Source organism: Leucopleurus acutus, assembly GCF_964270905.1.
Source record: "Leucopleurus acutus genome assembly, chromosome: 17".
In the NCBI taxonomy this organism is placed as follows: domain Eukaryota; kingdom Metazoa; phylum Chordata; class Mammalia; order Artiodactyla; family Delphinidae; genus Leucopleurus; species Leucopleurus acutus.
This window is the reverse complement of record NC_139159.1, coordinates 40,634,541-40,778,719: the sequence shown is the minus strand read 5'-3', so window position 1 is coordinate 40,778,719 and position 144,179 is coordinate 40,634,541. Positions and strand designations below refer to the sequence as shown.

Genomic DNA, 144,179 nt, shown 5'->3' with positions numbered 1-144,179 from the left:
ATAGGCTGAGATTAATAATTTTTTTTTAAACTGAGATGTTTGAAAAGACCAATAAAGTAGTTAAATCCCCTAATGAGCCTGATTGAAGACACAGTTATGAGACAAAAAAATACATATGATTTGAATAAGATAGAAACATAATCAAAGATATCTTAGCAATAAAATATTTCTGAAAGAAAAAAAATTTCAATGTTTGGCAACAAATTTGAAAAATTAGAGGAAATGGTTGTTTTTCTAGCAAAATTTAAGTTAGTAAAATCAAGCCAAGAAGTAGAAAGCATGAATAGATCAAATGATCATAAAATAAACTGAAAAGTATATTGAATATCAACCATTAAAAAAAGCATCACCACCAAATGAACTTAGATATGCTGTGTAATCTCTCTGTGCTTAGGTTTTCCCATCTGTAAAATATGGATAATAATGCCTATGTTATAGAGTTGCTGTGATGATTAACTATGTTTATCTACATAAAGGGCTTAAAATTGTCTGTATTATGTTGTTTCATAAAAATGTTAGCTTTTGTATTGCTGTTTAAATGATTCTGCCTGTAGAAAAAAGATGAAAAATTCTTCATGGAAATAATTCATAAATTTGATTATGATAAGGCAGAATAGAAAATTGTAGACAGATTTTACTTATAAATAAAACTGCAAAACTCTAAAAGTATAATATTAGAAAATTTAATCTAGTATATTAAAAATAGTTGTACTTTATTACAAAATGTGATTTATTTTAGGAAGACCAGGAAGACCTTAAATCCGTAAATATAATTAATATCACCAATGAATTAAAGGAGGAAATCCTTATGAATATATCAGTAATGTTTAAGAGAATGTGATTGGGGCTTCCCTGGTGGTGCAGTGGTTGAGAGTTTGCCTTCTGATTCAGGGGACACAGGCTCGTATCCTGGTCTGGGAGGATCCCACATGCCACGGAGTGGCTGGGCCCCTGAGCCATGGCCACTGAGCCTGTGCGTCCGAAGCCTGTGCTCCACAATGGGAGAGGCCACAACAGTGAGAGGCCCGTGTACCACAAAAAAAAAAAAAAAAAAAGAGAATGTGATTGAATTTAGTTGCCATTCTTAATTTTTAAAAACTGAATTTGAAAGAAACTAATTAAATATAAAAAAAGATAAGTTCACAGTAACAAATAACATTTATTCTAAACCATGAGGCTCTATATTATGAATGATAGTGATTCTTCCTGTTGCCATTATTTTCAACCCACCTGAAACATTGTTCATGATCCTCCATGTTTCATTTTAATCATCAACACTTAAAATCATATAATATCACTAATCATTAGAGAAATGTAAATCAAAACTACAATGAGGTATCACCTCACACAAGTCAGAATGGCCATCATAAAATATCTACAAACAATAAATGCTAGAGAGCATGTGCATGTGGAGCAAAGGGAACCCTTCTACACTGTTGGTGGGAATGTAAATTGGTAAAGCTACTAAGGAGAACAGTATGGGGGTTCCTTAAAAACTAAAAATGGAGCTACCATATAACCCAGCAATCCCACTCCTGGGCATATACCCTGAGAAAACCATAATTCAATAGAGACAGGTACCACCATGTTCATTGCAGCACTATTTACAATAGCTAGGACATGGAAGCAACCTAAATGTCCATCAACAGAGGAATGGATAAAGATGTGGTACATATACACAATGGAATATTACACAGCCATATAAAAGAACAAAAATGCCATTTGCAACAACATGGATGGACTGTCATACTAAGTAAAGTAAGTCAGGCACAGAAAGACAAATATCATATGATATCATTTATATGTGGAACCTAAAATAAAGATATAAATGAACTTATTTACAAAACAGAAGTAGAGTCAAAGATGTAGAAAACAAACTTATGGGCTTCTGCACACAGCTGCCAAAGTGTCCAGCACAGTGTTTCTATGATAGGAACACTAATCTAACGTGTTAGGTGCAAGACTTCTGCACGCAGCTTCTATAGACAAGTGAAAATAGACTAAGCACAAATGAAGGTAGACCTTATCACCTGGATTCCATCGTACTTTTCCTGGGGACCCCAGTGGGCTTTGCTGGTGACACCATGGATGTGCTCTGAAAGAAAAGAGAGAGACAGGGTTATACAGGCTTGCACAACTGGATGATGGTAGATCTCTTAAGAATACCTCTGGAGACCTTCAAGATGGTGGAGGAGCAAGACGTGGAGATCAACTTCCTCCCCAAAAATACATCAGAAATACATCTACATGTGGAACAACTCCTACAGAGCACTTACTGAACACTGTCAGAAGACTGCAGACTTCCCAAAAGGCAAGAAACTCCCTACGTACATGACCATGGGGTTGACAGTGTCTTGGGGCTCCTGCCGGGTGTAAGCTTGTACCTCTGAGGTGGGAGAGTCAAATTCAGGACGTTGGTGCACCAGAGACCTCCCAGCTCTATGTAATATATACAGGTAAAAGCTCTACCAGAGATCTCCATCTCAACACTAAGACCTAGCTCCACTCAACTACCAGCAAGATACAGTGTTGGACACCCTATGTCAAACAACAAGCAAGACAGGAACACAACCTCACCCATTAGCAGAGAGGTTGCCTTAAATCATAATAAGGTCACAGACACCCCAAAACAGACCACTGGACATGGTTCTGCCCACCAGAAAGACAAGACCTAGCCTCAGCCACAAAACACAGGCATCAGTCCCCTCCACCAGAAAGCCTACACAACCCACTGAAGAAAACATAGTCACTGGGGGCAGACACCAAAAACAATGGGAAATACAAACCTGCAGCCTGTGAAAAGGAGATCCTAAACACAGTAAGTGAAGCAAAATGAGAAGACAGAGAAACACACAGCAGATGAAGGAGCAAGGTAAAACCCCACTGCATCAAACAAATGAAGAAGAAATAAGCAGTCTACTCAAAAAATAATTCACAGTAATGATAGTAAAGATGATCCAAAATCTTGGAAATAGCATGGAGAAAATACAAGAAACGTTTAACAAGGACCTAAAGAACTAAGAGCAAATAAACAACGGTTAACAACACAATAAACAAAATTAAAAATTCTCTAGAAGGAATCAATAGCAGAATAGCTGAGGCAGGAGAATGGATAAGTGACTTGGAAATTAAATAGTGGAAATAACTACTGAGGAGCAGAATAAAGAAAAAAGAATGAAAAGAATTGAGGACAGTCTCAGAGACCTCTGGGACAACATTAAACACACCAACATTCTAAAGATAGGGTTCCCATAAGAAGAAGAGAAAAAAAAAAGGGACTAAGAAAATATTTCAAGAGATTATAGTTGAAAACTTCCCTAATATGGGAAGGAAATAGTCAATCAAATGCAGAAAGCACAGAAAGTCCCATACAGGATAAATCCAAGGAGAAACATGCCAAAGACACATATTAATAAAACTATCAAAAATGAAATAAAAGACAAAATAATAAAAGCAGAAAGGGAAAAACAACAAACAACATAAAAGGAAATTGCCATCAGGTTAACAGATGATCATTCAGCAGAAATTCTGAAAGCCAGAAGGGAGTGGCAGGACATATTTAAAGTGATGAAAGGGAAAAAAAAACTACAACAAAGATAAACCCAACAAGGATCTCATTCAGATTTGATGGCGAAATTAAAACCTTTACAGAAAAGCAAAGCTAAGAGAATTCAGCACCATCAAACCAGATTTACAACAAATGCTAAAGGAACTTCTCTAGGCAGGAAACACAAGAGAAGGAAAACACCTACAATAATAAACCCAAAACAATTAAGAACATGGTAATAGGAACATACATATTGATAATTACCTTAAATGTAAATGAATTAAATGCTCCAACCAAAAGATATAGACTGGCTGAATGGACATAAAAACAAGACCCATATATATGCTGTCTACAAGGCACCAACTTCAGACTTAGGGACACATACAGACTGAGAGTGAGGAGGGGATTGAAGAAGATATTCCATGAAAATGGAAATCCAAAGAAAGCTGGATTAGCAATTCTCATATCATGCAAAATAGACTTTAAAATGAAGACTATTAGAAGAGACAAAGAAGGACACTACATAATGATCAAGGGATCAACCCAAGAAGAAGATATAACAAGCGTAAATATTTATGCACCCAACACAGGAGCACCTCAATATATAAGGCAAATGCTAACAGCCATTAAATGGGAAATCAACAGTAACACATTCATAGTAGGGGATTTAACACCCCACTTTCACCAATATTAGTGGGATTTAACAGCCCACTTTCACCAACGGACAGATCATCCAAAATGAAAATAAATAAGGAAATGCAAGTTTTAAATGACACATTAAACAAGATGGACTTAATTGATATTTATAGGACATTCCATCCAAAAACAACTGATTACACTTCTCAAGTGCTCATGGAACTTTCTCCAGGATAGATCATAGCTTGGGTCACAAATAAAGCTTTAGTAAACTTAAGAAAATTGAAATCATATCAAGTATCTTTTCTGACCACAACATTTTGAGACTAGATATCAATTACAGGAAAAAAATTGTAAAAAATAATAAACACATGGAGGCTACCAATACACTATTAAGTATCCAAGAGACCCCTGAAGAAATCAAAGAGGAAAACAAAAAAATACCTAGAAACAACTGACAATGAAAACACGATGACCCAAAACCTCTGGGATGCAGCAAAAGCAGTTATAAGAGAGAAATTTATAGCAATACAATCCTACCTCAAGAAACAAGAAACATCTCAAATAACAGCATAACATTACACCTAAAGCAATTAGAGAAAGAAGAAGAAAAAAAAACAAAGTTAGCAGAAGAAAAGAAATCATAAAGTTCAGATCAGAGATAAATGAAAAAGAATTGAAGGAGAAATAGCAAAGATCAATAAAAGTAAAAACTTGTTCTTTGAGAAGATAAACAAAATTGATAAACCAGTAGCCAGACTCATCAAGAAAAAAAAGGGAGAAGACTCAAATCAATAGAATTAGAAATGAAAAAGGAGAAGTAACAACTGACACTGCAGAAATACAAAGGATCATGAGAGATTATGACAAGCAACTATCTGTCAATAAAATGTACAACCTGGAAGACCTGAACAAATTCTTAGCAGAGCACAAACTTCTGAGACTGAACCAGGAAGAAATAGAAAATATAAACAGACCAATCACAAGCATTGAAATTGAGACTGTGATTAAAAATATTCCAATAAACAAAAGCCCAAGACCAGATGGTTTCACAGGCGAATTCTATCAAACATTTAGAGAAGAGCTAACACCTATCCTTCTCAAACTCTTCCAAAATATAGCAAAGGGAGGAACACTCCCAAGCTTGTTCTACAAGGCCACCATTACCCTGATACCCAAAACCAAACAAAGATGTCACAAAGAAAGAAAACTACAGGCCAATATCACTGATGAACGTAGATGCAAAAATCCTCCACAAAATACTAGCAAACAGAATCCAAAAGCACATTAAAAGAATCATACACCATGAACAAGTGGGGTTTATCCCGGAAATGCAAGGATTCTTCAGTATACGCAAATCAATCAATGTGATAAACCATATTAACAAATTGAAGGAGAAAAACCATATGATCATCTCAATAGATAGAGAAAAAGCTTTCAACAGAATTCAACACCCATTTATGGAAAAAAAGTCCAGAAAGTAGGCATAGAGGGAACTTACCTGAACATAATAAAGGCCATATATGACAAACCCACAGCCAACATCATTCTCAATGGTGAAAAACAGAAACCATTTCCACTTAGATCAGGAACAAGACAAGGTTGTCCACTTAACATAGTTCAACATATTTTTGGGAGTTTTAGACACAGCAATCAGAGAAGAAAAAGAAATAAAAGGAATTCAAATCAGAAAATAAGAAGTAAAACTGTCAGTGTTTGCAGATGACATGATACTATACACAGAGAATCCTAAAGATGTTACCAGAAAAGTACGGAGCTAATCAATGAATTTGGTAAAGTAGCAGGATACAAAATTAATGCACAGAAGTCTCTTGCATTCCTATATACTAATGATGAAAAATCTGTAAGAGAAATTAAGGAAACACTCCCATTTACCACTGAAACAAAAAGAATAAAATACCTAGGAATAAACCTACCTAAGGAGGCAAAAGACCTGTATGCAGAAAACTATAAGACATTGTCGAAAGAAATCAAAGATAATACAAACAGATGGAGAGACATACCATGTTCTTGGATTGGAAGAATGAACATTGTGAAAATGACTATACTATCCAAAGCAATCTACAGATTCAATGCAATCCCTATCAAACTACCAATGGCATTTTTCACAGAACTAGAACAAAAAATTTCACAATTTGTATAAAAACACAAAAGACCCTGAAAAGCCAAAGCAATCTTGAGAAAGAACAACGGAGCTGGAGGAATCAGGCCCCCAGGCTTCAGACTGCACTACAAAGCTACAGTAATCAAGGTAGTATGGTACTGGCACAAAAACAAAAATATAGATCAACGGAACAGGATAGAAAGTCCAGAGATAAACGCACATGCACCTTATCTTTGGTAAAGGAGGCAAGAATATACAATGGAGAAAATGGAGAAAAGATAGCCCCTTCAATAAGTGGTGCTGGGCAAACTAGACTTCTACATATAAAAGAATGAAATTAGAACACTCCTTAACACCATACACAAAAATAAACTCAAAATGGATTATAGGCCTAAATGTAATGCCAGATACTATAAAACTCTCAGAGGAAAACATGCAGAACATTCTATGACATAAATCACAGCAAGATCCTTTTTGACCCAACTCCTAGAGAAATGGAAATAAAAACAAAAATAAACAAATGGGACGTAATGAAACTTAAAAGCTTCTGCACAGCAAAAGAAACCATAACCAAGACAAAAAGACAACTTTCAGAATGGGAGAAAATATTTGCAAATGAAGAAACTGACAAAGGATTAATCTCCAAAATTTACAAGCAGCTCATGCAGCTCAATATCAAAAAAACAAACAACCCAACCCAAAAATGGACAGAAGACCTAAATGGACATTTCTCCAAATCTACAGATTGCCAACAAACACATGAAAGGATACTCAACATCAGTAATCATTAGAGAAATGCAAATCAAAAGTACAATGAGGTGGGCTTCCCTGGAGGTGCAGTGCTTGAGAATCACCCTGCCGATGCAGGGGACACAGGTTCATGCCCCGGTCCAGGAAGGTCCCTCAGGCTGCAGAGCAGCTGGGCCTGTAAGCCATGGCTGCTGAGCTTGCACGTCCGGAGCCTGTGCTCTGCAATGGGAGAGGCCACAACAGTGGGAGGCCCACGTACCACCAAAAAAAAAAAAAGTACAATGAGGTATCACCTCACACTGTTCAGAATGTTCATCATCAAAAAATCTACAAACAATAAATGCTGAAGAGGGTGTGCAGAAAAGGGAGCACTGTTGGTGGGAATGTAAATTGATACAGCCAGTATGCAGAACAGTATGGAGGCTTCTTAAAAATCTAAAAATAGAGCTACCATATGACCCAGCAATCCCACTACCGGGCATATACCCTGAGAAAACCATAATTCAAAAAGAGTCATGTACCACAATGTTCATTGCAGCTCTATTTACAATAGCCAGGACATGGAAGCAACCTAAGTGTCCATCAACAGATGAATGGATAAAGAAGATGTGGCACATATATACAGTGGAATAGTACTCAGCCATAAAAAGAAATAAAATTGAGTTATTTGTAGTGAGGTGGATGGACCTAGGGTCTGTCATACAGAGTGAAGAAAGTCAGAAAGAGAAAAACAAATACTGTATGCTAACACAAAAAATAGAACCTAAAAAAAAAAAGAAAAAAGGTTCTGAAGAACCTAGGAGCAGGACAGGAATAAAGGTGCAGATGTAGAGAATGGACTTGAGGACACAGGGAGGGGGAAGTTTAAGCTGGGACAAAGTGAGAGAGGGCATGGACTTATATATACTACCAAATGTAAAGTAAGTAGCTAGTGGGAAGCAGCTGCATAGCACAGGGAAATCAGCTCTGTGCTTTTTGACCATCTAGAGGGGTGGGATAGGGAAGATGGGAGGGAGATGCAAGAGGGAGGAGATATGGTGATATATGTATATGTATCGCTGATTCACTTTGTTATACAGCAGAAACTAATACACCATTGTAAAGCAATTATACTCCAATAAATATGTTAAAAAAAAAAAGAAAGAAAGAAAACAAACCTATGTTTACCAAGGAAGAACGGTGGGAGCATAAATTGGGAGATTGGGATTGACATATTCCCACTACTATTTATAAAACAGTTAACTAATAAGGACCTACTGTATTGCACAGTGAACTTTATACTCTGTAATGGCCTATATGGGAAAAGAATCTAAAAAAAAAAATGTGGATATATGTATATGTAAAACTGATTCACTGTACTATACACCTGAATCTAACACAACATTGCAAATCAACTATACTCCCATAAAAATTTAAAAAGTCAACTGTATAGCACACTGTATATTTGGCTTATTTTTCTCGTTTATTGTCTGTGTCATATTGATCTTGATCAAGTCCATGCGGACAGCGTTCTGGTCTGTATTTTTCTCTGCTATATCCTCTGATCCTTGAACAGTGTCTGGCATAACAAGTAAATTAAAAGAAGAATTAAATAAAAAATGAAATAATTAATTTTTTCCATTTTACTTTTGAGGTAATAACTAATGCAATAAGATAAGAAAATTATGTTAAAAAAGACAAAATTACTTCTTTGTTTTGACAATTGCATACATAAAGAAAACCTAAGGACACAAATTAAAATTTTTATAGCTACTAAAACTAATGAACTGTTTGGTAGGAGGTGGAATCTTTCTTCCAGTAATTTAAATCTGGACTGGTACCTAAATCTTCACCGTGGTAGCTACTACTGGAATTGAGTAATTCTGTTAACTGTATCCTAATACACAGTTCCTGGCCCCTTGCTCCTGACATCTCTGAAGCTCCTCTAACTCGTGGTTCTCAATTCTATGACCCAGCAGTAAATTTAATTTTTTCTGGCTCAAGTTAATCAGTCAGTTTTTGTCACTTGGTATCAATAATCCTACCTGGTTGCACTACCTGGTACAATAGGTAAAACTTGATTTTTATGTTTTTCTTTAATTTAAAGATCAAAAGTATAAACAGATCTTTGGCAAGTCTAATAAAATAAATACAGAAAAAGCACAAAGAGAAATCATAGAAAATAAAACAGAAGGATCATCACAGCAAAAATAGCCTCAATAGTAGCATCAAATTGACTGAAATTCTTAGAGAAGCAGGTGTTCTGGTTAGTTTAATTTTCTTATTAATTGACAAAAAAGCTCCCAACACTTGAGAAAATATTTATGAAATATATTCCTTCATTTTATTGTTTTAATAAGCAATGTAGAGAGCATAATATAAAATTTCTTTGGTGATTCCAGTGTTATGTTTCAATCTTACCACATTCTGACCAGTATTGAATATTGTTATACCAATACTATATTTTTAATCTGCTTTTAATTACCTTAGTTATTGAGGTATTAGTATTTTTTTAAATATTAAAGTCATTAAACTTGGGGCAATCTTCCCATTATTTGTTGGCCTGATTTTTTTTTTTTTGACAAACGAGTTTTTTCAAAAAATACTCTTACATAGCCAAATGATTCTGTAAATTCCTTGATCATTTGTTCACTTACTTTCATACTTAAATGGTTCTGATTATCCAGATATTATGCCATATTTTACTCTAGTCATAATTTCTTCTATGTTTTAGTTTTAACTTTTGATACACCTGGAATTTATTTTTATTTTTTGGTTGAACTCTAGCTCTAAATTTATTATTTTAAAATAGAAACATATTTTACTTACTAATCTTTTCATTCCTGACATGTAATATTACATTTATAACATGTTAAATTAAATCCTCATGGCTAAAAGTTTTGTTTACGGATTCTCTGTTCTCTTTTACTGATTTGTCCACATATTTTTTCATCTGTAATGCACTAATTTTCTTAGCTCTTCTTATTCATTACTTTTCCAGATAAAATTTAAAATAGTTTTTGCATGTCCACTGTGAAAAGTGAATAAATCACTGCTCTTGGAGTGGAACTAAAATTACAAATTGGGGGAAAGGGGTAGAAATTTTTATAATATTCACTTCAACTTGTATTCATCATACAACATCCAAAGGTATAGGAAGTTGAATGAGATATAATCCCTGATTTTCAGAAATTTATGGTCAATAAAATAAGCTAAGTGTTTGGAAAAGAGTCTTCTGGTGTAAAGAGAACACAGAGAACCAATATATGGGCCAAACTGGGGATCTTGGAAAGCTTTTGGGGACAGATGGTGTTTGAGATGACTAATCTGTTAAGGGTAAATTTTACTCAAGTAAATGTTGGAGATTAGGTAGAACAGAGACAACCTGAAATAGAATAATTTTAGAAGAGTTAAATTACTAGACAAATTATAATGTTTGAAAATAAAATTGACTTTATGTTTTCTGATATGAAAGTAAAAAATAAGTATACCCCATCAATCTAGTGCCGTTTTTGATTTAAATGCCAGAAAAGGTGGCATGGAATTTAAAAACTCACATACTTATAAAAACACACATTTCGGGCTTTCCTGGTGGCGCAGTGGTTGAGAGTCCTCCTGCCGATGCAGGGGACACGGGTTCGTGCCCCGGTCTGGGAAGATCCCACATGCCGCGGAGCGGCTGGGCCTGTGAGCCATGGCCGCCGAGCCTGCGCTTCCGGAGCCTGTGCTACGCAACGGGAGAGGCCACAACAGTGAGAGGCCCGTGTACCGAAAACAAACAAACAAACAAAACAGAAAAAACCCACACATTTCTTCCTCTCTCCTTCCTTCTGTGACAATAAAGAGAATAAAGAATGAAAAGAAAACTTGTAGGCTTTAAGACATGTCAGACATGGACAAAAAAATAAATATATGAAATTAACTGTTAGCCTTTGGCTTTCCACAGCAAATGGAAACTGAAAGTAGGGTGAAGCCAAATCTCTTCTAACATCTCTAAATTAAGCTATTCCTCCATTTCTTGTAGGAAAAGATTGGTCCATTGATTTCACTTACCACTTATTATACGATGGGAATTGTTAGGAAATCAAAAAGAAAGTGGAAGAAATAGGGGATGGAGTCTAGAAGCTATGGCATGGTCACAAGGAATGAAAACTTCATGGTCCTTAGCAAAATTTTCAATAAGCATTTACTCTACAGATATTCCCTCTCTTGCATACACATACACATTTCAGTTCACTTTTTAGCAAAAAAAGCTATGTGTTTAAGAAACGATCTCATACAATTTTGGAGATCAGTAATGGTCATTCAAAGTCAATCACAGTGTCAGTCAAATTTGAAAAAGAAAACTAAATGAAAAAAGTATATAGTAGTATCTGACTTGAATCTAGGAAAGAAATTAAGATAATGTGTTTATTAACCTTTGGACACATGATAGGTTGAGAGAACTTTTTCCTGATAACTGACAGAAGGACTATTTTATTCTTACATGGAATTTTGTTCAGTTAGAGGTAACAAGTGCTGCATTATACGTAATTGTTGAATATCCTTTTCATGATTTCCAGATTTTATAAAGATATAATATACAAAATCAAGAAAATTTGTGGAAAAATCATGAAAAAAATGTAGGAAAAAGAGAGGGAAAGGCAAAATGGAAAGTAAGAGAGGAAAGAAAAGAAAGAATTGTTTTTCAGTCTATCTAAAAATTATAATGTGGGCCTTCATAGAACTGGCATACCTTCTAATTTGCATGAAAAACAATTTAATCTTAAGTTGCAATTTAGATGATTAAGGACAGGGTTGTGAATGTTAATGTTATTGGAAAGGAAATATGTTTTGAAAGTTAGACTAATGTCTATAATAGAATAAAAGGGAAACTAAAGAATTAAGTTCCTCTTTTCAATTCTTTGATGAAGTATTAGCTTAAGGTGGAAACTAAATTTTTTTGTGGTGAGCTTGCTGTAGTGTATATGGAAGTAGAAATATAATGTATGCATTGAACTTACATAATGTTATAAACCAATGTTACCTCAATAAAAAAACAAAACAAAATTAGAGGATAAATTCAAGAGGTTAAAAAAATAACAACAAACAAAACCAACCCTACTTAGGTTTCTCTATTATTCCAATATCTAATATAATGTTGATGACCAACTGAATTCTCCACTTTTCAGACCCCAGCCCAACCTGACCTTTAAAAACTCCTTTCTTATCTCCTTCTGAATCTTTTTCTTCCACACCCTTGGTTCATATGTAATGGTATGATGTTCTCTGTGATGACTTCATTTTTTTTTATATCATAGTTTATTTGAATCATGTCAGTACAAGGAAGTGTTAACTAAACATAGATTCCAGCTGTATAATACAGGTGAAATTCAAATATACTTCTGACATTTAAACAGCATGATTTGCACAGGTTTGCTAATGGATTTGATGAAGACAGGGCAGAGTGGAATGGAATGTCAAGTCATTATTATAGTAATTTTTCAGCCATCTTTTCATTAGTAAAAATAATGCCTCATACTTCCTAATTTATAAACACATTTTTATGTATATCTCAATTTAACTTTCCATTTCTATAATTTAGGTAGACATTTTTCAGATAACCAAAACTGGAAGAGGTTGAATGACTTGAACTTTACAAAGAGCTAGGTATTAAGAATCCAACACTGAAGCAAGATCTGCCGAGCTAAACTGATTAGCAAATTATAAACTATTCCTGCATTTACTCTTAAGTTTAATAAAAAATTGGATGTTTACTTTTAAGACTGTAAGAAAGGAGTGTGAAAAAAACTTAGGTGAGGAAATTCAAAAGAAAAATTCAATTGACCCTCTGCCCTTTTTCTGGCATCTGACCAAATGACATCTCTGGCAGGCAGAAACAACAATGCTACGTATTTACCAAACTCTGTTTTCTTTCTGACTTTGTACACACAGATTATATCTCTAAACCTCACCTTACCTAGTTGATGGGATCATATGACTTAAGTTCTAGCCAATGCAACATGAAAAACTTGGAAATAACACATACAACTTTTATACATGTTCCCTAAAGATACACCCATGTTATTCTCTATTCTTGCTCTTTTTTACTTTTCTTTCTTGCTAGATGCAATAGATTCACATGTGATCTTCAAGACTCTAGGAATAGTGGAACCTCTAGATGAAAGAAGATTCATTCCCTGGATGACGTCATGGAGCAGAGGTCTCACTGTCTTCCTATATAGGAGTCAAAGAAATTGCAAAGTCAGCAAGAAATAAAATTTGCTGTGTTAAACCACTGGAATTTGGCACTTGTTTCTTTCATCAGTTAATCTACTCTGTGCTTATAAACAATCACAAAATATTTTGTCTTGATTTGACCTGAAGTTAAGATCTTTCATCTCCTGTCTGCTTCTACTTTGTGTCTCCTGTGGCATTACTTCCAAGGGAGCTGTCTGATAGGACTAGTATCTGTATGATGGGATAGGTAGCAACCCTGTTCCTCTCCTTTGTCCAGCACTTCTAGGGTAAATAAAAGTAATTTATTGTAAAGTTAAATTTAGGAAACCATATCATTCATACCTTGGGCCTTATTGTATTTATAACCTTTCAAACACTATTTTATAATAATTTTTACAGCAGCACTATGAACTGGATATTATTAGATGAATTTTATGGATGAGAACTCTAAGGCATAGAGACATTAAATAACTTTCGCAATCTGTCACATATAGATTAGATAGACCTAGCATTTAAATTCAATTCTGAAAGTCCCCAAAGCTCTTCAAAATGGATTGCAGCAGGGTCCAATTTTCTCTTAAAATGTCTTTTAGTATTAAGGCAACACAACCCCTACCTAGGAGGAGGAAGAAGAACCTCAATATCACATCACAACTTCATCCTACTTCTGGGCTTATAATGTGACCCTCTTCAGGAAGCATAACAGAAGACAGCTGGCTACATGAAAAAGAGAATGTAATAGTTCCCATTGATATTGGGACATCTGATTCTACAGGAACACTTAAAAGACCAACATATCTTTAATCTACTCAATTATTTGAAAAATAAAAACAATTATTTATCTCTGATTTTTTTTTTTTTTTTTTGCGGTACGCAGGCTTCTCACTGTTGTGGCCTCTCCCGTGTGGAGCACAGGCTCCAGACACACAGGCTCAGTGGCCATGGCTCATGGGCTCAGCCGCCCCACAGCATGTGAGATCTTCCCAGACTGGGGCATGAACCCGTGTCCCCTGCATCGGCAGGCGGACTCTCAACCACTGCGCCACCAGGGAAGCCCTAACTCTGATTTTTGCATCAGTTCTGGTAGACATTACAGCATGAGAAAATTACATAGAAAGCAGTCAGTCATGATCTATCCCTCATCCTGGATATTCCCCACCAGTAAAGAATATATGGTTAATTCAGTGAACGTCAGGTTGCTAAAGGATTCTTTTTTTTTTTTTGTCCAGTATCTATGCATTTGGCTGACTGACAAAAAAAACATTATTTATTTATCTATTTAAAATACAGTTTTATTTAAGACATTGAATTTTCCACTTACAACACACTGCTTATAAAGTGCAAAGTTATTTCCTTTCCTTGTGCACATATTCCATGTTCAAGTATCAAGGCTGTCCAGTTATTTACTATAGCAGCTCAACTTTAAAACTGTCATGGAATTTGCTACATATTTGGGTCCTTCAATGTTTTGTGTGGAACAGTGCTAAATCTATGCTAGGTTTTAATTATCCATAACACATATATCATACATAAAATCTTTATTTCCATTAACATACAGGGAATGTACATGACTGAAATTAACTTGGGGTCAACTATGTTTTCCTTCATTAAGTGTAATTGAAACTGAAAATTATGTTTCCCATAAAAAAATTAAAATAAGGTAGTACTGCAAATTATGATATTGCTAATTTGGCAGATTTCAAATAAAAGGTGACCAAAGAGTAGCCAAATTTCCAAAACATAATGTCTTTTACTAGTGATTGCTAATTTAAGTATTTCTGTTTTGTCTCTATTAATTTCTTTTTCTAAGATTCTTACAAAAATAGAAAACCTTATTTACTTTTTTTCTGTACAGCGTGAAAATGAAGCTTTATTGTATGTTCTGAAATGTACAATGAAAATTATATTTTCATAAGGAAAAATAATGCTCTTAAGATGTCATGAAATGCTGCAGAACTTAATACTATAATGCACTAAGATCAAAATAGCACACTAGTTAAATGCTACATCCTCTCCCTCTGTTTCAATTTATTGGATTTGGTATTAAAAATATATTTAAAATATTCATTATTGCACTGGAAAACAAAAAGGATATCCCATTTTGGTCTAGAAACTATTGGAAATTTAAAATATTCAAAGAAGATTGAATTCAATGGAAGTAGGAAACCTCACCTGGAACAAAATGACACAGAAATATTGGAATAAAAAAATAAAGAAAAACAGATAAGCCAGAAACTTGTTAAGAAAAAAATGAATAGCAACATTAATATTAGACAAAATACAATTTAAGGTAAGCAGCATTAAAGGAGGTGAAAGGGATAGTTCATACTGATTAAATATAATGTAGGAATTTTAGCAGTATATAGTAGTAATGGTTCTTTATGTATCAATGAACATAGCTACAAAATATATAAAATGAAACTGATAAATACACACAAAAAAGTAAATCCATAATCATAGTGACAATATTTAGAAATTTTTGATTTGTTGAACTGGCAATGTGAAAATAAGTTAGGATATAAAATATATGTATAACAATTAACTAATAATGTAGTAGATATATGTAGAATTTTATATAAGATTGTACTCAGCAAAGGATATAAACACAAATGGAACACCAAAAGAAAACAGAAATCAAGTGACTATGTAATAATCACAAAAGGAATCTAAAAAAGCTACCAAAAAATGTTATCATAGAGGCCATATTTACTGAGAATATTGCAAGAAAATAAGAAATCAATCACAAAATCATAACACTTCTTCAGGCTCCCTCCAAATATACAAACCTATTGATTAAAGAAAATGCTTCTAAATAACTCTAAGAAATACTAATGATAAACTTTTAAAGGGTAAAAGACACTATTTATTAAAGTGTATACTCTATGTCCATGATAGAACACAGGTAAAAATTTATAGACCCAAATGCACTATTAGAAAACAATAGACTAAAAATAAATAAAAACAGCAAACAGAAAAAAAAGTCAATAAAATTAAATATATATTAATAAAATTAAAAAAATAATTTCTAAAGCTGATCAACAGAAAATAAAAGCAAGATTTTGGAGAGATTAATATTAAAAAACTGCATTTTTAAAAATTTATTTCTGATCTGATTGTTATGATTTCTTTCCTTCTACTAATTTTTTTTTTCTTTTTTTTTTGCGGTTGTTGTTTCATTTTGTTCTTCTACCTCTAATTACTTTAGGTGTAAGTTTAGGTTGTTTATTTGAGAGTTTTCTTGTTTCTTGAGGTAGAATGGTATTGCTATAAACTTCCTTGTTAGAACAGCTTTTGCTGAATTCCATGGTTTTGGGTGATCGTATTTTCATTGCCTTTTGTTTCTAGGTATTTTTTTATTTACTCTTTGATTTCTTCAGTGATCTATTGGTTGTTTACTAGTGTATTGTTTAGCCTCCATATGTTTGTATTTTTTTACAGTTTTTTCCTGTAATTGATATCTAGTCTCATAGCATTGTGGTCAAAAAAGATACTTGGTGTGATTTCAATTTTCTTAAATTTACTGAGGCTTGATTTGTGATCCAAGATGTGATCTATCCTGGAGAATGTTCCATGTGCACTTGAGAAGAAAGTGGACCATGGTGGTTTTGGATGGAATGTCTTATAAATATCAATTAAGGAAACAAAAGCGAAGATCAATAAAACTAAAAGTTGGTTCTTTGAGAAGATAAAAAATAATGATAAACCATTAGACAGACTCATCAGGAAGATAAGGGAAGACTCAAATCAACAGAATTAGAAATGAAAAAGGAGAAGTAACAACTGACACCACAGAAATACAAAGGATCATGAGAGACTACTACAATCAACTATATGCCAATAAAATGGACAACCTGGAAGAAATGGACAAATTATTAGAAAAGTGCAACTTTCTAAGGTTGAACAAGGAAGAAAAGAAAACATAAACAAACAAATCACAAGCACTGAAATTGAAACTGTGATTAAAAATCTTCCAACAAACAAAATCCCAGTGCCAGATGGCTTCGCAGGTGAATTCAATCAAACATTTAGAGAAAAGCTAACACCTGTCTTCCTCAAACTCTTCCAAAATATAGCAGAGGGAGGAACACTCCCAAACTCATTCTGCGAGTCCACCATCATCACCCTGATGCCAAATCCAGACAAAGATGTCCAAAAACAGAAAATTACAGACCAATATCACTGACGAATATAGATGAGAAAATCCTCAACAAAATACTAGTAAACACAATCAAACAGCACATTAAAAGGATCATGCACCATGATCAAGTGGGGTTTATCTATAATATGTGCAAATCAATCAATGTGATACACCATATCAACAAACTGAAGGAAAAAAAATGTATGATCATCTCAATAGATGCAGAAAAATCTTTCAACAAAATTCAACATCAATTTATGACAAAAATTCTCCAGAAAGTGGGCATAGAGAGAACCTACCTCAACATAATAAAAGCCGAATATGGCAAACACACAGCCAACATCATTCTCAATGGTAGAACACTGAAAGTATTTCCTTTAAGATCAGGAACAAGACAAGGGTGCCCACTCTCACTACTATTATTCAACATAGTTGTGGAAGTTTTAGCCATGACAATCAAAGAAAAAGAAATAAAAAGAATCCAAATTGGAAAAGAACTAAAACTGTCACTGTTTGAAGATGACATGATACTATACATAGAAAATCCTAAAGATGCCACCAGAAAACTACTAGAGCTAATCCATGAATTTGGTAAAGTAGCAGGATACAAAATTAATGCACAGAAATCTGTTGCATTCCTATACACTAATGATGAAAAATCAGAAAGAGAAATTAAGGAAACACTCCCATTTACCATTGCCACAAAAAGAATAAAATACCTAGGAATAAACCCACCTAAGGAGGCAAAAGACTTGTATGCAGAAAACTATAAGACATTAATGAAAAAAATTAATGATAATACAAACAGATGGGAAGATATACCTTGTTCTTGGATTGGAAGAATAAATATTGTGAAAATGACTATACTACCTAAAGTAATCTACAGATTCAATGCAATCCATATCAAATTACCAATGGCATTTTTCACAGAACTAGAACAAAAAATTTTACAATTTGTATGGAAACACAAAAGATCCAGAATAGACAAAACAATCTTGAGAAAGAAAAACAGAGCTGGAGGAATCAGGCTCCCTAATTTCAGACTATACTACAAAGTTACAGTAATCAAAAGAATATGGTACTGGCACAAAAACAGAAATATAGATCAATGGAACAGGATACAAAGCCCAGAGATAAATGCATGTGCATATGGTCACCTTATCTTTGACAAAGGGACAAAAATATACAATGGAGAAAAGACAGCCTCTTCAATAAGTGGTGCTCGGAAAGCTGGACAGCTACATGTAAAATAATGAAATTAGAACACTTCCTAACACCATACACAAAAATAAACTCAAAATCGATTAAAAACCTAAATGTAAGGCCAGACATTATAAAACTCTTAGAGGAAAACATAGGCAGAACACTCTATGACGAAAATCCCAGCAATGGGTTTCCCTCGTGGCACAGTGGTTAAGAATCTGCCTGCCAATGTTAAGGACATGGGTTCAAGCTATGGTCTGGGAAGATCACACATGCTGCAGAGCAACTAAGTCCATGAGTCACAACTACTGAGCCTGCGCTCTAGATCCTGTGAGCCACAACTACTGAGCCCGAGTGTCACAACTACTGAAGCCTATGTGCCTAGAGCCCATGCTCTGCAACAAGAGAAGCCACCCAATGAGAAGAGCCTGCACACTGCAATGAAGAGTAGCTTCTGCTTGCCACAACTAGAGAAAAGCCCGCGTGAAGCAACAAAGACCCAATGAAGCCAAAAATAAAAATAAATAAAAAAATATATTTTTTAAAAATCACAGCAAGCTCCTTTTTGACCCACCTTGTAGAGTAATGGAAATGAAAGATAAAAACAAACGTGACCTAATGAAAGTTCAAGTTTTTGCACAACAAAGGAAACCATAAACAAGATGAAAATATAACCCCCAGAATGGGGGAAATATTTGCAAACGAAGCAACGGAAAAAGGATTAATCTCCAAAATAAACAAGTAGCTTATGCAGCTCAATATCAAAAAAAACAACCAAATCCAAAAATGGGTGGAAGACCTAAGAACACATTTCTCCAAAGTAAACATAGACTGCCATTATACACAAGAAAAGATGCTGAACATCACCAATCATTAGAGAAATGCAAATCAAAACTACAATGAGGTAACACCTCACACTGGTCAGAATGGCCATCATCAAAACATCTACAAACAATAAATGCTGGAGAAGGTGTGGAGAAAAGGGAACCCTCCTGCACTGTTGGTGAGAATGTATATTGATACAGCCACTATGGAGAACAGTATGGAGGTTCCTTCAAAAACTAAAAATAGACCTACCATATGACCCAGCAATCCCACCACTGGGCATATACCCTGAGAAAACCATAATTCAATAGAGACAGGTGCCACCATGTTCATTGCAGCACTATTTACAATAGCCAGGACATAGATGCAACCTAAGTATCCATCGACAGAAGAATGGGTAAAGAGAATGTGGTACATATATACAATGGAATATTGCTTGACCATAAAAAGAAACAAAATTGACTTATTTGTAGTGAGGTGGATGGACCTAGAATCTGTTATACAGAGTGAAGTATGTCACAAAGAGAAAAACAAATACCATAGGCCTATATATATATATATAATCTAAGAAAAAAAAAATGGCTCTGATGAATCCAGGGGCAGGACAGGAATAAAGACGCAGAGGTAGAAAATGGACCTGAGAACACGGGGCGGGAGAAGGGTAAGCTGGGACGAAGTGAAAGAGTAGCATTGACATATATACACTACCAAATGTAAAGTAGACAACTAGTGGGAAGGAGCTCCATATCACAGGGAGATCAGCTCCATGTTTTTTGACCACCTACAGGGGTGGGATAGTGAGGGTGGCAGGGAGACGCAAGAGGGAGTGCATATGGGGATATATGTATACATATAACTGATTCACTTGTTATACAGCAGAAACTAACACAACATTGTAAAGTAATTATACTCCAATAAAAGTGTTTAAAAATAAATAAATAAAATAAAAAATAGAAGATATTGCAACAACAACAACTAAAAACTAAAAATAGAACTACCATATGACCCAGCTGTCCCACTACTTGGCATATACCCTAAGAAAATCATAATTAAAAAAGATACATGTAGCACAATGTTCATTGCAGCACTATTTACAATAACCAGGACATGGAAGCAACCTAAACGTCCATCGACAGACAAATGGATAAAGAAGATATGGCACATATATACAATGTAATATTATTTAGCCATAAAAAGGAACGGAATTGAGTTATTTGTAATGAGTTGGACTGACCTAGAGTCTGTCATACAGAGTGAAGTAAGTCAGAAAGAGAAAAACAAATACCATATGCTAACACACATCATGGAATCTAGATAAACGGTACTGATGAACCTATTGACAGGGCAGGATTAAAGACGCAGATGTAGAGAAAGGACTTGAAGACACAGTGGGGGAAGGGGAAGCTGGGACGAAGTGAGAGAGTAGCATTGACATACATACACTACGATATGTAAAATGGATGGCTAGTGGGAAGCTGCTGCATAGCACAGGGAGATCAGCTTGATGCTTTGTGATGACTTAGACTTAGAGGGGTGGGATAGGGAGTTGGGAGGGAGGCTTAAAAGGGAGGGGATATGGGGATATATGTATACATATAGCTGATTCACTTTCTGTTAGTTTCTGTACAGCAGAAACTAAGACAACATTGTAAAACAATTATACTCCAATTAAAAAAAAAACTGGAAAGTATGGTCATGAAAAAGGGGAGAACACATTAGAAACTCAAACTGACAAAGTTATCGAAATAACTTTACAAGTTATTTAAGATATTGTAAGAGAATGTAGAATTCTAGGCCATAAATTTTTAAGCCTACATAACATGTATATGCTTTTGGGAAAATGAATTTTTAAGTGTGTTCAAGAGAAAGTAGAACAATTGAATTAAACCTTTAACCCCAGAGTAAACTGAAGCAGTATCAAGACCAGAAGATTTTTCCCTAGATAGCGAGTTCTGGTAAGACTCTACTAAATAAACAATTTTCTAACTTCTGCAGAAGATTCCCAGAGCAAAGAAAATAAGGTGAAGCTACCTACCTCATTTTATTAACCTAATATATTCAACAGTTACCAAAACTGGGAAATGATAGTAAACACACCCACACACACATACATGCCCCACAGTATGCCAATTACACTTCCTAAATAGGTACGAAAAAACATATAAAGTATTAATCAGCCAAATTAGGCAGCATGATAAAAAGAAAAAAAGGCACGGCTCAGTAGTGTTTCTCCATGATAAAATATATTCTCACATTAGAATATCTACTGATGTAATAACTGTAAAATGCTGTTGTTTATTTCAATGGGTAATAATAAACATTAAATAGAAACAAATATTCATTCCTAATAAAAATATTTAACAAAACAAATCTAGATTAGAACATACTTAATAAAGTACCAGAGATTTAAGTGAACGTCATGTCACAATGCTGAAACGTTAGAAATATTTCAAATTAGAATTGATACACAAGATGAAGATTCTCTTTATTGTTGCTATTCTTCAACATCATATTGGAAGTCCTAGCTAAGGGAATAATAAAAATAAAGTGGTATATATATTGGAAAGGAGAAAAAACTCTTATCAGTCATACATGATTCCAAATTCCAAGACAGTTTATCATTATTTGTACATGATTCTAAATTTCAAGAGAATCAACAAACTTTTGTAGCAGCTAAAAATTAAACCAAGTTGAATGGCTTTATACATGATCAGTTTGCAAAAATCAATAGCTTTCCCACAAACCAGTAGTAAGCACTTAGAAAATATAGTGCATGTAGTAAATGCAATTCATAAAACCACAAAAAATACAATATTCCAAAAGAAAATCTAAAAATAAATATGCATGACCTGAATGGAAAAAATTATGCAACTTCAGTTAATGAGATCTAAAAAAAAGACATATTATGTATGTTCAAGAGTAAGAACACTCAATATTATAAAGGCATCTAAAAATCAATATAGGCATACCTCATTTTATTGCACTTCACTTTATTGCATTTTGCAGATACTGTGTTTTTTACAAATTTAAGGTTTGTGGCAACCCTGCATTGATCAAGTCTACTGGCACCATTTTTCCAACAGCACTTGCTCATCTCATGTCCCTGAGTCACATTGGTAATTCTTGCAATATTTCAAACTTTATTATTATTATATTTGTTATGATGATCTGTGATCAGTGATCTTTGATGTTACTAATGTAACTGCAGATGTGATGGAAATAGCAAGAGAAGCAGAATTAGAAGTGGAGCCTGAAGATGTGACTGAAATGCTGCAATCTCATGATAAAACTTTAATGAACGAGGAGTTGCTTCTTATGGATGAGCAAAGAAAGTGGTTTCTTAGGATGAAATCTATCCTTGGTGAAGATGTGAACACTGTTGAAATGACAACAAAGGATTTAGAACATTACATAAACTTAATTGATAAGCAGGGGCAGGATTCAAGAGGTTAAGCCTCCAGTTTTGAAAGAGGTTCTTCTGTGGGTAAAATGCTATCAAAAAGCATTGCATATTACAGGGAAATCATCCATGAAAGGAAGAGTCAATCAGTGCAGCCAACTTTATTATTGTCTTGTTTAAAAAAATTGCTAGAGCCACACCAGCCTTCACCAACCACCATCTTGATCAGTCAGCAGCCATCAACATCAAGACAGACCCTCCATCAACAAAAACAATATGACTCACTGAAGGCTCACATGATGGCTAGAGTTTTTTAACAATAAAGTATTTTTAAATTAAGGTATGCATATTGTTTTTTTAGACATAATGCTATTGCACACTTAAGAAACTGTAGTGTAAACATAACTTTTTATCCACTGAGAAACCAAAAATTTGTGTGACTCACTTTACTGTGATACTCACTACATTGTGGCATTCTGCAACCAAACCCACAGTATATCCAAAATATGCCTGTAATGAATATCAGTGAAATACCCACCAAAAAATGGATAATATTTTTGTGGAACTTGAAAAAATGATTCTCAAATATATATGAGAGTTCCATATCTAGTGATATTTTATTGAACCTAAATATCCCGATCGACCTCTGGAATTCTTCATGCTGAAAACAAATAAAAATGCTGAAGACTAGATATAGATATAGACATAGATATAGATAGATATAGACATATCTCCAAAGACCTAATGAAACAAAAGCATTTTTCAATCACAAATGTAATAGAGGGTATGGAAAGTTGTATTTTCCAAAGATGGACACAATAATATTTTCCATCTCACAGATCTGCAAGGTGAGAATTCCAAGCCACTGAAATGCTATGTACAGGTCCTCTTGTCAATAGTCCCAGCTAAGTGCAATCCAGCTTTCAAAACATCCTAACCCAGGTAGCAGACATTTGTATAGAGGAGCTTAAAGATGATTGATTCCAATAGCCAGCCATTTGAGTCATTCCCCAGGAGTTTAGGTTTCCCTGCTGAGACCCCAGACATTGTGGAACAGTCAAGCACTTCCTGTTGAGTCCTGTCCAAATTCCTGACCCATAGAATTTTTGATCATAATAAAATTACTATTGTTTTATATCACTAGATTTTTGGTGGTGTGTTTTATAATAACAGTTAATTGAAACAGCTGTATTTCAGCAAGTGGCAGGAATACAGAAACTGCTTTTGCCCTGAATGTGTATGCAGAAGCTGGAAACTTCAGTGGTTTTCACAGCCTTCATGAGTCAGGGAGCACCCAAGGTAGGAAATCAAATAAGAAACTCTCAAACCCTGAGATGGGAACATCGATGCAAGGAGGAAGCAAAAGTAAATATACGCATGCCTCTATCCTCAAAGGACTATGGTAGTCCCGACTCTGAGCAGAGAAAGGAAAAAAAAAAACAAATCCTTGGGAAGTTGTACCCACAAGGTGGACTTTGAATATATTTGCAGTCAAAAGTTGAGACTCTTATGCTTCAATTAAGTTTTAAATTATTCTACATCCTTATTGACCTAAAGTGCTTACAGTGGTAATACAAATCCTCTCTGGAATAATACTCCTTCCTCCTACACCCAAAAATTCTGATAATTAATTTTCAAATAAAATGGAGTAGCACAAAACTTCTGTTCCCAGCTATGATTAAGTAATAAAGATCAGATCTAACCTTCACCTAAAACAACTACAAACTTGGTGGAGTAGAAACTCTTGAGCTTACCCCCCTCACAAAAACACCAAAATCACAGCAAACTGCTGAACAACCATCAGCAAAAAAATGCTGGAACCTACAGAAAAGATATTCTACATCCAAAGACAAAGAAGATGTCACAACGAGATGGTAGGAGGGGTGCGATCATGATAAAATCAAATCCTATACCTGCCAGGTGGGTGACCAACAAACTGGAAAATAATGATATCACAGAGGTTCTCTTACAGGAGTGAAAGTTCTGAGCCCCAGGTCAGAATCCCCAGCCTGGGGGTCTGGCATTGGGAGAAGGAGTCCCCAGACCATCTGGATTTGAAGGCCAGTGGGGTTTGATAGCAGGAATTCCAAAGGACTGGGGGAAACAGAGACTCCACTCTTGGAGGGTGCATACAAAGTCTCAGGCACACCAGGACCCAGGGGAAAAAGCGGTGACCTCATAAGATCCTGGGTCAGACCTACCTGCTAGTATTGGAAGGTCTCCAGTGGAGGTGGGGGGCAGCTGTGCCTCATTGTGAGAACAAAGACACTGGTGGTGGTAGTTTTGGGGAGTACTCATTGGTGTGAGCCCTCCGGGAGGTGACCTTTTTCTCACCAAAAATTGGACATCTCAAATAATGTTTTCTTTTTTTTTAACATCTTTATTGGAGTATAATTGCTTTACAATGGTGTGTTAGTTTCTGCTTTATAACAAAGTGAATCAGTTATACATATACATATGTTCCCATATCTCTTCCTTCTTGCATCTCCCTGCCTCCCACCCTCCCTATTCCACCCCTCTAGGTGGTCACAAACCACCGAGCTGATCTCCCTGTGCTATGTGGCTGCTTCCCACTAGCTATCTATTTTACGTTTAGTAGTGTATATATGTCCATGCCACTCTCTCACTTTGTCACAGGTTACCCTTCCCCCTCCCCATATCCTCAAGTCCATTCTCTAGTAGGTCTGTGTCTTTCTTCCCGTCTCACCCCTAGGTTCTTCATGACTTTTTTTTTTTCTTAGATTCCATATATGTGTGTTAGCATACGGTATTTGTTTTTCTCTTTTTGACTTACTTCACTCTGTATGACAGATCTAGGCCCATACACCTCAGTACAAATAACTCAATTTCGTTTCTTTTTATGGCTGAGTAATATTCCATTGTATATATGTGCCACACCTTCTTTATCCATTCACCCTATAATGGACACATAGGTTGCTTCCATGTCCTGGCTATTGTAAATAGAGCTGCAATGAACATTTTGGTACATGACTCTTTTTCAATTATGGTTCTCTCAGGATATATGCCCAGTAGTGGGATTGCTGGTCATATGGTAGTTCTATTTGTAGTTTTTTAAGGAAACTCCATACTGTTCTTCATAGTGGCTGTATCAATTTACATTCCCACCAACAGTGTAAGAGTGTTCCCTTTTCTCCACACCCTCTCCAGCATTTATTGCTTCTAGATTTTTTGATGGTGGTTATTCTGACCAGTGTGAGATGATACTTCATCGTAGTTTTGATTTGCATTTCTCTAATGATTAATAATGTTGGGCATTCTTTCATGTGTTTGTTGGCAGTCTGTATATCTTCTTTGGAGTAATGTCTATTTAGGTCTTCTGCCCATTTTTGGATTAGGTTGTTTGTTTTTTTGTTATTGAGCTGCATGAGCTGCTTGTAAATTTTGGAGATTAATCCTTTGTCAGTTGTTTCATTTGCAAATATTTTCTCCCATTCTGAGTGTTGTCTTCTGGTCTTGTTTATGGTTTCCTTTGCCGTGAAAAAGGTTTTAAGTTTCATTAGGTCTTATTTTTTAATTTTTGTTTCTATTTCCATTTCTCTAGGAGGTGGGTCAAAAAGGATATTGCTGTGATTTATGTCATAGAGTGTTCTGCCTACGTTTTCCTCTAAGAGTTTGAGAGTGTCTGGCCTTACATTTAGGTCTTTAATCCATTTTGAGTTTATTTTTGTGTATGGTGTTAGGGAGTGTTCTAATTTCGTACTTTTACATGTACCTGTCCAGTTTACTCAGCACCACTTATTGAAGAGGCTGTCTTTTCTCCACTGTATATTCTTGCCTCCTTTATCAAAGATAAGGTGACCATATGCACATGAGTTTATCTCTGGGCTTTCTATGCTGTTCCATTGATCTATATTTCTGTTTTTGTGCCAGTACCATGCTGTCTTGATTACTGTAGCTTTGTAGTATAATCTGAAGTCAGGGAGCTTGATTCCTCCAGCTCCATTTTTCATTCTCAAGATTGCTTTGGCTATTCGAGGTCTTTTGTGTTTCCATACAAATTGTGAATTTTTTTTGTTCTAGTTCTGTGAAAAATGCCAGTGTTAGTTTGATAGGGATTGCATTGAATCTGTAGATTGTTTTGGGTAGTAGAGTCATTTTCACAATGTTGATTCTTCCAATCCAAGAACATGGTATATCTCTCCATCTATTTGAATCATCTTTAATTTCTTTCATCAGTGTTTTATAATTTTCTGCATAGAGGTCTTTTGTCTCCTTATGTAGGTTTATTCCTAGATATTTTATTCTCTTTGTTGCAATGGTAAATGGAAGTATTTTCCTAATTTCACTTTCTGATTTTTCGTCATTAATGTATAGGAATGCCAGAGATTTCTGTGCATTAATTTTGTATCCTGCTACTTTACCAAATTCATGGATTAGCTCTAGTAGTTTTCTAGTAGCATCTTTAGGATTCTCTGTTTATAGTATCATGTCATCTGCAAACAGTGACAGCTTTACTTCTTCTTTTCCAATTTGGATTCCTTTTATTTATTTTTCTTCTCTGATTGCTGTGGCCTAAACTTCCAAAACTATGTTGAATAATAGTGGTGAGAGTGGGCAACCTTGTCTTGTTCCTGATCTTAGTGGAAATGGTTTCTGTTTTTCACCATTGAGGACGATGTTGTCTGTGGGTTTGTCATATATGACCTTTATTATGTTGAGGAAAGTTCCCTCTATGCCTACTTTCTGCAGGGTTTTTATCATAAATTATTGTTGAATTTTGTCGAAAGCTTTCTCCGCATCTCTTGAGATGATCATATGGTTTTTCTCCTTCAATTTGTTAATATGGTGTATCACATTGATTGATTTGCGTATATTGAGGAATCCTTGCATTCCTGGAATAAACCCCACTTGATCATGGTGTATGATCCTTTTAATGTGCTGTTGGATTCTGTTTGCTGGTATTTTGTTGAGGATTTTTGCATCTATGTTCATCAGTGACATTGGCCTGTAGTTTTCTTTCTTTGTGACATCTTTTTCTGGTTTTTGTATCAGGTTGATGGTGGCCTTGTAGAATGAGTTTGGGAGTGTTCTTCCCTCTGCTATATTTTGGAAGAGTTTGAGAAAAATAGGTGTTAGCTCTTCTCTAAATGTTTGATAGAATTCACCTTTGAAACCATCTGGTCCTGGGCTTTTTTTTGTTGGAAGATTTTTAATCACAGTTTCAATTTCAGTGCTTGTGATTGGTCTGTTCATGTTTTCTATTTCTTCCTGGTTTCAAATAATGGTTTTAAACACTGGGCATTATGCAGCAGGACAGTCATTTCTGAGGGAGAAAAAAAATATTAACTGAGGGCTATGACTGCCTTACTTGCACCCTGGATAGTGTTTCCAGCCCATAGTTCAGGGAGAAGACACCTAGGTGGAGCCTGGTGGTGTTGCTCAGTTGAGATAATGAAGTTGAGAACTGGTGAGGCCAAGGCAGCTGCAGTTCACAGGGTCAAATAGCAGAGAGGAGAGTCCTATAGAGTGAGAGCTCTGCATAGATAAAGCAATTACTTCTTGAATTTCAACTGAATACTGATCAGTGAATCAGTGTCAGGAAACTACCTGAATTTTTAAAAAGTACTATTTGGAAGAAACAGAAAGAAAAATTTGCAGAGTTAACACAGGGTCAGGAAAAGTTTGTGTCCTTACCAGCCAAAGTAGTAATTCAATAGTAGTAACATCATAATTCAAAGGGTTAGAATAAACAAAAGTGTATTTGGTCAGTGGTGGAGAAATATTAATAGACCAAATTCTCCTCTGCTTCTTCCTACAAAACTTAAAACAACCCTGAAAAGGATTAAATTGTGTCTAGTAACACCTGCTTTCCACAAAAAAAATCCTCAGGTATATTTTAGGAACATAAAAATATCTAGCATCCAGCAAGGTAAAGTTCAAAATATCTGGCATTCAATAAAAAAATTGCCAGATGTGCAAAGAAATCACCCATATAATGAAAAGAAATATTCAATCAATAGTAACAGACTCAGAAGTGACAGATGATAGAATTAGTAGACAAGGATAATAAAACAGTTAATATAATTATCTTCCAAATGTGCAATAAGGTAGCGGGAAGGATGAATATATTAAGAAAAGTGATGAATGGTATCAAAAAAGTATCAAATTGAATTTCTAGCTCCATAAAATATCTGATATTAAAAATATACACTGGGTGGGATTAACATCAGAAGATATAAATGAACTTGAAATATAAAGCAATAAACAATAAAACTATCCTAAAACAATAAAAACTATCCAAAATTATATATATAGAGAAAAAAATATTAAAACATACTAACAGGTCAAGTAGTCCAATGTATGTGTCTGGCGTACTTGAAGGAGACAGAAGAGTAAGGAATAGAAAAAATATTTGGAGCAATAGTGACTGACAATTTTACAAATCTGATGAAAATTATAAAACCAAGAATCCAAGAAGCTCAACACACTTCAAACAGAAGCAACATGAAGAATTCTATACCATGACATACAATCAAATTTCTTAAAGTAACTGCTAAAGGGAAATTTTTAAAAAACAGCCAAAGAAAAAAGAATCATTACTTAAAGAAGAACAGATATAAGATGATTGCAGATAGAAAACTTCTTTTTGCAATCAATGCAAGGCAGAAGAATGTGGAGTAACATTTAAAATACTAAAGTACTAAAATGCGAACCTGGAATTCTATACCCAGCAACAATATCTTTCAAAAATGAAGGCAAAATAGAGACTTATTCAGGCATACAAAAGGTAAAATAATTCATCATTAGCACCATGAGTTATGTTCAGGGAAGTCCTTCAAGCAGAAAGAAAATAATACCAGATGGAAACATGCATCTACACAAAGAAATAAAGAACACTGCAAATGATAAATATGTGGGTGAATATAAAAAAAAAAAAACCTCTGCTTATTTTTAAAACGTTTCTGAAGGAAAATTAAATTGTTAAAGGAAAAATAATAACATGTATTATCAAGGCCATAACAAATGAAGAAATAAAATGTATGATAACCGTATCACAAAGGCTGAATAAATGGAAGTACACAGTTTTAAGGCTCTTTTACTGTATGTGAAATGATATGCTATCACTCATTTCTTACCAGCAGAAACTGAGGTGGCCATAGGAGCAGGCCACCCGGGTAACATATCTTATACCCCAGGTATCCTTCTTTGTGGGAGTTCCTTTCATGCTCACTGGTGCTGACTGGGGAAGGGGGACATACAATGGAGGGTGGATGTCTGTAAGAGTTAGGCTTGCTAGTAATAGCCCAGTAGAGGTAGATTCAAAGGAGAATAGAACCCCAAAACCAAAGACTTTTTTGTTTCCCTCTCAGCTTCTGTAGGAAGAAGCAGTGCCTTCTGTCTGTCTTACTTGTATTTTTGGTGTTGCTGAACTACCACACATCTGGAATCCAACAGAATTCTGTGCTCCTGGGGCATCCAGAACTCTGTATGCACATGGGATGCCCAGGAATGGTGCCAAACATACTGTGCTTATCTCCTCTGCTCACGCACATGATCCTGTATACAATTCAACTTCCTTAACAAAGGACAAGTTCAAAGATAAAATTATTATTAAGAATTTCATGAAGGGAATAGGACAACATTAACCAAACAGGAGGCCCTTCTGCAGGTTCTGTGTGCCTGCACAGTTCTCATGCCATAAATCTGGCCCTGAGCGATACATCCAGGAACTCAGTAAAGATCGAGTGAAAGTCTTGGTTTATGTTAAGGGCTGAGCACTGGTTGGCCTTCCACTTGGTGGGATTGGCCTTATTGCCTCTTTTTCTGTTCACTTCCCTGATACCTTGCCCAGGTACAGAGGTAGTGTTTTTACCCTCCTGGTTTTGTTATCCCATGTAACATGATGCCAAAAGATGTAGAAAGTTTCTGGTTTCCAATGACCCACTGAAGCCCTGTGTACTGGCAGCTGTTCACCTTGGCCACCAGTCAGGGCTTCAGCTATACCTGGTAGGATGGTGGGGGAGCCACTGGGGTTAAATTCAACATTGAAAAGTATTAATTTAAGCCATAACACCAATAGGAAAATTTGCAAATCTTTATGATCATTTCAAAATGCGCAGAAAAAGATTTGATAAAACTAACATCCACTTGTGATTTTGTTTAAAAAAAGTCTTTGAAATCTAGATATAAAAGGGAACTTCCTTAACCTAATAAAGAATATTAAAAAAATTACAGCCAACAAACATTCAGTGATAAAATATTTAAAGCTTTCCCTTTGAGAATACAGAATATGTAAGAATGCCTTCTATCATCACTTCTATTTAACATTTTAGCATGAAAAAGACATAAAAATTATTTTAAAAAGAAAAATAAAATAGTCATTATTTACTGGTGGCATAATTATGTAGAAAAAAATACAATACAGATAATTTAAAAAGAAGTTTAGCAGAATTGCAAGATACAGAATTAAAATACAAATGTCAATGTAGACTTCTGCCTTAAACCATGGAAGAGTAGTTAGTAACAGACTAGCCTTTCTACTTAAATAACTGGACAAGTTATGTGAGGCAAGATTTCAGGCCTTGCGCATGAGTCAGCATATAGCTGTCATCCCTGAGAGAAGTAAAAAACATGATATAAAGTCCCATGTTCACTGCAGCTCTCTGTCTGAAGTCAATTTCCTGATTACAGCTTACAAAGCTGGAAAACAAGCAAAGCACATCAGTTCCAGTTGCCTGTGGAGACAGATTTCAGAATTTGGGGCTGTCAGATTAGCTGGAAACTGCAGGGCAGGCGGGAAAGAAGAAAGATGCACATAAGGCAGGAACCAAAAGTCTCGTTGGGGGTTCCCTATAAGTCCTTACTCAAGGATTAGGCTGTGCCTATACAATGAAAACCTTTACAAGGCTTACTAAAGACTAGCTGTTGTGAGATTGAGAGAGTAATAAAGATATTAGAGGTTGGCCAGAAATGGGAAATGAAATTCCCATCCAAGTAGAGTGAGGAAACCTCAGAAACACTCAGGGATAAAACTGAGACACCAGAAAGGCCATAGCTTAGGTGCAATGACCACTAAGGCTTACTGGAGACCTATACTAACAAAGCTCAAAATCAAGCCTGGACAAGAACAGGAGGGAATTTGAAGACAGTCAATGTAGAGGGTCTTGGAAAACATTTTGGAATTTTCACTGATCCACTGTAACAGAGTATAGAGCCAAGCCTACATAAATGCAAGTTGATTGGATATATTGAACTGACTGCAAGAAAAAAAACAACAACAACACTTTTCAGAGGAATATAACAGAATTCAGTGTCCTTACAGCATATCACCCACAGCATCCAATACACAATGAAAGGTTACCATATCTGCAAAGAAACAGGAAAATATGACCAACAACAAAGAAAAATAGCAGTCAATAGAAATAGTTGTTGAGAAGGCAGAAATGTTTAATTTCAAGGTGAAGTGTTTAAAACAGCTATTATAAATATGTTCAAGGGCTTAATGGGAAATATGGTCACAATGAGTGAAAAGTCAAGGAATCTCAGTAGTGAAATAGAAATTTAACACTTAAATGGAAATTTAGTGATTCTACAGTAAATGACTTTTAAAAATTACTGAATAAGCTTCAGGGCAGAATAAAGACAGCTGAAGTGGGAATCCAATCTGAAGAACAGAGGATAAGAGCTTGGAAACTAACAGAGCCTCAGGGATTTAGGGTGACACAATTATCACCATATAACTGGAATCACACAATGAAAGATCACTTATGATGGGCCAGAAAAATTATTTAAAAAATATATCCAAAGCTTTCCAAGTGATATAAAGTATTGGCTTATAAATCCAAGAAGTTCAGCAAAATCAAAGTAGGGTAAATACAAAGAGAAGTACACCTACACACCTAGATATGTGATAGTCACACTGCTGAAAACCAAAGGTAACACGTGGAAAGCAGTGTGAGGTGGAAAAAAAAAGATAGATTGCAACAGAGGACTAGTTAGGTAAATAATGGCAAACCTCACATCAGAAACATGGAGGCAAGACGATCCAGAATTCTAAATAACCATCAAAAAAGAGAGGGAAGAAAGACCTTTTCATATAAATAAAGCTGAGAGAAAGTATCAACAACACACTTGGTGTTGCTAATTCTGCAATATGAAGGGAATTGGTTCCACTGGAGATGTAGGAAAGAACAAAACACCAGAAATGGTAAATATTAGAGTAAAAATTTTAAGTTGAGGTTTTACAATGCATTTAAAAGAAACATACATGACAACAATAATACAAAAGATAGGGTGGGAGTGTGAAAAATAGAATTACACTCTTACAAGGTTTATACATTTGTGAAGTATCATATATGAACAGGAGGTGTGAAGTACTGTGTGTGAAATGTGAAACTGTGAACTCCAGCTCTGGAATACTGGAGTTGGGGAGAAAACTGAGGGTAGTATGAAAGAAGAGCATAGGGGGATCCCTCCTAAATATGTAATATTAATGGATATAATATTGATGAATCTTAGCAATTATTTAAGTATGCATACTATTAATCCTAGAATTGTAGAACACTACATTTAACAGTTGCAGAATACACATTCTTTTCTAGTACACTGAGAGCAATCATTGAGATAAACCATATGCTGGGCTATAAAATGAGTCTCAATAATTTTCAAAAGTTTGAAATCTTATAGAGTATGTTGTCTAACAAATTGTAATGAAATTAAAAGTCAGTAACAATAAGATATTTATAAGACACCCAAATACTTGAAAACTAAACAACAGAATTCTAAACAAATAACAATGATAAAAGAAAAACTCACAGGGAAATTTAAAAATAATTTCAAATGACTTCTAGTTAAAACACAACATACTAAAATTTATGGGATATTAATAAAGCGGTTCTTAGAGGTAATTTTCTAGATTTAAATGCTTATATTATTAAAGAATAAAAGTTTAAATCAATTTTTTTTTAGTTTCCACCTTAAAGACATAGACAAATAAGAAAGTTAAATAGAAAAAAAGAAATAACAAAGAGCAGAAATCAATGAAATATTAAACAGACATTAGAGAAAATTAACAAAGACAAAATTTGGCTTTCTGAAAAGAAATACATTTGAATCTCAGAAATACTTCTGTTAGGAGAGCAAAATAGTACAGCACCTTGAAAAAACACTTTGGTATTATATTTTCATTTAGAATGTGCACATGTTCTAGAAATCTGTGATTTTACTCTAGGTTATAAGCCAAAGAGAAATTCTTGCGAATCTTCACCAGGAAAATCATATAAAAATATTTATAAGCACCCTGTTATAGAACAAACCTAAAAACAGCCCTAAAGCACTATCACAGGACAATAGATATAGGAATTGTGGCATATTCATGAGTTAGAATAGTATAAGGAATTAAAACAAATCGATGACAGCAATTAATTTAATTAAAACTTTTCTTGTGTACCTATTAGGTGTTAGGCACCTGGGATACGTCAATTAATAAAACTGACAGAATAGATCTCTACTCTCAAGCAACTTACATTCTGAGGTGAAGAAAGATAATAAACAATTTACATAATATATAAGTAAATTATGTATAAATTATACTAAAAAGTGATGAATGACTATTAACAAAGGAACCAGTAAAGCATGGTTAGGGGACATTTGAGTTGGAGAAACTGAGGAAGTAATACACAAGGGGAGCATATTATCAATATTATGTGTACCACTAAGAAGGAGAAAATGCTATCAGGGAATTATTTATGAGCTGCATCCTGATTTGAGAAATGTTTGTGAAATATGTCATTGACATTTTGGGTTAAATGCTCAATAAGCAGAAAAAAAGAAGTAAATGTGAACATTTTCAGCTCACTACAAGTTATGCTTTTTATGCATGCCATTTGATGATTAAAGAAATAGCTGGCAACTCTACATTTGAAATTATATCCTCAAAATATTTGTAATATATGGTCCATATTTCTTCTGTGTACATAAAATAATTCTCTATATATGGTCTCACTATTAATCATCTGAAGAATTTTTTGAGATAATTTTCTTCTAGTTTTCAGAGACAATATTGCATTCAATTATTCAAAAAGCAAACAAACACTGAAATATGTGTTTAATAACATGTCAGTTCTCTTCATGGAGTTCATTCTATATATGTGCTCTATAACTGTAATTTCAAATATAGAAATCAATAAAAATGTTTTTTTAAAGTTTATTAATTTTCTGAGTTTTGAAAAGGAAGGCTTTCTTTAAGAAAACATACCCATTTTCCAGGTTTTGTTAAGTGATTTAAATATAGTACAATAGATTAAAACCAAGACTTTCAAGTACGGACTTAGAGGATCACAGAGTTTTTAAATGAACTTACATGAAAAATCATTCGTTTAAATTTTTAAACAAAATTCACCCTAAACACCTCCCTGATGTTGTTCTAGGACAATCCCACAGAAATAATAATATGTGTGTTTGACCTAGTAAGTAGCCGATTCCAGCTACTGAGAAAGCAAATTTGGATAATTCAACTTTTAAAATCTAAGGCAAAAGACTGCTTAACAAGATTAAGTAATTTGATATGCTATTTCTTATTTTAATATATTCAATGAATTTCATACATTTTGACAGGATTATAATTTCTGCAAATTGATCCAAAATGATTCTCCCAAATTTCAATCTATATGCACATTTATCTAGACTAAAGATGATGGCACATATAATTATTAGATTCTAGTTTACAATTCAACTTACCACAAATTTAACTAAATGACATATCTGCCACTATATAATAAAGAAATAGGCATATTCATAACATGTATCTGGATGTTTAATTTTATGTAAAGCCATTTATTTCTTGTTCAATGTCCCTAGATATATTTTATTTGATATTTGGTTAGTGTATTCCTCATAATTTCTTCTAATATATATTTGTGCCTAGGAGGGAATTTTAAATTATACATGTTCCAAGTATTGGAGAACAAGCGTGAGTTGAAAAATAAATAATTGAGGCCTGGATAACATGAGACTCTCCCACACCAAAAGTGTAAAGTATTAAAAGTTAATTTGAAACATGATTTTTTGGAGTTTAATTATTTTAAAAGATGCTTGCAAAACTACTTTGCAATAGCCATATTCATGGAAGGTAAGTTCGCTAGTGCCCACCTTATAGATCAGTAAACTACTTGCAGACAATTTGCAAGGAAAAGCTATCTCATAAGGATATGTTCAAGATAAGAAATTCATTGGCAGAGACTCATTACCCACTGTTCTAACCTTATTTCCTCACTGTGGATACAGTTTGAAAATTTATTCCTGTGTTTGTGTAACACACTATTTTCTACGAGATGTTTAAATAGATATCAAGGTGTAGAGTTCCAGAAATTTGAATATATGCTTCAAACATCTGGAGTTATACATATGGGGAGTATACAGCTGTGTTTATTTCAATGATTACACATTTACATGCATACAATACATTTATTTAAATGTATAATTTCTTATATATGTGAGAATATTCAAACACATTTGCTGTACTTATTTGAATATGCAATTGAAAAAGGATTCAAATAAATAATTCACCATTTTTATTTAACTCTTACAGTATTTATTTGTATAAGGTACTTATTAATATACAATCAGAGCACTTTTTAGCGTAAAACCAAATATTTTTAAAAGATTGAAGTAACAATCGGGATCATGAGTCATACAAATGAAGAAATTTTTTGTACGGAGGTATTCATAGCTGGCAAACTTTCAGAAGAATTTGGAAATACAACAGGACGAGAATAAAAGCATTTGCAATTGGAATGTGTTTCTTTTATTCTAACAATTTTATCATAGTATAGTGGCCATTTTAATTGAATCTCAAAGCACTTATCCAGAGGCATTGTTTTTGTTTGTTTGTTTTTATTTTCTTTCTTACTACCTTATCTGACAAGACAAACACTTCTGGGTATTGGTATAATATAGAACAAAAAAGGATTTTATTATTTTAAAGCTGCACACATGCAAATCTGGTCAAGAGTATTAGTCTCATTTAACTCTACCTTTATTTCTGGAAGAGGAACTGGAGACCAACAAAGGATTTAGAAGGACAGAAAATAAAAGTACATTTTTAGACTCAATTCCTGGCCCTGGTATCTTGGGAGATTTCAGAGAATCTTCCAGTTAGTCTGTTTATACTTGTCCAGTTCTTTTGCATGCTATTTCCTTTCTCAAGGTTTTCTTTTGTTTGTTCGTTTGTTTTGAAAGATTTGATGGGCTGTCCTAGAAAAAGTGACTTATATTTCAGCAAAAGAAAAATTATATTGGAAGTCACATGATTTTTTTTAAAGAAATTTGAGTTCAATTTATCACAGTATAAAAATAATGACTGCAGGCACTTTTTCATGTGTTGAACGACTGAATAAACGTCACTCACAGCCTCAGTTTCTTTGTTCTTAAGCTGTGGATAATAACATCTCACAATGGGTGTTTTGACGATTATATAAGATAAATCATTCAATTGTCAGATGCTTTGCAAATAATAACTAATAACAATATTTCATTCCAATTTTGTAGGTGTGAAGACTGGGTACCTGGACATATCTCCAAATCTTAGTTGTTGGTCAGATTTCAGGAATCACCTTTCCTAAACTGATTAATCTGTTAAAAGCTTGAATCTGCAAACAACATCGTTTTCAGACAGTTCATTCTTCCATCCAAGGATGCCCCCCCAGAGTGTGGATGGGGATGTGTGTATGTGTGTTACGTGAGAAAAATTCAATAATCAAAAGAACGTATTTCTGTGCTTTATATTGAAAAACAAGTCGCAGTCCTTATTTTCAGTTTCCACGGTCACTTTGTGAGACAGGTATCAGAGCCTGGGAATCGCGTCAAAAGGAAATGCCACAGGTTCCGCGCATTTCCTTCCAGGACCCGCGCAGAGGCGGGAGAGAGAATGACCAATCGGAGCGCAAGTTTAGGCTACTCCCGCCCCTTTCCGTCGAGCCCCGCCTCTTTTCCGTACCGCCCTCTAGGAGTAGGGGTGTGCAGCAGGCTCGTCCCGCCCCCTCCTCTGAGTGACAGGACCGTGGACAGCAACATTTCCAGCCGGACAGATAGTTTGTTGGCCCTTGCGTTGGCTGAGCTAAGGTGTGTGTGTCCCGCGAGGGCGAGGGGATTGGGGAGGCCCTGCCCGGGAAGCTCGGGGTCGGGGAGTGAAAGCAGGCGCACCTCCTTAGTGGGCCCCCAATGCGTTTAGGAGACGTTCGATCCGCCCCTGGGAGCGGCACTTGGGCGGGCTGGGCGGAGGGGGGGCTCTGGAAGAGGACTAACCCAGAGCCCGGGAAACCCAGTAGGTACGGTAATGACTTAAGGACCCTTCCCAGAGAGCAGGGAGATCGCGGTGGGGGTGGGGATGGCGGGCGCGGGATTAGTGCGGTGGGTGGGCGTGGCCGCCGTGGTTGCTAAGGAACGCGCGGTTCCCGCCCTGCCAGCGTGTCTGGCGCTGGCTGCTGGGCCCTAGAACCGTAGCCCCACCCACATCCCAAGGCCTTCCACTAGGGTAGGGGCTGGCTCCCGTGTGCTGTCAGTTAATTCGCGTCTGTTAATTTCACTGTCCTGATCTCTGCGTCTATAGTTCCCGCTCAGGCCTCCCTCTCTCTTGTTACTCTTCTCAACATTTTTTCTCACCTCCCCTTCTAAAACGAACAAGTATCTGCAGACCAAAACATGTGCAGAGAAGGGCTTCAGGCAGCCTGAGGTGGCTTTATTGCCAGGATGGTGGGGCGGGATGGGTCTTTTCCTGGTGTTTGGTGAATCCCTGAACCCACGTGGTGTCCATGTGGATGACTAGGAAAAGGGAGATAGAAGATCTGATTTCTTCCACCTGGAATTCTTTTTAATCGGTGCTGCTGTTTGAGCTCAATGACCTTCTCAGGAAGTTGAGGCAGTTCATTATTGGACATGCCCTAATATATGATCTCCCTTTCGGACCCTATTATGGAGAAGGGTGGTACTAACCCTATAAAGCCCTCTTTTGCGTCACTGTCCCATATTTAATGATTACAGCAGAACAAACATTCCAGAGAGAAAATACAAAGGAGCTAAGAGTCTGCTTTTACTTCCTTCTGCTAGGTTTACTGTATAAATCCCCAAGAAGGAAGCTTGTACTACTTGTTACCACTGGGAAGAAGACTGGCCTAAAAGTCAGGAATGTAGCAGAGTTTGGAAATATTTGCCCTTGGGCAGTAACCCTCATAACTGTTTTCTCATCTGGAAAGTGGAGATACTTATGTGCCCTTTATTTCTAAAAAGTAAGGAGGAATAATTGGTTGTGAAAGTGTTATTAAAGTAATGATCTACACGAATGTAAACTGTTATTGATTACACTTTTAATCTATCTTTTTGTCTCTATGATCTCTGTTATTGATTCTGTATTAGTTCTTGTTAGTACCTGAAATGTCTTGCATGATATATATTTTTTTCCATTGACATCACTAGATTTTTCTCAAGTATATTCATAGCCTGAAAGAATTGGTAAAGAGTACTTTCTAATTCAACGATGAGTGACCTTTTTGGTGTCATATATCATTGTAAGAAGCCAAGGGAAGCTATTGATTCTCCCCTTAGAAAAAAACACAATTACAAGCATAAGTGGACCTTGGATAAAGAACACCTGTTTTTGATCAACTTCTTGAGGGTTAAGGAAATTACTCTCCCACCTTACCTCACTCCAAAGACTGAGTAATTTATATCCAAAACTGCTTGGCTGGGAGCAGAATTGGGTCTCTTTCCTTTCTTACACAGTGCATCTCACTGTAGCTTACCTTAGTTCATGGTCTTCAGTGAATCCTTTTTCTTTTCTTTTCTGTTTTTAGTGTTTAACAAACATGAGCTACCAATGATCAATAAACTGGTGCTGTCTTTCAAAAACATGTAAATTGTATTTTATTCCAGATGCCCTTTGATCATCCTCTTAAAGAATATTCTTATATTTAAGCAAGTAAAAGATAAATTATTGTCAAATATTTTGGCAAAATGTAAAATTTTATTTTTGTAATTCTCTCTTCTATGAAAGTCCATTTTGGACAAAGAAAAACTGATTACTTTTAGTGTATGCTACTAGAATTATTTAATTTAAATGAATCATCTTTTATAACATTATAATTTCCCGTGTCTAAAAAATATTGTGTTTGACTCCACTTTGGCTCTTTTCCTGTTTTCTGTATTAAAATGGAAGGCTAGAAATAGAGATATTTTGTTTGTTAATGTACCTTTATCTAGCTTTATCAGTAAAAGTGGGCATCAGTAGTAGATACTATCATTAGACAGAGAAAACAATGAAAAGGAAAAATATATAGCTTTTGTAATAAACATAAGAGTATTTAGGAGCACTGATTGTTTAGCACTTATAATTTTATTCGAACTGTTTAATATTTATTCCTTTGTTTACTCAACTCACTTCATTTCTAGTGGAGAAACTAGAATAAAGACAAACTGATTATAGCAAGAATTCTAATGGAATTAAAGTTTTAGGGCTTCAATAAATAATAGCTCTTCTCTCGAATTTGTAAACAGACAGGTGGAGTTGGCAAGATCTGCTTCCTTACTACAGAGCTGATTGGACATAGTGCTTTCAGTGGGAGACCAAAAATGAGTACTAGAACTTCCTTCCCCTTTTTAGCTTCACTCCCTTTCTCAGAACCTAGACTTTAGTCCAGTGAGAGAAAATTTCAGTTTAAAGAACAGATGCACTTACTCAGAATTGCTGGTCTGTATGATCCAGGGCAGAGAGGGAAGAGAAAGAAGATAAACCCCTAGTGTTTACAGGTTTATAACAGGTTATCTCTACCCATTGGAATAATATGGGCCAAAGGATTTCAGCTACGGATCATGTAACTCCCCTGTTGGGAAGCTGTGAATACAGAGTGGGATCTGAGGCCAGGACTGTTAATCTAGTGCTCTGGTTTTTCATCCTGGAGTGTACCTCTGGGCCGTTTGAAATATGTGGAGGTGTTATTAAATTATTATGATATCTTTAAAAGCTACTGGCTTTTAGGGCCCTGACATTTAAGGATGCTGAATATTGTATAATGTAGAGGTCCACCAGCTCAATGAAAGCTTTCCTTCCCCTACTCCAATGCCAAAATCATCTCCAGACTATTCCAGTGGAAGTTCCTCCATATAGAAACATGAAACTAGGCCAAATTTCACCCTAGTCTTTGTTCATATGTGCCATGTTTTTTCTTTCTTTTTCTTTTTTTTTAACTGAAGTGTAGTTGATTTACAATATTGTATTAGTTTTAGGTTTACAGGAGTGATTCAAAATTTTTATAGATTATACTCCACTTAATGTTATTATAAAATATTAGCTATATTTCCTGTGCTGTACAATATATCCTTGTGGCATATTTATTTTATACATAGTAGTTTATACCACTTAGTCCTCTATCCCTATCATGCCCCTACCTCTTCCAATCTCCCCACTGGTAACCACTAGTTTGTTCTCTGTGAATCTGTTTCTGTTTCATTATATTCATTTGTTTGTTTTATTTTTTTGACTCCACATGTAAGTGGTAATTTACAGTATTTGTCTTTCTCTGTCTGACTTATTTCACTAAACATAATACCCTCTAGGCCCATTCATGTTGTCACAAATGGAAAGATTTCATTCTTTTTATGGCTGAGTAATATTCCATTGTATATATACACACCACATCTTCTTTATCCATTCATCTATTGAGTATCTACCATGTTTTTGATATCAATAGATTTGACTCTAAATGTGAAGGTCTTAATAAAAACACTGCTTAGAATGTAGTTATTTTTTGGTATTCTCTCAGAATGACTAAAATTACATTAATGGAAAATAGCAATACATAGTTCATCATATTTAATATCCTTAAGACTGAATATATCCTTACTGAACATATAAGAATCATAGGCTCCTAGAGCTAAATTTTTTTCACCCCTATTATATACATTTAATTCTTTCTTATATGGTACAAGTGTTAAGTATCTTTGCAACAATATAGTGAGTAGGTATATATTTTCATCAAAAAGAAAAGATGACTTCTTAGCTTACTTTTTAGTTTTGAAATGTTAACAATAGAAAGATAAATACTCTGTACTCAGTGGTTTAACAAACTCTGTTGTGTTGAATCAGAAGGTGGAGACAGTTCTGTAAATGAGAGGATCTTTTCAATTTCATGGTTTTCAAGCCATTAAACATGGAGAATGAAGCAGGAATAAAGTAGCTTAGTTCTTCTATAGTAGTATTATGTAGGACAAAGTGCAAAAACAGCAGACCAATTAGATTGAACAACTTAAAATTTTGGGGAAGATGAAGGGAAGATAGTTTAATACAAAAAGCATTTTTTACATACTTTGAATTTTAAAATATTCAAATATTGCAAGATATAGAATAAGAAATTATATGGATACCTGTGACAAAATCCTAATTGTAGATTACAGTTTATAACCTACACCAGCTAGAAAGTGCACTGGACTGAAAGTTTTAGACTTGGCTCCAGCAATAGATATATCATTTGTTGGGTTTTATAATGTCTCCAGGCATCAAGTTCCTTACTTGTGAATAGAAAGAGTTGAAGATTTATTGTTTTCTACCAGTTTTTTCTGAAGAATATGCTTGAGTATCATGAAAATTCTCATTATTCACAGCGATTCACTTATAGCAGTTTATAGCACTGAAACTTTCTGGGCAGGAGTGTATTAGATATTTTTTAAGTATAATTTTAAAAAGAATATCCCAGTTCCTGATTTCATTTTGTCTGTTCATAGAGTTCTATTCTCTGTCTCTTCTCCTTCCCTCAACATCCCCCTCACCCTCCACACATGCACACACTTGGAAAACACTGGGCTATGTAGAAATGATCTATACAGGCTCTTTCAATGCCAGGACTTTCTGGATAAATTCAGCATTTGAAATGAATAAAGTGGAACAAAAAATTCCCACAAAACCAGGGAAAAGGAAATTGGCAGAATACTCATAGGCATACCTGTGAAAATCTGAGAAGAATTTTAAGCTAAGGAAGAATATTTGAAGGAATTTTTTGATATCTAACACATGCAAGAATGCATAGCCTCTATGGATAGGAGAACTTCATATAAAAAGAGCAACAATTAAGTGACACTAGGAAGAGAATAAGATAAAACAAAAAGAGGACAAAAAAACTGAAAAATGTGAGAACTGTATTAGTTTTATATTCATGCTGTATAATTTCTGTATTTCAAAGTCTGATATAGGTTTTACTGGGCTGAAATCAAGGTATTGGCAGGGATGCATTCCTTTCTGGGGGCTCTGGGAGAGACTGTTTCCTTGCCTTTTCCAGCTTCTGGAGGCTACCCACATTCTTTGGTTTATGGCTCCCGTCCTCCATCTTCAAAGCCAGCAACATTGCATCTCTCTGACTATTCTTTTGTAGTCAAATACATTATGACCACAACTAGGAAAACTTAACAACATTTAAAGACTCAGCTGGATAATCCAGGAGGTTCTTCATTTAATCACATGTGCAAAGTTCCTTTTGCAATGTAAGGTAACATATTCACAAGTTCTAAGAATTAGGACTTGGACATCTTTGAGGAGGGACATTTCTGCCTATCACAATAACATATTAAAAGTTCATATTTGAGGCAGTAAAGAGCAGATCTGATGTTACGGTAGAAAATCTAATGTGTGGAGAATAGACTTGAAAAAATGTCCTAGCTGAAATACTGAATGCATGAAAAGAGAGAAAGATGAAGTCCATTATATGAACATTTGGAATTTCTGAAGGAGAGATTAGAAAATAGCTAATTGTTCCTAAACAAGAGAACAGAACATTTGAAAAAAAGTAACAAACAAAGAGATAACAGGAAATAAAAGTTTTATTAACTAAAAAATGACCAATGTATGCAGAAAGGATATTTCTTATATGAGATGTAACAACTCAGAGACACAATATCAAAATTTTTTTCAAATTATAATGATAAAGGGAAAAAATTTTTCATATGTATAGAAAGAGAGAGAAAAAATTGCATATTATTATCAGGAAACAAAAATTAAGCTGGTCTCAGACTTCTTTTCTGTAGTATTAAATACGAGATGACAACAGAGCAACATTTTTAGAGTTTAAAACAAAATTCCATGCAATCTGTCTTGTTCACACACAGCAACAGAAAACCACTCTTAAGTATATAAAGAACTCTAAACTACATACTTTTTGCTTTGGGGGGAAAAAGGACAATAATTTATAAGAAGCTGATACAATATAAATACAGAAGTGATGGTATATTAAAAAACAAACAAAACTGATGATATATCTCAGAGCCCTAGAATATAGAGGTGGCTTTAATAATTACGTTAAGTCTAGTTAAAAATTCAAATGTAACAAAAAAAACTGCATGAGAAGATATATAATGTAAAAATTAATTCAGCAACAGCAACGTAAATTTAAATAAAACATTGTGATTTTTTGATTTATTTATGCCAGAAATGAAACCTGGTAATTCAAGAGTATGAATAGATTAAAAAATAAACCATAGCTCAGCAAACTATGACCTGGAACCCACCCACATCTGGCTTGTTTTTGTAGGACCCATGAACCAAGAATAGTTTTTATGTTTTTAAATGGTTGAAAAGAATCAAAACAATGATATTTTGCAATGTGAAAATTATATGAAATTCCAACTTTATTGTTTATAATTAAAGTTTTATTGGAACACAGCTACACTCATTTGTTTACATATTGTCTATAGCTGCTTTTGTGTTAAAACAGCAGTGTTGAGTAATTGCAACAGAGATGTAAATGTGGTGCTCTCGTAGCTTTGCATTGCTTCTCAGAGCACTACAAATCACAGTGACAAAATTGAGTTATAACTTAATTTTGTCTCTTGACCTGCAGAGCCTAAAATATTTATGATCTGGCCCTTTACAGAAAAACTTTGCAACTCCTAACCTAAACTATATATATGGACTTTAGTGTATAAGACTGAAACTTTCTTTTCAATTCACGGTACCCAGATTTACTCAGTTATTGCCCTTCAATGTTCTACTTACCCTAGCAACTCTTTGGTCTTATATGGACTTGGGTTAAAACCAAGAATCTATTATTCTTTATATTTAATAATCCAAATTTTCTCTTTTTCACCTCTGTGCTTTAGAAACAAAATTCATGTAAAGATTTTAGAATATCACTTCCAAAGACAAAAATCAGTTAATACTGCAATACTGTAAGAAGAAGTGACATTGAAACAAGGTTTTGAAGGATATTTGTTAATTTAAGGTAGTTAAGGCTGGGGCTAAGGTAACATGGAGAATAAGATTTGTAAAGCCACTAAGCTGTCAGTAGGGTCATGTGATTGGGAAATGTAAGAAATTCAGTAGCTGAAACAGAATTTGGAAAAAAAAAGTGGCTGGAGTTGAGGCAATAAGACCTGCTAGCCCAGGCCAAGAAGGCTATTATATGTCATGCAAAGCAATTCTCATCTTGTGGGCAATGAGGATCCATTTCAGATTTTTGAACTGTAGAGCAACATGATCAGATTAGTATTTAGAATAATTGTTCTTAAATTTTTCAAGTACAGCACTCCCTAAAATTCTTTAATGTTATGACTTATAACTTCATGAAGCAAAAGTTGCCTTGGGATATACCCATTTATGTTATATTTATAACAGTTTTTCCTCTGAGGGGGATATATAAACAATCCCCCAATTTCTTTTCTCCATTTTACAGATGTAAAGTCTATATCTCAGATAAATGATCTGAACACACTCTTCCTTGTAGAGGAAAGTGAGTGTGCTCTGTGATTAGACAGATTTGATTTTAAATCTCTACCCTTACCTTGTTAACTGCATGCTTGGAAAAGTCACCTAATCATTAGAAAACCCAGTTTTCCCAGTTGGGATTAATTGTACTTATCCCACAGGAATATTACGAGAATTTCTGATAATGCATTCACCATGCTTAACACAGTAAATGGAAACTGCTGATATTATTATTATTACTAATATTAATCATCATCATTATAAGGCTTCAATACCCATTATTCACATTTTCAAAACACAAAAGTTTTGAAAAATTATTTTTTTCTAAGTTTTCACAAACTAATTGGAGGCAAACCATCTTTGAAATGGCAAGGTACTACTTATATAGTATTTATTTTTCTAGTCAGTGTCAATATTGATAAGATTTTGCTGTGAAGTATTGATGTGCTGCCCCTATACTCCTCTAAGAGTGTCATGTAATTATGGTAGATATGGGACATATTACCTTTCTATAGTCTCCAAAACACATCTCACCCATTTTATTTTATTTTTATTTTATTATTTATTTATTTATTAGAATTTTTTTAAAAAAATTTTTAAAAATTAAAAAAATATTTAAAGTCTTTTAAAAAGACTTTAAAAGATCTGGACCATCCCTAAAGTCTTTATTGAATTTTTTACAATATTGCTTCTGTTTTACGTTTTGGTTTTTTGGCTGCGAAGCATGTGGGATCTTAGCTCCCTGACCAGGGATCGAACCCGCACCCCCTGCATTGGAAGGCAAAGTCTTAACCAGTGGATCACCAGGGAAGTCCCTCAAACATTTTAGATAAGGACTACAGATCTATATTATTGTGATTCTTTTATTTTAATAACAGCTTCATCGAGATATGATTCACAATCATAAAATTTATCATTTTAAAGTGTACAATTCAGTGAGTTTTAGCATATTCACAGAGTTGTGCAATCACTACTATCTAATTTTAGAATATTTTCATCACCTCAGAAAGTACTCACTATCAGTCACTCCCCATCTGTTCTGCTCTCACCCTCACCGTTAATCAAACTTTTTCTGTCTCTATAGATTTTCTCATTCTGAACATTTAATATAAAGAGAACAATAGGAATGATGCATTAATTGGACTTTTGTGAATGGCTTCTTTCACTTAGCATAATGTTTTCGAAGTTCATCCATGTTGTACCATGTATCAATATTTCATTACTTTTTATGTTGAAATAATATTCAATCATATGGTTATACCACATTTTGTTTATCTATTTATCATGGATTGTTTTCACTTTCTGGCTATAAGGATAATGCTGCTATTTACATTTGTGTACACATTTTAATGGGAACATACATTTTCATTTCTCTCACATATATACCTGGGAGTGGAATTACTGGGTCACATGGCCATTCTGTTTAGTTTTTTGAGGAACAACCAAACTGTTTTCCAAAATGGCTGCACCATTTTGCTTTCCCACAAACAATGTATGAAGGTTCTAGTTTCTCCACATCCACAGCAACACTTCTTATTATCTGTCTTTTGGTATAGCCATCCTAGTGGGTATGATTTGAATTGTGATTTTGATTTGAATTTCCCTAATAACTGATTATACTGGGTATCTTTTCATGTGCTTATTGGCAATTTGTATTTATTCTTTGAGGAAATATCTATTCCAATCCCTTGCACATTTTAAAATTGTTATTTGTGTTTTTACTGTTGTAAGCGTTCTTCATATATTGTCTGTATATGGCCCTTATCAGTTATACAATTTGCAAATATTTTCTCCCATTCTGTGGGTTGTCTTTTCATTTTCTTGATCATGTCTTTTGGAATACAAAAGTTGTTTTATTCTGATGAAGTCCGATTTACCTATCTTTTATTTTGTTGCTTGTGCTTTTCATGTTGTTTCTAAGAAACTATTGCCTAACACAAGGTCATGAAGTTTTACTTCTGTGTTTTCTTCCAAGCATTTTATAATTTCAGCCTTTACATTTAGGTCTATGACTTGGTTTGACTTAATTTTTGTGTATGGTATGAAGTAGGAGTTCAACTTTATTCTTTTGCAGCATCATTTTTTTTTAAAGACTATGCTTTCATATTGTGACTCTTGACCTGAATTATCTACATTATATTCAAATAGTCTAAAAATTGCAAGCTATTTTTTAATTGAAATACAGTACGTATGTATGTACAGTATGTATTGAATACATACAGTACAGTATGTATTGAAATACATTATGAAATGATCACCACAATAAGTCTAGTAACCATCTGTCCCCATACAAAAATATTATTGACTGTATTCCTTATGCTGTAACTTATTTATTGTATAACTGGAGTTTGTATCTCTTAATTCCCTTCACCTATTTCACCCACCTCCCCACCTCTCTCCCTTCTAGTAACCACCCATTTGTTCTTTGCATCTATGAGTCTCTTTTCATTTTGTTTTGTTTGTTTGTTTGTTTTCTTAGATTCTACATGTAAGTGAGATCATGCAGTATTGGTCTTTTTCTTCACCTGATTTATTTAACTCAACATAATACCCTCTTGATTCTTTTGCATATAGCTATCCAGTTTCCCCAACACCATTTATTGAAGAGGCTGTCTTTTCCCCATTACGTATTCTTACCTCTTTTACCTCTTTTGTCATAGATTTATTGATCGTATAAGTGTGCATTTCTTTCTGGACTCTGTTCTATTCCATTGATCTGTGTGTCTTTTTTTGTGCCAGTATCATACTGTTTTGATTACTGTAGTTTGTAGTGTAGTTTGAAATCAGGGAGGGTGATTACCTCCAGGTTTGTTCTTCTTTCTCAATATTGCTTTGACTATTCTGGGTCTTTTTGTTTTTCCATACAAATTTTAGAATTGCTCGTTCTAGTTTGGTAAAGAATCCTTTGGGGTTTGGTAGGAATTGCATTGACTCTGTTGATTGCCTTGAGTAGTATGGTCATTTCAACAATATTAATTATTTCAATCCGTGAGCACAGTATATTTTTCAATTGTTTGTGTGGCTTCAATTTCTTTCATCAATGTCTTATAGTTTTCTGAGTACAGGACTTTTACCACCTTGGTTAGATTTATTTCTCGGTATTTTATCCTTTTAAATGCAATTATAAATGGGATTCTTTTCTTAATTTCTCTTTTTGATAGTTCATTGGTAGTGTATAGCTATGCAACAGTTTTTGTATATTAACTTTATTGAATTCATTGGTGAGTTCTAGTAGTTTTGCGGTGGTGTCTTTAGGATTTTCTATGTATTTATATATGTATATAAATTATATAGTATATACATATTTTATATATATGTATTTTTTTTATATATATATTCATGTCATCTGTAAACAGGGACAGTTTTACTTCCTCCTTTCCAATTTGGATTTCTTTTATTTTTTTCTTTTCTCATTGCTGTGGCTATGACTTCTGATACTAGGTTGAATAAGAGTGACAAGAGTGGGCATCTTTATCTTGTTCCTGGTCTCAGAGTAAATGATTTCAGCTTTTCACCATTGAGTATAATGTTGGCCATAGGTTTGTTATACATGGCCTTTATTATGTTGAGGTGCATTCCCTCTATACCCATTTTTGTCGAGAGTTTTTATCACAAACAGATGTTGAATTTTGTCAAAAGCTTTTTCTACATCTATTGAGATGATCATTTTTTTTTTTAATTTGATAATGTAATGTATCACATTGATTGATTTGTGAGTATTGAATCATCTTGTGTCACTGCGATAAATCCCACTCGATCATGGTGTATGATTCTTTTAATGTATTGTTTGATTTGTTAATTTTTTGAGGATTTTTGCATATATGTTTATCAGTGGTGTCAGCCTGTAATTTTCTTTTTTGTGGTCTCTTTTTCTGGTTTTGGTATTCAGGGTGATGTTAGCCATGTAAGATGAGTTTGGAAGTGTTCCTTCCTCTTCAATTTTCCAAATAGTTTGAGAAGGATCAATGTTAACTCTTTAAATATTTGGTAGAATTCATCTATGAAGCCATCTGGGCCTGGACTTTGTTAAGAATACTTTTTTTTATTACTGATTGAATTTATTAATTAATGATTGAGTAAATTAATATTAATTTATTTATTAATGACTGAATTTCATTACTTGTAATTGGGGTCTTCATATTCGGTTGGCCAAAAAGTTCATTCGGGTTTTTCCATTACATCTTGCAGAAAAAGATGTATGTTTTCCCATACGTCTTACAGAAAAACCCAAACGAACTTTTTGGCCAACCCAATATTTTCTAAATTCTTCCTGATCAAGTCTTGGGAGATTGTACATTTCTAGAAATTTATTCATTTCTTCTAGGTTGGCACATAATTGGTTGTAGTAATCTCTTATGAGCCTTTGTATTTCTGTGGTGTCAGTTGTAACATCTCCTTTTTCATTTTTCATTTTATTTATTTGGGCCCTCTCTGTTTTCCTTGATGAGTCTGTCTAATGGTTCATCCATTTCGTTGATCTTTTCAAAAAACCAACCCTTAGTTTTATTGAACTTTTCTCTCTCTCCCTCTTTTTTTTTTGTTAAGTCTCTGTTTTATTTATGTCTGCTCTGATCTTTGTTATTTCTTTCCTTCTACTAACTTTGGATTTTCTTAGTTCTTTATTTTCTATCACTTTAGGTGCAAGACCAGATTGTTTCTTTCAGATTTTTTTGTTTCCTGAGGTAGGCTTGTATCACTGTCAACTTCCATCTTAGAACTACTTTTTCTGCATCCCACAGATTTTGGATTGCTGTGTTTCCATTTTTGTTTGTTTTCAAGTATTTTTTTACTTCATGTGATTTCCTCTATTACTGATTGGTTTTTTAAGTAGCATATTGTTTAGCTTCCACCATGCTTGTGTTTTCTGTAGTATTTTTTTCTTGTAATTGATTTCTAGTCTCATAGCGTTTTGATGGAAAAAGATGCTTGATATGATTTTAGTCTTCTTAAATTTATGAAGACTTATTTTGTGGCCTAGGATGTGAACTATTATGGAGAATGACCCATGTGCACTTGAAAAAAAATGTGTATTCTACTGTTTGGGGATGGAATATTTTATATGTATCTATTAATTTCATCTGCTCTAATGTGTCATTTAAGACCAGTGTTTTTTTTACTGATTTTCTGTCTGAATGATCTGTCCTTTAATATAAGTGAGGTGTTAAAGTCTTCTACTACTGTATTACTGTAAGTTTCACCCTTCATAGTGGTTAATACTTGCTTTATTTATTTAGGTGCTCCCATATTGGGTGCATTTATATTTACAATTGTTATATCTTCCTGTTGGGTTGATCCCATTATCATTATGTCATATCATACTTTGTTTCTTATTACAGTTTTTGTTTTAAAATCAATTTGTCTATCAGTGCTACCTCAGTCTTTTTTGTTTCAATTTTCATAGAGTACTTTTTTTTCATTTCCTTACTTTCAGTCTCTGTGTGTCTTTAGAACTGTAATGACTCTTGTAGAAAGCATATGTATGAATCTTAATTTTTTAATCCATTCAGCTACTCTATGTCTTTTGATTGGAGCATTAAGTCCATTTAAATTTAAAGTAATTCTTGATATGCATGTACTTATTGTCATTTTGTTAATTGTTTTGGGGTTGTTTCTGTAGTTTGTTTTTTTTTTTCTCCTTTCTTCTTTTGCTTCCCTGTTGATTTGATGGCTATCTTAGTGTTATGTTTAGATTCCTTTCTCTTTTTTTGTGTCGGTATCTATTTTAGGTTTTTGATTTGTGGTTACCCTGTGGTTCATATATAACAACCTATATACATATATATACACATATGTATTGTGTATGTATGTGTGTGATTATTTTAAGTTGATGATCTCTTAAGTTTGAAGGCATTCTAACCGCCTTGTATTTTTATTCCCCCACCACCATGTTTAATGTTTTTGATATTATATTTTTGTTTTTGTGTCCCTTAACTATTTATTGTAGATATAGATGATTTTACTACTTTTGTCTTTTAATCTTCCTACTTTATAAGTGGCTGACTTACTGTATGTTTGCCTTTATCAGTGAGATTTTTTTTCCTTTCATAAGTTTCATATTTCTGGTTGTGGCCTTTTCTTTTCTGATTAAAGGAGTCCCTTTAATATATCTTTTAGAACTGGTTTGGTGGTGCTGAAGTCTTTTAGCTTTTGCTTGTCTGTAAAACTTTTGATCTCTCTATGAAATCCGAATGAAAGCCATGCCTGGTAGAGTATTTTTAGTTGTAGGTTTTTCCCTTTCATCATTTAAAATATATTGTGCCACTACCTTCTTGCCTTCAGAGTTTCTGCTAAAAGTCAGCTGATAGCCTTATGGGAGTTCCCTTATACATAACTTGCTGCTTTTAATAACCTTATGGGAGTTCCCTTATATATAACTTGTTGCTTTTAACTTGCTGCTTTTAATATCCTTTGTTATCATTAATTTTTGCTATTTTATTTATAAAGTGTCTTGGCATGAACCTTCTTGTGTTCATCTTGTTTTGGAATCTCTGTGCTTCCTGGACTTGGATGTCTGCTTCCTTCCCCAAGTTAGGGACTTTTCAGCTATTATTTCTTTAAATAAATTATCTGCTCTTTCTTCTCTTTATTCTGTGACTCCTATAATGTGAATGTCAGTTTGCTTGATGTTGTCCAAGAGATCTGTTAGACTATCCTAATTTTTTAATTTTTTTTTTTTTCTGTTCAGCTTGGGTAATTTCCAGTAGTCTATCTTCCAGATTGCTGATCTGTTCCTCTGTATCTAATCTACTATTGATTTCTTCTAGTAAATTTTTTTATTGCAGTTATTGTAATCTTTGCTCTGTTTCTTCTTTATATTTTCTAGCTCTTTGTTGAACTTCTCATTGTGTTCATCCATTCTCCTCCTGCATTTGGTGAGCATCTTTATAATCATTACCTTGAACTCTTTATTGGGTAGATTACTTATCTCCCCTTTGTTTAGGTCTTTTTCTGAGATTCAACTTGTTCCTTCATTTGGGACATATTTCTCTGTTGCCTCATTTTCCCCAGTTCTCTGTGTTTATTTCTACATGTTAGATCAGTCAATTATGTTTCTTCATCTCGGAGAAGTGGCCTTATGTAAGAGATATCCTATGTAGCCCAGCAGCATGTTTCCCTCTGGTCACCAGAACTATATGTCTTAGGGGTGTCCCATACATGGGCTGCATGTGCCCTCTGTTGTGGCAGGGCTGACTACCATGGTCATGCTGGTAGGTGAGGCTGGCCCCAACCCGGTTGGCTGTGAAGCCACATGTTGTGTGGTAGCTGCAGGCCTGCTAGGGGATGGAATGAGCTCCCCATGCAGTTGGTTGTACAGCCTGGGGGCAATAGGACTGCTGCTCGCCTGCTGATATGTGGGGCTGAGTACTAGCATGGCTGTTTGCCTGGTCCAGGTGGGCACTGAGCTGGCACTGGCCTTCTAGAGAGCATGGCCAAGTCTCTGGGCGGCTGTCCACACAGTCCAGGGAGGCATGGGTCTGTTGCTATCCCACTGATGGCTTGAGGGAGGATTTCAAAATGGGGATTGACAATGCTGGTGGTATTGCTGTAGAATGAGCTCCCAGAAATGGTTGTTGCCAGCTTCTCCATCCCCATGGGGAGTCCCAGTTACCTCCTGCCTCTCTGGGAGGCTCTCCAAGATCAGCAAGTGGGTTTGACCCAGGTTCCTCTCAGACTACTGCTTCTGTGCTGGGATTCAGAACATGTGAAGTTTTGTACATGCCCTTTGAGAGCAGAGAGTTTGTTTCCTATAGCTGTCTGGCTCTCCCAAACATAAGACTTGCTGGTTTTCAAAGCCAGATATTTGAGGATTTGTCTTCCTGGTGCAGGACCCCTAGGCTAGGGAGCTTAGTGTGGGGCTCAGGCCTCTTATTCCTTGGGGAGGAACTCTAAGATTTTGATATTTTTTCATTTGTCGTTTGACAACCTGAGGAAGTGTGCTGACTATACCACATCTCTGCCTCTCCTATTCATCTTCTTGTGGTCCCTTCTTTATATGTTTAGTTGTGAAAAATCCTATATGCTAGTCTTCATGTTGTTCTCATGGAGAATTGCTCTGTAAGTAGTTGTAATTTTGGTGTGTCCGTTGAACTCCAGGTGAGTTCATGGTCTTCCTACTCCACCACCTTGGCCACCTCTGCAAGCTATTTTTAATGATATAATTACAATTAGTAAAACTTGTATTCTCAAATACTTTGAGTTAAATTTTATGTTGATTATTATTGTTAGACAGCAGTTTGGAACCACTTAAATTTGATACTCTTATCTATGTGAGAGCAATTGTGGCATAAAGCTAGAGATAAGTTCAGTGCCTGGCACGTAATAAGTATTTAATAAATATTCATTGAACAAAAATGAATAAACCATACATTATTTGAATGTTTTCCTTGTTGCTTTTTAATTGGCATTTGGTTTAGAAAGTAACATGTACTTAACAATTATGGTTGAATAAATATATTTATAGGTCAACTCTACAAATTGCAATAATAGAAAATAAATTAAAATTAGTCTCTACATTCATATTTAAGTCTAAAATATAGTGGAAACATCTCTTAGTACTTTTCAGGTAATCACTATACAATGAACCATTCTTCAAGTGTGATCTGCAGAAATAGTGTTACTGTTTATTACAGTGGAAGGGGGTCTTTACTTAAATAAATTTAGGACACATTGGGTCAAGTAAATTTAAATAGGCTTTTCTATTATAGGACTTCTCAGAGCTTTTTTATGAAAGTGTACCTTGTGTAAAGGGGGAATAGTATGCAATGTTTTTCAAGTATACATGGCCATAGAAACTTAATTTGAATGAACATATAACAGAGTTAGCAAACCACAAACCACAACTTGGAAAATGCTACCACAGTGATTTTATTTTGTGGACGTTAAGGAACTGGAGATCATCCATTTAATATTTCCATAAACTCTGTTTTGGATTCCAGTAAGAAAAAGCAACCAAGAGTAGTATTATTGGTATCTGGAGTTGAATTTTCCAGGAATGCGAGCGCAGCTTCCTCAGTAAAGATCTTGCCTTTGGAAACATCTTACTCCTTGACATCTCTCCAGAGTTAAGACTTGGCAGCCTCAAGGACACAGCACAAGGTGTGTTTATTTGATTTAACATTTGGCAAAAGGTGTTTTGACTTGTGGTTTGTTTTCTTTCCCTTTGTTTTTCTTGTTTTGATTTGTTTGTTTTTGGCAATGAACTTGAGTTTGGAATTAGTTCTTTTTTATGGGAGGGAGGATTACAATGGGGAAATGTTTTTACTTGGATTTATTTTATGATTTTGGGTAAATCCAAGAAAATGAAGCAAGATCCATAAAACTATAAAATTTTATCTGATTAATTTGTTAAATCATTTAGTATTATTAATTGTCTATGAGAATTTGTTGCCACATTAAATATTTGATCTCTCTTGATGTTTGATACACTATGATACTTTGATACATAACTATATGTTGATAATTATATATTGGTTAAAATCAATGTCCCTGCATAGTAAGTAATGAACAAATTAAGATCATCATAAAATATCTATTATTCAACATTATTTTAAATCTTTCTTGATTAATTGGTATATCTATGTCTCACATGTTTTGTGGAGAGAGGAAATATGTTATAAAATGGAAGAAAATGGGCCCCCATTATATCTGTGACCCTATCTTCTACTCTCTTCTTCCACCCCTCATTCTAATTAGAACTCTTCAATGGCTCCCCATTTCACTCAAGACAAAAGCTAAAGCTTTGAAACTGGCCTGTATGTCTCTGCAAGACCTGGCTCCTTGTCACCTCTCTAATCTCATCCCTAACTACTCACTTGCTTAGCCATACTGTCTCCCTTGTTGTTATTTGAACATGACAGGCGTGTTCCCATCTCAGGGTTTTTCCATTATTTTCTCTACTGAATTGCTTTCTCCCTGATATCTGCATGACCAATTTATTTACTTTCTTTTGGGTTGTTATTAAAAGGTCACTTTCTAAATGAGGTCTTACGTGGTCACCATTCCAAAATATCCCTGCTCTGTGTTTTCTACTTAGCATTTATCTTATCTAATAAACTATGTATTTTATACTTATTTGTCTTGCTTACTGTCATTATCATTTGCAAGAATATTAGTTATTCCTATGAGGGCAAGGGATTTTGTTTGCTCTGATTTTATTCTAGCTACCAGAGTAGTCCCTGGCCTTTGATGAGTGAATGAATGAATGCTTAATTTAGCAAATATTTTTTAAGGACTTACCATGAGCAGTGCTAGTTGGTGAGGATAAGGAATGAAATACACAGTTCCTGCCCTCAGAAGTACACTTTGAAGGAGGTAGAAATTGCAGCAGTATGAACAGAACATTATCATTACTTGGGGAAGCAACATTTAATCAGACTGTGTTGGGCTCATGAAAGTCTTCCTGAAAAATGTAACCCTTTGAATCACTCAAATAGCCTAGGTTATGCTGTAGGAACAAAGAAGCCCAAAGCTCAGTATCTTTCTTTTTTAAATTTTTATTTTATATTGGAGCATAGTTGATTAATAATGTTGTGTTAGTTTCAGGTGTACAGCAAAGTGCTTCAGTTATACATGTACATGTATCTATTCTTTTTCAAATTATTTTCCCATTTAGGTTATTACAGAATACTGTACAGAATACAGAGTTCCCTTCCACTATACAGTAGGTCCTTGTTGGTTATCTGTTTTTAATATAGCAGTGTACAAGTCAATCCCATTCTCCCAATCTTAGCACAACAAATATTTATTTCTCACCCAGACTACATGTCCAAATTGGATTGGTAGGGACTCACAGTGACCAAAGACATTGAAGACTTCATCTGAATGTATTTCCATGATCACTGCAGAAGTGAGAAGAAAGAGTGGCTAGTTATGCACTGGCATATAGAGTTTCACTGGTTAAAGCAAATTGCTTTATTTCAAATGGGGGACTGTGAAGTACAATACTGGCCTCTACGCAAAGGGAAAGGAAAATTGGAAGATATGTGAACAGAATTAATGACTACCATGCCTTTCTACTGTTTTAAAGGAGTATAGGAAAATTGGAAGATATGTGAACAGAATTAATGACTACCATCTTTTCTACTGTTTTAAAGTAGTATAAGATACCCACGTAAAGAAGTATTTGAAAGTATTTTCAGAGAAAGGAAGGGCATGGGCAAACCCAGTAAGCTGTTACATATTATGATCATTTCAGAAAACTACAGGTAGTTAAAAGTAGTTGGGGTATAGTGCATGCGTGGGATAAAGACAGATAAAGAGATTAGTGGGAAAACAGGGGTTAGATTATAGCACACTATGGAATTAGAGCTCTATCCTAAAGGACTTAGGGAGCATTGAATGATATAATATACCTCAGAGGAATTTCTTGATTAAATTTAATTTGTGAGAGATTATTCCTGTTTTTGTTTGTTTTTTTTTGTTTTTATTGAAGTATAGTTAATTTACAATGTTGTGTTAGTTTCAGGTGTACAGCAAAGTGATTTTATATATATATGTATATATACATATATATGTGTGTGTATATATATATATATATATATATACTTTTTCAGATTTTTTCCATTAAAGATTATAACAAGATATTAATATAGTTCCCTGTGCTATATAGTAGGTCCTTGTTGTTTATTTTATATATAGTAGTATATATATGTTGTAGTATAGTATATGTTAATCCCATATTTGTATCATTTTTATTAGATTCCACATGTAAGTGATATCCTATGATATTTGTCTTTCTCTGTCTGACTTGCTTCACTTAGTATGGTAATCTCTAGGTCCATCCATGTTGCTACAAATGACATTATTTCATTCTTTTTATGGCTAAGTATTATTCCATTGTATATGTATACTACATCTTCTTTATTCATGTGTCGATGGACATTTAGGTTGCTTCCGTGTCTTGGCTATTGTAAATAGTGCTGCTATGAACATTGGGGTGCAGGTATCTTTTTGAATTAGAGTTTTCATGTGAGATATTATTCTGGAATCAGTGTGGGGGATGACTTTGAGGGGAGGAAAAACTGGAGACAGTAAGACCAATTATGATACTAATGCAGTAATGCTGGTGAGACCCTGGATAAAGACAATGACAGAGGAAAGAAAAGGAGGGGAACAAAAGGTAAAAAGGCAGGAAAGTGTTTATGGGGTGGACTCCAGGACACAGAGGAAGTAAGATACTTCTTACACTGGCAGTGTTTGTGCCTGAGCATGTGTATGTGGATTTTTGTTTAGTGTGTGTGTAAATGTGTATGTTGCTGTGTGTGAGAGAGTGAGAGTAAGCTTGCAAAGTCAGTTGGCGTTACCTAAAGATCTATGTTTTCTTTGTGATTTGGTAAACAAGCTCATGTGCCCAGATTGAAATGAAGATGGTTTTCAGGAGAGCCCTGCAAGCTGGAATGGCTACTGAGTCAAATGGGAGATGGGATCACCTTGGGGCTGAGAAGTTGCTGGATAGTGTTCTGTACTTGTAAAATATCAGATTACACATTTTACAGCAAAAATTGCTTTGGGAAGTTCAGTTGCGTTTTTCTTTAAATTGTTTAGCGTTCAGCAATAATTTGAAAATAAACATTTTAAATGAATTTGTGTATGCTATTTCCATTAGAGGGGCCCATGATATATAACCTATCCCCTGCTCCCAAATTTTGGTTAATGTGATAATGAAGACCCAATCATTTTATAATAGAGGAAAATTTTCTAAAATTAGTGAGGTAGTTATCCAATGCTTTTATAAAATCATTTTTGATGATAGACTGAAATAAAATACTATAATGTTATAGTGAAGTTTAATTTTCAAAAAGAAAATAGAGAAGTGATTGGAATACTTATTATATTTTTCTTAAAGTTTTTTGGAAGACATTGGAATGTACTATAATTTAAAGATATTCTGAAATTGCATTTCTTGTTTGCCATTGTATGTTAGACCCATGGTCATTTTAAATATTTGGGATGCTAAATTTATTACTGCAAATTCAAGTCTGGTCATTGAAAGAACCAGTTTTATCTAATGTCAGACTACTGCTCTAGTAGAAAGAACCATACCGACCTGCCCAATGCACGTGGTGGATATATGAGAGAAATTGTGACATATCGACTTAGAAATAACATCAAGAGTTTACAACTCCTGAACTCCTGATAAGAGAATATCAAAGAAGTCGTGGAAGTGTTGAACTGAGAAGATTCTTTTCTTAGAATGGAGAATAATTGGAGATTTCTGACAAAGATAAGAGATTCAGTTGTTAGTTTAAAAAATGGGGACTAGTGTTTAAGATTTTTGTTGTTGTTCAGAAGCCTTCCATTTTAGAAAGTATTTTTGCATACTGATTATGTACATATACTGTAAACATATAAGTAATAATCTATTTATTCAAAGTTTTCAACACACTAACAAGAAGACAGCATATGTAATTTGACATTTTAAAAGTTATCCAAAGATACTTTTGCTGAAACCACTTAGCTGATTATAGAAGATAGTTAGGAGACCAAATAATAGCAGAAAGGGTACAATTTATATGTAATTAAGTTACACATAAGGTACATATTATGAGACCATTCTTTTCTTTTTGTATCTCATTGACTTTTTAAATGAATGTGAGCTCATCAAGTTCAGGTTATTATTTTTTTGTCTAAAAAAACCTATTTGGACTGTATGGTGCCTCAACAATGAGTAACTGATTAAGCCAGAATGATGTAATAATACTAACAACATTTATTGAGCACTTACTATGTGAGAAGCACCATGTCAAGTACTTTAAATGAACTAGCTATTTAATTTAATGCTTACAGCAGCCACATGGGATAGGAATTCTTACTGTACTGATTTTAAAAAATGATAAATGAGCTTAACTTCATAAACAACTAAAAAGTAACAGAACCAGAAAGGAAACGAGTTAAAGCAGGGAAGAGTTAACCCATACTTTATCAGGCTCATATTCTTATAAAAGATAGAGAACTTATAGTAATATTTTAAAACTCAAAGCATTTTTAAATTAAGTTTATAATAATTAAGCATAAAATGTGGATGTTTTAAGTTAATGTAACAGTCTTCTGAAAAATATATCTACTCAAAAATATACTGAGTGTCTACTATGTCCACAGTGTTCTAATTGTTTGAGATTATTTAGTGTACAAACAATTGTGGTACTACATTCTAGTGGAGGGAAGTCAGAAAATAAGCAATAGACTAAATTTAATATGAAAAGAACTTTTTAACATTTTAAAAGTAATAGTTGATAGGTCTAAGGTAAAAATAACTTTTCTTTTGCAACACTGATCATATACTTGTTCATAAAAAAGGTGAATATTGATTGCTATAATATGGTTATTTATTTTAAATATTATTGACCATTACTTTGAAGAAATCTCTCCTTTCCTCCCTCCTTACACACTGAAGATGCAGCATTCCAAGAAAACAATTAAATGTCATTTGTAAAATAACTTTATTTTATTTAATTACAGAACTAAGTGCTCCATGGCTTAAACAGAATGAAAGTGAAAAGTCTTAGGACATATTTTTCCTATGAAGAACACATTTAAGTGCATTTTAGCACCAAAATAACTGCAGATGCCATGATTAAAGATTCAGTCGTCGTCCTTTTGTTTGCAATATATAGGGGTATGTTTATGTGTGTATGAGAAAAAGAGGAAGGGAAAGAATAAACATGAGAATGAGAATGAATAATGCCAAAGCTCCCTAGGTGCTTTTGTTTTAGTAGCTTCTCAGAATTCTACCTCTATAATTCAGGGAATTGACTAAACATTTATATATATTGTTAAAGTAAAGGATGCCATTTTCTCTGTTCTATGTTTCTCTCAAGTGGTCTCAGTATTACTATACTGGATATTCTTTTATGTAGCTGTCTCTAGTATACCACTCTGTAACTACTTGGTAGACCATCTTACACCTATTCTTTCTTGTGTATGCTTTAAGGAGTTAAAAAATGGATATAGTTTATGAACTTCATTATTGAAGTAGTAATGATGTGGTACAGTGAAAAATTAAAATGTTCAATCACAAGGTCATTAACAAAGAATGAAAAATAATTAAGGGCAAAAGATGAATAAAGGTTTTAAGATAAAATCGAAACTCAAGTATGAAAAGACCACTGTGTTGAGAGAGGCATAGGAAAGATTTTTGCAGAGGATATAATCTGTATTAAAAGTCCAGTTCTGTTAGGAACTAGACTTTTGTACTGAATGAGATAACATGAAAGTCTTTGGAACAGGCTGTAAAAAAGTTTTGGGAAAAGTAAAGGTAACAAAAGTGACAAATGTAGTTAAAAAATAAGCAGTAAGGAATATGATTCATTAGGGAGAATTTTGGACCAACCAGAGATTGTGATTATGGCCAATAATGTGAAAAATTTGGAAAACTATATTTTTCTTTATTAATTGCTTCATCAGTTTATTCATGCATTAAGAGTTGTTTACTTTCATAAAATCCCATTTTCTGATCTGAACTAAACAAGGCAAGTTTAAAGGCAGGGACTCAGAACAGTTCACAGCCTTTTCACTACATTCATTTCTAAATGCCTTATTTGAAAGAGAATGCCCTGGTTTATGATTTTCATATCTTTTTCCCTTTTAGAAAGAGGCAGATGGTATGAAAACTGGACTCCCTTATTTAAAGGGAATGTTGATATTTATAACCAAGCTTATCTCCAGCAAGATTTGTTTTTTGCAGCTGTTCCAGGTTGAAAAAAATATTATATTAAAGCCCTGGCTTGTTTTTCTTTCCATATTTGGGGGGGGTAATCTTCAGAATGTGAAAAAGTGATGTTTGATTTTAAACATGAATGCAATGTAAACTGTGATTTTTTGCTTCTATATGTGAATTTTCTGTTTGTATGCTGTGATGATATTACTCTTTTTGTTTCACTGATCTATTTCCTAGATACATCACACTTGAGAAATAATTTACTCATCTTTTTCCTATCATCAAAGTATTCTAGGAAGTATAGTAGATTTTCACTGAGTTAGCCTTTATTATTAAACAAACTATTTTCTAACTGTCCATTTTGATATGTTAGTCATTTTCTTTCTGCCCAGAGTGAGTATGTTTCACTGGGAAATCAACTTTTTCTGTTCTTTTTTTATAGTTATATTATTTTTTGTAAGATATGTTTTTCTTTCTTATTTTCTATTCTTTGTTTCTATTTTCAATTATAAATGCTGCTATTTTTCTCTGAACATGTTTTAGAAACTTTCTTTTATAATTTAATAGAAAATTAATTATATTTTATACTCTAAACTTAATACTTAGAGCTATCTTTTTGGGCATGTGTTGACATAGAATGAATATCTAAGCTTATACACACACATAATCTTTGTTCATATGTGTTCTTATTATGTACCCACATGTACAAAATTTTCCATAAAGAAGGATATTTTATCAATAGATATATTGATTTATTGTGAATAAATGTGATTATTGATTTAAGTGGACATAACTTACACAGCTTGCTTGTCAAGTTAAAGCAAGCCCCACTATTTTCATAAAGATTACCTTCTTGAATATGAAATATTATGCAAATTATGATTATGTCAGACATATATTTTTCCTTTTTAATAATTAAAGCTGAAACTTTTATTTAAAAGTTTTTAGTGTTTATCAGCACTCACAATTAAACTATTTAATTTAATATCATGAAAACCAGCATATTGCTTAAATTTACAAAACCCCAACCATTATTAGTAGTAAACAGTTTATTTCCAGAGAGTTTCTGGCTGTTTTCTAAATAAACCCTTTAAACGTCAATCTTTGATTGATAAAATAATCAATCTCTCTCTTTAACCACATAGAACATGAGTAACTTTAATAGGTTTTATCAGTTCAGTTTATTCCACACCTCCCTTTATTCTTTATAATGATAATCACAGTTAAAAATGTTAAGTGAAGAATATGTGAACTCTTTGTTGGTGTGTCACCTCTCTCCCTATCTTTTTGTAAGGAATGCTTTTCACTCTAGTATGTTAGTTCATTGTACAAATGCCATTTTTTTCTTGCATGAGTGTTTGCCTAATGTGGGTTTAGTAAAAATTTAAATGGAATTCTCAAAATAAACAAATTGACTTGAAACACTTAGTGAAAGCTGCCAGCATTCTATTATTCTGTACTCTCACCGTGTAACAAAGCAAGTGATTCTACAAAAGGTATGAAACTGCAAACAAAAGTCTTTCACCTTACTATTCCTGGTTTTATTATTATTGCTGCATGTTCCCAATGGATACCGTATGAGTGAGCATTTAAGGATCCTGTGACCTGGGGTTGTCTATATTCATTTTCTACTTCTTTAGCCAGGAGATCTAAAGTATATATTTCTCAAATTCTTTGAAAATAATAAAAATAATAAAGATAAATAAATATAATAAAATAAATAAATAATTTATTTATAAATAAAAATAATAAAGGGTGTTCTTTCAGTCAGTACCTTATACATCTAAATCTCACATAAGTTCAAATACAAAGAGCTAGGGCAGAAATAAAATACATTCTTTTATTATATGATATGGCTGAAGGAGATGCTGTGTTTAGTCATATAGAAGTAGTAGTGTATAAAAAAAGTGAAATAAAATATATTTATAAACTATATTAAAATAATTGAAATTTTAATTCAGAAAGTATTTATGTGTTTCCCAGGCTTGCAGCCTTTCATTTTGAACATCAGTTATCATTATTCTATTAGTTCATGGGGAAAATAGCAAACTGCTCACAATAATCACCCTCTTTTTTTGAAATATCCTTCTAGAGGACCTGATTCCAAGGTAAAATGTTAGCTTATGTGAAGGAGGATTTAATTAACACTTGAAAATTGACCAGTGGGAGAGAGAGAAAACTTGTAGAGTAGTAATGCCATTTTATAGTGAATAAAAATTGATTCTAAATATAATGACACTTTAATTTCTTAATAAGAATGTAGTTTAGGAAGGATCTAACAAACGTGACACATTATTTATTTATTTATTTTTGCGGTATGTGGGCCTCTCACTGTTGTGGCCTCTCCCGTTGTGGAGCACAGGCTCCAGACGCGCAGGCTCAGCGGCCATGGCTCATGGGCCCAGCCACTCCGCGGCATGTGGGATCTTCCCGGACCAGGGCACGAACCTGTGTCCCCTGCATCGGCAGGCGGACTCTCAACCACTGCACCACCAGGGAAGCCCTACACATTCTTTTATCTTTAAAAATAATTACTGGGAATTCCCTGGTGGTCCAATGGTTAGGACTTGGCGTTTTCACTGTGGGGACCAGGTTCGACCACTGGTTAGGGAACTAAGATCCTGTAAGCTGTGTGGCACAGCCATAAAAACAAAAAACAAACAAACAATAAATAAAATAATTACTAATAATAACCAACATGACTATGTTTAACTGATTCAATAAACTAGATATTAGATAATTAATTTCCAGGTATGTATTAGTTTTCTATTGATGCATAACAAATTACCATAAACTTAGTGTCTTGCAACAACAACCATTTATTAGCTCACAATTTTGTGGGTCAGAAGTCCAACATGGCCTGAATGGATTTTCTGCTCAGGGTCTTACAAACCTGAAATCAAATGCCAACCAGGCTGTTCAAGGCTCTGTGAAAGAATCCACTTTTAACCTCTTATATGTTCTTGGCAGGATTTAGTTTCTTCTGGTTGTAGGACTGAAGTCCTCATTTCCTTCTCAGCTAACTGATCTATTTCAGGTCAGCCTTATTTTTTGCCACATAGCCCCCTCCATCAATGGAGAATTTCTTATACCCAGAATTCCTTTGACTTTGAATTTCTCTGACTTCTCTGGCTTTGACCTCTAGACCAAGATTTAAAATGCTCATATGTGAAACCCCTTTGCTGTTAATGTAGCATAATCACAGGAGTTATATTTTATCATATTCACAGATTCCACCCACACTTAAGGAGGGGAAGAGATTTACAAAGAAAACCATATTGGAGGTCATCTTAGAATTCTACCAATCACATTTGATGTAGTCATTACTTATCAATATGAGTGTATGGATAACTTTTAATCGACGGTGTGCTCTAGGATTACCTCATTATTTTTGTAGCTAATACCAGGTCTTTCTTGCTCTGCTCACTTAAAATTTTTGTATTTACATCTAACATTTTACTTCCTACATCTCTGCTGCATTATCATAGTTTTCTTCTTATCTGTGTTTAGAACAGGTGAGACATAGGACCACACATTGAGATTTCTACTTTTAAAAAGCAGCTAATGAATTCCTAGGGAGAGTTATTCTGGGTCTCTTTTGGACATTCAAAACTGTTTTGAGAAAACACAGTTAATTGCAAAAAGCTGTAATGTATTTAGGAATTGATGGGGCAGAAATAGAGTAATGAATTATATATATATTATCACACGTTCCCCAGACAACAGATTCTGAGGCTCAGCTTAACCTTGAGTGCAATACTAGGGGGACAAGAGTGAGTGAAAAATGGAAGAAAGAAAAACTTTAGATAAGGAGGAAAAACAAATACAAGGTGGTTACTAAGCTGGCCATAGGTGCAAGAGAAAATGTAGACTTTTGTGTAGTCATGTGGGACTTCTCCAGGCCGGCTGTATAGAACAAATTAGTTGGGTTGAGCAGAAGAAACTAATTTATCTGCCAGCCTCTGCCTATCTCTTATTTTTCACTGGTCAAAGCTCACCTCATGGTTTGTTACTATCCCTGTACTTTTCAGATTGTTGTTGTGCTATGGGGCTTGGGATTTGGAAGTGGCAGGAGGAGCCAAGCTTCCTATGGGTCTAGGTGTAGGTATTGCTGTAGCTGTGGAGGTAGTGTTGGAAGCTGTACCTTCACCTTCACCCCCAGAGGAAGCCAAGTCAGCCAGTGGTATTTGAAGATTAGTTGAGGTTCATGGCTGGTGCTATTGGGTAAGTGATTGAAGATCCAGGAGTCAGTGAATCTGCGGAAGTACATAAATTGGGTCTAACATAGAATGACATGTAGTGATTGCATCTGGTCAATTTCTTTAAAGATTCCTTATAATATGTAAATGGGCCTTTAATAGTACCTATGTCACAGTTAAAACTCACTAAATGTTTATGAAGTTTAATTTTTAGATAACATCGTCTCCTTGGTCATCAGATAGTCTTTTCAAAATTTAGATAGTTTATTTGTTAATAGATGGGGAAATAATCAAGCATAATTAATGTGAGAAGCAATAGATATCATTCCTTTGGATATCCATTGTTAATTGAGTCCTAGAGTTATACCGAAAGGCATTGATCTTGTGGATGTGTTACCTTTCAAATATGAGTATTCAACCAGGTCAATATTCTTTACAAAAGCCAATTGTCTAATTTTCACACCATTACTGTAACAGCAGAATTCAGATTAACATTTACATGGTCTTCTTATACAAAGATTTTGTTATTATTTATTTTTTGTTATTATTATTAGGATCAGGGTAGGATTGAAGCCAGGTTCTCTGATAAGGCTTGTTGGACTGTCCAAGGTATAAAGGTTAAGAACAAATAGATGTATTTAATCTCTGAGGTTTCTTCTGATTCTGTGATTCTGTTGTACTAAATAAACTATTGTTTATACTCAGATCCTTCCTTTTATATATTTAAGGTAAGTTCCATGGCTTTAATACTACCATTCTCATTCAAAAACTGAGGTATATTCATATGTCTGTCTTTTAGTTAAGTTCTGTGGTTTTAACTACCATGTTTGTCCCAGATTTTTTTTTTCTTTCAAACTAACCTCAAATATTAATCTCTGGGACTATATTTTGATTGACTTTTGGAAAATTCTAACTATGAAGAAAATAATAGCTCTCTAAATTTTGTGGTTGATTGAGTGAACAAACAAACCAATCTAAGTTTGTATAATTCAAGTACATTTTCATTGTCAATTGTACATGAAAAGCATATTATCTGTTTTATAATGAAATATTTCATTATCAAATGAAATGTTATATAACAATGTTATAAATATCTATGTCTCACCCCCAAGAGTAAGAAATAAAATTACAAATTGAAAGCTTCATCTTATGGCCATGGTGGAGGAATATGGGCCACACTTTGCCTGCTTTAAACAACTATCAATAACAAACTGGTATATTTCAACAATTTTAACCATTGGACAACAGACAGTAGAATTGTGATTCCTAAGAGAAGGAAAACGGTGAGCACTGGATTTCTTCCTGGAATTAATTTCCTGCTTGTGGGTATAGAGAGGAGGAACCCAAACAGAACCCAGCCACCTCACTGAATTTAGCTGATATGGATTGGAGTTTAGAGAAGCTGAGTGGGCTATATATGGTGGGGCAGAGTTCTGGAGGGAGCTATGCAGTCAGAGCATTTCAGAAATCTACATAGGGGTTCCCTTGCATCTTTATTGTGTGCTATGCCATACATGTGTAGTATGTAACTCTATTTGGCTGGGCATAGCATGGGAAGGGTGTGTTAAATTGAACAATTATGAGAGCTTACACAGAGTGGGGAGATTAGAGCTTTGGCCAGTCAGAATGGAGGGACTTCATGGTCAAGTAGGGCATTTAGTGGGACCCTAGAGATTATAATGCCTTAGAAGTAGGACTGATCTGAGTGAAGGCTGTGCCAGACCCAGCCTAGAAAAACTTAAATAAAACCTGATCAGAGCTTCCCTGGTGGTGCAGTGGTTGAGAGTCCGCCTGCTGATGCAGGGGACACAGGTTCGTGCCCTGGTCCAGGAAGATCCCACATGCCGTGGAACGGCTAGGCCTGTGAGCCATGGCTGCTGAGCCTGCGTGTCTGGAGCCTGTGCTCCACAACGGGAGAGGCCACAACAGTGAGAGGCCTGCGTACCGCAAAAAAAAAAAAAACACCTGATCAAACTGATTTGTAACTTAACTGCTTTCCCATCCTCCCCTCCCCCTAAAAGAAACCCAAAATGTTTCAAAGGAAGAAAATGATATCCAGACACTCAACAATGTAACATTTACAATGTTCATCATCCAATAAAAATTACTAGACATGTCAAAGTGCAGGAAAATGTGATCCACAACCAGGATAAAAGATAGTCAATAGAAGCAGACTCATAAATGACAGATTTGGTGGACCTACCAGCAAGGAATTTAATTAGTTATTATGAATATTTAAAGATTTTTGGTGGGAAACATGAAAATAGACAAAACATGAACAAAATGGAAGGTATTAGAAAGAATCAAAGGAAGTTCTAGTAATAGAAAATACAGTTTATGAATTAAAAAAATTTACTGTATGATATTAATAGATTAGACACCATAGAAGACAAGATCAGTTTGGACATATTGTAAGAAAATCAGCCCCGAATGGAAAATAGAGAGAAAATGATTGCTTAAAAATAAAACAAACAACCAAAAACCCACAGAGCCTCAGTGACTTATGAGACAATATGAAGTAGCCAAATATATATGTAGCTTAAGTCCTAGAAAGTGGGGGGCAGGAAAATATTTGTAGAAATCATGGCAGAAAAATTTTAAAATTTGATGAAAACTTTAAACTCACAGATCTAAGAACTCAAGGAATCCTAACCAGGTTAAAAAAAAAAATTAGACACCAAAACGCATCAAATTGCTGAAAACAAGGATTTAAGAAATCTTCTAAATTAGCTAGATCAGGGGAGGAATATGAAGCAAAGAAAAAATGGTGAATTTGAAGAGTGTTCATCAAAACTATGCCAGCCAGAAGACTGAAAGAAAATATTGTGACCCTAGAATTCTATACCCAGCAAAAATATTCTTCAAAAGTGAAACACAAAAAAATACTTAAAAAAAACCTTAGAGAATTTGTTGCCCAAACACTTACATTACAAGCAATATTAAAGATAGTTCTTTAGGAAAAATGAAAATGAAACCTCAATTTATACAAGGAATAAAGAGAACTGGAAATAGTAAATATGTTGGTAAGTATAAAATATATTTTTCTCATTTCATAAATTTTTAAAAAGATGCTGGTTTAAAGCAAACATATTAACTATGGCTTGGAGTGTACTGTTGCAAGGCCTTATACTATGTTAAGTAGTAGAATGTTATTTGAAGATAGACTGTGATTAGTTATGTATGTGGGTTATAAATTCTGGAGTAACCACTGAAAATGTAAAACAAAGAGGAATAACTAATAAATTAAAAGTGAAGATAGAATATTAAAAAATGTTCAATTAATCCCAAAGAGGCAGGTAAAGAAGAACAAGGAAAAGAACAGATGGAACAAATAAAGAACAAATTGCATGATAGTAGATATAAACAGAAATATATCATAAGTCCAATAAACAAAATTATCTTAAAACTCCATTTGAAATAGGTATTTTCAGCCTGGGTAAAAAGACAAGCCGCAACTATATGCTATCAACAGATATAATTAAATACCTCTGTGCAAACTATCTCAATTGTTACCTTCCTTCCTCGTTCCCACCAAATAACTAAAGAATTTGGTGTTTTGGTGTTTATTATTAGGAAGCATGAATATACGTATATATAATATTGTATATATTTTACCTAAATAATATTGGCTATTGATTTGAATGTTTTAAAATGTTATATAAATGTATTAACACATGTATTTTGTCCATATGTTTTACTGCCTTATATTTCATTGATGAATAAATTGTGATGTACATGCAGGGCTTTTTTTTTTTTGCTGTTATTAAAAATGTTGCACTGAACATTCTTTCTAGTGTTTTTGTGCATGTAAATCTAGAATTGTTTTTCTAATTCATATAACTAGCAGAGGAATTGATGATTCTGGTGAATGCATATTTTAAATTTTACTAGATATTGCTGCATCACTCCCCAAAATACTCATTAGTTACTGCTCTTATTTTATTACAGTAATCTATTCTCTTTAAAAAGTTCTGTAAGTGATCTTGCATGCATTTTAGAGGTATTCATAGTATTTATAGGTATTTTATAGATTTTACTGTTATAGTAATTATGATCTTTGTACCTAGATTTAATATACAGTAGCCTTTCTGAGCCCTTGTAAAGAATGTTGCACACATTCTAATAATTTGCCTGTAGTTTCCTTTCTGTCTCCCCAGTCATATTATTTGTGAATAATAAGTTTTTTTTCTTTCTTTCCAATCCCTGTATCCTTTCTCCCCTTGTCTCACTATATTACCTGGATTTCTCAGTACAATGACTATATTTGTCTTGTTTATGATTTTCACTATTAAGGATAATCTTTATCTGTTTGCCTATTCATAAGCAGAGTGAGAAAGTTCTTTTCTATTCCTGTTTCCTCCCTCCCTTTCTCCCCTGCTCCCACCCAACTCTTCTTTATTTTCTTTCTCTCTTCTCTTTAAGAATCAATGGGTAGTAGATGTAACTTTTATTTTTGCATCTATTGATTGAGGACTTTCATTTTTTTCTCTTCTTTAAACAGTTACATGCAGAATATTATTAATGTGTTATCTAATATTAAACTATCCTTCCATTTTTGTTATTGGTCCAGCTTCTTCATGGTGAATTTTGTTATTTTGATTATACATACTGGATTTAGTTTATAATATTATATTTAGGATTTTTATATCTCTCTTCATAATTGTGATTGGCTTATGATTTTTCACTCTCATAATGTTCTTATAGTGCATATTTGTATTTTTCAAAATAGCTTATTATATATCTGATCTAGCTTGTTAAGGATTTTCTTTTCCTCGAATATTCCTTTCACATCTGAAGCTGGGGAGCTGATTGATAAGCATGTCTCTTAACCAGTTCTTGATATCTTTTATTCATTAACCAGATGCTTATTCCCTTCCTTATAATCCTTCTAAATCAGCTTTCCAATAATCCCTTTAATTCAACAAACTTTACATGAAACAGAGGTTTTATGGGATGATAATGTGCAAAATTTGAAAAGTTGGACAAGTAACATTGGAAACATAGTTTCAAGTCCTCTCAGAGATTGACAAGACACATGTGGAGATTCAGTAAAGCTTTGCAGAAAACTTGTCCTAAAACTACCACATTTTGGGAACTTGGTTCACGTTTACTTCAATGTAAAATACATGTAAATTAAGAAAAATAAAAATTTTAACTTTAAAATAAGCCAAGCTTGGTTATAAATAGTGATTTTGATAGATTAAGAGTGAATCAGAATACTTCATCTACACAGATATATATTATTTTGGGCTAAACATAAAAAACATACTTTTTGCTAGTAAAGCTTTGTTTCAGGTAACTTATTGAAAGCTCTGAATAAGAATTTGCTAATGTTACTTCAGAACCAAGGTAAGGGAGTTCATATTGAGGAATTATGATAAAATAGATATACATCTGTTTACTTAGGAATTTCAGAGATAAGAATAGATGCCATCTGAGATGTTTGCATTTAGAGCTTATTGTTTTCCCTCATCCTTTAGCTACCAGTTTTTGGTAGCATCTGGTTGGAATACAGTTTTTTGTTATTGATATGATAATTGAAACAATCTTGGGTTTCATAAAATTCCCTTAAAATAACCCCTCGTTTAAAGGGATTATAAGTATTGAAAAATCAAAGTTTGTGACCTTTAGAGCTAGAACCCTATTTTTAATTACTCTTTGTCTCTTCAAGAAAAATAGTCTGAAGCTGTGTTGGTCAAAGGTCAAAGATATGAAACTGCCTTTTCTCTGCTTGAGTCCCTCAAGCCAAACATAGCCTTGGTTCCTCTCATTCCTCTTGACTGTTAGTAGCTCTTAGCATGCAGTGTACACGTTGCCTGACTTACTGATTTTATACTAGAACTGTAGGTGTCTTTGCTCTTTTTACATGGTTGGATATGTGTCTCTTCTTTTATCAGCATTTTGTAGTAGTAAAAACAGGGTCTGGAGTTTTATTTATTTGGTACCATATTATTGTAACCTATAAAAACTTTTTGAAAGTGCAGTTTACAATAAAAATAAAATGCTTATTTGAAAGAGTGTAGTTTATGACTTTTTAATTAACTATTAAAAGTTATATCATAGGCCAATCCTAGCTTAATTATCTTTTGCAAATGTAATATGAGAAATTAACTGAAGTGCATTTCCCATTTTGCTGAATTTAAACCCTGCAAATCATAATGATCATTTTTCTGCTTAGGAACATGGTCCAGAGAGAAATCCTCTCCCTGTCAGATTTGAAGTCCCTATTCCTTTGATATTTATGCGAGGTTCAGAATTTTAAAAAATAATTCCATGGGACCCAGCTAATGTAACTCCCCCACCCCCAAATGATGAGCATTGCTGATGGTACATGCAGGCAGCTTTTTGTCTATTCTGGGCAGTATAAATTTAATGTGTTGTTTTCAAGTATGCCATGTGTCCAGATGCCACAACAATCTGTGAATTAAAAAGGCATTAAAATAAAAGTAAGTAAAATATTTGTAGGTATTTTTTTTTATGAAGGCCTGGGAATTTGTGATACAATTATGTTTGGATTAACTAATTCTATTAGGTTTCAGGAAAAACAAGTGCATTGTTTTCTTACAGCAATTTTAAACATTTTATGGTGTGGATTTATACTACTACTCTATCCTCATCACCTAGCCCATACCTTCTTCTCCCGCTATATTACCTATTTCCGTTAATGACATTACCATCTCGCTAACCCAGTATTTTGCAAGTATAGGCCATGAACCACCTGAGTTTGAAAACTGCGGCAGGGAGCTGGTGCTTGTTTAAAATGCAGCTTCCTTGGACCCACCCCGACATTTCTGACCGGGTGTCTCTGAAGAATAAGACCTGGGACTTTGTATTTTAGTTATGACTCAGTTTAAAAGCATAGTCATCTTCAGCTCTTCCTTTGACTCATACCCCCATCCAGCATGTTCCCAAATTCTAAAAGTCAAACACCAAAACATCACTTCCTTTCTATTTGCTGCATTCCTTCCTTAGTGGATTGCCTTTGAACACAACTAAATTTTTTTTAAAACTTATTAATTATGTTCAAACCTTCCAGTCTTTCTAATATCATTAGAAAGTGTCTGATTTGGTTACCTCACTGCACAATACCCTTTTATGGTTTCCTGTTGAAAACAGGAAACCCGAGCCTTTTCCTCTGGAACTGAGATGCTCAGTTCTGGGCAGCTGACCCTTTCCACAGGGACTGGGATCTCCCCATTTTACCCAGGCCACAGCTGCCTCCTAAGAGGGAGGCCTGAGTACTGCATGCAGTTATGAGTTAAGCTGGTTCGAGATATTACACATTCGTGTTATATTCATTCACTTTTTAAGATGACCTATTTGGCCATTTTTCCTCCCCTTAACACTTATGCTCCCCATTATTTTGTTTTTGTTTTTCATGGACCACTCTTTTGCTGTTCCCTTATGTTCCTATATTTTTCTTTATGTCCCTCTTGAACCCCATCCATTCTCAAGCAATTGATTATTACTTTTACCTCTTGGCATTAATTGAAACCTTATTCTTCTCAGAGACACCATTTCCCTGAAGCTTTCTTCAGTGGAAACTTCTTTCTTTAACCCTCCACATACCCATGGATCAAGATTTTGGTTATCTTTTCATTTCCTTATTACCACTTCCAGATCATTTCTTTTTCCATGCATATAGAATGACAAATGAAACAAAAAAAACCCAGCTCCTTTGTGGTTCATTCCATTAGACTGTAGTGCCCTTTACCTCTCTTCTTTGCTGTTATCTGTGGACATTCAGGTCACAGAGTCTCCCTAACTTAGAGTTTTCTTTCCATCCTACCCCAAATCTTTCCACCCTCCTGAGTACCTTCACTATTCATATGTATGAAGTATATATTATTCTGGTCTCTCGTTTCCTTATCTGCCATATTGTTTTTCTATCATTTTAGTCACCCTCCATGATGGGTGATTAATGTGCTTCATCCCGATAATAACATCAATCACCTCACACTTTCTATTAATAACCTTTAGTTCTTCTAGAGTAAATGAAGACTTTGGTTATTGGACCTCATACAAATCTTTAAGTCCAAAAATCAATCTATTTTCTGCTTAACTCTTAAATCCTCACGGTCTCCACTTCTTTCTCTATCTTTAAACTCCATGGTACATCATTTCACCCACTTTTTATAGAACCCTAATATTCTTGCCCTACTGCCCTTCTGTTATGCCTGTCCGGGAAAAACAAAACTTTGCTTAATCTAGCTCTCTATCCCTTCCCTAGACCAGCAGTGCACAGCTGAACACTCAGAAATATATTATGTGCAATCATGTAGCTTGCTGCTACTGTGGATTCATGGTTACCAAATTAATGTGGTCTCTTAGAGTTTCTCATTAATCTGGTTTTCCCTAGACACCTCTTTCCATTTCTCCACAACAGAAATTCCAGCCTCTGCACTCTCAAATCTCCTAACTTCCCACCTTCCGTTTCACTCTTAGGAGATAACCTTGCTTCCTAATTCATGGTGAAAGGAGAGCTACAGCTTAGAGCTCCCTCTGCTTTCGGCAGCCAAACCTCAAAACTTACATATATTTTTACTCATCGTTTTTCCTCTTTCCTGCTGAAGTGAAATAGGTAGTCTGCTATGATTATTCCTTCAAGTGTACACTGAATTCTGTCCCTTCCTATCTACTTGGAAACCTCAATAATTTTCTGGTTTTTTTTTTTCCTGTGTCTTCACCTCCTCACTTTGTGCTGGTTTCTTCTACTTACTATTTAGACCAACTCAAATTTCCATCTGTATTCAAAAACAAACATGCCCTCAAGAGTAAAACAAAGCAAAGCATAACAAAAAAATCTCCCTCAACCTCAGTTCCTCTCTACTTACTATCCTATATCTCTCCTTCCTTTTACTTATTTTGTAATAGATTTGTCTAGGCTTTCCATCTCTGCTTTCTCACCTTGTACATATTCCTTAGACCATAGGAATTAAGTGTTTCAGTGTATGTGTCAGGGAAGAAGCAGGGATGACCATTGTTAAATCAAATTATAAGGCCACTTATAATGAAACTGATGAATGCCCATTCAATTTAGGTCCAAAGGAGCCATTGCTTCTTTTGCTCAGCATAGTATTTTTGAGATTTATTTCCATTGTTGCATACTATCAGTAGTTTTTTGCTGGGTAGTATCTCATTATATGAATAAACTGCAGTTTATCAGTTTTTCTCTTGATCAGCATTGGACTTGTTTCCACTTTTTGGCTACTATGAATAAAAATGCTATGAACACCCTTGTACAAAGCTTTTTTTGTAGACATATGTAGTTATCTCTCTTAGATAAATACATAGGAGTAGAATTGTTGGTAGTTAATTTTGTAAGAAATTGCTAAACAATTTTCCAAAGTGGTTGTATGATTTTACAACTTATATACATGAGAGTTTCAGTTGTTCCACATCCTCTCAATATTTTGTAGAGTAAATCTTTATTTGAATCATTCTAGTGGGTGTATAGTGATATTTCAATTCTAATTTTAATATGCATTTTGCTGATTACTAATGGTGTTGAGAACTTTTTCGTGTGCTTGTTTGTTATTTGCATATCTTCTTTGGTGAAGTTTCTGTTCAAGTCTTTTACCCATTTTTTGTTGAGCTGTATGTCTTATATTATTGAGTAGCTCTTTATACATTCTGGATGCAAGTTCTTTTTGTCAGATACAGGTATTATGAATATTTACTTCCTATAGGTAACTCACCTACTTATTTTCTTACTTGATAAAGTTCAGTACATCCTTTTCTTTTTGCTTTTATGGTGCATACCATCTGTGTTCTCTCTAAGTGTTATTTGCCTACCCCAAGGTCATGAAAATAAACTTTTTTCCTAGAGCTTCATTGTTTTGTTGTTTTTCTCTTTTGTTTAGGTCTATGGTCTATCCTCAATTGAGTTTTGTGTGTGGTATGAGATAGGGGTCTTTTTTTTTTTTTTTCCCCATAAGGACATAGAGTTGTTCCAGCACTATTTGTTGATACTGTAATTACTTTAGTTCTAAGTATAGATGAAGGGTAGTCCCAATCACTAAGATTCCTCTTTTGGAACATGACTTTTTGGAGTCATACAGATTACTGTCTTGTAGTTACTTTTCTAATGAACTTTTATATCAATGTTGGCAAGTGATCAGGATTTTGGAAATCACATTTTCACACATTCGAGTTTTTACATACTCTTTCTGCAGCTACAAAGGAAATTAATTTGGCAAAGTAAAGATGAAATGGTCACCTTGATCCTTGAAAATATAAGGAAGACCACTGTTTAGCTCTCCAGTTTTATACAATAGGAATTTGTGCCTATTACAGACTTATCTCACTATTACACTTATGTCAAGGTATACATTGTCTACTTGGATGCTGTGTCACATTTTGATAGTCTTTTAATTACTTATTTTTCACTTCCTCAAGTGTGGAGAATTATCTCAGGAGATCTGAATCATGTACCCTTGCTTGAAATATTAAAATATAGATTCCATGAGTGGGGGAGGGGTACGGAAGTGACATTTAAAGTAAATTGCAGAGTTTCAAAATCATGGACCTAAAAGCTGAATTTGATAGTGCACTGGAACATGAGCAGGGAACAAATGACAAACTTGGATCATTAATGCTTCTTTATACCAAGGATTTTTGCGTCATATAGGAAAAAGGCCATAATTTGGATGACTTAAGTATGTTAATTACATGATCAGCTTTGAAATTTTAAAACATTACTCTGGAATGTTAGATCAGGGACCCTTATCTTCTTCATTTACTACTTTCTTCAGTTCAGCTTCTAGCATAAGATTGTATTTCATGATTGATTCTCAATTCTGATCAAGCTATAGCCAAACATCTTTTTTGCCTGTTTATAACTTAATACTTAGGTTAGAGGGTTTTTTTTTTTGTTTTTTTTTAAGTGAGAGTCTATCTTGTAGTCTTAAAAACTGAGATGGTTAATTTTTTGTGGTCATGGGTTGAATTTTTTTTAATAACCTTTGTTTCGATCTGTATTTAAATGTCACAGTCTGGATTGAATGCTTTTTCTGGAAGCAGAGACATATGTGAAGGCTTCAGGTTTCTTATTTCTTTACATGTTCTTTCTGAATTTCATAAAAAAGATATAAATGAGCAATAAAATAAGTTGGTTGGAATGTGATTAAATATAACACTACCTTTGTTTTTTTTTAAAGGTCACATATTATGCTTAAAAATATGTATGGGAAATTGCTGTGCAAAATTCAGGTTAAGAAAGGATATTAAAAACAAAAGTATTCTCTTTAATTTTAAAAGTCCTAAAGAGTGTACAGTTTTAATGGAGTAAAAATTAATTATGAATTATTTTAATATGCAATTTAGGTATTAAATAAACTTTTTTTCTTCCTTAAAAATGTGTTATCAAGTTTCAAGAATGTTAAAAACTTCTCTGATGATTTAATCTAAAATAATTCTTACAGCAAAATTCATAAATAATAACTATCTTATTAATCCATATTTTAGTTTAGCTGGGTCTCAGAGCAAGTTAGTTCCTCAGGGAATGTAGTCTTCTTTGTAAAAGAAGGTGATGAGATGTAATCTCCAAGGAATTAAATTGTGAAAACAATCTTGGTATTGTACATGCTAATATAAATCTGTTATTCCCTTTCTGCATCTATCACAACACACTTTAAATTGTGACTGATCTTGTATGCAAATAGCTGTCTTATTAGAAATTGTGGCTGTATGTGCTAATGTCTCCCTGGATTTCTAGGGGGTTTGCTATCTAACCATCAAACAATAGAAATGAATGATGATTACTGCAAGGCTTTGAAGAACAAAGAAAAGACAGAGCATTTTAGAGGTTCTAGATGTCTGAGGCATTGACAGTTTGCACCATACACATGAATGGGTTTCTCTTTAGATCATTTAAAATAGCCCCAATGTGTTTATTAGGAAAGTAAAATATTTTCCACCTTCTTGTGTTTGTGGCAACTAATAAAATGTGAGTCATTTGTGCATGTGTGTGCTCTCTAGGCATTTTTTTGTTTGTTTCAACATTTGTTCAAATGTAACCTTGCTTAAAAAAGGTTCCCTGGTGGCGCAGTGGTTGAGAGTCTGCCTGCTGATGCAGGGGACATGGGTTCGTGCCCCAGTCCGGGAAGATCCCACATGCTGCGGAGCGGCTGGGCCCGTGAGCCATGGCCGCTGAGCCTGCACGTCCAGAGCCTGTGCTCCACAACTGGAGAGGCCACAACAGTGAGAGGCCCGCGTACCGCAAAAAAAAAAAAAAATAGAATATAATAATTTCAAAGATAAGAATAAAGTTTAAATTTTTGAAATTTTGCATAAGGGTTATCAATCACCAAAATAATTAGGAACAAACATTTAAAACTAGTTCCTCTTTAATGTATCTCCTAGGTTGAAATTCTCTTAAAGTTTTTATATTCACAGGTTATTATACACATAAAATGTGTCATTTATAGAGTATAGGCCCTTATAAACCTTTAGGTTCTTTAGCTTTTTTTTTTTTGATATAATTTTGTGTATTTAAAGTACATTTTAAAGTAAATAAAGTCCAGTTTACTTTGGTGAAAAGATTCTCTATGAGTTCCTGACTTTTTTACTTACTACAGATAATGAATGAATAAAATACTGGCCTCTAAAGTGCTATCTCTGTTTGGATGTTTGTTTAAATGACTAGGAAGGAATTGGGGGAAACATAGTTAGTGACTGTTTTGGTAGGTTGCCTTAGTAACTTGCTTTTTAAACATTTAAGCTATTCCATAAAGGCAAAAAAACAAAACTAAATTGAAGAGAGAATAATATCTTGTGTATTTATTCATTTAAACTAACTTCTCTCCTAAAATGTAGTGATATCTTCTCTAGTCCCACACAATCAAGATTAAAATAACTTGACTCCTCTCTACAATTAACAAATGCAAAACAGTATGCAAATGGAATTGCTATATGAATAAATTATAATATATCTGTTGACATTATTTATGGTACTTCTTTATCAGAATTATTTTTGATATTCTGAATTACAACAAGTGAGAATATAGGATTAGGTGATGTCTTGGTTTCAATTCTGAAATTTTAAGCATGTGTTATCTTAGATGTAATAACTACATGGTTTATGAGAGATTAAGACAATTTATTTGACTTTTTGTCTTGCTTTGTACATTCCTAGATATTACCATAATATTAAATCTGAAGATTATTATGAATATAAAAATAAATTTTTAGCTGAATTTATAATTTTCCTATATATAAGTAGAAATTATTACTTTGGAAATGCCTTTTACTGTATAAAGTGGGGTCATTGTTTTCATTGCTCTATCTGTGTGACCATAAATATAAATAAACAATACAATTTGGTCTGAACAGATTTCAAATGTGTTTGGCATTTGGCATTGTTAATAATGCTTATTTACAGTTAGATAATTGCATCAGTTTATATGGAGACATCTATACATCTATTTGTTTTAGTTAGGGTGATACTACCTACTGTGGCAAATAGATGCAAAATGTATAGAGGCTCAAATGCTACAAGTTTATTTCTTGTGCTCATAGCAGTATGAAAGGGAAAATAAGTTGGTTGAATAGCTAGCTGTTCTCCATGCAGTCATTCAGGATCCAGGATGTCATGGGCTCTGCCATCTTCATCACATTATTAACAGGGTCATTCTGGAGGTCATCTCCATTTCAGCCAGATGAATGAGTACATATGAAAAGTTTTTAGAGTTTAGTTATAGAAGTAGCAGACATTAATTTATTCATATTTCATTAATTGAAACTCAGTCACATTCCCACAACTAACAGCAAAGGAGGCTGGAACATGTAATTGAGTGTGACCAGGAAAAAAAAAAAGAGAGCATGTAATTTAGGAAGAGCTTTTCCTACATTCCACCTTTCTGGTCATGATATAGCCATGCACATCCTTTTTCCTGCCTCCCCAGTAGGGAGATCCTAAAGTTCCCCATTTACCGAATCCCGCACAAAGTCAAGGATCTCAAGCCAATGCACTGTCTGGTTACTTGAGGTTTACAGACTATGAAGTTTACCTACTGTTTCCCAGCCTCACCAGGCCCCTAATAAATAACAGCAAAGCAAAGGATAACTGCTTCATAGCTCCAATAATCACTCCCATTTAGAAAGGGAAGAATGGGAAACACACAGGGATCATTGATCCATGCTGTGCAGGATACCGCTGAGAAGGCCCATTATACTGACAGTAGAAGTTTCTTGCTTAGACCCTAGTTATGGTCTTTTTTAGAGAAATTCCCTTGTCATGGCTCTACCTTTTGGATGGTTCTCCTTCCTTGTCTCATATGAAGTGAGTGTTACAAATCCACAAAGTTTGCCTTCTTTGGGGGCAGCACTCTGCTGGTTTAAGTTTAGAGGCCCAGGGATTGGTTTTCATTCACAGAATTTTTAAACAAAATTTCTGGTTTCCCTGTAAATATAGTTCCCTCATATTTTAGTAACATTTTTACCATTTCTAGTTAGTTCCATGTGCCAGTAATCACACTGCGATTTCTTTCTTAGACATGGTTCTCAAGTCTGCTTTCTTTATAAACATCAGATCTCCCACGCGTCTCTTTCTATAGTGGCTGCCTCTAGGTGATCTGGAACATTACGTTCAGGTGAGAAAGGAACACCCTTGATCTGCTCTTTGCCCCCCTCTCTCTCTCTTTTTTAACTGAGATGTCTTAATGAGCATTTGTTTTTCAAAATCTGTTTAACTGTCTTCAAAAATTTTTTTAAAGTTTTATTGAAGTATAGTTGATTTACAATGCTGTGTTAATTTCTGCTGTACAGCAAAGTGATTCTGTTATACATATATATACATTCATTTTTTAAAATATTTTTTCCATTATGGTTTATCATAGGATATTGAATATAGTTCTCTGTACTCTACAGTAGGACCTTGTTGTTTTAGCCATTCTATATATAATAGTTTACATCTGCTAACCCCAACCTCCCACTCCATCCCTCCCCCAACCCCCTCTGAGTCTGTTTCTGTTTCGTAGATAGGTTCATTTGTGTCATATTCTAAATGTAAGTGATATCATATGGTATTTGTCTTTCTCTTTCTGACTTCCCTTAATATGATTATCTCTAGTTGCATCCATGTTGCTGCAAATGGTATTATTTCATTCTTTTTTTATGGGTGGGTAATGTTCCACTTTGTGTGTGTGTATAGATAGATACATAGATAGATAGATAGATAGTTAGATATCTCATCATCTTCTTTATCTATTCATCTATCGATGGACATTTAGGTTGTTAACATGTCTTGACTATTGTGAATAGTGTTGCTATGAACATAGGGGTGCATGTATCTTTTTGAATTATAGTTTTGTCTGGGTATATGCCCAGGAGTAGGATTGCTGGATCATATGGTAATTCTATTTTTAGTTTTCTGAGGAAGCTCCATACTGTTTTGCAAAGTGGCTGTACCAACTTACACTCCTACCAACATATAGGTTTCCTTTTTCTCCACATCTTCTCCAGCATCTGTTATTTGTAGACTTTTTAATGATGGCCATTATGACTGGTGTGAGGTAGTACCTCATTGAATTTTTTTCAATTATATTTTTTATTGAAAGTGGGCATAGAGGAAACCTACCTCAACATAAAAAAAGGCCATATATGACAAACCCACAGCAAACCTAATTCTCAATGGTGGAAAACTGAAGGCATTTCCTCTAAAATCAGGAACAAGGCAAGGGTGCCCACTCTCACTACTATTATTCAAGAAAGATTTGGAAGTCCTAGCCATGGTGATCAGAGAAGAAAAAGAAATAAAAGGAATCCAAATTGTCAAAGAAGAGTAAAATTGTCACTGTTTGCAGATGACATGATACTATATGTAGAAAATCCTAAAGATGCTACCAGAAAACTACAAGAGCTAATCAATGAATTTAGTAAAGTTGCAGGATACAAAATTAATACACAGAAATCTCTTGCATTCCCATACACTAACAATGAAAGGTCAGAAAAAGAAATTAAGGAAACAATCCCATTCACTACTGCAACAAAAATAATAAAATATCTAGGAATAAACCTACCTAAGGAGGCAAAAGACCTGTATGCAGAAAACTATAAGATACTGATGAAAGAAATCAAAGATGACACAAACAGATGGAGAGATATACCATGTTCTTGGACTGGAAAAATCAATATTGTGAAAATGACTATACTACCCAAAGCAATCTATAGATTTAATGCTTCTCTTTAACTTTTATTTACTGCTTCTTGGCGTTTAGAAGTTGGCATTTCCAATCTTGTTCCCAAATTACTGGGCTCTCTATTCCCTCATAGTTTTGCTTGTGAACTGGCCAGTTCTTGCCTGACTTCATCTTTATCCTGTAGCTCCTTCCTCGAAGCATTGAGGAATGCTTCCAGGCACCCTCTGGGGAACACTTAAGTCTGTAATAGTCCCCACCAACATACATGATTCAATCACAATAGAATTTCATTTCTTTTTCAGTAAAGTCCAATGATAGTTTGAACTAAAATATTGCCTGCCGTGTCAGTAAACAAAGGATGTTGCAGCCATCAAGCCATCACATTACAGCCACTGGATGGTGAGCCCTGAGGGAACTCAGGATGGAGACAAACAGGCTGCCCACTGCCAAGCTCATCTAGCAGTCAGCCACTGTAGCCACCTGTGATAGTACACCAGAGGAAACTCAGGATGAGAAAACACAGGATACTGGCCCCAGGTAGCTGAAGGGCATATCAAAGGAATGATTTCAGTGAGCCCAGACTCTTGCATCTTCCCATACATAGAAAAGAGCTAAATTCCTTAATCTGAGCTATCTGGTTTTCTTTAATTAATAGTAATCTTTTGATGTTCCAACTACCTGGTCTTTGTTGCAGAAACTCCTGTATATCCTGGCTTCCCCCCTTGCCTCTTTGAGCAGTCTCTCAGAGTCATCTGAGATGCTTCCTCCCAGGCTTGAAGTCCTAAGAATGTTTGCTGAATAAAACATAACTCTCAACTTTTAGGTTGTGCAGTTTTTTCAGTCGACAATAGTAAATGAGTTACAGAATACCCTCCTCCATCCCAGGAAGATCAAGATTCTGTGTTCTTACAAAGATACCCTTATGGTTTCTCTGGAGATTATTTCCATTCTAGCCAACTGGAAGGGGAAAAAGAACACAGGATTCAACACGGGAGATTTTTAGTGTTCAGGTCTGGAAGTGGCACACGTGACTTCAATTCATATTCTGTTGATAAGAATTCAATTAAATGTTTGATTTCAGGCTAGGAAAAATAGTGCCAGGAAAAGGACAATATGGATTTTGGTTAGTAGGTTGCAGTCTCTGCTACAATATCTAAATTCAGTAAAAAGAATAGGATTTGAAAGATATGTTGTGGATTAAAACAAACAGTGCATATAATGTAGTGTACGGGGGGAAGAAATTTTCTTCTACCCTTCTAGGTTCTTCTGGCTGGTCTAAGAATTAAATTGATGTGAGACAGATTAACAGGAGAAAATCAAACAGAACTTTAATAACATGTATACATGGGAGAGACCCAGGAAAACAGAGTGACTCATCAAAATGACTGAAACCCTCACCTTAAATACCCTGATCTCCAGCTCTGTAACAGTGTGGTTTCATTGAGCATTAATAGTACTTGATAAAATGAATGTTACCAAGAATGAATAATTGGGAAATTTAATTGTATTTATTTGCACCAACAATTGTATCCTTGATAATTTATTTGAAAGAATTTTATATTTTCTTTTTCTTTACATCTTTATTGGAGTATAATTGTTTTACAATGGTGTGTTAGTTTCTGCTTTCTAACAAAGTGAATCAGCTATACATATACATATATCCCCATATCTCCTCCCTCTTGCGGCTCCCTCCCACCGTCCCTATCCCACCCCTCTAGGTGGTCACAAAGCACTGAACTGATCTCCCTGTGCTATGTGGTGGCTTCCCACTAGCTATTTTACATTTGGTAGTGTATATATGTCCATGCCACGCTCTCACTTTGTCCCAGCTTACCCTACCCCCTTTCCTTGTCCTCATGTCCATTATCTATGTCTGCATCTTTATTCCTGTCATATGCTTAGGTTCTTCAGAACTTTTTTTTTTTTTGATTCCATATATAAGTGCTGGCATATGGTATTTGTTTTTCTCTTTCTGACTTACTTCATTCTGTATGACAGACGCTAGGTCCATCCACCTCACTACAAATAACTCAATTTCATTTCTTTTTATGGCTGAGTAATATTCCAGTGTGTGTGTGTGTGTGTGTGTGTGTGTGTGTGTGTGTGTGTGTGTGTATATATATATATATGCCATATCTTCTTTATACATTCATCTGTTGATGGACACTTATGTTGCTTCCATGTCCTGGCTATTGTAAATAGAGCTGCAGTGAACATTGTAATACATGACTCTTTTTGAATTATGGTTTTCACAGGGTATATGCCCAGTAGTGGGATTGCTGGGTCATATGGTAGCTCTATCTTTAGTTTTTTAAGGAACCTCCATACTGTTCTCCATAGTGGCTCTATCAATTTACATTCCCACCAAGAGTGCAAGAGGGTTCTCCTTTCTCCACACCCTCTCCAGCATTTATTGTTGGTCAATTTTTGGATGATGGCCATTCTGACGGGTGTGAGGTGATACCTCATTGTAGTTTTGATTTACATTTCTCCAATGATTAGTGATGTTGAGCATCCTTTCATGTGTTTGTTGGCAATCTGTATATCTTCTTTGGAGAATTGTCTGTTTAGGTCTTCTGCCCATTTTTGAATTGGGTTGTTTGTTTATTTGGTATTGAGCAGCATGAGCTGCTTGTAAATTTTGGAGATTAATCCTTTGTCAGTTGCTTCATTTGCAAAAATTTTCTCCCATTTTGAGTGTTGTCTTTTCATCTTGTTTATGGTTTTCTTTGCTATGCAAAAGATTTTAAATTTCAGTAGGTCCCATTTGTTTATTTTTGTTTTTATTTCCATTTCTCTAGGAGGTGGGTCAAAAAGGATCTTGCTGTGATTTATGTCATAGAATGTTCTGCCTATGTTTTCCTCTAAGGGTTTTATAGTGTCTGGCCTTACATTTAGATCTTTAATCCATTTTGAGTTTATTTTTGTGTTAGGGAATGTTCTAATTTCATTCTTTTACATGTAGCTGTTCAGTTTTCCCAGCACCACTTACTGAAGAGGCTGCCTTTCTCCATAGTATATCCTTGCCTCCTTTGTCATAGATTAGTTGACCATCGGTGTGTGCATTTATCTCTGGGCTTCCTATCCTGTTCCATTGATCTATATTTCTGTTTTTGTGCCAGTACCATACTGTCTTGATTACTGTAACTTTGTAGTATAGTCTGACGTCAGGGACCCTGATTCCTCCAGCTCTGTATTTCTATCTCAAGGTTGCTTTGGCTCTTCAGGGTCTTCAGTGTTTCCATACAAATTGTGAATTTTTTTTGTTCTAGTTCTGTGAAAAATGCCAGTGGTAGTTTGATAAGGATTGCATTGAATCTGTAGATTGCTTTGGATAGTATAGTCATTTTCACAATGTCGATTCCCCCAACAAAAAAACATGATATTTCTCTCCATCTGTTTTTATCATCTTTAATTTCTTTCATTAGTCTCTTATAATTTCTGCAAACAGGTCTTTTGTCTCCTCAGGTGGGTTTACACCTAGGGAATTTATTCTCTTTGTTGCAGTGGTAAATGGGAGTGTTTCTTTAATTTCTCATTCAGATTTTTCATCATTAGTGTATAGGAAGCAAGAGATTTTTGTGCATTACTTTTGTATCCTGCTACTTTACCAAAGTCATTGATTAGCTCTAATAGTTTTCTGGGAGTGTCTTTAGGATTCTCTATGCATAGTATCATGTCATCTGCAAACAGTGACAGCTTTACTTCTTCTTTTCTGATTTGGATTCCTTTTATTTCTTTTTCTTCTCTGATTGCTGTGGCTAAAACTTCCAAAACTATGTTGAATAATAGTAGTGAGAGTGGACAACCTTGTCTTGTTCCAAATCTTAGAGGAAATGGTTTCAGTTTTTCAGCATTGAGAATGATGTTGGCTGTTGGTTTGTCATATGTGGCCTTTATTATGTTGAGGTAGGTTCCCTCTATGCTTACTTTCTGGAGGGTTTTTATCATAAATCGGTGTTGAATTTTGTAGAAAGCTTTTTCTGCATCTATAGAAATGATCATATGGTTTTTCTCCTTCAATTTGTTAATATGGTTTATCACATTGATTTGTGTGTATTGAATAATCCTTGCATTCCTGGGATAAACCCCACTTGATCATGGTGTATGAGCCTTTTAATGTGCTGTTGGATTCTGTTTGCTAGTATTTTATTGAGGATTTTTGCATCTATGTTCATCAGTGATATTGGCCTGTAGATTTCTTTTTTTTGTGACTGCTTTGTCGGGTTTTGGTATCAGGGTGATGGTGGCCTCATAGAATGAGCTTGGGAGTGTTCCTCCCTCTGCAATATTTTGGAAGACTTTGAGAAGGATAGGTGTTACCTCTTCTCTAAATGATAGGTAGAATTCGCCTGTGAAGCCATCTCATCCTGGGCTTTTGTTTGTTGAAAGATTTTTAATCACAGTCTCAATTTCATTGCTTGTGATTGGTCTGTTTATATTTTCTATTTTTTTCCTGCTACAGTCTCAGAATGTTGTACTTTTCTAAGAATTTCTTCATTTCTTCCAGGTTGTCCATTTCATTATGATATGGTTGCTTATAGTAATCTCTCATGATCTTTTTTATTTCTGCAGTGTCAATTGTTACTTCTCCTTTTTCATTTCTAATTCTATTGATTTGAGTCTTCTCCCTTTTTTTCTTGATGAGTCTGGCTAATGGCTTATCAATTTTGTTTATCTTCTCAAAAAAATAGCTTTTAGTTTTACTGAGCTTTGCTATGGTTTCCTTCATTTCTTCTTCTTTTATTTCTGGTATGATCTTTATTATTTCTTCCTTTCTGCTAACTTTGGAGTTATTTTTTTCTTCTTTCTCTAATTGCTTTAGGTGTATGGTTAGGTTGTTTATTTGAGATGTTTCTTGTTTATTCAGGTAAGATTATATTGCTATAAACTTCCCTCTTAAAATTGCTTTTGCTGCATCCCATAGGATTTAGGTCATCATCTTTTCATTGTCATTTGTTTCTAGGTATTTTTTGATTTCCTGTTTGTTTTCTTCAGTGATCTCTTGGTTATTGAATGGTGTATTGTTTAGCCTCCATGTGTTTGTATTTTTTACAGATTTTTTTCCGTAATTGATATCTAGTCTCACAGTGTTGTGGTCAGAAAAGATACTTGATATGATTTCAGTTTTTTTAAATTTACCAAGGCTTGATTTGTGAACGAAGATATGACCTATCCTGGAGAATGTTCCATGAGCACTTGAGAAGAAATTGTATTCTGTTGTTTTTGGCTGGAATGTCCTATAACTATCAATTAAGTCCATCTTGTTTAATGTATCATTTAAAGCTTGTGTTTCCTTATTTATTTTCATTTTGGATGATCTGTCCATTGGTGAAAGAGGGGTGTTAAAGTCCCCTACTATGATTGTGTTACTGTCGATTTCCCCTTTTTTGGCTGTTAGCATTTGCCTTATGTATTGAGGTGCTTCTATGTTGGGTGCATAAATATTTACAATTGTTATATCTTCTTGGATTGATCCCTTGATCATTATGTAGTGTCCTTCTTTTTATCTTGTAATAGCCCTTATTTTAAAGTCTATTTTGTTTGATATGAGAATTGCTACTCTAGATTCTTTTGATTTCCATTTGCATGGAATATCTTTTTCCATCCCCTCACTTTCAGTTTGTATGTGTCCCTAGGTGTGAAGTGGGTCTCTTGTAGACAGCATATATATGCGTATTTGTTTTTGTATCCATTCAGCCAGTCTATGTCTTATGTTTGGAGCATTTAATCCATTTACTTTTAAGGTAATTATCGATATGTATGTTCCCATTACCATTTTCTTAATTGTTTTGGGTTTGTTATTGTAGGTCTTTTCCTTCTCTTATGTTTCCTGCCTAGAGAAGCTCCTTTAGCATTTGTTGTTAACCTGGTTTGGTGATGCTGAATTCTCTTTGTTTTTGCTTTTCTGTAAATATTTCAATTTCCCCCTAAAATCTGAATGAGATCCTTGCTGGATAGAGTAATCTTGGTTGTAGGTTTTTCCCTCTCATCACTTTAAATATGTCCTGCCACACCCTTCTGCTTTGCAGAGTTTCTGCTGAAATATCAGCTGTTAACCTTATGTGGATTCCCTTTTATGCTATTTGTTGTTTTTCCTTGCTGGTTTTAATATTTTTTCTTTGTATTTAATTTTTGATAGTTTGATTAATATTTGTCTTGGCCCTTTTCTCCTTTGATTTATCCTGTATGGGACTCTCTGTGTGAAGTGCACCTTATTGACTATTTCCTTTCCCATATTAGGAAAGTTTTCAACTATAATCTTTTCAAATATTTTCTCAGTCCCTTTCTTTTTCTCTTCTTCTTCTGAGATCTCTATAATTCAAATGTTGGTGCGTTTAATGTTGTCCCAGAGGTCTCTGAGATTGACCTCAATTCTTTTCATTCTTTTTTCTTTATTCTGCTCTGCGGTAGTTATTTCCACTATTTTATCTTTCAGGTCAGTTATCCGTTCTTCTGCCTCAGTTATTCTGCTATTGATTCCTTCTAGAGAATTTTTGATTTCATTCATTGTGGTGTTCATCATTATTTGTTTGCTCTTTAGTTCTTCTAGGTACTTGTTAAACGTTTCTTGTATTTTCTCCATTCTATTTCCAAAATTTTGGATCCTCTTTACTATCATTACTCTGAATTCTTTTTCAGGTAGACTGCCTGTTTCCTCTTCATTTGTTTGCTCTGGTGGGTTTTTACCTTGCTCCTTCTTCTGTTGTGTGTTTCTCTGTCTTCTCATTTTGCTTCACTTACTGTGTTTGGGGTCTCCTTTTCGCAGGTGCACATTCGTTGTTTCCACTGTTTTTAGTGTCTCCCTGCAGTGGCTAAAGTTGGTTCAGTGGGTTGTGTAGGCTTCCTGGTGGAGGGGACTGGTGCCTGTGTTTGGTGGTTGAGGCTGGATCTTGTCTTTCTGGTGTGCAGTACCATGTCCAGTGGTGTGTTAAGAGGTGTCTTTGACCTTATTATGATTTTACTAAACCTCTCTGCTAATGGGTGTGATTTTGTTCCTGTCTTGCTGATTGTTTGGCATAGCATGTCCAGCTTGCTGTTTGTTGAGTGGAGCTGGGTCTTAGCATTGAGACAGAGATCTCGGGGAGAGCTTTTGCCATTTGATTTTATGTGGAGCTGGGAGGTCTCTGGTGGACCAATGTCCTGATCTCAGCACTCCCACTTCAGAGACACAGGCCTGACACCCAGCCGGAGCACCAAGACCTTGTCAGCCACAGAGCTCTGAAGAAAAGGGAGTAAAAAATAAAGAAAACTGCATAAAATAAAATAAATTTTAAAAATTATTAAAAGTAAAATAAAAATTAAAAGTAATAAAAAGAAAGAAAGAAAGAAGAGAGCAACCAAACCCAAAAACAAATCCACCAATGATAATAAGCACTAAACATTATACAAAAACCAAAGAAAACAATCAAAAAGATCCAGACAGGCAGAACCCTAGGACAATGTTAAAAGCCAAGCTATACAGACAAAATCACACAAAGAAGCATACACATACACACTGACAAAAAGAGAAAAAGGGGAAAAAAATATATATATATATAAAGAAATAGGAAGCGAGCAACCAAATCAATAAAGAAATCTACCAATGACAATAAACTCTAAATACTAAACTAAGATAAACATAAAATCAGAAACAAATTAGATGCAGAAATCAAATCCCAAGTCTACAGTGGCTCCCAAAGTTTACCACCTCAATTTTGGGATGATTTGTTCTCTATTCAGTTATTCCAGAGATGCAGGGTACATCAAGTTGATTGTGGAGTTTTAATCAGCTGCTCCTGAGGCTGTTGGGAGAAATTTCCCTTTCTCTTCTTTGTTCACACAGCTCCTGGCTTCAGCTTTGGATTTGGCCCTGCCTCTGTGTGTAGGTCGCCTGAGGGCATCTGTTGTTCCCTTAGACAGGATGGGGTTAAAGTAGCAGCTTATTTGGGGGCTCTGGCTCATTCAGGCCAGGGAGAGGGAGGGGTATGTAATGTGGGGCAGAGGCCAATGTGACATTGCAACAGCCTGAGCTTCACTCTGTGTTCTCCCAGGGAAGTTGTCCCTGGATCATGGGACCCTGGCAGTGGCAGGCTGCACAGGCTACCAGAAGGGGAGGGGTGGATAGTGACCTCTGCTTGCACACAGACTTCTTGGTGGCTGTAGCAGCAGCCTTAGCATCTCATGCCCGACTCTGGTGACTGTGCTGATAGCCACGGCTTGTGCCCATCTCTGGATCTCATTTAGGCTGTGCTCTGATTCCCCTCTCCTTGCTCACGCCAAAACATTGGTCTCTTGCCTCTTAGGCAGTTCCAGACTTTTTCCTGGACTACCTCCTGGCTAGCTGTGGTGCATTAGCCCCTTTCAGGCTGTGTTCATGCAGCCAACCCCAGTCCTCTCCCTGGGATCTGACCTCTGAAGCCCAAGCATCAGCTCCCAGCCGCCACCTGCCCCTGTGGGTGAGCAGACAAGTCTCTGGGGCTGGTGAGTGCTGGTCGGCAATGATCCTCTGTGTGGGAATCTCTCTGCTTTGTCCTCTGCACCCATGTTGCTGTGCTGTCCTCCATGGCTCCGAAGCTTCCCCCCTCTGCCACCCGCAGTCTCCACCCACGAAGGGCCTTCCTAGTGTGTGGAAACCTTTCCTCCTTCACAGCTCCCTCCCACTGGTGCAGGTCCCATCCCTATCCTTTTGTCTCTGTTTTTACTTTTTTCTTTTGCCCTACTCAGGTACGTGGGAAGTTTCTTGCCTTTGGTAAGTCTGAGATCTTCTGCCAGCATTCAGTAGGTGTTCTGTAGGAGTTGTTCCACATGTAGATGTATTTCTGATGTATTTGTCGGGAGGAAGGTGATCTCCACGTCTTACTCCTCTGCCATCTTGAAGATCTCTCGAATTTTATATTCTTTACCAATATCTAATGGGAATAAGTCAAATGCATTTTTACCTGTTGCTTTAAAAATGGATTTTGTGAAATAAATTATTTCTGAAGTTTGTAGATAGTTCTTTTGATTTTTTAGGACTTCATCATAATTATTTTCTTTCTTTGCAGCAGGCACTTTGGAGATCAAAGATGGGAAGAAAAGATGCCTCCACTATAAAACTTCCTGTTGATCAGTACAGAAAGCAAATTGGTAAGCAATGAATTCCCTTTGATACATTCTTGTGAATTCAGATGAAGAAAAAAAGCAGTTATGTGTGATATTAAGAAAATAACTTTTCCCTAATACATATGATGCACAGAATATGAATAACAAAGGACTGCACAGAATTTTTAAGGAAAAAAAAATCAGTGCAGCCCTGTTTACCTCTGAAGAAATACCTTTTTTGTACTTATGATTTTTCAAAGCTCTTTTAGATTTTATTAATTTGGTAAAGCAAAAATACTTTTATTGTTATTCTTAAGGCAAGGTGCTTGTGTATAATCAGTATGTTTAATATTAACATCTGTTTAATTATTTATTTTTATCTTTATAAAATCTTTCAATTCTTTTGACTCTTAGTGGCAGTAATGTGATAACCTCAAAATTCTCTATTAAAATTTTAACTTAGTAAAATGGTGGACTAGAGGGAAGTCCAGTCAACAGCAAAGGAAAATAACAGGAAGCTTCCCTGTTTTAGACTATGCTCTAGGTACAGGATTTCCTACCCAATCTTTTCAAGGATGCATGGAGTATTTACAAAAAATTACCTCCGTACTACGTCACAAACCAAGTCCCCTCAATTTTAAAGAATCAATATCCTGCAACCACAACTTTGAACAAAGTGTAGTAAATTAGAAATCAATTGGAAGCCAAAAAGTTAACTTCCCCTTCCCCACCCGCTACCCTCTCTTCTTACATGTTCCTTCCTTTTGCCACCTGTTCCCATTCTTTTGGAAATTAAAATAATAATCATAATAATAATATTAATAATAAAACCTCTTCTAAATAACTGACAGATAAACAAAGAAGTTACAATACAAGTCAGAAAATAAGTAGAAGTAATTGATAATAATAGAGTATATACCTGTTTTATAAATATGATACATAAGGCACACTCCATAAGGGAAAAGATGTTTCTGCAAAACAAAGGAGATGAAAGCAAAGTGAAAAATATTTAAAATATGTAACCAATTAAAAATTTACATGTAGAAAAATAAAGCCCTACTATAAATAAAATAATCTGGAAATCCAATAGTAAAATGGGCAAAAAATATGAGCAGGCAATTCATAAAAGAGGAAATCAAAATACACAAACAAAACCAAACAACTATTACAACAAAAAATGCAATCAAAAGAATCTTATGAAAGATTTAACTCACCTAACTGATGGATAATGCAAATTAAAAAACAGTATTTCTGACTACATTATTTCTTAGGAGAAGGTTTATGATATTTGATTTCTTTTATATATATCTTCCTTCACTTATAGGATGCAGCATGAGTAAATAGTGTGGGTTGTTATATTATTTATGTGTTTAAACAGAAGGACTGACTTACCAGATTGAAGTTTGATCAGATGGGATGTGCTAAACCACATAAATAAAGAATAACCATATTGGGGATCAATCCACATCCAATTCTTAAATAAACAATTCTTAGAATTTTGACAAGTGTATATATCCATGTAACCACATATGCCAATCAAAATATAGAACATTTCCATCTTCTCAGATAGTTCTAGTCAGTCCTTACCCACACCCCCCATACGCAACCACTGTTCTGATTTCTATCATCACTGATGACAGGAAAAATAAAATAAAGCATCAGCTAAGATTTTTATTGAAATTGAATTATATCTAATGATCAATTTTTGAGAATAGACACTCTAAAAATCTAAAGTATTCTGTTCTATAAACATTGCATATCTTTCCTTTGATTTAGTTCCATTCATATATATAAGAGCCAAGAAAGAATAAGACAGAGAAAGTAATATAATTGTAAAGTCTCAGCCCTCTTCTTATACTAAATTGTTCTGAGGATTCTGTGTTGTGCATTATGTTCCCGTATAGAGTTCTCTTTCCTGTTTCACTTCCTCTTGAAAATATAAGCAGGCACAAGATCTACCCTTCTCACAGGATGCTTGTGAGATCCATAAAAAGTGTTAGAGCAGTTTATAAAGTAGAGTGTTGCATGGACATGAGTTATCCGGGGTAAACTTTGCAAATACAGTAATCATGATCAAACAAAATATACCAAAATTAAAATAGCGAGGGCATACTTTTGTTTACTCTTTTTAAGGATAATGCACTGCAGTGTTTAGATTTTCATGTATATACTATAGAATAATATAGTAATATTATGTAAGTAATAATAATATGTGAGATTTTGTAAAGACAGAGAAAAAACGAAATAGAAAAGATATTAATTAGTTAATTAATTAGGATATTAACTAATGCGAGAATTTTCTCAAGGATTTTTTTTTCTCACTTAATGCGTCGGAGTTAGAAAGTACCAGAAGCCTCAACTCATACTAATGATGATAGATGGTCTATCACCGACACTGTCTTCCTTACATGGAGTTCTATGTAGACATTTTCCCAGATATGATCCAAAATGTGAGGAGGGAATAAAGCAACTAGAATTATTTTAAGAAGATATTTCAGTATTGATGGTAAAAAACAAAGTACAAATAGCAAATAAACTGAGTATCACAGTGTTTTTCTTTTAGTATGCAAGCTGTTAGTAAGCTAATTTAGATTGCTAATAAAGTTTCACAATGAATAGAGGCGTTGTATGTGTTCAGTGTTCACTTGTTACTAAATCTCATTTATTTATGTAATTTTTGTATGGTCAGTCAGTAACTATACATGGCAAAACCAGTGCCATTTTTGAATGATGATTTCAATATCACTGTTTAATATTTGTCTTCCACTAAAAGTTTTGCCTTTTAAATTATGTAGTAAATGACAGTGATTAATGGCTTTCACAAAAAGCCTTTCTTACAATAGTCTTTGCTCAGGTAAGAATCAAATGAGCTGACACTGTGACTGGAAACGCCTCGTAGATAGAGAATTTTCACATTAAATGGACACTACGTTAATTACTGTATCATGATCTTGAAATGTGTAGAGAACTGAGATGGAATACCCTTCTCACTTTTAAGGCAGTATACTAAGAAAAACTGAATATTCTGAAATATTGCTGACTGTAAAGGGAAATAAATTGGTTTGGGCCTTATATTTCTTCAGAAATAATGTTTTAAAAATAGATAGTGTGAGACTGGCTAATATTACATGTATTATTCTAGAGATAAATTATTTCAAAATTGAAAAATAATAGAATTTTTAAAACTTCTAACATAATTAAGATATTTTATAAATAGATATTATTAAATATATGAGGCCAAATAATACATGTGCTAGGTAAATCATATAAAAATTATAACTAATTTACTTATAAATTCCTATTTTCTTATATAACAGAGGTATTATAGGCATCTTGTGCCACGCACATCTCATTTCATCCTCATAGTAGTCCTATAGGAGCTTCATATTTTACAGATCAGGAAAATACAGCACAGATGGGTTAAAGAAATTTCTCAAGGTGCTACATTTGGTAAGAGGTAGAGCCAGGACTCCATTCCAAGAAACCGACCACAGAATCCCTTCACTATACTGCTTCCCTGGGGCCAAAGACAATATTAGGTACTGGCAGATGCAAAAATAATTAAGTCATAAGATCTGAGTTCATGGAATTGGCAGTATAATAGCACTATGGCTATTATGACTGACTGAGGAAACTCTGCTCATAATTTAGAGATACAATGTCCAAAATAAATTCTGGTATTTCTTAATTCTCTCTATATTTTTAAAAATCCTAATGTTATTATTGTGGTTTATTCACTAAAAATTCGTATATAATGGTATACGTATTTACTATTTCCTCTATTCCTAATTCTGTTTTATGTCCCAGACCTTCTATCTAAAATCATTTTCTTTTGTGCCTGGTAGACATCATTTTTTAGAATTTCCTAGAATATATGCCTGCTTGTGGCAATTTCTCAGTTTCTTTTTTTAAAAAGTGATATTGATATACCATTATTTCTGAAATATGTTATCTCTGGCTATAGAATTTGAATTTGGAAGGTTTTGTTTTTATTTCATTGTGTGTTCTTTCAATATATGAAAATATCACTCCTTTGCATTTTGTCTATTATTTTTATTCCTAGGAACTCAATCTAAATGTTATTTCTTTAAAAATAATCAATTTTTTTTAACCTCCTTTTAAGATTTTATGTGTCTTTGGATTTCTGCAGTTTCACTAAGATGAGTCTAAGTATAGGTTTGACTTCATTTATTCTATTTGGGGTTTACTGGGCTTCCTGTTGTTGTAGATTCATTTTTTAAAATATGTTCTTGAAAATTCTTATCCATTGTTTCCTGAAAATATTACCCCAGTTTCATTCTTTTTCTCTCATTTTTGGCAAATACCAGATATTCTATTGCTGTACAATAGAAAGGTGCATTTTCAGCTTTACTAAATGCTGGTAAATTACTGTCTAAAGTGCATGCACTCACTATTTTACAGTCAGAGAAACGATGTAAAATGTTGTCGATTTCTCCATATTCTTTGTTACTTTTTAGACTTAAAATTTTTGCCAATCTCATACACATGAAATTGTATTCATTCTTATTTTAGTTTTCATTTTATTACTTACTAAGATTAATCATCTAATATATTTTTTGATCTTTTGATTTCTCTCTTTGACAATTCTATTGCTGCCATTTTTCTTTTTCTTTTTCTGTGTGTGAGTAGACTAAACTACTATTCTTTTCTTTCATTTTTTTTTTTCATCTGTTAATAGATCTATATTTTCTTGAACCAATTTGTTTAACATCCTGGGATGAAGATGAATGAAATCTACTGAGTTGTTTTTCTTTCATTGCATTGTTTCATTTCTTTATTTATACTGATAATAATTCTCTGTTACTTTATTCCATTATCCAATTTGCTTCTTGCTTTGGAAATACCTTACTTGTTTAGTTACTATAGCTTTTATACTTTTATACTTTATTTTTATAGTCTTTAAAATGGTAGGACAAATCCTCACCCTTATTTGTTGTTTTTAAAACTTGTCTCAACTACTCTTGGTCCTCTATCTGCTCATGTGAATTTTAAAATTAACTTTAAATAGTCATGAAAAAGGCCACTGGTAGTCAAATTTGAATTCCATGGGATTTGTAGATTACTTCGTGGAGAATTTATGTCTGTATATGTGAAAATTCATATCAATTTTATCTTTTGAAATTATCATATGGCTGGTAAATTCAATAAATTTTTATTATTTTCTTTATAAAGTTATTGAGTATTTTTGAGCTAAACAGAAGTGATACATAATTTATTTGCTATTATTGCATATTTTTTGCTAATATAAAATTATATTTTGTAATTGGTTCTTGCTGCTATATAAACATGGTAATGAATTTTAATTATTAATCTTGTACTAAGCAACCTGACTGCATTTTATTAGAGTAATAATAATTTGTAATTTCTCTTGATTTTCTAATAGGCATAATTAAATTTTTTTTAACCTTTGTATTTTATCTTTCATATCTTGTTATGTTGTGTTTTTCAAGTATTGGATATAAATTACTGACTTTTAAGAAAACACTTCAATCATTTTGCCATTATGTATAATACAGCTCTAGGATTTTGGTACATACTTGTTGGACTAAGGAAATTCCCCTTTGTTCTTAGTTTGCTAAGAGTTTGTTTTTCTTTTTTAAAATAATAAAGTATGTTGAATTTTATTGAAGTTTTTCTGTATCTGTTGGAAGGATATTTTTGTTATTTTGGCAAATTATATTTATAGATTTTCAAATGTTAAACTATCCTTGCATTACTGATATATACTGATATATATCCTACTTTGTCTTGATATTTTTTAATACACAGCTGAAATTAGTTTACTAATAATTTAAGATTTTTTTAACATCTTTCTTCATGCATGAAATTGGCACCAACTTTCCATTCTCTTTCCATCTTTGTTCAGTTTTAGTTTCAGAGTCATATAAGATTTCTATAATGAATTGGAGAAATATCTTTTTTATATGCTCCAGGATAGGTTATATAAATTTGGAAATATGACTTTCTGGAATGTTTATAAAACTCCCTAGCAAAACCCCTGTCTGAAGCTTTTTAGGTGAGTAGACTTTTAACTACCTTTTTTTTCCATCAGTTAATAGATCTATATTTTCAGCCAATTTGGGTAACATATTCAGTGATAAAGTTGAATGGAAAATATAGAATATATTCATAAATAGTTATGCATAAAATTCTTTTAATATTTTAAAATTATAACTGTAATTTCTATTTTTAATTGATGTTATTTAATTTTACTCTATCTCTTTTTTCATCACTCGAGATTTGTTTAAATTTTTTAGACATCTTAAAGAATTAGCTTTTGTTACTAGATTTTATTATTTCCTTTTCCATAATTCTAGTGTTGTCTCTGATTTCCTTCATTGTAATTCTTTAACTTGTCTCTTTCTTTTATAATTATTTGAGTTGAATTCTTTGCTATTTGCTTTACAAACATTTTTTTTTACTAATGTATTCATTTAACGGATCAGTTTTCTTCACTACATTATTGGCTCTATTATATTATTTTAGAGCTTTCTTGAGTTATATACAGTTATCCCTCAGTATCTGCCAGGGATTGGTTCCAGGACCCTCTGAAGGTACCAAAATCCATGGATGTTCAAGTCCCATAGTTGACCTTTGTATTAATGGCTCTGCATCTATGGATTCAGCCAACCTTGAATTGTGTGGTACTGTCTGTATTTACGGGAAAAAAAATCTTTCTAAAAGTGGACCTGCATGGTTCAAACCCATGTTGTTCAAGGGTCAACTATGTATATATATATATATATATATATATATATATATACACACACACATATATATATATATATTTCAAATTGATTTTTAACCTATTGTTTTCTGTTCAGAAAATGTTTTTAGAATAATGTTACTTTTTGATATTAAGCTCTTCTCTATTGCTTACTATATATATGGTCAATTTTGTTAACATTCTCTCTGTACTTACAAGGGATAGGTATCCTCTAATATTGGGATGCAGTGCTGCTTATATTAATTGTGGTGTTCAAATCTATTTTGTACTTAATATGAATGTATGAGCTGTCATTTTGTGAGAAAGAATAATTGAAATATTCTCACTAATTCCATGAAGCTGTCAATTTTTGTAATTCTGTCATTTTTTACTGTGTATATTTTGAGGTTATGTTTTTGCTGCATAGCATTTCTAAATTTGTATATATTTCTAATAATTATTCCCCCTTTTCTATTAAATCCTGGCCTTTATAAAGTGCTATTATTTTTCTTCAGAAAATCTTTTTTTGTCTTAAATTAATGTTGGTAATGACCTTTCTTTTGTTTAGTATTCTGATTGACATTTTTGTTCCTACCCTTTTACTTTCATCTAGACTTTAATGTTATATTTTATGATTTTGATACAGCCTAAGAATCTTTGTTTTGGGGCAAGCAAATTTAATCGTATATTATTTACTGTGAAAAAAATCTAAATGTATTTCCACAATTTTATTTTGTATTTTTTATCTGTGGTGGTTTTTCCTTGCTAATCTCTACCCTAACCTTCTTTCCAAAAAAAATTGGATTGTCTTTTTTTCTTTTTTCTTTCAAATTTTAGTTTTACTTTTCATTTCTTTCTCTATTTTCTTTTTTGCTTTTTTGTTTGTTTTATTTTTTCTTCCATCAAATGTTATCTGGTATATTTGACCTAGTGAAAACTAAAGTGTATCAATACTTTTATTTATCCTAAACAATATAAAGATTTTTAACTCTTTATATCTGATTACTTTTTCCTGTTGTTCTTGTTGTTGTGTGTATTACTTTCTCTCTTGTTTTCAACAGGATAATAATTATTATTTTTAACTTTTTAATCACCAATAATTACTTAGATCTAACTTTATGTTTGCTCTCTTTACTAACCACTACCTCTTATATTTTACATCTTCCTCCTGGTGAAGTTTCCTTGTTCCTTTTGCCTGAATGCAAATATCTATTAGGGGAAAATTCCTCTGTCTCTGCTTAAAAGACAATATTGTTGTTACATCGTACTCACACTTGAATTATTGTTTCAGGTGTTTCTGATGAGAACTCATCCATTAGTCTAATTGTCATTTCTTTTTGGTGTATTTTTTTTCCTGTCATTAAGAATTTTTTAACATATTTTTCAACTTTAATTTAATGCAAATATTTATTTTTATTGGTAAAAAGAATAAAAGGGGGTGGGCTTCAGAATTGCTGTGATTCTTCATCCTGTGGATTCTCGTCTTTCTTAAGTTTCAGAAGGACTTCAATCTCTGATTTTTTTTGATAATGACTATCCTCCTCTCTAATCTCTCCTTCTGGAATTCCTATTATATATAAGTTCAATCTTCACATTATAGCATCCATATCTCTTAAAATCACTTTTATATTTCATATCTCTGTCCTACTCTGGATTACTTCTCAGATCTACCTTCCCTTTGACTAGCATTCACAAATTCTTTTTCCCTCTCTCATTTATTTATTACTATGTTTATCTTGCACCCATAGATGTATCATTTCAGTGACCTTTTTTTTGTCCTGGGTAAAAAGTCTATTTAATCATTTAAAAACTCATTCTGTTTTTATTGTTCCTTACTTTTTTCCTCTTTTATTATTTTAAATAGCAATTTTATATATTCTTTCAGATTTTTAAAATTTTTCCTTCTTCTTATGGTACCAACTTCCCCATTTGTTGTATTGGCTTACTTATTCTAGGTCATAATGTTTTCTTCTTTTTCTTTCTTATTTTTGATCTCTCCGTGCTTTATGGTTCTGAGTTTGTGTGTATGTATTCAGCTTCAACAGAGGTTTGTTTTTGTTTCTGTTTTCTCCCTCTGTGAGAGTCCCAGCAGTCTGAATTATGAAATATTCTTATAGAACAGTGTTCTATTTATTTATTGACAATGGGGATTTTATAGATTTTGGACTATTATTTTGGACTTATTTCTTGGCCTAGGATTCCCGCAATTTGGACCTCATACCTTGTTCTGGGTCTAACGGTATTAAGATTTGTATTTCTCACAGGAGACACATCTCTCTTCCACACCCAGAGCTTAGAGGAAGCAGAAAGATCCCTTGTTATTTCTCCAAACAAGCACAGAAATATTTTTTGTATGTTTTGGTCAGTCCTTTGAGAACCTCAATTTTATCCATATATCTCACAGTGGCACTATACAGACCTGGGCCTTTAAAATCTAATATGCAAGGCTCTTGACGTCTAATACAGGCACTAATATGACCACCCCAACTTCTGCAACCAGGGCCACTAGGACATCAGCTGGAACTAGCTGTCTTGCTTTGAGTTTTATCCTTGTTTCTGGCATTTGAACATTTTCTCTATTTCCTTTATTTTATTATAAGTATATGTATGTATGTGTGTATGTAAATATGTGTACATCTAATATTAAGAGCTTTATAGAATGTTTGTCTGTTTGTTTGTTTGTTTTTTCCTACTGTTTCTATGTACTTATATCAGAGAAGGGTCCATCTCAACCCACTCTACCATGTTTTCAGAACTGGAAGTCCTTTTAACATTTAACTTTGCTGATTGCACATACCACTTCCTTTCTACCTTGTTTAAGTATTTATATTTTTATTTGTACCTACTAGGACTTAAACATTTTTGCAGGCAGAAGCTCTAATTTTTGCATCCTTAATGATCATCCCTCATGATAGAAGGTACTTAATACTTATTTGTTAAAATAATCAATAAAACAATCTCCCTAATTCTTAGGTAATTAAAATTCTATATGCCCTTTGTTTAACCTACTGTTTATATTATTTATTGTTTTGTAATCTCTCTTGAAATAATAAGCAGTATCTTTAACTAACTTGAAAACTTATTGATATATGCTGTTATGTAATTTTTCTGGAGTTTGTTTCTTATCTTCTGTGTGATACTTTTTGTTGTTTTCCTTTAATTTTATCTCTGTATGCCCAAGGCCACTTTACACATAGCAGCTACTTAAAAAAATGTTTGTTGATTTTTTTGGAGGTGGGGGAATGGTGGTTAAATACAAACTAAAGATTGAGATACTTTATAATACCTTTTACTTAACTACATTTCCCTCTGTTGGGGAGGAAGAAACTTTCCTCTATCTTTCTAGGTTCTTCTGGCTGGTCTAAGAATTAAATTGATATGAGACAAATTAATAGGAGAAAAATCAAACAAAAGTTTAAATAACATGTATACATAGGAGAGACCCAGGAAAAACCTGATTAACTCACCAAAATGGCTGAAACCCTCACCTTAAATACCATCTTCAGCTAAAAATAAAGGAGGACTTGGGGGTAGTAGTTTGGAATTTTAAAGGAAAAGAAGGTAATTCACATGCAGATGGAAAGCAAACTTTTGGTAAGCAAATGTTTGCTGGGCCCTGCAGAGATAATTAAACACAGAGTTCACTGTGATCTGTAGGCACTAATGAGTTTCACCCACCACACCCAGCCCCTATTCTTGCATATATCTCTGGTGATAGCTCTATTTTTAGAACAAGCTACCTAAATTTTTTAAACAGGAGGTCAAAGTTTCTTCCTGAGTCTTTTTGGGCCTTGATTGTTTTAAGCTCAAAATAATCTGCATGCCAAAGAGACATTTTGGGGTGGCAAATTTTGCTCCCCTACATGTATAAGTTGCTCTCCATATATTAAATTGTTGCTTGGTTAACATTTTTAATGTATTTTTCTGGGAAATTAATTTATATCTCATAAGCGACTTGTTGCATTATCTTTGTAGAAACCCAAAGTAAAGTACTTGTTTCTTAGTACTTAATGACTTAATGTGCTATTAAATGGTGATGTGTCCTTTACAATGTATGATTAATGTTAAGTTGTTCTGTGCAAACACTGAAAAATTATCATTGTTTGAGTTGCCTCTATGACATGATTTTAAAAGTTTGTGTGAGATTTTTGTTTCTGAGGATTAATTTACCAGCTTCCTCTCTATAGCCCAGATATCCCTCAATAATTTTAAGAAAAATGCTATTTTCAAATTTACTTTTATAGATACCTCCTTTTTCTAAGTAAATATATGGCATCATTTTGTATGACTAAGTAAGTATAAAAGTGTACAATGCTGATGAGAGTCCCTTAGATCTGTATTTTTTATTGTGTTTCTGGTTTTGTAATAATTTTCTTTTTATCAACTTGATGGATTAAAATTTTAATTATATTTTGCCTGTGACCACGCAATTTGTGATTTTATTCATCTTGCAGCTATCAAAATGCAGACTTTTTGTTTACTGGCATAGCTACTGGAGCTTGCTATAGAGTGCCATAAGAAAGACTATTGAACCTTGCTTTTGCAAAGCATTTTCTATAGTTATTTGTAGTTTGTAATATAGTAACTAAAAATTGTGTTCATATAGTAGTTGGAAAATTACTTTATATGCCAAATAGTATTGTTCTTTTACGTGTAATTATGGTAATATGAGAAAAGTAAGATTTCAAATAGCATTTTGCTTTTTAAGGAATGGAGGAGGGATTTGAAGCAGTTGAGAAATTATTCTAAAGACGTTGTAGGAAATATAAAAGTCTTTATTGTTGATTAGCAAATTTTATTATTTGTCAGTATTTTTGGCATGTTGTAAATAACTCATCTTCCAATAATTCAGTTGAGTAATTAAATTTAGATTGCAAATTTTTCTTTTCAAATATTTTGACTCTTATCTCTTCACTTTTCTATTGTATCTTAATTGGTGTGGTCTATATAAATGGACAATAAATTATATATCTTTGTTATAGAGATCAGACAGTGAATAGAACTTGGTATTCATCCCAGACAGAATTATGATTGAATGTGTTTGCAAGATTAAAGCACTGAATTTACTTTTTTCTAATTAAAGGCAATTAAAGATTTCCAGACACAAATAAAAGACAATGAATTGAGGAATAAGTGTAGGAGCAAGTCCATTTGCAGGTGAAAAGATGTGCCTTTGAAGCAGAACCAGCTGTATTTTCATTGAAAGAATAACAGTTGAGGAAGCTTTTCTGCATGTGCTTGCTTGATAGCATAATGTACTCATAAGCAGCTTATGCAGTATTCAGAAAATAACAGTGCATTAATTTTTAAAGCAGCAAAAGCAGAGGAAGAGCAGTACTGCCACATGATGATAATGAGTGTGGCTACTGTAAAGTCTACTGTTCTAAGAAAGAAAAAAAAGTGAGCTTCTGAAAAATGAACATTTATAAAACAATAACCAGATATTCACATGATAATGAGCTTAGGCCACAATATCAACAAAAGGCAAAGATGCAGTCTTGTTTCTGGGCAAAGCTAAGGAATTAAAAAGCCAAAAGCCAAAAGCAGTTAAGTAATCTATTCTTTTATTAAACTAAGGAAACTGTCAGTAAAACTGTGGCACAGTTAACACAGACTATTACTTTAAATATAAAATAATTCATGTCATAAATGTAGGTTTTTATGTCGAATTAAATAGAGCATATAAATTACTCTATTCTTTCCTAAATTAATGTAATATGAGGAATGGAAAATGATATTATTGAGGTAACAAAATATGATCTTTATTAAACATATGCTCTTATATCTACCCATGATTCTTTATAGAAACAGTGCCAATGCTAAAGTTAAATATATTTTAATTCTACTGAATAAGAAAGGAATTTTTAACATATATAACATGTACTGATTAGAAATTATAAATGAAAATGGCTTTTTAAAGTATTCTGTTTAAAAAAACAGAAACTACACAGATTGTTTGCAAAGTATATATAAATAAAAATTATGAGAATGTAGGTATTATCTTTGCTATCAAAAAATTCAGGCATAATTCAAAAATTCTTTTGCATCAATGTTTTCTTTTTAGTTATTACTTTGCTCTTAGTTGATATTTATAATCCCTGTTTAAGACTTGAAACAGGAAATTCTGGTGATTATGTACAATGAGTTGTCAAGTATATGTTTTCAATTTATATTTAACAGGAGAAATCAGAGACAGACTAGTTTGTTTTGTTAAAGTTGCTTGAATTGGGAACTAAACACATATTATTAGGTGAATTTTAGTTCTCTGTCATTAGAAGTAACTTGAGAGATAATCTTCTGGGGCATAAGGATGATTAAAATGATCCCAAAGAAAAGTATACATTCCACTTTGCTCTTAGTTTTATAAAGTGTGAGCCAGGGCTGGAAATAGCTGTGAATCCAGAGTGAAACAAGAAATAAACTCTTATTCTTCTCTTATCTCCTGGAATCAAGAAGTAATCAATTAACCTCTCTCTCTCATTTTCATGTTATTTCAAGTTGGCTTTCTGTCCTTTATGATGAAAACAATTCTGAAGAGTATCTAAGAAGATCCTCAACAACTACACAGATATTTTCCAACCAAGCCAGGGACTGTTACTCTCCAAGTCTAGGATCTTAATTAATATTTAGTCTTTTTATTCTTTCTTCTTTTTTCCATTGTGGTCCAGCCTAAAAGATGAGAAAGAAATATTTAAATTTTTATAATGTTCTTTAAAGGAGAAATTGGTTGTGTAGAGAGGATGGGCAGTACACTCTAGGACAAAGCGAAGAACTATAGGTTCAGGTTATCATGGTCAGTATTCTAGCTGGTCATAGTAGTTATAATTTATGACCTTCATTCTCCAATATTCATTCCAGATCTTATCTCTAGCAAGAATCTTAGTTTGATGAGCCCTTTGCCATTAGTGGGTAACACAAATCTTCATTCCTGAAGTTTCTAAGTGATTCTTCTTGTTATAAAGTCACACAGTTGACCAATTTTTTAAATAGATATATGTGTTTATTTATTTATTTTTAACATTTTTATTGGAGTCTAATTACTTTGCAATGGTGTGTTAGTTTCTACTTTACAACAAAGTGAATCATTTATACATATACATATAGCCCCATATCACTTCCCTCTTGCATCTCCCTCCCTCCCAAACTCCCTGTTCCACCCTTCTAGCTGGTCACAAAGCACCGAGCTGATCTCCCTGTGCTATGTGGCTGCTTCCCACTAGCTATCTGTCTTACATCTGGTAGTGTATATATGTGCATATATACACTACCACTCTCTCACTTTGTCCCAGCTTACCCTTCCCCATCCCCGTGCCCTCAAGTCTAGTAGGTCTGCATCTATATACTCGTCTTGCCCCTAGGTTCTTCATGACCTTTTTTTTTTTTTTTTAGATTCCATATATGTGTGTTAGCATACAGTTTTCCTCTTTCTGACTTACTTCACTCTGTATGACAGGCTCAAGTTCCATCCACCTCACTACAAATAGCTCAATTTCATTTATTTTTATGGCTAGTAATATACCATTGTATATATGTGCCACATCTTTTTTATCCATTCATCTGTTGATGGACACTTAGGTTGCTTCCCTGTCCTGGTTATTGTAAATAGAGCTGCAATGAACACTGTGATACATAACTCTTTTTGAATTATGGTTTTCTCAAGGTATATGCCCAGTAGTGGGATTGCTGGGTCCTATGGTAGTTCTATTTTTAGTATTTTATGGAACCTCCATACTGTTCTCAATAGTAACTGTATCAATTTACACTCCCACCAACAGTGTATGAGGGTTCCCTTTTCTCCCCAACCTCTCCAACATTTATTGTTTGTAGATTTTTTGATGATGGCCATTCTGACTGGTGTGAGATAATATCACATTGTAGTTTTGATTTGCATTTCTCTAATGATTAATGATGTTGAACATTCTTTCATGTGTTTGTTGGCAATCTGTATATCTTCTTTGGAGAAATGTCTATTTAGGTCTTCTGCCCATTTTTGGATTGGGTTGTTTGTTTTTTTGATATTGAGCTGCATGAGTTGCTTGTATACTTTGGAGATAAATCCTTTGTCAGTTGCTTCATTTGCAAATATTTTCTCACATTCTGAGGGTTGTCTTTTCATCTTATGGTTTCCATTTCTGTGCAAAAGCTTTTAAGTTTCATTCGGTCCCATTTGTTTATTTTTATTTTCATTTCTCTAGGAGGTGGGACTCTCTCATAGAGTGTTCTGCCTAGGTTTTCCTCTAAGAGTTTGATAGTGTCTGGCCTTACATTTAGGTCTTTAATCCATTTTGAGATTATTTTTGTGTGTGGTGTTAGATAGTGTTCTAATTTCATTCTTTTACATGTAGCTGTCTGGTTTTCCCAGAACCACTTATTGAAGAGGCTGCTTTTCTCCATTGCATATTCTTGCCTCCTTTATCAAAGATAAGGTGAACATATGCATATGCATTTATCTCTGGGCTTTCTATCCTGCTCCATTGATCTATATTTCTGTTTTGGTGCCAGTACCACACTGTCTTGATTACTGTAGCTTTGTAATATAGTCTGAAATCTGGGAGCCTGATTCCTCCAGCTCTGTTTTTCTTTCTTAAGATTGCTTTGGCTATTCAGGGTCTTTTGTGTTTCCATACAAATGGTGAAATTTTTTTTCTAGTTCTGTGAAAAATGCCAGTGGTAGTTTGATAGGGATTGCATTGAATCTATAGACTGCTTTGGGTAGTATAGTAATTTTCACAGTATTGATTTTCCAATCCAAGGACATGGTATATCTCACCATCTATATGTATCATCTTTAATTTCTTTCATCAGTGTCTTATAGTTTTCTGCATACAGGTCTTTTGTCTCCTTAGGTTGGTTAATTTCTAGGTATTTTATTCTTTGTGTTGCAATGGTAAATGGGAGTGTTTTCTTAATTTCACTTTCAGATTTTTCATCATTAGTGTACAGGAATGCAAGAGATTTCTCTGAATTAATTTTGTATCCTGCTACTTTACCAAATTCATTGATGAGCTCTAGTAGTTTTCTGGTAGCATCTTTAGGATTCTCTATTTAGGGTATCATGTCATCTGCAAACTGTGACAGCTTTACTTCTTCTTTTCTGATTTGGATTCCTTTTATTTCTTTTTCTTCTCTGATTGCTGTGGCTAAGACTTCCAAAACTATGTTAAATAATAGTGGTGAGAGTGGGCAACCTTGTCTTGTTCCTGATCTTAGTGGAAATAGTTTGTTTTTCACCATTGAGGATGATGTTGGCTGTGGGTTTGTCATATATGGCCTTTATTATGTTGAGGTAAGTTCCCTCTATGCCTACTTTCTGGAGGGTTTTTATCATAAATGGGAGTTGAATTTTGTTGAAAACTTACTCTGCATCTATTGAGATGATCATATGTTTTTTCTCCTTCAATTTGTTAATATGGTATATCACATTCATTGATTTGCATATATTGAAGAATCGTTGCATCCTGGGATAAACCCCTCTTGATTATGGTGTATGATCCTTTTAATGTGCTGTTGGAATCTGTTTGGTAGTATTCTGTTGAGGATTTTTGCATCTATGTTCATCAGTGATATTGGCCTATAGTTTTCTTTCTTTGTGACATCTTTTTCTGGTTTTGGTATCAGAGTGACAGTGGCCATGTAGTATGATTTTGGGAGTGTTCCTCCCTCTGCTATATTTTGGAAGAGTTTGAGAAGGATAGGTGTTAGCTCTTCTCTAAATGTTTGATAGAATTCACCTGTGAAGCCATCTGGTCCTGGGCTTTTGTTTGCTGGAAGATTTTTAGTCACATTTTCAATTTCAGTGCTTGTGATTGGTCTGTTGATATTTTCTATCTCTTCCTAGTTCCGTCTCAGAAGCTTGTGCTTTTCTAAGAATTTGTCGATTTCTTCCAGGTTGCCCATTTTATTGGCCTATACTTGCTTGTAGTAATCTCTCATGATCCTTTGTATTTCTGCAGTGACAGTTGTTACTTCCCCTTTTTCATTTCTAATAATATTGATTTGAGTCTTCTTCCTCTTTTGGATTGATCCCTTGATCGTTATGTAGTGTCCTCCTTTGTCTCTTGTAATAGTCTTTATTTTTATTTTATTTATTATTTATTATTTTTTTGCGGTACGTGGGCCTCTCACTGCTATGGCCTCTCCCACTGCAGAGAACAGGCTCTGGATGTGCAGGTTCAGCATCCATGGCTCACGGGCCCAGCCACTCCGCAGCATGTGGGATCTTCCCAGACCGGGGCACGAACCCGTGTCCCCTGCATCAGCAGGTGGACGCTGAACCACTGCACCACCAGGGGAGACCAATTTTAAAGTCTATTTTGTCTCATATGGGAATTGCTACTCCAGCTTTCTTTTGATTTCCATTTGCACTGTGTATCTTTTTGCATCCCCTCACTTTCAGTCCGTATGTGTCCCTAGGTCTGAAGTGGGTCTCTTGTAGACAACATATATATGGGTCTTGTTTTTGTATCCATTCAGCCAGTCTATGTCTTTTGGTTGGAACATTTAATCCATTTACATTTAAGATAATTATTGATCTGTATGTTGTTTCAGGTTTGTTATTGTAGGTCTTTTCCTTCTCTTGTGTTTCCTGCCTATTGAAGTTCATTTAGCATTTGTTGTAATGCTGGTTTGGTTGTGCTGAATTCTCTTAGCTTTTGCTTGTCTGTATAGTTTTTAATTTCTCCATCAAATCTGAATGAGATCCTTGCTGGATAGAGTAATCTTGGTTGTAGGTTTTTCCCTCTCATCACTTTAAATATGTCCTGCCACCCACTTCTGGCTTGCAGAGTTTCTGCTGAAAGATCAGCTGTTAAACTTATGGGGATTCCTTTGTATGTTATTTGTTGCTTTTCCCTTGCTGCTTTTAATATTTTTTCTTTGTATTTAATTTTTGGTAGTTTGATTAATATGTGTCTTGTCATGTTTCTCCTTGGATTTAACCTGTATTGGACTCTCTGTGCTTCCTGGACTTGATTAACTATTTCCTGACCCACATTAGGAAAGTTTTCAACTATAATCTCTTCAAATATTTCTCAGTCCCTTTCTTTTTCTCTTCTCCTTCTGGGACCCCTAGTTCGAATGTTGGTGCATTTAGTATTGTCCCAGAGGTCTCTGAGACTATCCTCAATTCTTTTCCTTCTTTTTTCTTTATTCTGCTCTGCAGTAGTTATTTGCACTATTTTATCTTTCGGGTCACTTATCCATTCTTCTGCCTCAGTTATTCTGCTATTTATCCCTTCCAGAGAATTTTTAATTTCATTTATTGTGTTGTTAATGAATGTTTGTTTGCTGTTTAGTTCTTCTAAGTCCTTGTTAAATGTTTTGTATATTTTCTCCATTCTACTTACAAGATTTTGGATCATCTTTGCTATCATTATTCTGAATTCTTTTTCAGGTAGACTGCCTATTTCCTCTTCATTTGTTAGGCCTGATGGGTTTTTACCTTGCTCCTTCATCTGCTGTGTGTTTCTTTGTCTTCTCATTTTGCTTAACTTACTGTGTTTGGGGTCTCCTTTTCACAGGCTGCAGGTTTCGTAGTTCCCGTTGTTTTTGGTGTCTGCCCCCAGTGGCTAAGGTTGGTTCAGTGGGTTGTGTAGGCTTCCTGGTGGAGGGGACTAGTGCCTGTGTTCTGGTGGATGAGGCTGGATCTTGTCTTTCTGGTGGGCAGGTCCATGTCTGGTGGTGTGTTTTGGCCTGTCTGTGACCTTATTATGATTTTAGGCAGCCTTTCTGCTAGTAGGTGGGTTTGTGTTCCTGTCTTACTAGTTGTTTGGCATAGGGTGTCCAGCACTGTAGGTTGCTGTTCGTAGAGTGGAGCTGGGTCTTGGCGTTGAGATGGAGATCTCCAGGAGATTTTCGCCGTTTGATATTACGTGGAGCTGGGAGGTCTCTGGTGAACCAATGTCCTGAACTTGGCTCTCCCACCTCAGAGGCACAGCCCTGACACCTGGATGGATCACCAAGAGCCTGTCCTCCACATGGCTCAGAATAAAAGGGAGAAAAAAAGAAAGAAAAAAAGAAACAGATAAAATAAAATAAATAAAATAAAATAATATAAGATAGAATAAAAATGTTATTAAAATAAAAACAAAAATTATTACATTTTTTAAGTAATTAAAAAGAAAGAAAGAACAACCAAACCAAAAAACAAATCCACCAACGATAACAAGCACTGAAAACTATACCAAAAACAGAAACAAACAAACAAAAATAAACAGACAGACAGAATCCAGGACAAATGGGAAAAGCAAAGCTATACAGAGAAAATCAAACACAGAAGCATAGTGTTTCTAGAAATGATTTAAAGTATACAGGAAGATGTGTGTAGGTTATACACAAAATACAGTTGACCCTACATACTCACAAAAAGAGAAAACGGGAAAAATAAATATATATATATATATATCATTGCTCCCAAAGTCCACCTCCTCAATTTGGGATGATTTGTTGTGTATTCAGGTATTCCTCAGATGCAGGGCACATCAAGTTGGGTGTGGTGATTTAATCCGCTGCTTGGATTTAATGAGGCTGCTGGGAGAGATTTCCCTTTCTCTTCTTTGTTTGCACAGCTCCTTGGATTCAGCTTTGGATTTGGCCCTGCCTCTGTGTGTAGGTCACCTGAGGGCGTCTGTTCTTCACTCAGACAGGACAGGTTAAAGGAGCAGCTGCTTTGGCGGCTCAGGCTCACTGAGGCCGGTGGTGGGGGGGAGGCAGTGGTACGGAGTTTGGGGTGAGTCTGCAGTGGCAGAGGCCAGCATGGCATTGCACCAGCCTGAGGCATGCCGTGTGTTCTCCTGGGGAAGTTGTTCTTGGATCATGGGGCCCTGGCTGTGGCGGGCTGCACAGGCTCCTGGTAGGGGAGGTGTGGATAGTGACCTGTGCTCGCACACAGGCTTCTTGGTGGCTGCAGCAGCAGCCTTAGCGTCTCATGCCCATCTCTGGGGTCCGCGTTGATAGCCGTGGCCCACACCTGTCTCTGGAGTTCTTTTAAGCAGCGCTCTTAATCCCCTCTACTTGTGCACCAGGAAACAAAGAGGCAAGAAAAAGTCTCTTGCCTCTTCAGCCATTCCAGACGTTTTCCTGGACTCCCTCCCAGCTAGCCGTAGCACACTAGCCCCCTTCAGGCTGTGTTCATGCAGCCAACCCCAGTCCTCTCCCTGGGATCCAACTGAAGCCGGAGCCTCAGCTCCCAGCCCCCACCTGTCCCGGCAAGTGAGCAGACAAGCCTCTCGGGCTGGTGAGTGCTGGTCTGCACCGATCCTCTGTGCGGGAATCTCTCTGCTTTGTCCTCTGCACCCCTGTTGCTGTGCTCTCCTCCTCAGCTCCAAAGCTTCCCCCCTCCGCCACCTGCAGTCTCTACCCACGAAGGGGCTTCCTAGTGTGTGGAAACCTTTCCTCCTTCACAGCTCCCTCCCACTGGTGCAGGTCCCTTCCCTATTCTTTTGTCTCTGGTTTTTCTTTTTTCTTTTGCCCTACTCAGGTACATGGGGAGTTTCTTGCCTTTTGAGAAGTCTGAAGTCTTCTGCCAGCATTCAGTAGGTGTTTTGTAGGAGTTGTTCCACATGTAGATGTATTTCTGATGTATTTGTGGGGAGGAAGGTGATCTCCATGTCTTATTCTTCCGCCATCTTCCAAATGGGGCTTCTTCTAGATGTATATTTACATACCACACAGTTGACCCTTGGTATCCATTGGAGATTGGTTCCAGGACCCCCATGGATACCAAAATCCTGATTCTCAAGTCCCTTATATAAGTAAAATGGTGAAATACAGTTGACACTTGAACAACATGAGTTTGAACTGCTCGGGCCCACTATACACACACTTTTTTTCCCCAATAAATATATACTAGAGTCCTACAAGATCCTGGGTTAGCTGAATCCATGGATGTGGAACTGGAGATACAGCAGGCTGACTATAAAGTTGTACTAAATTTTTGACTGTGCAGAGGGTCAGTGCCCCAACCCCTGCATTTTTCAAGGGTCAACTGTATTTGTGTATAACCTACACACATCTTCCTGTATACTTTAAATCATTTCTAGATTACAGTTGACTGTATATAAATTTCATTAAATTCTACCATTGGTCATGGTAGTACATGGGATTAACCAAGGAGTTCCTTCACATCTTTCCATATTCCTTTTGGCCCTCACTGTGTATTAACAAACCATTTTCTCCTTGATAGCCAACATCAATTATCCCAGCCAACACTGTGAGTCCCCATTTTACTGTTTACTCGTAGGCATGAATAATCCAAACTGACTGGGTAGCAGACTCAGCTTCCAATTCAGGAAAACTAATATTGTGTATTTTTTTTAGGTTACCTCTCTTTCTAGGTAAAGTACACAACAAAATGTACTACTTAAACTTTGGGCACTGGGAGGATTTCCCTTATAAATTGTGTTTTAGGACCACCTCCAAAGATAGCAGTGTACTTCCAGCTGGTGCAGCATATTATAATGAACCATCCACATACATTATTTTTTAACTACTAAAACAGTACACACTATTTTATGATTTGTTGAATTAGACAACCCCCAATTCATGACTGCTAGCTCAGGCCAGATGGTCCCTGAGTCTCATGACCAGGTAGTCAGTCTTCATCAGAGCTTGGTAGCAATCCAGGAGTTGTTTCTTAGCAGCTGTTACCTGTTGAAGGATGTATGGTGTTGTTCCAAAACCCTAGAGACTGCCACTTATTTTTAATTGGGACCTGCTAAAGACCTGTTTCTATGTCTCAGTTAGCTTAAAGCACTGCAGGCGCCATTGACTATGCCATGTCATAAGTTCTAAGAAGTAGAAGAGCTTGTATACCAATCTACTGGAGAACCTTTTATTGTACCATGTCTTAGCAGCTTTTCAGGTTCTTTACATATATAAGATATGCATGTAGATTAAAAAAATTAACAACATGAGCAACCATGTATCCAACATCTAGGTTAAATATTAGACATATACCAGTAGCTTAGATTGCCTCTTTATGCACCTTCCCAATTGCTACACCCTCTATGCCTCTATACCTGTGAGAGATAACCACTATCTTGATTTTGTATTAATTCCGTTTTATGAATTTTCTACCTAGATATGTGTTAAGCAATATATTTTTTAGTTTATGAATTTTATATGAATGAAATCATGCTGTATATATTATGTATCTTGCTCTTATTGAACATATTTTTAAGTTTTATTCTTACTGATGAATTGATATAGTTCATTCATTTTCTATGCATTATAGCATTCCATTATATGACTATACCAATATTTTTCTATCCTACTCATTTTGACAATTGCATGATTCTCAGTTTTTTTCCTATGAATGCTATTATGACGATTCTATAAATATTTTCAGACATGTCTGTTCTTTGGTTCACATGTGCAAGAGTTTTTCTCTACAATATATACCCAGTAGAAAAATGTTGGATTATAGGTATGGATATGTGACATTATCAAGTAATGCCAGTTTCTTAAGAAGTTGTACCTATGTTCCCTTCTTAATGGTAGATAGAGCACAAAGCGCAGCAAGTTGACCTTTTCTTCTTGGAGATAATCTTGACATGCTCTAAACCAGTGGACTTCCGTGAATCAGATTTAGTTGATAAGTCTCTGTATTTTTGACAGAATGTTCTTTCTTCTCCCAGATATAGACATAGATAGATATAGATAGCTATAGATATAGATATAGATATGAATGAGGCATCTCAGGCAGTTTTCATATCTTCTCCAGGGCTTATGTCTTATTGTCCTTGTGATATATTGCAGGTTGGTGAGGCAGTTGGTCTATTGGAATCAGATTATAGCATTAGATAGATAGTTGATATAGTTTAAAAGCAGGTTTGTAAGTATACTGCTGTTCCTTCCAGTAAAGGCAGATAGTCTCTTGTGGTATCTGTGATCAGAATTTAGAAAAATGCATTGGCTAGATTAATTAACTAGTTGTGACCATGTGCAAAGGACATTTATATTCTGCTATGGTAAGTACAGTAAAAAAATTCTACATTAAGTTTATATTTAATTGTACTCAGTCTCCAAGACCAACTAGCCACAGTGAGGAAATAAATAGATCTGCAAAAATAATCAGTGTAACTGCATATTTTCGGTTTTTTTTTCTTTATAGTAATCTTTTATTTATTTATTTTTATATTTATTTTTGGCTGTGTTAGGTCTTCGTTTCTGTGCGAGGGTTTCTCTAGTTGCGGCAAGTGGGGACCACTCTTCATCGCGGTGCACGGGCCTCTTCACTATCGTGGCCTCTCTTGTTGTGGAGCACAGGCTCCAGACGCACAGGCTCAGTAGTTGTGGCTCACGGGCCTAGTTGCTCCGCAGCATGTGGGATCTTCCCAGACCAGGGCTCGAACCCGTGTCCCCTGCATTAGCAGGCAGATTTTCAACCACTGTGCCACCAGGGAAGCCCGCATATTTTGTTTTTGATGATATACTCAGTTTCTGAAACTTCTCCAGGAATATGCATTCCCTTTGATTTACCATTTTAGTAAGCAAGGGGATTAATATTTCTACTTCACTCTTACTTTCAAAAGCTCTCACATCACATATCAGGGAACAAAGCTGAAGATCCTGCCTATTTCCAAGGCTATCATTTGAACCTATATACTCAGATATTGACAGTTGGTTCTGGACCACTGAGCCTGACATCAGAAATTGAACTTTTTACTTTTATCTTTTATTACCTATTAAGCTCTCTTTCTGACTTGGGAGACTTCAGTGACATTTTGCCCCCCTCCAGAAGTTAGTGTTTTCTGAATCTTTATACTTAATATGTTCCCAGTATTTGGAATTGCTTCCACCAGTTATCCACATGACTTCCTCCCTGACGTCATTCAAGTATCTGGTTAAGTGACATCAAATGATAATGTTAAGTGATGTTACCAAGAAGGCCTTCCCTAACCACTCTATCTGAAACAATACATCTCCCTCCTTTATTTTCTGCTGCTTGCCAAATGTATTCTTCTTTTTAGTGCTTTTCATTACCTAGCAAATTGAACCATTATTTTTGTTTGCTTATTATCCATCTTTTTACAAGGTTCAAGATAATAGGCATTTGGTCTGTTTTGCCAAACTATTTTATTTTCAGTACCTTGAACACTGTTTCTATATAGTGTAAGTGCTCAATAATTTTTAATGAATGAATGAAAGCACTGCTTAAGAAAGTAAGATATAAGAATTCTTATGACCATAAGTGAACATTTTCAGTTATGCTTAGGTACAAGGTTAACTAAGAAAAATTATAATTGGTGATATGTCCTGATGTTATACTATTTACAATACTATTCTCAGAGATTCTAGCAACTCTATCTGCTAACCATAAAAAATAATGTCTCATGCAATTAAGAGCTTGGATACAGGTGAAAATAATAATAATAATAGTAGTAATAATATATCTATATATAGATATATAAACACATAGGTATAACTTTTCTGTTTCCTTATGGATAACAATATTTTGTTACTTGCTAGCCAAAGTAACCTTATGTCAGAGATTTTACAATGTACTCAATAGCTATGTGTATATACTCATAGAGGTTTGATAATCAGTTGCTAATATTTGTTCAAAGAGCAATTTTATAGTACAGATTTCCTGTGTGAAAATGCAAGTTTTAATGTTTTTTATTTTGAAATGCCCAGTTTTCAGCATTAAGTCCAGATTAATTTTGAAAAAAAAAATTACTAAATTCTATTATAGAATAAATAGCAAAGTTCATACATTCTAAGTGTATTTTTCCCTTATATAAGTTATGGTAAGTCCAGGCATTAACACGAAAGTTAATATGTTTTATTGTTCTAAGTGCATTACTTAGCTGTATCACTAGCATATTTGGGGACGGCCTTTTATATTTCTTCCCAAAATGATCTTGGATTTTACATGCAAAGGGAGAAGATTTATAATGAGATATTGACAGAAACACACACTCTCTATTAAGAATCTCAGATTCTATTGAAGGAATTTTAAGTTTCAATGTCATGATTTCAGAGAAATTTTCTATTTGTATTGGCAATATTAATAATGCAGTCATCTAAATATATATTTATTGTTAAGTCTTATACATAATGGATAATAGAATCTATATTCTTACTAAGCCATAAAAATAGTTTTCCATATCATGGAATTTTTACTAGAATAATAATTTTGCAACTTTATTTTAAACATACAAAAGGTGGCATTTCATTATTATAAATATGTCTCATAAGTTTAAGATATAATATGTAGTTATTTTAGAGAAAATCAAACGGAATGTTATGGCTGTTTTGATGAAGGTAACTGAGATTGAGGATTAAGAGTGACATTTGTGGGCTTCCCTGGTGGCGCAGTGGTTGAGAGTCCGCCTGTCGATGCAGGGGACACGGGTTCGTGCCCCGGTCCGGGAAGATGCCACGTGCCGTGGAGCGGCTGGGCCCATGAGCCATGGCCGCTGAGTCTGCGTGTCTGGAGCCTGTGCTCCACAATGGGAGAGGCCACAACAGTGACAGGCCCACGTACTACAAAAAAAAAAAAAAGAGTGACATTTGTCATCATTTATCAACCTGAACTTTGTTTTATTCCTGTACTTTGTTTTGGTTTTACAGTATCAAGAAAATTCTATTAATACAAATAAATAGTTACAATATTAATGTAACTTTTTAATAGTACAGATCTAGCAATTTAAGCATACTCTTCAACTAAACGGAACACAAAACTCTAGAGAAGAGTAGTTAGAAATTTTATTCCAGAACTAAAACACAGGTATTATCTAAGGACAACCTGCAGTTTTTATCATGAATATAAAGTTTCAGTAACCAAAGTATAATAGTCCTTCTAACTATGCATGTGCCTCTCACTTTTTATTGCAAAACAGTTAAGCTATAATAAGAACATGCATCAAATAGGAACACCACTGTCTTGTCTAGCATTTTTAAGGAAAATGCATCTGTCCTACTATAGTATATTCACTTGTATAATTCTTTGTCTGTGGACATTTAAAGTCCTGAATTATTAAAAGTCAACTGTATAGAAACAACTTTCCTAACCTATGACACATGTCCAAGAAGATCAAATATAAGTACAGCAAAGTCAAAAGAGATAAACAACAACTAGTTAAACTAGCACTGCAAAGCAATGTACTGCTTGTTTCCATTATATTAGAATGTGAAATGTATTGGATTGTGCATGTTAATTTTTTTTAAATGTAGAATATCTTTAAAAATAGGAAATTGGGGCTTCCCTGGTGGTGCAGTGGTTGAGAGTCCGCCTGCCGATGCAGGGGACACAGGTTCGTGCCCCGGTCCGGGAAGATCCCACATGCTGTGGAGCGGCTGGGCCTGTGAGCCATGGCCGCTGAGCCTGTGCATCCAGAGCCTGTGCTCAGCAATGGGAGAGGCCACCGCAGTGAGAGGCCCGTGTACCACAAAAAAAAAAAAAAAAGGAAATTGAATAAAATATTGATTTGAATTAGACTCTTAAAAGTTAAATGTATATTTTGTAATCTCTTGGGAAACTATTGAAACATCATTGTAAGAGATATATCAAAATACAATATATGATTTAAACAAAATATTAAAAAATGTTCAAATAACTTAAAAAGGCATGAAAAGTGAAACAGAAACAAATCAAAGGAAACAAAAAGAAAACAAAGATAAAATGGTAGACCTAAATAAAAATACATTAATAGTTTCATTAAATGTATATGTTTAAACATACCAATAAAAGGACAGAGGATTTTCAGGTTGAAATTTTATAAACTGATGTAAATATAGGCTGTTGATAAGAAATTCACTTCAAATATAATGAGATTAAAGGTAAAAGGATGGAAGAGAAGCACTTCTTGAATGGAAAGTAAGGACCTCAAAAGTCTGCTCTTCTATAAAAGCAAGAACAATGACAAAAAATTGTCAAAATCAAATTTTTCAGAAATCTACAAATTTTCAAAAAATTTAAAACAGTGCAAAGAGTGTTTATTTGAGAAAAACAGCTAACTCTGAGTAAGAACATCAAGCTTTGTTTTGTTCAACTTGCCTTAATCCCATCTTCCTCTCCTCAGCTTTGCAACAATAGTAGTCATGAAAAACAGCAGCCTGCAGTCACTGGAGAGGCCAAATGTGTTTGGAGATACCCCAAATCCCATCCTCTGAGAACTATCACTATTTGACGTATCTGGGAGCTTACTGAAAAATCCCCATTCTCAGAAGTTGTCTTTATTTGACCTGACTTAGAGCTCATTCTGTGTGAAGAGTCCTTTCCTGATGGCATTTGGCAAAAACAATCAGTGGCAAGCATTTAACATCACGACTACCTGAGGCAGCATTACTAGTTGGGGCTAGCATAAGGCTGACCTAAAATTGTTTTTAAAACTGGGCAATGAGATGTTCATAGTGTCTTTTTAAATCCCTGACATAGATTCTTGGGAATCTAGAAAGTCATGAACCTGTGCAGGACTATGCCATGTCCAGTAAAGACCTGGAAAGGCCATAAGCTCTCACTTTTTGCTGACCTTGAGGAAGCTAGCAGGAAGTGAAGGCTAATGCAGAACTATAAAGTCCTGTCAAAGTATGGAACACCTGTTCAACAAACCTGGAAGATTTATTGGTTAAAGACATTTAAGAAAATACCTGTCCAGTTATTAGATAAACATTAAGCTAAGTGACTCCATATAACAAAGAATACAGACTCTACAGAATTAGACCATAAAAGTCACTAAACAAACAAACAGTAACACCAACAAAAGAAGAACAAAGAGCAGCAACAACAAATCCTAGGGGAGATCTGTTTGGCAGAGTTGCCACATTACATTATTTAACTGTTGCTACATAACATTATTTTGTAGAAAACTGTTCTCTACAAAAATTATGAAACACACAATAAAATCAGCAAATTACGGTCCATACACAGAAAAAGAATAGAAAGCATCTCTAGACAAGTTCAGACCTTGGACTTACTAGACAAAGACTTTAAATCAGCCATTTAAAATATGTTCAAAAAATAAAGAAAACCATGTCTAAAGAATTAAAGTATGAGAATGATGTACCAACAAATAGAAAATATTATTATATAAATGTAAATTATGTATATAAAAATAGAAATTCTGGACTTGAAAAAATATAATAACCAATATAAAAATTTCACTAGAGGGCCTTCGCAGTAGATTTGAACTTATAGGAGAAACAGGGAACATGAAGAGAGGTTAATTGAGATTATCCAGTCTCAGGAACATGAATAAAAAATAATGAATGAGATATGACAAAAAATGAACAGAGCCATAGATACCTATAGGACTCTATCTAGCATACCAGCCTATGCATAATAATAGTTCCAGAATGGGAAGAAGAAGAGAGAGCATCAAAAAGGATATTCAAAAGATAAAAACCTTCTTGAAATGTGATGAAAAACTTTAATTTGTATATCCAAGAACCTCACAAAATTTTGAGAAGGATAAACTCAGAGATCCACACCTGGCCACATCATAGTCAAACTGCTGAAAGTCAAACATAAAGAGTAAATCTTGAAAGCAGAAAGTAAAAAGTAATTCATTATATATGATGTGATGAAAGCAAGAGAGCGTCAACCAAAAATTCTACATCTAGCACAACTGTCCTTCAAAAAAGTGAGAAATCAAGATGTTCTTGGATAAACAAAACCAGAAAATTTGTCAGTAGTACACCTGCCCTATAAGAAACACTAAAAGAAGTCCTCCAGGCTAAAATGAAAGTGCATAAGGCAGTTACTAGAATCCACAAACAGAAAAAATAAGTTAACACCAGTAAAAGTAACTGCATAGGTAAATATATCTACAAGTGTTTTTGTGTATAACTTTCTTCTTCTCCTTGCTGACTTATGAAATGATGATAAAGCAGTACTTAGATGGAGATTTATACTTGTTAATGACTATATTAATAAAGAAGAAAGGTTTCAAATCAATAACTTAAATTTCTATCTAAAAAATTAGAAAAAAATGTGCAAACTAAACTCAAAGCTATCTGAGGGAAGGAAATAAGAAAGATTAGAGTGAAAATAAACAAAATACAAAACAGAAAAATGGTAGAAAAAAATCGACAAAACCCAAAATTTGTTATTTAGAAAGATCAATGAAATTGAAAAAACCTGTAGTTAAGACTAAGGAAAAAGAAAGAACAAATTACTAATACCAGTAACAAAACAGTGTAACTACTATCAACCTTACCCATATAACATGGATTATAAGAGAATACTATGAACAATTAATTATACACTAAAAAATTAGATAACCTAGATTCAATAATACCAAGTGCTAGTGATGATGCAAAGCTATCAGAACTCTTATTCATTGCTGGTGAGAATGCAAACACTCTGAAAAATGGTTTGACAATTTCTTACAAAGTTAAATATATACTTACCATAAGACTCAGCAATCTTACCCTAGATAAATGAAAACTTATGTTCACATAAAAACCTGCATACCTGTGTTTATAGTAGCTCTTGTCATACTTGCCAAACACTGGACATAACCCAAATGTACTTCAATGAGTGAATGGATAAACAAGTTCTGGTACCTTCCTATAATGGAATACTAACCAGCAACAAAGAAGAATAAAATGCTGATACATACAACTTGGGTGAAATTTAAAGTCCTTAAGCTGAATAAAAGAAGCCCTTGTCACATTTTTGCTGCATTATTGAAAAGACAAAGCTATAGAAATGGACAATATATCAGTGGTTGCCAGGAATTATGGTAGGAAGGAGGGTAAGTTTAGAAAGTTAGTGCCAGGGAGTTTTTTGAAATAATATAACTTTTCTATATCCTGATTATAGTAGTAATTACATGATCTATACATAAGCATTAAAATTCATAGAACTGTATACCAAAAGGAAAAAAAAATTATATTCACTGTATAAGTAAAAAATAAAATATAATGAAATAATATAATAGGATCATATTGGAGGGAGGAAGCATAAATCAGTCCATCAGAAAGTGTGGAGATGGGGGAGAAAGCTTTTGTTACTTAAACTATGTCATAGGAAATTAAAATACAGAACTGTGATGAATGGTGTAATTGAGAAGAGAGAAATGAGATGATTGAGGTCCCATATTGGCTTTGTAGGCTCGAATTTCTCTCATATAAAATGTAATGAGCAATTGCTAAATTGCCACTTTTGTTATTGTATTATTGATATAACCAAAATCAGATCCAATTGTATTTAAAAAGCTGTCTGCATATAAAATCTAGATTACATAAATGTGTTTTTTCCTGGGTGTAAGTACTCAGAAGGCAGGAGCTTCTTATTTTATATTTTTTTTTACAATCATGTGTGCATAGGTATTTTTCATGAAGCCATAAAAAATTAAAATGTTAAATATCTTTTTGGGTATAATGGAGAGATCTGGTTTTAGTTATAAAGAACTTAACAAATGCCCCTGTAAACGTTTTCACTTGGTAGACTGAAACCACGTTTTGCAACATATACTTTTGGATATCACAGTCAGCAAGGAGAATGCTACATTAATGACAGATGCACTTTTTGGAGAAGTATGAGGTGTGTGATAATTTTTAAAACTGTCTTTTTATTATAAATACTTCAAATGTTCATATCAACTTTAATATAAATTTAGAAGTATTATTCTTTAAGAGATTATAGGATTTGAATTGAAATAGAACACATTATTTAACCAATGGCAAGTGAAGTAGAATGATAAAATCTCACTTTAACATTGACTCTTTTAAGCATATTTGAATCTGCTTTATGACAGACACATCATCCTGAATATTGCATATGTCTACAAAAAGCAGATTGGTTAAGATAATCTCTTTTTTTGTTTATTTTGTCCCTGTTGCACCCAGAGTTTATTATAGGGCATATATAACATAAGAAATGACTTCTTGGCTTCAAATCTATAATATTGAAATTTCTTTTTAGGTTCTCATTAGAAACTTGCTTTGTAACCCTGAGTGGAGACATATGATGTGTCACCAGTTTCATTGCTCTGAACTGTTTATATCTCAGCAGGAATAATGACATGAATAGTTTGACTGTTGACATGTGAAATCAGAGTGAACACTTGTCAAGATTTTTTCAGCAAAATTAAATGTTGCTAATTTAAAATGGGTCAGAGTAATATTTTTCTGTATTTGTTCATTCCATAATTTAAATTTAGATCATTTGATATACATTTTTACAATTGCCTCATTTCTGGATCATTAAACCCCATCATCAAATAATATTTATTAAGCTGCTGCATGCTCATAGATCCAGAATGACTGCTATACCATTGCAGTTAAGGAAATAGCATACACACTTCTTAAAAAAAAAAGCTCTTCAGCCAAATAAATACTTTTATGTGTCTAATGAACACAGATATAGCATTTCTTCATCCTCCCATTCATTTGTCTCACTTCTCCCTGGCATTTCTAACTCTAAAAATCTATATAGAATTTTAAAGGTACTTTTGAATCATTAGCAAACACATTAAAAAATATATTGCACATTAAATTTTGATGGTATACTTTAGATAAACTGCTTTCAGATTTACTTCAGTGTGAGGAAGATGTGGAAATTAAAGTTAGCAGTTGTATTATTTTGATAGACTACAGGGGTAAGTTTTGGAAAGTAATTGATCTTTGAAAGGAAAGGGAATAAAATGGAAACAACAAGGCCAAATAGAAGAATATAAAATAGTTGAAGAGATTATATGGTCAAATGTTAACTCCCACTCAGAATGACATATGATTATATTTGAGACTAATTGGACCCAATTCTTAGCTAACAGGTTGGTTAACAAAAAGAGTATATTATTCTAGTCAGTGCTTTTGTTGTTGTTATTGTTAAATCTGTTTTCCTCACAGGGTGTGTAATAGCTCTTTTGTTACCCATTAGTGGGGTCAACAGGTGGTATACACACACAAAAAAAAGCAAATTTGGTGACACTAACTCAGTTTTGTTCATTTTTGGTTGTTAAATGTGGTAAAGAACATTGAAACTAATGTCTAAATATAGCTATCCTTCATCATTTATCTAGCCATATTTATTCTGTCCTCCACAGAGAGCAAACAAAAGTTAAATACTTTTTTCTAAAGAATTCAGCAACTGAAAGTTATTTACAGATCAGTCTTTAGTTTCTTACTTTGAAGATACTTCTCAGATTGATTATTGAATACTTAATATATCGATAATAAAATAAATTTCTAATGAACGGTTATTCTTCAATTATGAAGACAGAGTTAACCTTATCTGTTTAAAGGGATCTTATGTAATTTCATTTATTTCCACATTTGTCTCCAAATGCTTCTAAAGGTTTACTCTCTTTGCTTTAAACATCTTATTCTCTAAAAGAATTTTTTATCTTTGTTGATATTCACCTCACACCAAATGAAAGATGTCTGTCAAATCTTCTTCCTGAAAAAGTAAGAGAGAAGGAAAAATTGACCTTAGGGTGACCAGTTTATGGTTTCCATAACTGGGAATTACTTTGCAACTTTGTCTCCCAGTTTTACTCTATTTAAAGGTTCTTTGACATTTCAGATGGCCGTTAAACTTAAATTATAGCTCATTGTCTGAAATTATCTCTTTCTAGGTAAACAGGATTATAAAAAAACCAAACCTATTTTACGAGCAACCAAATTAAAAGCAGAAGCAAAGAAAACAGCAATAGGCATAAAGGTACCTGTATCTGATAACTTTAAAACTTGATATATTGCATGCCATCTCATTTTCTAAAACTGGATTGCATAAATGTTGAATTCTAAATGTCTTATGACATTTCAAAATCTAAGTCAAATGCCGGGATTAAAGGCTTTTAAAGAGAATTTACTTAATGAGAAACATCCTTCCCATTCTAAGATTTTATTAGGTCTTAGAATAAGACCTAATGTCACTTAAGAGAGACAGTTACACTTAAAGTTGCAATTTACTTTTTCTCTAGCTACTGTATTTATTGTTCAAACACTTCAGCGATATATGTGGCCTGGATCAAAAACTTTTCTCACTTGCAATAAGTTTCATTTTATGGTTGTTTAACTTTTAATTATAATTGTATATACTTAGATCGTTAATATATGTAATTTTACACGTGTATTATTTTTGTTGTCAGTACTCTCTATGATGAAATTCTAATGATGTTCCCAAACTTGTTCTTTTAGAAAACCAGTGTTTTAACTGCTTAAGAGGGATAAAAGCAACTGAGAATGATGTTAGCAGATGCTAATCCAATGTGCTAGCACAATGAAGTTCAACAAAATTACATTTACATTATTACCCATGTCAACTCTGCCAAGTGTTTAGAGTAAAATTAAACTATAAATAGAAAAATTAATTTGACAGCTCTACTGTCAAATGTGCAAAAGTAAAGTGACTAGTACCTATATTTTATTTAAATATTAAAATGTTAAAAGGAGATTTTGGGTTTTATCTGGCAGACGAAAAATCAATTTTTCTAAGTTATAGCTTATAGCAAATGCCAAGGTATTACTACCAAGCTGTAACAGCTGTTGAACTGCCAGATGATATATTTGGTTGTCTTCCAGAATTTGCTATTATGATCACGAAACACTGCCTTCTTTTTACTCCTGATACTGATTTTGATCAAGCATTGCTGTGTGCTGCGGTATGTTTTCACAGCACAATCTCCTCAGTTAGTGCTGTGTGTCAGTTTTTAACGGAAGAAAAAGAAAAAAAAAAAGTGAATTGCCTTTTTGTTTGAAAGAGAGATGATTAATCTTTTGAAGTTTTCTTCTAATTTCATGTGAAATTTCATTCATCTTTAAAATTATTTCCATGACACAAACTTTCTAAAACCAGTGGTTAGTTTCTTATTTTGCAGTTAGTTACCTGATGATTGTCTCTTGTAATGAGAGCACTGTCTGTCATTTTCCAGGAAAGCAATATGTCACTTATTTTTATCTTTCACAATACAGGGCTTTGTTTTTGTCTTGTTAGAAGAATATTGGGGTAGCACAATCCACTTGTGGCACAGTATAATGAGCAGCTGCAAATTAGAATTTGAAAAATAGTGCAGCCATGCATTTATTGATGTATACCACTTTCCTGTATATATCCTCTATTTCATTTGCTCTTATCATTTTGCTATGGTTTTAACTTGAGGAAATAACCATATTCCTAGTATACGTCTACCTTATAGTGCAATCTAATGTCTTTTTAAAAACAATATAGAATTTGTTTATCTTTTATGAGAAAAAAATTGTTCTTAGGTTTCATTTATGATTTAAAGTATGTACAGAAAAGTTTCTGACATCAAAAACAGCTCCTTTTTAATAAACTAGCATATCATTTTGATTTGTAAACCTGTGAAAAACAAAAACCTTATCTTTAAACACTGTTTACTTTGCTTGAAAATTTATGTAAAGAGCCCATTAAAATAATAGGAAACTTTTTAGAATCAGAACCATGGAGGTGTTTTACATTTCAAATCTGGCATACTAATTAGTTTGCCCTGTCAAACTTTGATTGCCTTGTCATTTTAGCATAGTATTTTAAATAACGAAATTTCTTTCAGCAATTGCCATTTAATGCTATTTAATTTCCCCAGTGAGTGATTTTATCCATGTTGATAATGTCAGAGAAGCAACTAAGGATTAATGAACATCAAACATGTTTGACTCTTATCTAGTTAATACAGGATGGCCATAATGTTATAATATTTTATCACTTTACTACTTATTTTTTAGAATGAATCATTGCTATGCTTTTAAAATAATTTAAATCTACAGAAAATATGAACAGCTGCAAGGAATAGGAAAATAACAGCAATGATAAAACTGTACACGAAAGAGGCCTAGAATCACATGACTCCTCTTACTGTTACAATGATCTAGCTGAGTCTAAACTGGCACATTTGTAAAATGGATTTTATGCCATTTACCTCACAGTATAGTCAGAAGAGTTAAATAATACACTTAACATAAATATTTCTTTGAATTAGCTATTACTGGTTTGCATAAATAAGACTGTCCTTGGATGTTTGTCGTTGGCCTAAAGATCCCCTACTCAACTAAGTCTGCTTTGTGTTACTATACTACATATTACAAAATGTTTTCAGTTTTGCTGTGAAGATAGTATTATGGATATTATTGCTGTAAAGTTTTCAAAACATTACATAATTTTAATATACCTTGTACATAAATTATATAAATCTGACTCAATCCTTCATTTATTTAGAAATTGCTATGAGCATTACAATGTTGTAGAACCTGTGGGAAAAAAGATGAATAAGACACAATTATCTTGGAGGAATTTCTACAAGAAATCACATGATTGAGAAATCATGGATTAGAGATATAAAAATTACACAATAGGGTACTTACCCTCAGGGGCTTCTAGTGCTTTTTTATAAATGTATATTTAGTGATAGAAAGTTTCAGGGAACAGTAATGATTCAGAATAAGATATGAATATCACTTCTTCAAAATGTGGAATTATTTCTATTGAAAAGCTATTTTTAGTTTGTGTCTTTTACCAATATAAACAAAATTTCATAATTTATGACCCAGTAATGAGTACCACCTAAAAATTATTTGCACAACTAATATTTGCTATTTGGTTGCTGTTCAATTTGAAGATTATTTTTCAAGAGTTGCAACATCAGGGAAAATTTTTTTAGAATGCAAATAACCTGTGTTTCCTAGTATTTAGAAGGAAATTTAGAAGGAAAAAGATAATCTATATTTGTTTATTAAGTAGTTTATTTGAAACAAGTAATTATAATAAAAAATAAGGATCAGAAATTTGATTTATCTCTTACATAAATAAAATATTCAAATGGCAACCAGATCCTGCTAACAACCCCTTGGGTTGAGCCAGCTGGAAGCATTATTTTTGTTCTCTTTGTTATTCCTGATCTAAAACTAAAAATGGCCAAGGGTGGGGAGAGTCATAAATGCCTGTAGGTCTCTAAGTTATGGTTAGTGTGACCAGAATTCTGAAAGCAGTATTTTCAAATTTTACCATAGTTTTAACCCTCCAAGTATGCAGTCCCCACAATACTTATCTCCTTAGCAGAATAGGGACATTCTGAAACAAATGATTTGCTGGACCTCCTCGTCCAATACTTCAGAAGCCTCACTCCCTACACCATAGTATGTTGAATAGACTTAATTGAATTAATGGATCTTCTGAAGTTGTATTCTATGAATGTTCTCTGCTTCCTACCCTTAAACACCTTTTTCATGCCTCTGGATATTCTGAAAATGTACAATGAAGATGATACAGAGCTGTTTGAAAGGATAAGAAGGAGTTGAAAAACAGCAATTAGAGGTGATTATCAATGAGATGAGAATCACAGACTCTAATCAAGAGTAAAAACTTTAGTCTTGTGCTAAGCTTATGGGAATGGTGACTGCTGTTGAACAGTTTTTTGTCCACTGTACAGAACAGATGGAGTTTGCAGTTGTGTGTCACTTGTTTATTACATCCTCTTAAAATTAGTAGCTGTGTAACCAGATGGGTCTGGGAGCACAGCTGTGGATACAAGAAAATAAATGAAACCTGTCTGATGCTGCCATGCCCTTTTGAGATGCCAAAGTATTCCAACTGCAGCAGAGAAAATTCACTTTAATTTGACATTATATTGATAGAGTAGATTGAGAAATCAAATCTTACAAAAATAGTTGACACTAAATCTTTCAACCCCATGTATTTTATTAATATTTATTTTTATAGTTTGCAAATCTAAAAAAATCTAATTATAAAGCTAAAAATCTGTATAAAATGTCCATTTGTAATTTCAATATCCAGGTAAAAATTACATGTTGATTATAAGCCAAATTTATTTTAATGTTTTTAAAGTTTATTAGGTGGCATATGTTGAATTATTAATTTTGCATTCTTTTGAAATGTAAACTACATTTGTGTAAGTGCAAATAAATTGCTTCTCCATAAAATAATGTCAGGAAGGGGTGTGATATGCAAGTGAGAATTACAAGGGAATATTTAAGCCCCTTAGGATACTGTACTAGCACTATTTATTCTTCTTTCTGTTTAGCCAAATGATATGTTAATATTGAAAAAATTCCTTCATGGTATGTGTGTGTGTGTGTGTGTGTGTGTGTGTGTGTGTGTGTGTGTGTATATATATGTAAGTTTATAGACTTTTTGAAAAATAATATGATTTTTGCCATTGTGTATATGGTAATTTTTTGGCTATTATTTCAGCATAATTGATTAATATAATCCATATCAAATCACCAAATGAAGTATCCAGGACCATCCTTCATAGTTGTGTTAATTATATCATATCATGCTTTATGAGCCAAGAGTACTTAGTTTTGTTCTGCCACATTGTAAACTATAGAATTTAAAAATGAGTTTTAAAAAATAATATTTAATAAGGATGTTTACAGAGACATAATATAGAAACTGGTTATAATAGTTTCTTCCTATTAGAAAAGGAATGATAATTTAAAAAAGAATCTATGTCCAAATGCTATAGCTAATAATAAACGTATTGAAGCAAGAAATAATGTTATTTCTTTCTCAAATGTTATTTCTTTCTCAGATAGAGAAAGATAAACTGTGTAGGCACAAACTACATTGCTTACATCCAACAGTTTGATATCCAAACTACGAAAATATATTAAAATTATAAATGTTAATTTTACTATTAGAAAAACACAAATTTAAATAAAAATAATAATACACATCTATTATTATACCCACTGATGTAGCTGCCATTATATTAGGTATTGTCAAGCACAAAAGTTACTTTGCTTAATGACAGAAAGTGTTAAACAAAAAGAATGTGATTATTAATTCTAGACTGTGTTTTTTTATCTCGTGAAGCTGATAACATTAACCAACCTCATTTCATGAATTTCAAATCTACTTTTTTTTCCTTCCTCAGGAAGTTGGCCTTCTACTTGCAGCTATATTGGCCCTCCTACTGGCTTTCTATGCTTTCTTTTATCTCAGACTGTCCACAGATGTTGACCCTGATCTGGAACCAGATGAAGATTAGTTGAGCAGCAATCAATGCATGAAAAGGATATAATTTTATAAAAGCACCTCTAGGGACCAATACTTTCTGAAGTACTGAGACAGCAAGGTCTTGAATTTTTTCTGCTGGTATTTTCAGTTTGCAGAAATATCTTTTAAAATGTTGCATAGGATATCAAGAAAATAACCTTACCTAGTAATGTAGTATGTGTGCTACCAGATACTTTTATAAATCTTTCTACTTTGACAGGCAACCTATTCATGGTGCATTTAGATAAAGTGAAAAACAGATCCTAAATTCTTCAGATGTCTTAGGCAATTTATGTGTATAACTCCATCACTTACAGATTACTAAATCTATTTTTGTTCCATATACATTCTAAGTAAAAGTATATATCCTCATTTACAGAAACATTCTCTAGTCACATTCAGAGCCTAAGAAGGAATGAAAACTCATGGGAAATTTTTCATTTTACAGAGAAGCCCTGCTTTCTTTCCAGACGTAGTTTATATCATTAGAGAGACAATCTGCACATACATCTACAGTAATCTTTTTCCTTCTTTGCCAACTGTTCAGTGCACATGTGCTCCATCAGAAATGGCACCTGGATGACAGAAGCTCAAAGAGTCACATATGTCACTAAAATAGAGTTGCTTTCCTCTTGGGCTGTCTGAACTGGTGTAAATAGAAAGTTCAGTTGATCTTGATTTTAATTAACTTATTACTCTATTAATATAAACTTGGAATTCTATTTTAATTATGTTGTCCTGGCTGCTTGCAGTATCAGTTTGCCCCTCTTGTTAAGGAGATATGTAGCAACCTGTTGTCTAATTGTGCAGTGTTTTTCACACAACGGTAATAGCAAAAGTCCTACCTACTCAGAGTCATTTTCTTGGGTTGTCTCTTATATCTGAACAATACAAACTTGTTTTACAAAATTGTATTTTGTCTCTTGGGAATTAAATCAATTAGAACCCTTTCATGAAAAGTAATAGAAGAAAATATATGTCTTATATTACTCACATATGGAGTTTTTTGTTTATATGATTTTTCAAGGTATTTTACATTTGTTGGAGTATAATGACTAATGTAGTCAGTATTTTTTACTGGTAATGGAATTTTAAAATAATTTTATAACACATGAGTACATAAAGATTAGAAAATGGAAAAATATGTGTCCACAGCAGAGTTGTTAGTTACTACCTTACATAAATATGTATAGAAAATGAATAGCTTGCAACATGTGCATAAGGTGTTTCATAGTAAATACATTGTATTTATAAAGAGTAAATAAAATGTTAAGATTGTTTCCATACTCTCCAAGAGAAGAAAGTATTAATAAATATCCTAGATAGTCTTTGAGACTTTTGCAGATAGTTGAATGTGGTTGTGTAGCATTATGTTCTGTAGAATTTTTTCAAGTAGCATAACTTATTTCATCAGTGTGAAAACAGCCAAAAGTTCCAGTATCCTCACAGATCATTTATGCCAAACATCTGAGGGCAAAATTTAGCCAGTGCTGTTTCCTGGATTCTTCCCATTGAAATCACAAACTTAAGAGACAGACCAAGAGTTCCTATACATTCACCACAGTGGACAAATCCAAGTGGCATTTTTAGGAAAGGTTGCAGCATTTAATGCCATGTGGTATGTCTGTTTGTGAAGTGGGTGGCAAGAGAATATCCAAGCTGGCATTTTGGATATGATGGGTCTTTTACTTTCCTGAGTGACATGCCACATGTCAAGAAATACTGCTTTCCCCCACTTCTATCACATTTATGTGAACAATCTTCATTTAGTTATTTCCCCTCCCATCTGGTGTTAAATACAGTCATATAAAATAAAGATTATTTCTAATTTCAGTGGTAATTTAAATGCAAGGATATGTAATAATTGTCTATTAGATACCTATCCAAGTGAGATATTACAGAATTTACAGTATGTAAAATAGATGATTGTACTCTTGGAAATGTTTGAAAATTCATTACCCTGAAAAAAAGGAGAAAAACAACTTTACTATCCTGTTCTACTCTTGAGGTATTCTTTGGAGGAAAAATGTTGTTTCTGATAGTAATGAATATTAGCCTAAACACAGCATAACTAACTTAACTGATTAACTTATGGTAAGTCCCAAAGGCTAAACTCTGATTTTAATAAATAGCAGGTAAAGTGAGACAATGTATGTTTACAAAATAATGTTTTCGTGAAATGCACATTTTTCAAACTCACATTAGCTGGGAAGCAGCCAATCCTCTGTAGAGAAATCCCAAGTTGAAGTCTGGTTTGAATCTTTGAAGACAGAGAGGTGATATCCGGTCTGCAGTTTCAGGGGACTACACTTTTAAATAGTGAGTGGTATTTGGCATAAATCTGAGACTGGCACCATACAAATTTTAGGCATGGGTTTTTCCCCTCCAATAATTCACTGCTCAGAGTAATTCAGAAGACAAAAAAAATTAATGACTTTTCAGAATGTTAGAATCTATCTGTTAACATACTCTTTCTGCAGAAGAAATTTCAACTAACGCAGCTGAACTTAACGTACAACCTATAGAACACTTTGAATGAAGCTTGAATGGTTGCTGGTTCTTATATTGCATGAAAAATACAGAATATGTAAATTCATTTGAGAGGCGATGTTGTAAAAATATAACCTCATCTATAATTTCTTTTAAAACAAATGTGCTAAAATCCTATTTTACTACCAGAATGAGGTTTTGTTGTTGTTTTAAGGTGGCAAAATACTTGAAGATTTTCCAATCTTTTTCAATTTTTTGTAAATGTAGGTGAAGTACTCCCACTCCAACCAAGGATTACAAAATCCTGAGAATATGTTCTTATTCATTTCTGTAATTGCAGTAGTGTAGTGGTCTGCAGATTTTTAATAAATGCATGTTAGAATTTAAGTTAATCTCTTTCAGTCCTCTCAGAGCCTGGCACAGTTCTTGCATGTAACAGATGATCAAAAATTATTTGCATTTAATAAATAAAACTTAAAAATCACAATATTGATCAACTCAGCATTTAACATTTATGGTCTTTGGTTGTATTGGGACATATATATATTTAATCCTGGTTCTCTTTAAGATCAAGACAACTAGCATTAAATTTGCTACACAGCAGAAACGTTGCTCTTTCTAGGAAATCAAATATGCTATTTTCATCTTAGTATTGTTAAAAATCATACTCATTGTTTTAAATTTAACTTAATCTAAATCTTCACTCCCATTGTAAATAAAACTAAATTTTCATTATAATGCTATATTTATGTGAAAACTAAAGTGTTATATTTTCCAGAATCTAAATTATATAGTCATTGATAATTCAGTAGATCAAGTTATGCTTTAGATAAGCTTCAGAAATAAACTTCTAGAAATTAAACTTAAATTTTAATGTATTTCATCCATAACATAAGGTTATTGTGTCAGAGACTATCTAAGATAAACTTTTATTTTGTTCTTACCAACAATTAGGTGAAGACACTTACCTGAGGCTTCTCTGGGGAGATTCTCACCACTTTTCCCTTAGCAGCACTGCCTTCTTTTATTAGAATTGCTCCAATGCAGCCTGGATAGAATGTTTGCTAGATTTTGTTCCACTGACACCATATCTAAAATCAGTGTAACCTACAGTAAAAATTGTAGCAGATGAATTCAGTGCCTACAGAAACACTTTACTATTTTGTATAGGTTTTAGCTATACAGGTAAGTATAGAGGGAACTGGGAGAGTCACTTCAAGAACTATATCAGTGTGGAAATATCTATAGTGGGTCAGTTAATGTATCTAAAACAATTGAACTGCTGTCGTATTCAGCATTGTGCCTCTTTGTTAGACAATTTTTTTTTATCCCTAGCAACAGACATGAGATCCTTATTTCAAGAAAAATAAGATACTTTACATGCCAGAAGATTTTTTGATGACAGTACCCCCTCCTATTCTTCATTTTTTAAAACAACAACCAAAATGGTGGGGAGGCAGCCAAAATTTGAGGTACCAATGCCTCTCGAACAGATGTCGCACCATTATTTTTTAGCTCGTTTAGATGAATAAACATGTTAAACTGTGAAGTATTACATTTTAGATTTTTTCATTAAAAAAAGAGACAATCTGTTTACTGTCCTAATTGAGACAACAATCCTTGTGGTTGCCAGTTTTGGCAGTCATAACAATGAACTATAAATATTTGGACCAACCAAGTAAATGATGGCTATAAAGGCTATAGCATGTGTAAAGTTCTGTTTTCACGGGCACCCATCTTAGTATGGCATTTTTTTCTGACTTCTTCAAATACAATTGTTTGTGTAAATCTGAAGTTTCATGGTGAGCCTAAAAGAAATTGATTTCAATATCTAATTTTGTTCTAGTTTATCATCCTTTTCAGTGTTCAACTATCCATCTGCTTGTAACAAATTGCTTCTGCAGTTGCTCTATTGAATGTGACAAGTCAGGTCTTATTGGATTGCCTTCTCTGTACATCCTAGGATAATACAAAATTCAGAGGGTTTTTTTTTTGTTGTTGTTCTCATATATATAAAGTGAGGTTAAAAACATTTTTAAAAGTCTCTTTAATTGCAGTTTTTTAAAAGAAGATTTTATAGATAAACATGACCAAATATAACTCTTGCTATAATGACCATGAGATGGAGGTCATAGTCTTAGCCCTTATCAGTATGCTTTACATAAAACAAGGGTGTGGGAGAAGTTGGTGGACCAAAGAGAAATAATCCAGACATTAAGAACTCATTTATTACACTAGTTCCTAAACATTTGTGATGCAGATAGTGAGTGCCCTTCTAGGCATCTTATTTGAGTTTTCTTGCTCACTTCTCCTACTCTTCACCCATGTACCTCAATTCTAAATTCTCAGCAATCTCGAACATTCCTTCTCTGTTTGTGTGAACCTCACTTGTACTTTGTAATACTTAACTTTGTGCTTACTATATTAACTGCCTCTATCTACTGTTTTACTTAGAATCATCATTGATCCTTACCTATATTTTCTACTGTCTCTTACTTCTTACCTGCTTTCTTTTTAATCTGTCACTAACCACAGGCATTACACAAAACTAGAGAATAGTACAGTGAACCTCAATCTACCCATCACCTAGTTTCAACAATTACCAATATTTTGCCACTGCTTTATATACTCCGTGCATTTTCTGTAACCTGAGGTATTTTAAAGCAAAATTCAAATATGCTGACATTTTACCTGTAAATATCTCAGTATGCATCCCTGAAGGAACTTTCATATTTGTTTGTTTGTTATTTGTTAGGTATTATTTTTTGAGTTACTAAGAAGCTACTATTACAGCTAATATAATTAATTATTTCTTGTTATCACTTAATACCAAGTCAATATTCAGATGTCCTTAACTGCCTCCAAGATACCTATTTAAGATAAGTTTTGAATCAAGATCTGTACTGCATTTGGTTGTATGTCTCTTAAATTTCTTTTAAAGTTGACCCTTGAACAATGTGGGAATTAATCTCCTTATAACTCAGTCAGCCCTCCATATCCCTCGTTGCTCCACATCCGCAGATGCAACCAACCATGATCATGTAGTAGTACTGTAGTATTTACTATCGAAAGATATCCGCGTATGAGTGGACCCATGCAGTTCAAACCCATGTTGTTCAGGAGTCAACTGTATTCTGCAACAAACCTTTTTCTTTCATGCCATTGATTGTTGAAGAAACCAAGTTATTTGTCCTTTTGGATGTTCAACATTCTAGATTTGGCTTTTTCATTTTGTTATTCATTTTATTCCTCTATTTTTCCTATTTTCTGTAAACTAGGAGTTAACTTTTAAGTTAGATTAGATCCAGACAGTTTTGTTGTTGTCATTTGTTTGTTTTTAAGGCAAGAGTATTTCATAGTGAGACACATGATATCTGGTTGTCTCACTTACGGTGGTGCTGAAATTTAATAGTGGATTCATGTGCTAGTAACCTGATTCCCTCCAAAATAAGGTTTTACATCAACATTTTACCTAAAGCTTTTAGCATCCATCCATAATTGTTTCCTCGGTTCATTATCTCATTAGGCATTTCAAACTGGTGATTTTCCATCATTCCTTTACCATATATTAAGTGAAATTATTAAAAACAATTTTATCAACTATTTGGTTAGCTTACACAGCTCATAACAAGAAGGAAGCATAAATACTTGAAATCCAAATTTCAGAGTAATGGCTTAGCACTCTCTAACTGTGGCCAATAAAGATGTGTCATTGTTGTTCCTGTTGTTTCTTTTATTATCATTATAAAGGCATAGATTTTACCTATGTGGTGTGGCTCAATCCTTTGTAATCTTTGTTCTTTTCAGTACTGAAAGGAGAATTCCATTATCATGCTTTACGTTATTAAAATCATGAAAGTTTTATGCTTTTACACTATTTTAAGTTATTCTGAAAGTGACAGCCAGTCCAATCAGATTTTAAAAACAACAGGAATAAGTAGTAAATATGGGAAAAAGTATAATATTTTCATATTATATGATCGACTAGAAAACTAAGAAAATACTAAGTTTTATATAACATGCTCTTTTAGAAAAATATCTGTGAAAATCAATATCTATCTACCTAATAATTAGCTAAATATCATAACATAAAAATACTTTTACAATTGCAATCAAAACTACAGAATTATCTAGAAAAAAATCAGCAAGAAATATGAAGAGTCTTCACTGGAAAAAGAACTTTACAGGGGAACGTAATAAAACTTTAATAAAAAGGGACCAACTATTTCCCTGAATGAGATCATTCAGTATTGTACAAATATAAATTTTCTTCTGATCTGGAAATAGAAAAGAGAACCTTTATCAGATATTAAAGTGTATTATAAAGTTATAATACATAAAATAATATCATTGTCAAGGAAAAGTAGACAAACAAATAGAAAAAGTACAATGTCCAGAAATATATTCAAATGTAGATATTCATTTAATGTATCCTGTAAGTCATGAAGATGGAAAGATAGGTTATTTATTAAATGTATTAAAACAACTGAGTGTCCATTTTGAAATTAAAAGATGCCTACCATGACGTAAAACAAGATTAATTTCTGATGGAATTTGATTTCTGTATGAAAATAAATGAAACCATAAAAAGTATTAGAAGAAATTTTAGACATTTTAAGAAAATTATAGTAGGGAAATTATTTCTAGGCATTGATTCATGAGTCAGAAACCATAAAGGAAATACTGTTGGTTTATAACACATTAAATTAAAATCTAACACATAACCCGGTACCCAGTGTTAATTAAAGATGTGAGAAAACAGTCTCTTTCATATACTGCTTAGGGGAATGGTAATCTTACACACTTTATGGAAGGGACTTTTGCAGGGTACTTTAAAAGTCTTAAATTTCATATATACTTTAGAAATTTATCTCAAGATAATAATGCCTATAGTGTGTAAATACACAAAGTTAACCACAGCATTCTTCGTAACATCAAAACAAACAAGCAAGCAAACAAAATGAAAGCGATGTAAATGCCCAATGTAGGAGTCTTTTTAAATGAGTCATGTTACATCTATAAAATAAAATGTGATGTATTTATAAAAATAACATATTTATACTTAACCGACATGGAGAGAGGTGAAAAAGCAGTCATAAAGGATTGCATGTAATGCAGTTCTCTTGTTCGAATGTATATACATGTCTGTGTATTGTATATGTGTGTGTTTATATGAGTCTGTTGGAAGAATATTTAGCAAAAATTAAAGAGTATTTATCTTTGGATATTAAGTTATAAGTGATTTTTACTTCTCTATATTGAGAGAATTCTTCAGTCTCTGCTCTTCAGGAAAGACTAGAAGGGAAATGTTTTACTGAGCTACATCATGGGTCCAGACACCTGGCAGGTCTATCTGTTTTGGGGTTTTTTTTTTTTCCCATTATGTTCTTTATTTTTCATTCAGTTAATAAACATTAAGCACCTATTAGGTGTTATAATAAGTCATCTTTTACATTTACCCAACTATATGCAATGTAAGAAGTATGGGAAAAGGCAGTTCTGGGTTTTTTTGTATGTTTTACAGTGAGAAATTGAGGAATGCTTCAGAAAAGAACTGATAATGTAATAGGGAAGAACTTTTGTATCCTATTACAAGCTAATAACTCAAGGCATGTTGCCTATGAGCTTAAATTATACATAATGGCTCATCTCTGGGAACCCTGACTCCCAGGTAATGAGCATTAAGCTAAAATACCTTTGTTTAGCTCACAGGAAACATCCTGACCAGGCCCACCTGTGAATGACTGCAGGGAGGAAGAAATTAACACATCCCTTCTGGAGGCTGATGGGAATCAGAAAATGCTTGACTTTACTCCCTCCGCTTTTAGTATAAAAGAAGCCTGAATTCTAACTCAGGCAATGTGGTTCTTTGGGGCATGCCCACCATCTTTTTAGTTTGCCGGCTTTCCAAATAAAGTCATTATTCCTTGTCCCAACAACTCGTCGCTCGATTATTGGCCTGTCACATGGCGAGTGGTACGAGCTTAGACTCAGTAACAGTATTTGGGTTTATACATTTGTTCATTCAAAAATAACTTAATTGAACATTTACTACATGCCAGAACTGTTTTTGTGCTTGCAACATATCCATAAACATTAAAAAACAAAAACAATACCCTTGCTCTCATGACATATGATCTTGAGAGATGGTGATGGTTTCATCAAACAGAAAAAAAGCGTGAAAAGGGTATTCTGAAGTGAGAGAAAACCAATACAAGAGTACAAATACATACTAGTGCTTGAGGGCTTGGCCTGTTGCAGCCAAGAGTGGCTGAAACACAGAGTGTATGTGGTAAAGTGGAGTGAGAAGGTTGTTTGTTAATGTCCCTTTGTACTTATTGTCACCTTTCTTTCCTTTGCCTAAAACCATTTCCTTATATTTAATCGGGAAAATGCCTACATATCTATCCTTTAAGACCCATCTGTTCCCAGATTTTCCTGGACTTCCCCCGCTCCAGCCACCAACACCTCCAACACAAGGCTAGAATTTATTCCATGACAATTATTCATTTATATAATTCTTCAACTGGACTCTGAGGTCCTTCAGGAAGGAACTATGGGTTTCATTGCTGTATCTCAAATGTCAAGCACTCCTCTAGACCCATGGCATTTGCCACAGTAAATATTCTTGAGTGAATAAATACTACACCTCATTCCCTAGAACAGGGTTTCTCAACATTGGCACTATTGACATCTTAGGCTAGATAATTCTGTTGTGGGGCCCTGTCCTGTGCATTGGAGGATGCTTAGCAGCAGACTTAGATGCTAGTATGCAACTAGATGCCAGTAGAACCTCCTCCTGCCCCAGTTATTGTTGGAGGAGGTCATCAAGAGGATGGACAACTGGTTGGCCCATGAGTTGGACCAGGGCAATGGGAGGTTCCTTGCCCCTTCCCTGGGATGTATATTCTTCCCACTGTTTCCACAGTGGGAACCATTTTCAAGGACACAGCCTTTGGAGGGCAATGTATTGTGGAAATCATTTGGACTGTGTACGTGACTGTTAAGGCCTCTATATAAATGTTACGATTCTGACAGCAAGTGCAGAGATCTACTCATCTCTTACTTTCTAATTTTTCATTCATTTGACTTGCCTTTTACTGAGATTGGTGTGTTAAAGTCTTTTATTAGTATTTTTTTTTCTCATATCTTCTGTGGGTTTTGCATTTTGAACATGACTGCTTTGTTATCTGGTATCTTGTTATTTGGTGTATTGATATTCATTATTATATCTTGATTATAAGTTTTGGATTTTAGCATTATAGAGAGTCCTTGATGCTTTTAGGCCTGAATTCTACCTTTTTAATATCAATATCACAATTCCTGCTGTCTTATAGTTTCACTTTTTTTTTTTTTTTTTTTTTTTTTTGCGGTACACAGGCCTCTCACTGTTGTGGCCTCTCCTATTGTGGAGCACAGGCTCCGGACGCACAGGCTCAGCGGCCGTGGCTCACGGGCCCAGCCGCTCCGCGGCATGTGGGATCTTCCCGGACCGGGGCACGAACCCGTGTCCCCGGCATCGGCAGGCAGACTCTCAATCACTGCACCACCAGGGAAGCCCAGTTTCACTTTTTTGATATGTCCTTTCCCATACCTATGATTTCAACATTTTGAAACACTGTATGTTTGGTGTGTCCCTTACATAGAATCACAGAGTTCAGATTTGCTTTATGAGCCAATTTGGATTTTTTTTTTTAATAGATGAATTAAGCCCATTCACATTTTCCAATGTGGCTGATATATTGGTATCAACTCTGCATATAATTTTATAATTTTATTTTACAGTCACCAAATATATTTAGTTATATATACTATGTTTCTGTATTTGATGTGGCTTTGCTTCTAAAAAATTATTTTGGTATTTTTGAACACTGGTATTTTTATTTAGAGATTTCACTTATATTTATGCCTTTTTTGTGCACTTAATATACCTTTTCTTAAATAACCTTTTATTCAGTAGACTGTCAGTCTTACATGATATCCTTGACTTTCATCTATTACCTATAAAACAGTCAATAATCTTAGTCTGCTTTCTCCTTTGTCTTTTCCTTCTTCCATTTCTAGTTGTTTTCTTTCTACTTTTCTAGAGTATATTCTTCTACTCATGCCACTACCCTTCTTTTAGGTATTTAACTCTTAAAATACTCAAAAATTAAACTTAAATTTAACTCAAAAATTTAAAATATATAAAATGCTTATCATTTATTTTGCCAAAATTTTCCAGGTTATCTCCTAGTTGAATGAAGGTCATCCAACCAAGGAAGAGCTCATGTGTAAAATATTCTCTTGATTCACGAACCTTTAAAATAGTTTTTCTATTGCCTTGACACCTGAGGGACAGTTGGGTGATTACAGAATACTTGGCCTGCAATTTTTTTTGTTTGTGTGTTGCCTTTGAAAAGCTTGATGCCAGTCTTTCCTAGACCCCCTCTATGCATAAGCAACTTGATGTTATTGCCGGTATACCCTGAATTCTAATTGTTTTTCTAGAACATGTCTCTAGGTTGATTATTTTTGAGTTTTCTAGGCACACAGTGGGCCCTTTGAATATGTAAAAAAAGGTTTTTCTTACTTCTGAAAAGTTTTCTTTGATTATACTTTTACATATCAGTTATAGCACGTTTTGTTTTCCTTCTTCAGAGACTTCAATTATATGTATTTTGAATTTTTTTTTCATGTCTTCAATTTCAATCATTTTCTCTTTGACCCTTTTACTTACTACTTTATCTCATTTTATCCTTTTATCCTGCTTTCCTTCAAAGTTCCTTAGTAAATTTCACTAGAATCTATTATACCTTGGGTACCTCTCAATTTATTCTTTATTTCTGAGATGGGCTAGTTTTTTTCTACAGTTTCTTTGCTGAGATCAATCAACTCTTACTCCATCACTCCCCTTTTTTTTTTCCCATTGTGGCCTTAGTTTTAAATTTTCTGTTTCTAGTTTATATCTGTATCTATATCTGTGTCTCTACGTATCTATATCTAATTTTCAAATGCTCATTTGAGGATTTTTAATTCAGTTAAAAATTGTGTAAGCATATTCTTCTGGTTTGTGGTTTTTGGTTGTTTTTGTTTGTTTGTTTGTTTTGTTGCTTTTTGGTACAGACCATTTCATCAGCTGAAGTATTTTGATTTGAATTTTCTGTTTTCTTCTTCCATTAACTTTGTATGTAGTTGGTTTGATTTTTTTTTTTTCTATTCCTAGTCATTTTGGGGGTTGAGTCTCTAGTTCAGGATTACTTCCTTATAAAAGCTTAGTGAAGCCAGTTTCTTTAATGAATGTTTTTCAGTGGTAGGGGAGACACAAAGGATTGCATGCCTTGTCTCTTTCATTTCTGAAAGATCCTCAGGTTTTCCCTTACCTTCTTTCTCATTTCTGCTACATTCTCAAGAGCATAATCTTTTCTCTACTTTTATGATTCTCACTAAGAAGCAATGCTCTTTGAGGCTGCTGACTTCCTCAGTATTAACCATTTTCGAATATTTTTCCTATAGCTGGTACTGTGAAGTGCCAAATACCAGACCTCAAATTTTGCCACTTAGTATTGTACTTCCTTTTTCTGGGCTCTTTGACTTGTTGATGTGTTCCACTTTTTAATGCTGTGTCTTAAGTGTCCCCTTTCCTAATTTTGGCACCTACAGGCTTAAGATGTTTGTTGGAATGTGGTGTTTATATCTCTATTTACAGGTAACTTGATTTTGGTGTTTTCTACTTCCTAATGAGGGTAAACACTTGAGCCATTTGTGATTATATTTGCATTCTTATTTTGATATTATCATTGGGTGGAGGACTTGAGAGATTCAAGTTCAGGAGGATATCGTTATCTCCAGTCCCACAAATTTTAAATAGATTTTGAAATTGCTTATTTTCTAGGTTAAATGTATAAAGCTGCTTTGGATTTGTCTTCTATAGACCTTATTATATTTTGAACTTTAAAATGTTTTTTGTCTTTAACTTGTATATCCCTAAATGGACTCCACACTTTGAGGGGAGAGATCTTGTAATTTTGATATTCACCATAGTACCTGGTATACTAACATACACAGAATAGCTTCTCAATACATATTAATTATTTAGTTATTAAAACTTTTTATGTAAGAAATTGTAAGCAAAATAGTTGGGTTCTTTATATATCTTTTTAAAAAGATTTCATACCTAGATAAATATTGAGAAATATCTCCTAAAACCATTAAAATGTAGCCCAGTTTCTTAAAAAGAATCCACGTTTTAAGAGAAGCACCAATATGAGAACATGTTCTCATGATAAAACTGGAAATAATAGACTAAGTAGTTTCTCCAATTCATATTTTTCTCAGTAATTTCTCTGCAAAAAAAAAAAATGGAAACCCATAAACTTTGTTCATTTTAACATGTGTAAAAATTAAATCAGCAAACAATAAGAAAATATAATACATTATTGTAATCTCTGCTATTTATTAATTCATTTAATTTAAATGCAAATTGTATGTTTTAATCATAAATTGCTTGGTACCAGGTTGTTCCTAGTAATGAGCAGTTCAAGAGATGGCACTTTTTTGAAATTCTAATAAAGCATTCCACAGAGCCCTCATTCTTTGTGAGCATGGTTGCCCCTTGAAACATCCTGAAATACAGAGCTAAAATGATTTAAAACCTCAGAAGAAGGTTTCTAAGGTTGGAATAGGAAGCTACTCTTGGCTTCATGGCTAGATCTGAACACCAAAGTTAAGAAGTAACTGCTGCCTTTTATCATCTGTCTGCTGCCTTTTATCATCTGTCAGGGACGAGTCACATTTATTTCCACACAGACAGTGAGAACATTTAATGAAACAAAACAGCATTATCGAGCTCCAGGTTTCCCAGTTCTCTTTGGTCCTAGAAATGAAGCCCCAGTTTCATTAAATTGTAGCTTTTGGAGGTATACTACAATTATAGTCCATTGAACCAAAAATTATAATAAGATCCCAAAGCAAAGCTTTAATATACACAGACCTCCTCTCTCTATTTCAAAAGTTCAAGTTAATTCAGCAAATACCACAGCTTTAGGATATATATATAGAGAGAGAGAGAAAAAAAAATTATAGAATAAATACAAAAATGAATTAAAAATAACCAAAATCATATTATCCAGAAATATTTCCTAATAATGTTATACATTAATTATTTTGCTTTTAGCCTTCTAGACTTTATACTTTCATGTTATTATAAAAGTATGCAATTTATTTGTTCCCAGGCCTCAATAGCCTGTGACTACTGTAATACCCAAATTTTTGCTGTCTTTAATCAAAAAATGCACAAATGTAGGCATATATAGGCCTACCATATTGTCATATTCTTATTTATTTATTCACTCAACAAATATTTACTGTATTTCCACTAGAAGCAAGGCACTTTTTAGCAACTAGAAATATAGCAGTGAACAAAAAATAATGAAATCTGTCCACACAGAGCTCGTATTCTGGAAGAATAGCTGAGCAGAGATATAAAATAAACAAATGAAAAAATACATACAAATATATAAACATAATACGCCAGGAGATGAGAAGTGCTATGGAGAAAAAGAAGGTGAGGGAGGTGGAAAATGAATGTCTCTTCACCCCACTTGCTCTACCAGACAATTCAGACTATTTTTTAAAATTAATTAATTAATTAATTAATTTATGGCTGTGTTGGGTCTTCGTTGCTGCGCATGGACTTTCTCTAATTGTGGTGAGTGGGGACCACTCTTTGTTGCGGTGCATGGGTCTCTTGTTACAGAGCACAGGCTCTAGGTGCCTGGGCTTCAGTAATTATGGCACATGGGCTCAGTAGTTGTGGCGCTCAGGCTTAGTTGCTCCGTGCCATGTGGGATCTTCATGGACCAGGGCTTGAACCTGTGTCCCCTGCATTGGCAGGTGGATTCTGAACCACTGTGCCACCAGGGAAGTCCCAGACTGTTTTTGATTTGACCAGACATGCTTTGACCTGAGGGCCTTTGCACTGACTGTTTTTTCTATTGGACTCACTCTTTCATCTCTTTCTAATCTTTGCTCAAATGATACCTTCTCAATGAGGCCAACCCTAGCTAGTCTACTTAAAATTGCAACCTGATGCCATCTGCCCTCACCAGCACTCCTAAGCCATCATCGTATTTTGTCACTACCTAAGGCTTATCACTTTTGAACATTCTGCATAGTTTACTTAGTGATTAAGCATATTGTCTATTTTCAGTCTCTCTCCACTGGAATGGAAGGTCCATAAGAGCAGAGATTTTTGCCTGATCACTAATGTATTCCAAGTGCTGAAACTAGCATCTGGTACAAAATAAGTGTTCAAAAAATATTTGTTTGGGCTTCCCTGGTGGCGCAGTGGTTGAGAGTCCGCCTGCCGACGCAGGGGGACACGGGTTCGTGCCCCGGTCCAGGAAGATCCCACATGCCGCGGAGCAGCTGGGCCCGTGAGCCATGGCCGCTGAGCCTGCACATCCGGAGCCTGTGCTCCGCAACGGGAGAGGCCACAGCAGTGAGAGGCCCGCGTACTGCAAAAAAAAAAAAAATTTGTTGGATGATTAAAGTGGAGATGTTGAATAAGCAGTTGAATATCTAAGACTCAATTCTGGCGAGAGAAATCCAGCCTAGAAATACAAATTTGGGAGTTATATAGGGTGATATTTTAAGTCATAACATTGTATGAGACCTCCTAGGGAATAAGTAACAATAGGGAAGAGGCCCTTAGAAATGTTAAGGAATCAACAAGATGGGGGCACTCCAGGGAGGAAGGCTGAGGAAAGAGGGTAGTAAGGCAGGGGGAAAACCAATTGTGTTTGGCCTCCTGTCACATGAGGGAAGAAAATGCTTCAATAAAGAAAACATCAACAAATTTAGAATATTTGTCTTTTTGTAAAAGATAAATATGCAACATACCTTAATTTTTACCACTCTTTTAACTACTACACTGCAAGATAAGCTCTGTATTTCTGAGTAGTAAAAACAATTTTTTGTCACTCCAATTTCATTACGACGTATTATAAATATTCTGTTTTTTATAAAATTAGCTGCTGGCAATACGTGCACATAAACTGCAGGGTGGCCCAGTAAATGAACAGCAAGTATCCTGAATCTCTTAAGATGCACAGGCTTCCCTTTAGAAATCCATTCATCTGCAAAATAACACTCCAAGGGACCTAAGGTTGAGCTTATTCAAATGAGACTCATCACCTGCTTTCTCAGTTCCCTTCCTCCTCTAATGATTTCTTCTCCCATATGTGGCACATCTTTCTGTAAAAGCTTCACTGTTCTACATGATTCCTCTTCCCTCCCTTCCAGACAAGGGACCAGCTGTGTTGGTTTTGTATCCTGCCTATGTTGCCTCTGTTGCTTTTACTGCATCCTGTTTGCTCCTTCCTTACTAAGGGCATCTTCTTTCAGGCCCTTAATACTACAGTTTCTGTCTTCTCTTCATAACCAAGTGTCATCAAAGCTGTCTCTTTTAAGGT

The 144,179-nt window shown here is 34.3% G+C and overlaps 1 protein-coding gene across 2 annotated transcripts; it reads left to right on the top strand.

Moving 5' to 3' along the window:
* The first annotated feature begins 37,793 nt into the window (after positions 1 to 37,793).
* Positions 37,794 to 130,662, top strand: TRIQK (triple QxxK/R motif containing). 2 transcript variants are annotated; one of them, XM_082858527.1, is made up of 7 exons: positions 37,794 to 37,903; positions 38,888 to 39,066; positions 52,345 to 52,393; positions 54,458 to 54,617; positions 90,541 to 90,622; positions 122,834 to 122,919; positions 128,114 to 130,662. In XM_082858527.1, the coding sequence occupies exons 5-7, from the start codon at positions 90,562 to 90,564 to the stop codon at positions 128,225 to 128,227; spliced, it is 261 nt and encodes an 86-aa protein (XP_082714653.1). In that variant the 5' UTR covers positions 37,794 to 37,903; positions 38,888 to 39,066; positions 52,345 to 52,393; positions 54,458 to 54,617; positions 90,541 to 90,561; the 3' UTR covers positions 128,228 to 130,662. The 2 variants fall into 2 exon arrangements, with proteins under 2 accessions (XP_082714653.1, XP_082714652.1); XM_082858526.1 differs by lacking the exons at positions 38,888 to 39,066; positions 52,345 to 52,393 and having other exon boundaries at positions 37,839 to 37,903.
* Positions 130,663 to 144,179: the final 13,517 nt, after the last annotated feature.

Excerpts from the sequence above, each read along its gene's own strand:
- TRIQK (XM_082858527.1), top strand. The coding sequence starts at position 90,562 with ATGGGAAGAAAAGATGCCTCCACTATAAAACTTCCTGTTGATCAGTAC. Across the intron at positions 90,623-122,833 it reads TCAGTACAGAAAGCAAATTG|GTAAACAGGATTATAAAAAA; the intron begins GTAAGCAATGAA and ends ATCTCTTTCTAG. Across the intron at positions 122,920-128,113 it reads AAACAGCAATAGGCATAAAG|GAAGTTGGCCTTCTACTTGC; the intron begins GTACCTGTATCT and ends TTCCTTCCTCAG.